Genomic DNA, 139,619 nt, shown 5'->3' on the forward strand with positions numbered 1-139,619 from the left:
GTGTCTCAAAATAGTTTGATCATGATGCATTACAATCTTGCACTGCGTTGCCATAAGCCTTCTTTTACATTGACTTTTATTGGGGGGGTTTTATATAATAGCACATCTTTGTCTCAGGCTTTGATCAGAGTTGTGTTATCAGTTTTGATGGATCATAGAACAGTTCAGATTGTAGTTTTGGTTGCAGACTTTGTAAGATTTATAATGAATCCTTATTGATTAATGTTATTTAAAATGATCTATCTATAAAACATTCAATGATGGGACTGGAGAGTGGTGTAGAGGTTTATGTATCAAATTGTCATGAATGCAGCGTCTATGTTGAATAATTGGTAGTTGTATTGAAAATAAACACAGGTTTTACATACAACAAGTTCAATAAGGACATTTGAATATATTTGTGAATAACCACAAATATTCAGCATCTTGTCCCAGATTTTAAGAGATTTTGTGAAAATTCTGAGAATCCGAGGTATATTAAGTGTCTGATCCGGGAGAGAACAAAGCCAGTTGTTCATGTTTTCAGAAGTCTGTTCATCTCAGCACACAACCAGCAGGAGGCTCAGGTGCAGCAGAGAGAGACAATCCCTTCATATTTAGAGAGGGAATAGACCTGTCAGTCCTGTAAAAACCCTTGAAGAACCAACCAGTGGAACCACATGCAGCTCTCAGCACACCCCTCACTTATCTGCTGTGAACCAGAGTGGAAAGATATGAACAAAGGGCATCATCATGCAGGAGGCAAGAATTCTCATTGGACAATGTGTGTTTGTGTTTGCATCACACAGAACATTCATCACATTTCAGTGACTCATACAGCTGCTTCTGAACAGAAAGACATGTGGGTTTGCCTTTATTTATATCATGTTTAGACAAAAAAAAATAAACATCCTGACTCAAACCTTCACTGAGGGTTGGTTCATTATCGGGAAAATGTTTTTTCATTAGGAGATTCACATTGCCACTGTTTTCCATTGGCATTATTATGGGATATAAAAAGGCTTTAAGTGAAATATTGCAAATATTGGCTCAATATCAAACTTTGAGTTATGTACTTTGCCTTAAATTTTCAAACTTAATGAAATTGGTGTTCTTGCATAAGTTTTCCTTCCATCTAAATGTTTGGATGGACTTATTATCCAAATAGTCAGCTAAGAAGATGTTCAGAGTTGTTCATCCTGCACACGCTTTGGCTGTAATAAGCTTACATAAACTGTTGTTTCTCACTTATTAACAGAGTTTTCAGTTACAGTTAATTGTCTTCTCAGTATCTGGTCAATGAAAAATCAGTTAAAATAGGCTATGAAGATCTGACTCTACATTTATATAATTTGCAAACGGCAGTAGCTACAATATAATAGCTTTCCACCTTGAGCTTAAAGTGGCAGGAAAACGGCTACCATAAATATGGGAAATTAGTAATTGTGAACAACTATGTATTTAGTTAGCCAAGAGGTGGGTGTAGGCTTAATTTTCCCCCTTAACCAGACCCTAGTTAGATGCATTCTAGGCTATATGCTAAAATGGAGCTTCATATTTATCATACATAAATTAGAGTATTGTCAATGTTGTCTCCCTACTCTCAGCAAGACAATATATGAAGATATTTGTATTGGTTTCTTTTAAAATGGAGCTCAAATTTCACTCAACATTTCAGCCTAGGACTTGTAGTGAAAGCCTGAAATATGCTTGACATAGGCTAAAGTATAGCCTGACTGAGGCATCATTAAGTCTCTCAGTATTAGTTTTCTTTATTTCAATTTAGCCCCCAGTTTGCTTTGAGGACTCAAAATGAACAAAAACATGAATTAGCTCAAATGTCATGAGATGAGGGCCAACATAAGGCTCACTTGTTGCTATCAGTCTACACTTTTTCATGTGGACTGGTGTTGACATAAACACTCAGCCTGGTGGAGTGCAGAAAATTAAGTTCATCCCATTACAGGCTGACAGTTTAAAAACGTTCAATAGACTCGTCAGAATTATGTGTGTGTCGTGTAGCCAAATGTGTGTGTGTGTGTGTGTGTGTGTGTGTGTGTGTGTGTGTGTGTGTGTGCGTGTGTGTGTGTGTGTGTGTGTGTGTGTGTGTGTGTGTGTGTGTGTGTGTTTTGGCCAAATGAGAGCGGAGCAGACGGCAGGAGAGAGAGGATCACTGCTCATACAGCGTGTCTGTATCAGAGGAGGAGGAGGGGATCACCCAGGAATCCCTTGAAGCTGCTCTTCAGGAACGAAAAGAAATGTGACAAGATTTAGTTTGTTGCCCAGTTTGCAGGATAGGATCAGCTCGTCACTGCTGCTGTTCAATCTTGTTGTACAATCGATCCGTGTGTTGTTCTGTTTTGTTTTTCTCAAAGAGGATGCTGAGACGGGGAAGAAAAGTGAGACAACGCTGGGAATAGACAGTTTGGATGAACAACACGCTTAAAATCAGCAGGAAAATTATCGATCGATTGATCTTTTCTTTATTCGAACAATTCGATACCAAATTTATTCATTTGTTTATTTATTTCAAGCCGAATTATCAAACCTTAAGCGGGATAAAAGAATGGCTGTTTACTCAAGATTTAGCCTAAATGAACAAATTAATAGGCTATCTGCTTGATCATTTAAGACATCATGAAGCGTTCCAGTTAGCCCAGAGCTTTGTCTGCCAGGCTATGAAGGAAAAGTTTGATAGCCTATGTCATTTTCATGAAATGGCTTCACCTATTTGATTCATATCTTGCTTACTTTAACCTGCTAGAAGAAAGTCGATTTCCAAGCTTCATTTTCGCTAAATCCTGCTGATTTGTTTGGATTTTTTTTCTCTAGAATATCACAACGAAGCTTCAACTTCAACGGAGTTTTTTTTTCTTTCTTTTTGACTAAGGTGTTGTGTGAAGATTTTTCAAAGGTAGTTTAGCAAAGGGTCTGTCTCGGAAAAACTCCGGAGAGCCAGGCTATATGAAGATCGCGACACAGTTGTTGGTCTTCCCTCGCAGAAATGCCAGTGCGTGCTGTGACTACCAGGTTCATGTACAAGGGACTTTGCACTATTCCAGATGTCCTCTCCTACCGGACCCCTGTTAACCTGCCCGAGGATGAGGTGGAGGGTGAGTCTCATTTCATTTTTTCGCTGATTAAATTATTTACTTTCTGATTAAGAGTTCTGAAATGTAAATACAATGTCCAACTGCAAAACTAGTCCAGGACCCTGGAGAGCTCCAGCCAACATGCCCTTCTTTTCATCCTCACCAAATCTGTGCGTGCACTTAACTAGATGTTTGCTTGTTATAGGCTGGACCAGAAGGTTGTATTGTATCTTGAAATCTGAGAAAATTGTTATGCTGCTTTATATTTAATTTTCCTCATCTAATCTAATTTGTCATTATTTCGCCTCGGATGTTTGGCAAAAAGAAACAACATAAGTAGTTTTTTTCTTCAAGCGTCTTTGCGTTAATAAAAAAGATTTACACCATACTTTTCAAATTGTGGTGAACGATAAATAAAACTGCTTGTGTTTGAACCTTATTTCATACTCGTATATACAATCTACAGTCAATTGTGAAACACCTTCATACACACTGTAACATTATCTCCTGACCCTATTCATTCTAAATCGATTTCACTCACTGTTCGTTTGCGCCTGAGTCATGGAGTCATTTGTCTGAAATTGAGAAAAGGCTTTTTATGAAAGGCAGATTTCTATCTATTAAAATGCAGATTACAATATCATTTCTAGAAAATCTATATAGGTTAAAGCCATTTAATATGATGACAGATTGAACCTTTTTACTGCTTAAATTACATTCTCCACTCTTTCTCTTTCAATCTAATTTATTTTTTAATTACTAGATCCAGGCATATATTTACAGTATGCCACTAAAAAGATTTGTAGAAGCCCATTGTCTCTTATACCGTAGCCTTTAAGTAGTGCAGTTTTGTTTGGTTCAAATGGTCTCCATAATGACAAAGCACAGCTGGCAGTGATTTGGAGCGAGGCCAGGAACACTACAATATAGAGATAACTCAGATCAGATTTGCCATCAGAAAGTCTTTTATGCGAGGGGAATTCCATTTCCCCTTTCATCTGTGCATAGGGGCCCAACACACAAGTGGCTGCCTAACCTTGCTTTGAGCCAGTCATGTGACATTGGGAATCCACTATTGATGCAATGACGACATAACTCTGATTAAAATGTTGCCTTTGGAAAAATCAAGAATGACAATACCAGTAAAAATGTGTCTTGTAGGATACAACTGTTTAGGTGGTTAAGAACTCTCAATTGCAGTTTTCTAATTTAAAGCCAATAAATATTCAGACAATAACCAGACAGAGCATCGAAGTGTGAATGTATTTACCCTGGGAGGATTCACTGAGCATATAATTCACTGCTGCTTTTACACGGCTTCACACTTCAGCAGTGTCCAGAGTAAACAGTGGCCTACCTTTTGTCACTGAGCAGCTCCAGCAGTAGATAAAGAGAGCTAAAGAGGAGAAGTGAGAGAGAGAGTTTCAGATAGAACTAAAACAGACTGGGTGTAATTTTATAAAATTCCAACACATCCTGTCCAGCTCCACTTTACACAGCCTTTGCTCTGTACAGTAGAGGGTGTTGTACTTTGAAAGACAGACAATTGGTCCTTTACTCACTGAATCTATCTATAAATATTGTTTAATCCCTAAAATCTTTAATTACTGCAGGGTTGAAGTTCCATGATTGCCCGACTCACATAATTACTCTCTCTAATCATTTTTCTAATAATAGCGTCTTTCTTTTAGTCGCAAGGTTTGTACACATTTGAATCTGACAACATCTATGAAACAAACAAAAAAGTCTTTGATCAAAAACTTGTCAAAAAAAGATAAGTCTTCATTTGTGCCAATATTTTTTAAATAGAATCCTTCACACTATTTAAATTGGCTTGGACCAACATCATTGATTCAGTGATCAACAGGAGCTTCTTTGTTGTGGACACATGCTGACAACATTGCAGAGTGCCCACTGACAAAACACAACACACAAGGACAAGAGGACCTTGCATTCTGTGCAGAGGCACAGTGCATGTTACACTGTGGCCAGTGCATGACACATACTGCCCTCCATAAAGAGACTCAAGAGTTTCGTTTCAGCTTCAGGTGAGATTATGAAGTATAATTATTGTCAAAGTAAAATAAAACAGAAAGTTACAGGGAAAATAATGCGATGCAGTAAAAACAAGTTTTTTTTTCAGTAAGCGGTGAAGCAGGATATAATTACAGTGTGTTAATTCATACACAGTTTGAGTGAGCAGTGTAGGGAGACCAATAGACTCCCATTTCAATCAGAGACCTGTAATGGAAAAGAATACTAATATTTGTTTACAAAGAAGATGGTGTGGTAATTAAGTCTATAGAAAGTCTTTGGCACTTCGACCCTACAGGGAGATTCGAAAATTGAGGAATGTCTGCCCTGAGCAGCAGCAGGAAGTGTCTCCCTGAGGAGTCCAGACTCAGGTTGTAAAGGTGTATGAAGATGATGTCATCCGAGACTGATGAGACAATAGAAGACGAAGACTGTGTCTTCAATTCTTAAAGCTAAAATACGTTCAAATAATAGTATAAGCCTTCCTGACTGAACTTTTTCTATAGCTACATTTTTGAGCCCCGACCCAAATTTTGAAACGAGAAAAGATAATGTTTTCTATCAAATACTTCTTTCTTCAGGCTGTCAAAAACAACATCAGGTACTTCAAAGTTTTAGCAAACATCTCAATTCAACACTTAAGTGAAGCACATTTAGCTACAATTGGACACTTCAAAGTGTTTCAGTGATACCTTCAATGTATCTAGTGAATAGAAACATCACGTTTTTTCATTAAAGATAACATTTGTGGATGAATTGACCAGTCAAGAACCAGCAGGCTTTGCTGTAAACAAGAAAAGCAGTCCATAAAGAGAGCAGAAGCAGGCACAATGCAATGGTTACAACCCGGCGTGACCTGAACTCAACAGGCAAGCATTATTACAAGCATAAACTTGAGATCTGGTATTTACTGGTACATAAACAAAAAAATCAGTTTCTTTTTTAGGCTCATATCGCTGAAGTAATTAATACCGGTGCGTTTGTGTACAGCATAACTTACAGTTTACAGATGAGTTGAAACTCACCTGAAACCGATGAACAGAGTTCTTGGGGGGCTGTATCAACCGAGAAATGATGGTGTTTGCTTTAAAGACATATCTGAAGGGGCACATTTTGCTTTGATCTGACCACATGGTTGCTTCTCAAGTTAGCTAGCGGACTGTAAACAATGCAATGTACAGAAAAAGAAGTCTTGCCTGGAAGTAACAAATTTATAAATTCACACAAGAATTGGCACAAGAATTTTGCCCTTTTTTCCAGAAGCATGTCATTGCAAGATGAAAGTCAGTGGGTTCCAAGTATTTTATTGTATCTTCATAGACATTGAAGCCTCAACAGTTGACTTAATGTCCTATTATGTTCATCTTTGTTTACTCGAGTTAAAGAAGACAAATACATTGTTGAATGAAATGAAAACACAAAAAAAAACATGGTTGAAAAATAAATGGAAGCTGTACAATTATTTACTGTACAATTTACTGGCAAATTTAATGAGATTTTTTCATTATAATTGTAAATTTGAATGGAACAAATTACACCGTACTCTATTTAATTGCACATATTAATCAAACAATAAAAGTGAATGATTATTAGTCTTGTTAATTAATCCAATTGTCTTCTCATAGCACATTTTTAATCGAAGATTTATTAGGATCAAACTCTTTCCTTGTATTTTCCAATAAATGAATATTGGCTACGTCAGTTGTATCAGATACATCAGTAATAATATCAGCTGTAAAGAATAAAGGCACTTGCCCTGAATAGAGGGCTGATTGTTTGTACTGGCTGTGCAGAAGGCTGATGAAGTGCTCACAGCTTTTAATGGATCTGCAGTTTCCAGGGAATGTTTTTTGAACAGATGGTTGTCGAGGTGTGCAGGGTCAGTGGCGAGGCTTCCTGCCCTTTTCTTCGCCCTTGTGTCATGCAGTTGTCATAAAACCCTGATGTGTATTTAAGCTATACCTGCTTCTGAAACAGGAATCAAAAAATACTGTATAAATACCATGCCTCTGTGTATGTTCATGTCTCATCCTAAAGCTGATAATTTAAACATATTACACAATGTTTTGCCTTGGTTATTAGGTTATTTCTCTCTATGTATCTCTTAATTTCTTAGTTTGAAAAAATATTTTCATTACAAACTCAATAAGCTTGTAGGCTGTTCATGCCAGTGAAATAGCTGTAATCATATTGCTATTCCACACACCAATTTAGCATTTTTGTGTATATTTACACTGTGTGAAAGAATTACACTCATTATGCAGACTTTTGTGAACGTCAATCATGTTGACATTATGCTGTGCCAAGTCTCTCCCAGTGTTAATGAGCACAGTAAAACCAAGGTCCGGAGCCAAGTTCAGACTATTTTGCATAATATGCGACTGGGAAAACCTTATACGCTGATGATACTTTGACTTACATGCATTAAAATATCCACATTATTCTGGGTTATTAGACTCTAAAATTTAAATATGTCCCGTAAAGTCAATGATTATGTATACTTTCAGACTGAAGCAAACAGAAGCAGAAATATTTTGAGAAGAATTATAAAAGCATAAAAAACACACAATACCTCAGAGTGAACTGTCACCCACTCTAACTGCACATGTGTTGAACTAGATAAGACATGGTTCGTTTAATGGCTCAGCAGTCAAGGGTTCCCGGCAGTTACACTCTTGGATGTCTCTTGGAGCTCGTATCACTCCTCGGTGCATCGCTGACAGAGGATGTGAGCAGTATTTATAGATCACAGCCAGCAGGAGAATCCCCCAGACGTCAGGCATTGTAGTCGAGTGAAGAGCATCTTCCACTTTGTATGCAAAGCTGCCTTCTTTGTGTTCGCAAACAGCGGGATTTTTTTCAGCAACATTGTATACAGAGAAATGTAAATAGAAGTAGAGCTGTGTTAAACTATTAAATTTAAGAGAAGTTATTGACAATGTGTTTCTGTGCTACTTTTCTTTAGGATAGTTTTTCTTTTTGACTTTTTAGAATACAAACCAACAACAAACAGGTGAACAAAAAATACAAACATGATTCTTAAGCAACATCATCTTTTGACTTGAAAGATGATAGTGCTTAAGAACCGTGTTTGTGACTCAAGTTGTGTCTTTTAAATCTTTGAAGACAAATTTCAGTTCAACCACTCATACAAATTTCTAGCTTCAAACAGCATCATTTCACTCTGTTATGAGATGGCAATTACAGGACAGTGTCCTTCTTCTCCCCTTGTCTGATTGTCTACAACAGACATATTTCATTTTCATCACACTAGGCTGCAAAACGCTCAGACACAAAGTTTATATAAACGGATGAAAACAGAATTGTTAGAGGACAAAAATAGAACATCTGTCCTATAATTATCCTTCACTCAGAGAAGACAGGAGATGCCGGTCAATGACCTAAAGATTCAATCTAAGGCAAAAGGGCACCCAGAAAATTGACAGGTTCACGGCAAAGTCTTGACCACGTCTCACACAGTGACTCCTCTGTGCCATTAAAGGACAGATGGACATATTCTAAACTATAAAAACATCAGTTACCACCTCCTTTTGCAGCCAATAACGTGCATATTATATCTGCATGTATGCTTGTTTAAAATATTTTTTTGCTTTTTTGTAATTCAGAAAAACAACACAAAACATGTCAGTTAAGTAAGCTTCTTCAGTTTTTTAATCTTAAAACAAGAGATCCAACTCATTTAAATTAATCCTGCAAAATTACAAGCAAAGTGAAGTGCATATTTTCTCATAATGTAGTTTGCTTATGTAAATGGTATATTAGGGAGCAGGTGTAGATTTGTGGTATATAGCAAAGAAAGGTAAAGAGTACATAAATATGTGGGACCACTAATGACATGCTGATTTAAATATAGCCTAATGTGTGCATGTTGTTATTTACCTCGCCACATGGACAGTAATGTATTGCGTCTTAGGCATTGTTGCAAGGCAACAATGCCTAAGACAACAATGCAACAATGCCTCATGATACAGTCTTGTTGGGATTTTCCCTTTAAAAGCTCGACAGGCAACAACATGGCACCATATAGTCATAAATTATAATTAGAAATGTCAAGTTATTAAAGGGTGTTGTATGTACTGTGTTTGTCATTTTAGTGTAAAACAAAGAGATCTTCGTGGCCTAGTAAGTTTTCAAAAATGTGGGTGCTTTTGCAGCAATTGAAGTGTAGGCTACATGAGATATTCTGCACATTGTTGAACAGCTTTTTGTAGACTGAGCATGTTGTAGAGTGAAAAGACTATAGCATCCAGACAGGTTAAGCCATGGACTTAAAGCTAGTTAGCTATGCAAAAATAGCACGCTATATGGCCCATCAGTCTGTTGCTAATGTCAGAAATTCCTTATATATTTTGGGCTTTATTGTCAGCCAGATAAGTCAGTTGTTTTATAGATTCAAGATACTAGTAAGTTACCCAGTCACTTGACCATACAGTAGCCTACAGAGTGTTTTTAGTGAAGCCTGTTTTATTATTACTTTATATTTTATTCAGTGATGTGTTGATCAATTTCTTTGATAGGGCCTAATATGAGCGCAGTATACTATGTTAATCTTCCTGTTTGCGTATTATATCAACATAATTCACAGGTATCAGCCCCCCTGTCCTTTTCAGAAAGAAAGTGCTATGAGTATTATCATAAATCATATAATTATAACTTAAACCACATGGGGGAGCATTTATTTCATGAGCAGAGACAAATTAATCTTCCAGTGAGTAGTTTCTATCCTCTTACCTATTTTCTGTTACTAACTTAATAACCAACCTTTCTTTTCATAAGAAAGTTATACTATTGATTTAAGTAACTGGCCCTCGGGCCACATCTGAACTTTGAGTCGCCGGATGCAGTAAAAACATTCCTTACTTAAGATAGGGATATCCTTATTCCTTTCATCCCATTTATTGAATGCATCATGACCTAAAACAATAGATCCTTTTTGTTTGAAGAGGGAAGACAGACATTCTAGTGCATTTATATTCATCTTCTAATGGTGACTAATCTATCTGCCAATAGGTGGACACAAGGAAATAAGGCAGCTGAAGTAAATAAAACTAACACTGACTTTGAAATTTGGGCTTTGTTAATTCAATAACTGTTTTGAGACTATTGATTAATATCATCAAGAGAAGAAATTAATGCACTTTGATTAACTTTGGAGATTGAAATCTCCCTGCTGTTCCTGTCTTTTCTCATTGTGTCACTTCCTATGGAGCAATGAGGCTACTTCATCAACCTCCTGCTGTATTTATGCTATTACAGTATCCTGCAGAATGTCAGGATCACAACTAAAGGTGAAGAAGAGTGTTTGCACTAAACTCTGCAAGGTGGCATATCTTTTTTTTTTGTTTGTTTGTTTGGTTTCCTGTCCAAAATGCTGCAACTGTTTGCCCCTGAAACTGTTATGTTGTCATTATATATTAAATGCCACAAACAAGCTCTCTTTAAGTACATTATGTCCTGTTACTGTCCAAAATATGTACCGTTACAGTTGTTTGTGGGTGGTAGCATCTCTAGGCATGGCCATTTTAAATGATACTCAACACATGGGAGACAACTGTGGCTGTAATGAAAACAACACTGATACTAGCAACCAAGTTCAGCCAGCAAATTTACTATTGTGTCTTACATCTTAACTTACCAAACCACCCTAAAAGCTATATGAAGTATTCAGTAAGGAGTACTACGGTGGGAGTTTGGCTGTTTACTGACAGGCCTAGCATTTTTTAGTATTTTAAGCTAATGCAAAGAAATATCAGGTTTGGCTGATATGAGATCAGCAAAAATACAGTATTTAAACTAATCTTGACACTCTTACAAATCTTGAGATATGAATCTTAACTTTGTCACTGAAATAGAGCAGTTGCAGAAAAACACAAGGATAGAACAAGTTACAAAGAGCAATTAAAGCAAGCAAATGCTAGCCACTGACAAAGAGATGAGGAAGGGCGAGGGGCTTTGTGGAAATGTAAGCACCAATCACTTTTGACTTTATTGAGACTTTGCACACTATGTGGCTGAACAGCTTTAGTCTACAACTTAACAATCCATCAGAAGGACTTCCAACGTGTCATAAAACGCTTTCTCTGGCAGTAATGCACAATTAATTTTATGACTCGATGAATATGAGTTTTTGGAGTGTCTTGCCACAGTCCTCCTACATGGACTATTTGACACAATGACGTTAAGTGTTGTCAGTTCCAAAGTTCTGTGAGTGAAACTTTATCCGTCTCCAGGTTAAATAATATTAAAAGTCTGACACCTCCTCGAAAATTGATTCTCTCTTACATCCACATTGCCTGGTGTTGAGCTTATTTTGGATGAATTTAGAACATTAATATGATGCACAACACTCTTTTCTTTCTCCCAGTGAAGTGTTGGTCTCTTCTGTCGGCTCCAAGCCATTTGATGGGATTTCCCCAATTATTCATTTTAGAGAGCTTCAATGGCCTTTTTACCCCAGCCAGAAACTCTGACACTCTGCCAACATGCAGCACTGAGCTTCTTGGCATCTGCCTTCATCATGGACCCTTTTCATGGATGTTTATAGCTGCACTAACCAGCATGAATCACTGTGTTGGTTGGTCAGAAAGGTCAGTGTGAGCCGTTTGTCCTCATGTTCTGGTCACATGGAAGGTCAGCAGACTTTTAAGTCCAGTTTTAGATCTTGGGTTTGGCAGAAGTGTCTCTTTGATGTCAGGGACAAAATGTACGAGCTCTTAAAACTATATCTCTAAAGTCTATGCGCATCTGTTTTAAGTATTGCGTGAAATAGATGATATTCTCATAGTATAGGTTGGGTCAAACTGGTTCAATCATACTAATCCATGTTGCAGAATAAATGAACATCAACAGGCCCGCTTGCTCTGCAGGAAACAATCAGCGTCATGATTTTGTTGGCAGCTGTTGATCTAACCTGCCATGAAATTGTCTGTCAATATTTCATTTTCTCCTTGCTCGGGGAAATATGATGAGTTGGTCATATCACTCATATTTCACTAAAACCCAAAGGGTTCTTTAATGTTACATTTTTACTTGTTTTAATTTTTTCCCCTTTTTTGCCCTCAAGCTACTTGACACAACATTTGTAATTCAGTACACAGTGTTTGGCATCAGAGATATATTTGTGCCGCAAAATAAAACACAGGGAAAACAGATTTTTCTTCAGTGGTTGCACAGTTTGATGTAGCACCTGTCACTAGGTTGTAAGGAATGTGTATTTTCAGAAATGAAAGACATTTTGTTCACTGATATAGACAAAGATGGCAACACACTTACTGCTTAATGCATATTTGTTTGGACCTTCAATAAACAGGGTTTCTTAAGATTTACATCAGTGCTGTCTGTTGATAGATCTGAATTTACTTTGCTATTGGACTTTTTTTGTTTCGTCATACTAATCCCTTGATATAGGTATTTCATGTTTTGTTTTGAATATTAATGTGTACCAGGGATGCACAAAACATTGCATTATCATCTTTATTGCTTTATAAGCGTTCGCTATAAACACATTGCAAGATTCCAAATTTATCTCAATAGATAATTAATTTATGTTATAAGGCAATTCTCCCTGCCTCAGCACGCAAAGATTTTACCTAATGGAGGAAGGCCTTGTTCTAATGGCCATGCTTTCAAATGCTGAGATACATTTGTGTTATTTAGCATTTTAAAACCTGGGCCAATAAAATGTTGTGTCTGTCTTAAAAATAACATGTCTGCAATAAACTACATACACACAGTGTGTATGTAGAAGACACAATGTTCAAAGATGTAGTAATCCCAAATGTGCTAAATAATGTGCTTTTGTTATGCGTAAGGTTGTAAGTAATAATCTAGTTGGTTTCTTCAAACTTCATATGATCTCACTTAATCAGATAAAAGCATACTCTCTTAGCTGGGAATCAGTTGGTAGAGTCTGTCCTCTCTCAACCGGAAAGTTGGAGGTTCGATCCCTGCAGCAACATGTCCAATGTATCCCTGGGCAAGACACTAAACCCTGAATTGCTCTCACTGCTTTGTCAGTAGCATGTGAATGTGTTTGAATGGGGCTACTTACTTCTGATGGTCACTTTGGATGAATGAGCTTTGATTAGTCAGAAGACTAGAAAAGCACTATTCAAGCTCAGTCAATATTCCATTTAGATGTCATATTCATTATATTGTATGTCCACAACATAATTAATTTTGTTCAGGATTGAATATCCAGGTCAATGATTGTTCTAATAGACACGCAAACACAATTAATTTCCTACAATCATGTCAAGCGGGTTTGTTACTGTAGACACAGCCATGTGACCATGTTTGTTCATTACCCTTGGCTTGACTGTGAACACTGATGACGTATTGTGTTTGACTCACTGTTACTGTCAATGCCATTACCTCAAAGACGACAAACACTCTGACGTCTTTTATGACCACACTGTCACTAAATCTCAGGACCTGACAGCATTCTTACCGTCGCCAACACAAAGATATTCAACACCAATATTAATGAGTTGCAAAATGCTCCTAAATGAGTTAATATTTGTAAATGCTCTGAAATTCCCCTGTCAGCAGAATGAACTCTTTAATTAAAAAGATGATGCGTATACAGTATAGGGAGTTTCTTTCCCAGGTTCTGACTTTAGATAACCGAGGTGTTGCACCCTCAGGGCGATGCGAGGTGACTTTGATTTTCTGATCAAGGACTCAATGTAGAATCACTGGTTATAATTGTGTAGTTTTGTGTAAACGCTTTTCTAAATGCGTCTGTTTAATGCTTGTATGTTTGCAGAAAAGTACATACAAACTACCCATGTGAGGCGTGTTTTTTCATAGTGTTTCAAGGACATATTTTCTAACGCAGTGCTTGTACTCTACTGCTCCATATGGTGTTTAGATTGTGTGCCTATACGTTCTGCAGGTAGAGACAAAGTTATTTATGGAAATTGGAATATGGAAAGTGCTGCCATTCCTTTCATGAGATGTTTTTTCCTTTCTTTGGGGGGGAGCAGTCAAATGTCTGTGCATATAATTTTTTGCATTATCTTGTATTTTATATTTACATAAAAATTAAACATTTTTGTGAGAGAGAGGGGAAAAAAGAGAGTGTTTATTTTCTGTATATGGAGTGTCAAAAAAGTGCCCCTACGTTAAGCATAAGATAAGAATAATATGAGCCTATAATGAATTCCATCTTGTTAGAAGAGGTGTATCCATCGTTGTGTCCCTCTGGGTAGCATGTTTACTTTTTTGAAATACTCACTTATGTTGGTGTGAAACGATCAGTAGTCCAGCCACTTCTCAGCTCTCTTGGTGAATTCATTACTTGTCACTGGCAACGGGGTCGTGACATTGAATCTCGTGTGGAGCTGGAGGAAGATAGCCAAACTGGAACAGCTCTGCTGGCTGTAATTTAGACAAATATCTTGTGTCTCTGATGTCAAGGTTTGGAGCAGACTGTGTCACTGGTTCAGTTCAGAAGGACCTCGATAAAAGCGCCACATAACATCCTCTTGCTGCGATTTCTTCTTGTTTTCTCACAAGGCTATAAACTGCCTCGGTGGGCTCTCACTTGTTAGCTGTCAGTCATTTGCGTGCACAAGATGGATTGTCAGTATTTGTCCACGTATGGGCAGGCATGCAAATTAAAGGTGATGTTTTCTGAACCACATAGTTTAATTTAAATTTGTTTGTGAGTCATTTGTAGAGGCCCTCTGTATAATGACACGCTCGATGAAATTATAGTCCTCACAGGCTTTTAATGTGATGGCAACAAGACATGTTATGTTGACATTTACTTGTTTTCCTCTACATGTTTTTTTTTGTAAAATCTGTAAGTATTGTTGCTGTTCTGTTCCTGTCCTTCAGCCTACATTTACTTTAATTGACCTTCTCATTTATCAAACCATACGTGACCACTGAGTCGGCATCGAGCGTTCTCGTATATATTCGAGGATCTACATCAAAAAGAAACCACCGCGCGTCTGTGCCTTTGATGTGCAACAGCTCTTTTTAGCACTTCAAACAGAATACTGTGATGCAGTGTGAGGACAGGAGCCAAATGGTGATGTTTATGGATTATATACACAAAAGTTGTTTTTAATTAAAAACATGTGAACGTGTATGTTGCCTTCTGGTCAGAGACAATTGTGTCATAGTGGTTTTAACAGGTGTTGGCCCTGAAGGTGTCAGTTCACATCTGTAATAAATTAGATAAGCCTAAGCCAGGTAGTTGTGTCACTTCACGTTAACTATTACATAACTTGAAGTTAAATGTACCTCTGAGATGTTAAAAGTCTTTATTTTCACTATGGGGTCATTCATTCTTTTTACTTCATTAACCTCATGCAGTTTATGAAATACTTCTTCACTAGTGCTGATTTGTACTTGACAAAATGAATCTTTTCCGTACATACTGCATATACATAAATGACTCTGTCTCTCTCCATGGTTCTTAAAGGCAGGGTAGGTAATTTTTGAAAACCAGCATGATTTTGAAAGTAGCGTCCTCTGTATTCACTCACCCCCTGCCCTCGGTGCTCCCTCAAAAGCCCCATCCCTCACTTACATGCATTCGCACCATTGGTCCAGAAGTGGATTTCAGCTCTTACTTTGAGTGTGGGCTCATGCATGCATGCAGTAGAGAAGCTTGATTGGTTTATAAAACGTATACAAGTGGCGACATTGGTCGAAGTTTTCTACTGATACAGATGACAGAATTTTTTTTATTGGAGAGGACAGTTGATGAGAGACTGGAAATGTGGGGAGACGAGAGTGGGGAAGACATTGTTGTGGAATTTTTCCCATTACCAAAGAGGGTAGGAAACAGGGAGGAGGACCCAAGTGCAGAATAAAAATGTATTAACAAAAGACAAAACAAAAACTTACTGAATTAATAAATCCAAAACGTTCTGAAAGGCAACTCAAGCAAAAAAACAAAAATCCAAAAACCAGGAGGCGAAAACAAAGGGAGCAGGGAGAAGCAGCAACCAAAGACACAACGACATACAAAAGACAAGACAATGAACCGACAAGAAACAGAGGCAAACACAGAGACTAAATAGACAAGGGTTAATCAGACGCAGGTGAGACTAACGAGACAGGTGAGGAACATCAGGGTAATCACAAAGGCGGGAAACACAAGGAACGAAGAACACAAGACCAGAACACTGAGGACAAGTACAAAGTAAAACCCAACACTGACACCACCACCAAAACCAGATCTACAAAATAAAACAGGAAACACTAAAGACTAGACTTAAAACACAAGACAGGAAATAAACTAACAGGTAACATAGGAGGACACAGGGAAACACACTCAAGACTAAAGTAAACACAAGACTATGAAACATTAAAGCACACAAGGGAAACAATCCACACTAGGAAACAAATAACACTAAGGACAGAACGAAAACTAAAACTAGAAGAAACACAGAGACAAAACCAAACCATGACACCCTAAGATCGATCTGGTCTCAATGAACATATATTCGAAGGCAAGATAAGCGTTCGAAGACCCCTCTCTCACACGGTGAGGAGAGAAAGAGGCCCCGAGAAAAGGCAAACGTGAAAACTTACACATTTCCATCACACTACACAGATCACTTACCCATCACGCCACATAGAGCCACTGCCCACCTGGCAGGGCACAATCTATCCCCTAGTGTGAGAAAAGAGACTACATGACTATTTACCATCTCCCAAGGCTGAGAAGGAGATGGAGTCCAGTGAGAAAGAGCCTGGGTGACTCTTCCCACATGTACAAATGGTGAGAACAGAATAAAGGGAACGAAATGATGGAAAACAAAACACCCAATAGGCTGTGCATGTAGTATTCTAAGACATTTCACATACATTTTATATGACCGATTCTATGATACCTTCATTCAACGCATATAGTGCACATGGAGTAAAATTTTCCATAACAACATGAAGCAATTGATTCGAACATGCAGCCGCATAGACACGGACTATAACCTCAGGCGGTACACAACATGACCGCTAGGCTATCCAATGGCCCATCTGGGTATTTAATGGTGTTTGTTAAACAGAAGACATTCAGTTATCAACATCCTTTAATGACTTAAAGACGAAGATTACGTGTGGTACTGAGGGGATAGTAACCACAGAAAAATTTAAACTGCCCCACTCCTCATATTTTCACATTTCAAACACTGAATTTTAAGTTATGCCTCCTCTTCTCAAAATTTAAGCGATGACACAGAGCCAAACTAATACCTCTGTTCTCTCCCCTTTAAACTTCCAATAGCTACTTGCTTCTTCTTTCTTCAAACAGAGATCCGTGAGGCTTTCAAAGTCTTTGACCGTGATGGAAACGGCTTTATCTCGAAGCAGGAGTTGGGGATGGCCATGCGCTCACTGGGCTACATGCCCAATGAGGTGGAGCTGGAGGTGATCATCCAAAGACTGGATATAGATGGTATATAGATCCCTATCTTTCTCTATATGGATGTTTCACTGATTCAATTCAATGCATAAGCAACAGTATAACAGTAAGGTTTGTAACTTCTGTATGTTTCATCAGGGGATGGTCAGGTTGGCTTTGAAGAATTTGTCACACTGCTCGGTCCTAAGCTCTCTTCTGCTGGAATGCCTGACAAGTTTCATGGAGCGGATTTCGATTCAGTGTTTTGGAAGGTATTTCTTTACATTAGTTTGATTATTTGAACTAATAAGAGCAATCTGTTTCAATCAAAATAACAATACCAAAACAACGGATAAAAAACCAAAAGCTATTTCTAGCAGCATGTCATTATTTATCGTATTCCAGTAAAAAAGTAAAGGTCTTGATTTTAAAGTGGCCCTGACACCACTCTAGTAATTATCCACACATCAGCAGTATATACATTGTATTTAGTTGCATCACTGAATAGATTTGTTCAATTAAAATGTTTGCAGTCTTGAAGCTTTGAGTGATCCCGTACTTTCACTTCACTTTTCATTGCTTACCCAAAGCTTATTAGTGTCACTGAGGACCATTAAAAAAAGAAGTCTTACCTACATTAATTACCGCTTTATTTGTGTTTGCCGGTCTTCCCAGTGTGACATGCAGAAGCTGACCGTGGATGAACTTAAGAGACTGCTTTACGATACTTTCCGAGACCACCTCACCATGAAAGACATCGAGAACATCATCATGACCGAGGAGAGCCACCTGAACAGTCCAGAGTGCCACGTGGACATTGACAGTAAGTTACATACAGATTTGATCCTTCAGCTTATTCAGACAGATTTTTAAATTTATATTAAGAGTTTCAAATGTGGGCGATTTCTTTTTTTCATTTCTCCACAGCAAGCCCAACACAACAGGAGAAACACACATGTGTGCGTAAAAGCCTGATTTGTGCCTTCGCTATTGCATTCATCATCAGCGTCATGCTCATTGCGGCCAATCAAATGCTCCGCAGAGGAATGAAGTAAAGATCTGTTTTAGTAATGACGGCCAATGAGCAGCAAACCTCTACCAAAAATCTTAAGTGTGTTTTAGTTTCGTCACTGTTTTCATGACCAACAATGATGCTATCATATGCTTCTCATATAAATTGATGAAAGGATGTCATGCAACATTATGTATGGTCACTACTCACTGAGGTTTAAAAAGGAAGGAAAGTAAGAAAGAAAGAAATCTCAAGGGCTGGTTCGTATCCTAAAACAGTAGTGTCAAAATAATTCAAATTCCCAAAGTTTTCTAAGAGAAAAAATGGCTAAACAGGCAGATTGTAGACAATGTGAGTATTTCAATATCCGGTACATTCTGTCGTTATAGCTGTGCTGTGACTTATATATCAAAACAACTAATGACGTTGTTGACGAGAGCTCTGCCTTTTGGAAATGTGCTCCAGTAATAGAAGTATTGAGGATTGTAATCAAGCAATACAAAAGTGTTGACGTGCTCCATGTTCTGTAACTAAGTCGCTAACTAAAACATGAGGATAAGTGAATGAGAACTTCTTATTTGGTTTCTTGATAAGTTTAATGCTAGTCCTCAGCATGAAATAACTCAACAACTAGAGATAATTAAAATTACATTCAGAGAAAACAAACCCTACCGGTTTTCACCATTTGTTTTACAAATCCTGTGAAATGTCTCAACATCTACAGATTAGCTCAAAAAAGAAATTCATGTAAAATGTTAGCTAGTTATAGTGTTGCTACAGCCTCTGTTTTTAACTTATGATCTAAAACTTTAAAAAACGCCAATTTTATGTTGAGTGATATTTAGCTACTGTTAGAATGCATCCCATAAAACCCACCCATCCATTTTTTTTCCTGCCGCTTAAAACCTAGATGATAATCATGATAGACCACAGCATTGTCATATAAAAGCATTAGGCCTATGCCAAGCTAGCATTAGCATTTAGCTCAGAGCACTTCCTTCCTTCAGTCCAGGCTCACAGAGTTGCTGACACAGCTGTAGACTTTTGGTCTTGTTGTAATATTTTAAAACAACATACAGCTTTAAGAAAATGTGCTTCATTAAATCATACAAATCTATCAGGTGCTTCGCTTCTTTGATGGAATTTGATGCTGAATACATTACTGTATGTTTTGAAAAGCATCTCTAGGCTCAATTTATGCAGAAGAGAATAAAAAGATGTAATTCATCCAATTTTTTTTTACCATGATAGCTACGTGTGCAAAGAACCCAACAACTGAAATCAAATAATACAGGGACACATGAGACAGGGCTCCTGAAAAGAAGGATTCAGTTACATGGGGAGGCAGGCTGTGACCCTAAACCACATGCTGCAGCTGAGAGGGAAAAAAATAAGATCAATTAGTTTACCTTTGAATTCAGAATGAACCTTCTTGATTGAGCAGCTTTGCACCGATTTGTGCTCCAACAGCTGTTTTTCCTTTAATTGAAATTACATAATTATAGATTCAGGAATATAATCGAAGCAGTGACCTCTAAATAAAAGAACTATCAGTCAATTTACTTGCTGTCTGTCAGGAAGCATGCACAATGTTGCGTATTTGTGACCTTATAACTTGGCATCCAAACGAGTCAAAAGGAGTGTCAACTATGACACTTCAACCAATACAAATTTAGAGTTTCAACAAAACTAGAAACGTAATATATGAAATATTTCTGTTCTATGAAAATGAGGGATAAACGTTTTACTGTACATGCCTGCATGCACATTCAACTAGAACTAAATGTGTGTTGTCTGTGTGTGAGGTTAAATTTGAATTCTGATGTGTGTATATAAATAATTATGCAATTTGTAAAGTGATCATTGCAAAAAAAAAAAAACAACAACTCAGTATTTGACATTTATTCTGTAAATGTCGATTTTCTGGATGGTGTGGAGACAATAACGAAATACCTTGAATAAGTATGCTGTGATCAATAATTTAACATATCATGAAGAATGTTGTTTTCTGACTTTGACATGGACCCACTAAAATAACATATTATTTAAAGTATAACATGGTTATATTTTCTTACTTGAAAGTTGAATCGATGTGAATTTATTATGAATGTAGGCATAATGATTTGTAGAAAACAAAAACAATACAAAAAAAATCAGGTATCTGATGTATGATTTCCAGTTTGACTGGACATTCAAGTTCTTGAGTGTATTTATGCCATGCACTTAACATTAACTTTCCTTGATTTGTTCAAGTTGATCTTTTTGAGGTTTTTTTCTTTCCCAAATATTTGTCAGATGTGACATATTTTACCAAATACTATATATTTTTTTCGTGCTCTTTTTATCTTAAAGTTTATCAAAGCTCTATCAGATACGGTTGGAAACTGTGCAGATCATTCTGGCAATAAAACTATAAAGAGTAGCTGTTTATGTATGATCTTCTTCAGTGACATCACATTACCTCTTCATGTGAACATATCATTTCAGGTATGAATGTTAAGTATATTTATGGTGTGATATCTTGTCCTAAGACATATTAGCAAATATTGTGCAATATTCTGAATTTTAATGTTTAAAGAGAACATTTGTGTACATTTTGTTGTCTTGTTTGGAATTTGATTTTGAATGTAGGTTTCTTCTGTTGTGTGCCTTCTTTGTCATTTGGAGTAAAAATATCACTCCTGTGCCCTAACTTTTAGTATATCTTCAGAGAGACGAGACTTCCATTCAACTGAATCATCCCTTTGAACTCAAAATTAATTGGATGCTACACGTGTAATTGAACTTAAATTAATGCAAAAAGGTGAAATCATGTTTTGTCTTTCCCAAGTTTATCTGACTAGTTCATATTGATTGTACTTGTACCATCTTGCTGTGTGATTTGATTAGCACATCTAATGTCTTAACTGAGAATACCCAGCACTGTTTTATTAATGTAAATGATGCTGCACATGTAGAGGTCACTGCATCATTTATAGACTAATGTAAGTGTTGTCTACATGCATGTAGTCCAATAAAAACAAAGGCATTCAAAATGAGCCGGCTGCTTGAGTTTTGTTTCTTTGCAGATGTGACATTAGTCGAGCATAAAAAACACAACTTCCATGCTGTCTACAGAAGAGGCATAGAGTGGATGCAGGGGAAAAAAAGTACCCTTACCACACACATAACAAGTAGTTGTGGAGTATGCAAGGGTGCAGGTGGGAGGTCACAGTAACAGTAAGCCTCAGGTAAGTGAGCGTGCTCCAGTTTAACAGAGATCAGCATGCACAGAAAGAAAGATGTTTTCTTCATTGCTACAAATAGGGGCTCTTCATTTGGTAACGTGGACACAAATACAAAGGCATTTAAAATCAAGAACTTTAGCAATAACTTACATGCATTCTTTCTAACAGATGCATGGGAACCAGGAAGAGCTAGTAAGCACAGCAGCTCGTGGCCTGAAGTAGTTTGAACAAGAGAGGTTTCATTTTTTTCTTTGGCATTTGTTTTGGTGTATTGGTGAAAAAAAACTATTAGCAAGGGAACATTGGAAATAACACATTGATGACAGAATTATTGAAGTGCCATTTGAAGGAAGTGAATAAGGTCCATTGTGTACACAGAAATCAAACATTGATTTAAGGTGGACTGTTAATTGCCTACAAGCAGACTAATATTTACTAGATACAAATTACTTTTACAGAAGGGTTTAGTGTTTGTGTGAAGCAGTGCAGGGGGATGACAAAGTCATACAGAAAGAATCCATCTGTATACAAAGCCTCAAGCTCAGAAACTATATGCTGAATTTGCTATTTTAATGCTTTAGCTTTCGAAAAGGTCCCTGATGTAATTCGCTTGCAAAAAAAATGTTATGCAAAGTCAAATTGAGGTCCGAGAAATGGTTTGCTGCCATTTTCTTCCTCATTAAAACAGAATCATGCATCGTTTGCCTCCATGTTTGCCTTTCATCAGTCTTCTTCTCTGCTGTCTCTGTTGGTGCTTTGCAAAGTTTGTTTGCCAAGAAAAAGAAAAGCCAGGAACAAGGGCAAGTGATGCACATGTTCTTACATACATCTGTACGTTAAATGTATCCACATTGCTTTGTTGTAATCAGTGGTCACAGACATCATGTTATATGTGAAAAGGCAAATCCTCTATAAACAAAAGGCTGCACAGGAAGAAGTTAAAAAAAAAAAAAGGGACAATTTAATGAGCAATTACTGAAAATACAAAACAAGTGTGAGAACAGTTTAAAGTATGTACATCTCAGCAAAACCTCAGTCAAGAGAAGTTATGGTGTCTAGGATTATAAAGGTCACAATTCATGGGATCTGCAGGAAACTAGTAGATAAATTAGTATTTCCAAAGTTTCACTACTAAATTTGATATAAAATCACATTTGACAACTTTACAATGTAGTTGGAACAGTGTTTTTCCAATGGCTTGGAAAGAAATTAAATTGAGTCAGATCAGAGATTCCCTCTGCGACACCGCACAGGATTAAAATAAAACAAAACATTATTTCCATCTGCTCGCCAATCCTCCATTTCTTCAACATGTCATCAAATGACACTCATTTCAGGAGTCTCACTGTGAAGTCTACCGTCAACAACACAACGCCAAGATGTCAATTAGACGCCTTACTTTGAGTTCGTTGTAATGAATTGCTCATCTTGGATTAACTGTACCTCGCTGTCTGAGGAGTGGGTGTTTAAATTTGACTTATTTTGTTCATCTGAAGTCTTACACAGGACACTTGAATCTTCAGTCCTGTTTTTAAAAAGCAGAAACAACCTCAAACTGCTTCATTGTACCAGCTGATACAAATTTTAAAACAGACATTTCAAGTTACCATATATATGAAAGTGAGACTATCTCCTGATTATTTATGTATTCTGTACCATTCCTCCTACTCTGAATGTCAAACATCCACTTAACAGAGACTTGAGCCACAAAGTGAATATCTCTCAGCCCCACTCTGTGTTCACTTTGACTTTCCATCCACCCGGAGGAGGGGGACGGAGGGAGGGCGGGAGGTCAGGGATGGAGAGGAGCTGTGGAGGTACGTCACTCTCTTCGAGACCTTCGTCACTGTCTTCTTTATGTTTTCGATCTCTGCAGAGATAAATGATTTAAAAGTTGAATTCTAAATCATCAGGAATAACCATTAGCAATGCAAACCATGAAAGGAATGGGTGGGTGGAGGGGGTGTACCCTTTGACGCCAAGGGTAGTTTGCTTCTTTTCCCTTCTGGAGAGCCATTCTTCTATACTGCGCCCAGGCTTAAAACTGTCCTCGGCGTCCTCTCTGAGCTGCCGTTCCTCTGAAAGAAATCCAACTTCTTAGTCATTTCAACATTCATACCATTATCACTTTCATTCAGATATGATGAACATATACATGTGACAATATTAAAGAGAAATCTGGACTATGTTGATTATTTCCTATCTGTGACTGCAATGTTGGATGATGACCTCTTATTAAAAAACTGCTTATAAGGTAATGTTAATATTTAAATGTGCTCTGTGTGTTAAATGTAGATTTTGGGATTTGTGATTTTCATGTCAATAAATGTAATCAAATATGACACTGCTTTTTAGTCACAGCTTACCGTCCACTTGTCTTTGTAAGTTAGCCATATCTTCCTCAGACATGTGAGAAAATCTGCAGTTGGGGCCAAAATCACAAATACCTGGAAAAAAAGAAAAAGGAAAAAAAAAAAAAAGATGATTACGGTAAAGTTTACGGGCTACTGGGGAAACAAACGAGGATAAATGGATTTTATGTTTTTACCTTTCTGGAGAAACTTTCTGCAGGCTTTCTTCGCTTGCTCATCACACAGAATGGCTGATGAGTCTGTAAGAAAAAAAGTGACAGTATTTTAATGGTTGTTCATATAATCTTCCATCATAAAGTAAAGCGATTTGCAGCTTAGGCAGCACAATGAAAGTCAAGCCTGATTAATTCTCCGATAAAAAAAGAAAATCTCATACATAGTTTTAAGACATTTTAAGAAGAAAATTCTCATGCAGAGGATGACTCACTGGTTTAAAAACACACACACAATTACAATTAACATTGTATGTCATAAAAAATAAAGTGTGTAATTGATTTTTTACTGCGACCACATCTCAGAGGTCGCTGAGCAAAAGTGCAAGTCTCACCTCTGAAGTAGTCAAACCAGGCCTTTTTAGCTCTGTGATGCTGGACACCATTTAGATGTTTCTTCCTGTTGTGCATGTTGTCCTGAAAGGAGCGGTCACAGTAGTCGCAGTAGTATCTCTTCCCCATGATGACAGTCTATGAACCAGCAGGAGCTCACCTTTTAAAACTCTATGTCCGGGGAAAATTAAAACCAAATCAAATCAAGTGTGAACAACCAGTCAGTAATTTGTGTAATCAAAGACATTTCCATGAAAAGCTTTTAACACTTGAGTGAAATTAAACAGAATGGCACCAGAATGTATGAATCAATTTAGATTTATAAGTTGTTGTTTCTCAACACAAAGAGTGTTACAAAGCTGGAGAACATCGAAGCGGCTTCTTCTGCTCAGAGTATATATTTTAGAACCGACTGTATAAATAAACATGATTATAAATCAAGTGTTACCTTACCTTATACAGTATGTGTTATCTTTGAGTAACCCTCTATAATTACTGAATCAGCCCACAATTATCAATGATTATATCACAATCACATCCAAATCTACTTTTAAGAGCGTCACAAACACTACTGCTGCCACCTTCTGGTTTCACAATGAAGGTGCTTTCTTAGTAACAAGTATGATGTTGAGTATACTTCTTTAAAACATTGGCTGTACCTAAATAAAGGTTTACATAAAGCAATATAGCAACAATGTAAGCAGTCAGATAGATGATGCTGGTGTAAAAGTTAATAGTTAAACAGTAATGTCAAAATAGGTGTACGTAGCAGCTATTAAATTCAGACAGTTTACAAAACAACAATACAACATGCATCAAAAAAAGTGCAACATATTTATCTGTGTAGTAATTTCACACATAGCTTTTGTTTTTATATCTATTTATATCTGCACTTTCGAAAATACTATTTACCTTATGTAAATACTTGGTGTTGCTTTTTTTTTATCCTGCACTACAATGAACCAATGCAACGAAATGTCGTTTTTATCTGCTTGTCTGTAAAGTTTACTAATTAAAGTTATTATCTGTAAAGTAAAAATTTGAATGACAATACAGAAAAGTCTAAATTACATGATCACTATTAAGCTTAACTGTCCCTCAGAGTACGTTAAACTAAAACAACAGAGAGCACTAACCATCGACGAAACTGTGTTGTCCTCCTCTGCGATACCCGTTTTGAAAAACTGCCCACAGAATGTACCAAAACTGGTGAGAAAAACACGAAATTATTCTTGTATTTTGGTCGACTGCGGTGGCCTAGCTTAAATACGGAATCTGTGCAGGGTCATTTTTCGGCGAGCGCATGTCGCATGGAGCGGAAGTAACTTACGTAATCATCCGCTCATGCGCAGTAGCATTATTCCATCAACATGGCGCTGGCGAAGTCTGTCTACAATCTGCTCTTCAGGAGGACGTCAACCTTCGCCATAACCATCATGGTTGGAGCAGTTTTCTTTGAGAGACTGTTCGACCAAGGCGGAGACACAATTTTTGAGCAGATGAATCGAGGGGTAAGGCTGTTAATTCTTTTTTTAATATGTGTTTTTTTCTTGACCTTGTAGGCAGAGGGCGAAGCGGAGCTGACGATGGCTAAGCTAAGAGTTAGCCTTTGACATAAACACAAAATGCACAATTTAAATCGACTGGCATTACTTATTTATCAGTGTAAATGTCTTATATGAGCTCATTTGTGATTTCTTGTAGAAACTGTGGAAACACATCCAACACAAATACGAGATCAAAGAGGATGAATAGGACTCCGGGTCATCTGAGGCTGAAGTGCATCTGCTGCTGTAACACTTCCTCTATCCATTCTCCTGGACTTCACACCTGAATCAAGCATCAGTCAACATGGACAGTGTGCTCAGATCCTGCCCACCTGGCAGCAGCTCCAAGGAGAGAGGACCTGTGGGAGCTGACTGACTGTCCAGACCTCCATCCACACGAAGCAGTGTCCTTCTCTACCTGTTATTTGTAATGCATCACAGATTGTAAATTGTTAAATTAAACGTGTTAATGTCTAACACATGTTGCAATGTTTTTTTATTAATCATATTGAATGTGCCAAATAAATTCCACAGTGTCAGGTGTAAGTGTGATAGTTAAATCTATGTAAAATTATATTTCTGAGTTCATTAAAAAAAGATGTGTATGGCTGTCATACTGTCAATAAAACAAACAAACGTTTATGACAGGGTCAGGCAAGGCTACTACCTTTTAAAATGAATTCTAGATGACTGCACATCAGTGTCACACCTCTAGAGTGCACACTAACACTGCCCCATGAGAAATATAAAAACTGTACTCCCAACAACTTCACAGCTTCTCTGAGTACTTATGTTTAATCTCTTCAGGCTCAATTTAAAAAAAAAAAACTTTTCCCCCCCATAACAGAAATACAACTTTGTTCACACATCTGTGCTTACAGTGGATTATATTGTTGGGACAATGAAAAGTGATCGTCAAGTTAAGGTAGGATGACGACTGATCCTTGTAAAGCTCATTTCACCTAAGTTTCTTTTTTCCCGTCTTTGTTATACAAGATTCAAGAACAAACTTTAAGGCAACGTTTTAATCAAACCATGAACAAAGTGTCTGGAAAAAAACGTATAAAAATACATAAAATTCAATAAAATAATACATTTAAAAAAAAACCTTCAAAATTGAAATAGATTTATTTGACAAATTTTAAATGCGTAACAGGCTGATCAGGTCAGACTCCATATACAAAGAGTCTGATCTGATGTTATCTGTAAAATTTTATAATGTAAAAATCTCAGTTAAATAATGAAAACAGCATCTTTAAACCAACCCCACAGTCTTGTTAGCCACAAGCTAACACCCAGGTCTGATAAGTATTGTATTTCGGGGGTGAGCATTTTTTCACACACTGTCCTGAAGTTTGGATCAATATTTTTCTTCATGTTGTACCCCAGGATGGAAGCCTCTCCAACCGGCTGCCAGGGAAGGAAACGCCTGTCCTGAATCTTTTGTGCTTCAACTGCACCACCTTCCTCGATACAGGTGGCCTTCATCTCAGCATTTCTCCTCCTGAGCTCCTTTACTTCCTGTCTCATTCTTTCTTTCCCATACACCTCCACTCTGGCCCAGAATGTAGCATTGAAGTGAAGGTAGAGTTTCCAATCAGCTCCATTCCACCTTAAAGCTTTGGCTCTCAACTCTGGGGTGAGTCGGGACACAGAGGAGCTCTTACGGGTGTTAAGTTTAAAATACAGAATGTCCTCCATGGTCCAACATAGTTTGTCCTTCAGCAAGATAAGAGACTCTTCGAAATATTCTGCCAAGAGAACTAGCTCAAAATGACTTGACAAGTTACGAATGTTCCTCATTACACAAGGATCATCAGCCTCCACGTTGTTATCGAAGCCAAAGTCAAAAAATTGCAGATTTCTAAGATAGAAAGAGTTAAAAGCATCTGGGCTGTAGTAGGTCTGAGGACTGTTCAGAAACTCAGTCAGTTTGTTTTGTCCACCGATCCTCCACGTGAGAGGAACCGCTCTGTGGTAATAATGGAAGGAAGACTCAAAGAGATCCACGGGGTCACGTAGGATGGTGATGTACACGGCGTCCGGGGGCAGGAGTTTGGCTACTTCCTGGTGGTCAAAGCGCATATGGTTACAAACGATGTTGAAACAGTCACCAGGTGTGTAGTCCTTCACCTGTGAGCACAGGAAAGGTGATGGGTAGAAGAAGTCATTGCGTCCGTCGGGGAAGGCGAATTTAAGCTTGTGCTTTTCTCCAAATCTAAAGAGGATGTTGAGCATGGTGCTGCTAGCTGTTTTGTGGGTCTTCATGAACATGATGTTCACTTTGGGGGAACACTTCTTTGTCTTGGATCTGGCAACATGAGAAGTCACATTTCCCTTTAATAATTTTGCCATTCTTCGAGGGCATGTGTCTTCTTTGGAGACTCTATACAGAAAACACACGGATAAGCAAACTGACACACTGAGCTCAATGAATCGCTTTTCTTTATAATGCTTACCTTATATTCACTTTTGTTTGGTTTGCCCAGCAGTACAGCACCAGCAGGATGTTGGTCAGTATACCCCAAAGAATCAGCCGTCGAGTCACAAGCCTGCACTTTTTTCCTTTCATATCAGACATCGTTTCATTCATAAGCTGAAAACCAAATTAGAAAGCTCCTGTATTGACCATTTTTCTCTGACATCTCATTCATCGAAGCAATCTAAAAAAATATGTCATTTTGTTATTTATGTCATATGTTGTTGTAAGTGTTGTGTTGTGTTTTTATTGACTGACAGCCAAATGTCTTTCATGACAATATTCACTTTATTTTTTGTTCCCTATTTATTGTGAACAGTTGAAATAATAACTAAAGTCAGATTACCTACATTTAGCATCCTGGAACACATAGGGTCTTGGAAGATATTAAAACAACTTTTAAGCTTTCCAACCTGAACGTGACGCCAGAGGGAAATAGAGGAAAACATTTTCGGACAAAGATTGAATGGCTAAGACGTTTCCTACACACATGATGGCGCACTGTGTCTACACACAAACCACATGTTACTACTTGACATGGTCTAATTTTAAATCTATAAGAGTCATTTCTGGCATTTAACTCCTAAACCTGACCTTTATAAACCAGTTGTATTTACTGCTGATATGATAAACTGTCGAAAAGGGAAAACTACACAAAGAGAGGGGATCAAACAGAAAACATGCAGCATCATTCCTTCTGTCAAATTAAGGGCCCCCATGTTTACACTATCATCATGTTTATTGTGCTTTAACCCACACCCACCCACACCTACACACACACACACACACACACACACACACACACACACACACACACAAACACTTTCTTTAACACGCAGCAAATGTAAAAGAGAAAATGAGCCACCGGCATTAAATGAATGTAGGTATAATCATTTAGTGTTTTAGAAATTGACAAAATATCAAATGTTTCTACTGCTGGCACTGTGCAGATGCTTCCTCTCTAAAAACACTAACTAACTTGTTTTTGTTATTGATAATTTCATGAATATTTACAGAATGTCTCATATGTTAGCTGGTATACATGATGAATTAAATTTAAAATGATAAGTGCCTTAGCCAACAATATCAATTCCGTGTATCCATTACCCTAAATAAATAATAATAATTATTAGCTCTTTTTTTAATCCAAACATCCAAACTGTGAAGAAAGAGCTATTTTTGGATTAAAGGTAAGAGTATGGACGTATATGTGGAAACAATCAAAGAAATAGATTTATTTACCTGCAGTTGATAGTATTAGCGGTATCAGGCTGATGATCCACAAGGTGTAAGAAAAGTCCTGTTGTTCTGCATGCTGTCCACAATTCCTGAAACCACTTCTTATTGGCTGAGGACGAAGACAGGTCAGACGTAAACCCTCCTCCCGCAGAGACTGAATAGTGTCTGTGCATGTGGGCCACTGTTGGACGACACACCTCAGCATAACTGTTCCCACGGTTTAGAATTACATGTAATATGTGAATATATTCATAACATGTACTTTAGATGTGTTCAATTTATCACACTATATCAACAATCAAATATAGGCTATGTATCTGGGTGTAACTGATCTCCATTTAACCACAACATTTATTTTCCCCAATATACTAAACTATTTCTCCATAACAGCACCAATGATTGTTTGCTATGACTGTATTATCCAACACTTCCAGGGGCTGGTTCTGTTTTGAAACATGACCATCTAAATCCCAGGAGCAGACATGAAAATAGTAATAACACTGTGTTTATAAGACATTGTTGGTATACCCCAGTATAGGCTTATTTCCATGTTACTTTGTTTTTTAACAGCAAGATGAAAGGATGACTGCATGCATGAAGGCAACACCCTCAAACGCCCAGTGTGAAGGCATGTACATACACGCAAAAATGGTAGAGTCAAATGTTAGAATCAAAGACTCCAACAAGGACAAGTAACGTTTTTCCACACAGAGTTAGAAAGGAGCTGTTGCTCTGACAGCGGACTTGGAATGTATTTGAAAATATAAATTTGCTGGGGGGAATAAAAGGTTAAAAAATGGTTGACTTTAACAGGAGAGGACGCGCCATATCATTTACAGACATGAGAGAAGATCAACTCTCTTTCTCTCTCTCTCTCTCTGTGTTTGTCTCCTGAGCATGTGATTGTCACTAAACCCCTCTGGAGACAACGGAATAAACAGGTGCTTAAAAGAATGGGCAAGTGCATAGTTCTCTTGCTTGTTGATGGTGTCGTTCTCTCACACATATAAAAATAACAATAAACCACGGGTCATAAAATATCCTGCCATGCCTTGCTGAGATCGTATTCACAAAACTGGTGAAACTCTGTAATCATTTGGAAAGTATTCCCCAGGTCGCAGTGGATATTGGTGGGAAATTTGGAAATATTAACTTGAGGCGGCCATGAGATACTCTGTGAACAAAAACTGGACAGAATAACAGAAAGTTGTTATTTAGAGTAGAAACCACAAAGGTTTGATTGCAATAGTAGTAGTACAAATAGCAGGGTCTCCATCCAGCTGTTGTTTGTGAGGTCAGATAGTTCTATTTGGTCATAGCCGACGTGGATGCAGACGCTGGCTCAGCTGCTGTTGACTTTGGCAGGGAATTCAGTAGGTCATATCGATTTGGCACAGGTGATCCACTAGCTTTCATGAAGCGTAGTAGCTGATCAGTGACATCAAACAACATCTGGGTCACTTTGTGATAAGATTAAGGATCAACATCAACAGCTGCAATAAGAGTCAACACAATTCTGATTTATTTGGATGTTTATTGCAATTCATTGTCTGAATAATTACATAGTTCCTTACAGCTGTACAAAATATGGCATATACTGTTACACCAATAACAACCCAATCACAGAAGAATTGTACATATAACTGGAAGAGCACTCAAAATAAACGTAGCCAAAAAATCTACTTAAATATCCTAAATGTGCCAGTTAAAGACTTCACAGTACACTAAGTTGTTACGGTTTAAATAAGATCAATTGTAAGCCTTTTTTTAAACTCTCAAATCAATAAAGTCAGGTTGTGTATCAGACTGTTAAAAAAATAAACATAAAAAACATTGTGTTTTTGTGACATTACCAAACTCTCGTGGCTTTCATAAAGGCCTTTAAAACCAGCATCATGAGCAGCATCAAAACCAGGGCTTCAGACACCGACTTAGCGTGTATTGAAATCCCCTCTATAAAAACACATTGAACAGGCTCTCTCTCTCCTCTGCAGCAGATTATGCAACAGAGCAGATGTTCTCAAAGTACTGCAGTGGTATCTTCCTCAAAAGTCACAGTGGTGACCCTCAATGCTGGAACACTGGGCTGAACTATCATTTGTTTTTCTTTTTTATATATATGCTTTGAGCATCTTTTTCTTGTCTTGTCTTTATTTAATTTAAACAGAAATAAATCTGGAATATGAGACAACTATGAATCAGATCTTTGGTTATTTTAACTTCTCGTTGCCTTCCTAATATAATCAGCCAAGCTCCATGAGAGATAAAAAGCAAGGCTCCGTTTGTGCTTTTGATAAACCCCAGATTATGAATAAAATCCAAGAGAATACAAATACAGTAGATCTTCACCATATTGAATGTAGTTCAAATCCTTGAGCTGAATTAATACTAGTGAGTTATGTATTCCAGTAGACTAATAGAAAAATATATAGTATCAACAATAAACGTGACAATAACTTACAATCCTCTAGGAGGAGTGTGTAGAAGTTGTACAGCAGCTAATGAAGCGCAAAAATCATAAGGCACTTTTTAAGTGACAGCTACCCAAGACAAACTTGACTCTTTAAAAAAGTACAGGACATCTTTTATATACAAGTTAGGCACCTTCGGTAACCAAAGATATCCCACTGAATGTTACCATGTTTTATTATGATAAAAATCTCTGAGATATATGAACTAATTCTGATTTAGAGACAAGAATCAACCATCACTTCTTAACCAAGCAGCACTTCTATCTCCACAGTGTGTTATTATGGTGACGTTTGAAAGACGTCTCGTTAAATGTAATGCAAATGAAATAAATCTCTGTCACGACACATACCGTTCTAAAAGTCGTTAAAATTCAGAGACTAACAAGCCCAGGAAGGGTGTTCATCTTCCTCGACAGGGAGCAGTCAGCAGGTAGTGGTGCAGTCAACACGGTGGAATGCTTACACTGTGGTTTGCATGAGGAGGTGTTTTGACTCAGTAGACAGGCGTGTAGAAAATCTGACCTCCCAGCACTCTGCGTGTCAGCTCCTTCCACAGCAGGCTGCGCTCTCTCTGCGAACCCTTCATGAAGCCACGGTTCTCCTGAGCGCGACGAGACAGATACGGAATAACCTCGTTGACCGGGCCGTATGGAACGTACTTGTAGACGGGGAAACCTGCTTGACCTGTTTGCAACATAGGGCAAGGAGATCAATGTCGACACACACTCACACATGGTATTGAATGTTGTTGATTTGAGTGTTCAATGGTACAAGTCAAAAATGCATGCAGCAGACAAATTGTCATTTAAGGTGCCAGTAGAGGTCAGCAAGGTCGATAACTATGCTTCAAGTGAACCAAAGGGGAAAATCTGTCACAACTTACTAAGTGTTAACTCTGTCAACTACATTTTTCAAAGATTTATGGTAGTAAACATGTATGTAGACAACACTGACTCATGATAATGGGCTGACAATTATAAATGTCCATGACATGATACTGTGTACTGACATAACACCTGACAAAATTGTTGTTTTTTATTTTATTTTATTGTTATTTTATTTTTTTGATAAAAATAAATAGACCAGAATAAAAAACAACATTTCTTAGTTCGGCTTGATCTTTTCTACAACTGTCAACCTGTCTGTCAGTTCAGGACAACAAGAAGCAGGAGTTTTTGCTCTTCATTTATCTATAGATTGAACAGGTCCAGTCAGTGGTTGTGCAAGTGTTTAAAAGGCTGACATGTTATGGGACTATGTTTCTGTGGAAGGTCTTTGGTCACATGGCTCTGTGATGTAAGTCCCCCATGATTCCATAACTCGACGTTTACTTTTAGTACTCAAGCTGAGTCCAACATACCGAGCGGGAAGCTGATCTGGTCACACATTCCGAGCAGCTGTCCAAAGTAAACCTTATTCTCAGTGGGGGAGAGGTCCATCTCATTCATCCTGAAAAAAGAAAGAAAACAACATGCAAGTTTGAGGGCTGTTACATAATGAAATACATACAGCTGTGGCAATACCATTCAGAACAAATCCTTCAAGGACACTTTATTAAAGAAATATTAGTACATGTTAAATGTTCTTTACAATACATACTTTTCCAGGGTGTATTTCACTGTGTCTTCATTGTGAGTTGCAACCATGATATTTGCCTTCCTGTTGTGTCCAATCTCCTCCAGCACATACTCCAAGCACCTAGGCAAATTACAAAAATGCAGATGGTCAGGATTGGACATCTTCTCGCACTACAAAAAGCCTTTTCACTTTGCTATACTTACTTGTGATACATTCTGTTAGTAGCCTCATAGTCTGGGTTTATTGGGTCTTCATAGCCAATCTCCTTGGCCCTGTCTCTCTCTTGGTACATGTAGGCTCCACGGACCAGCTTGGCACCAAAGTACCAGCCCTCCCGACGTGACAGCTCAACGTCCACAGTCACATTACCGTAGGCTTCCTAGACATGATGAAAAGACAAGGATTAGACCACATTCAATATACATTTTTTCATAATACCATAACGTCTTGCCATTATACCGGGGTATAAAGTTTATGACGGTATTTATTAAAAAAAAATTAAAGAAATATTTTTGTAAAAATAAAAAGATAATCCTCCATTGTTGTAGCGATAACATTCAGTTTATAATCTGGTTGCAGACGTACGTTTTCCTTTAGCTAACTTTACTGTTCTCATAAATTAATTTTGCTTATGTGACACTTACAACTTCTGTTTCAAATAACATAACGAAATTATCTAATCATCGAGATTTATAGTCAAGAAGTTAAGCTTATCTACGTTATCCGGTTTGAGTTAGGATTGTTGTGGTGTGACTGTGTTTCCAGCTGTGCTGAAGATTCGCTCGGATGCTGCGTTTGAAGCACAGATGCAGACGTTTTGACAGGCCGCATATCACAACAACGGCAGGCGAGTTGCATTTACCGTACAATTCGGAATATAAGACGCACCTTGTTTTTGAAAGTCTCTCAGAAAGAAAAAAAAAGGTTTAAACTGTCTTCCTGTGTGACGTTTTTTTATAGTGCTCAATAACGTCAACAATGTGCAGTTTCTGTGCAGCTCTGTCGCTCTTTTTGTTCTGTATGTTTTCACTTTTGGGAGTTTGCGCTCCCTACTAGCTACAGTACGGTAGCTGAGCTCTTAGCTTGCAGTTGCGAGCTCCCAATCTATCATTCTTCAACTTTAATAGAAGTCTCTTTCAATCAAAAGAGCACTCGACGAGGTTTATTTACGGTACAATATACCCCCGTTTTCTGTAAATGTATGATTATGACCTTGTGAGGAAGAAAAGGTGTGAAAAAGTCTCCCTCTTCCTCTCTCTCACTTACCTTCTCAGAGCTATCAGCTTTGGAATTTCACTGGTATAAATAGGCTGGTTCTAAATACCCTGGTAAACTGTAATACGGTCCAAGCCTACTACACTCACATCATTGTCATGGGGGAAAAGACACCATCTGCTGCCTCACCTTGAGGTAACACTGATAAGTGTTGAAAATGATCGGCTTCTCTCTGTTGAACTTCCTCTGCATCTCCAGTGCCAATCGACTGATAGCTGGCTGAAAGTACGTCTGCTCTGCATCCACCATGAGCCTCACCCCATTCTCCATGGCATGCTGACAAGCACAGACACACAAAATGTAAAGTTTAATTCAGCTCAATAAGCATTTCTCTTCCCTCATTATGAACTGAGCGCAGGTTGACTTGTTGTGGTACTGTCGCCTCACCTTGGCCAGAATATCCATTCTCTGAAGCATCCTCTTCATCTGCCTCTCCTCCTCAGCTGTGAATTTGTTCAACAGGGGTTCCAGCTGGCCTGTCTAGACAACCAACACACACAATTCCAGCTAGTCAGACTTTCCCTCTAAATCAACTGTACAGATCAGGATAAACCCTGACAGAAGGGCAAGGGTTGGGTGGGAGTTGAGTGACTTTGAGTGTCCTGTGTGTCTTTACTGTATACACTGATAATAGTATCTCAATTACCCTACATAGCACCAGCTGCATAATCAAGTCCACCATAAACTGTCTTGCACCAACACTGATGAAATCTAGAGCGACATCACCGGCACATCATGTCCAAAAAACATTGTTTACGTGTGGAATGACGACAAGATAGTCCGGCAGCAGGGGGGCAGAAAATCAATATGTCTTTCAAGATGTTGACTGCATCAATGTTCCCACACCATGATAAGGTTGTGCAACTTCTGAAGGGAAAGAAACTCGTCTAACCTGCATTCAATGTATTGATTTTTCATTGATTTTATGATCAGTTTTATGAGGCTATTAACTGTTTGATGACATTTATCTGAAAAATCAGAGGCCTGAAAGATAATGTGTTGTGAAAAGAGAGCATTGATATATAAGTTTAAGTCTCATGCAAGTGTTAAATGCACAGGTTCAATCTGTAAGTATGTTCACTGTTAGTCACATAGGAGGGCTGCTAAATCTTGTTTGGGGGATTATTGTATACAGAAGGGAGGGGGACAGCGGGTGTATATTGTAACTAATGTCTTGTGTCCTGCCTGTCTGTATACTGCTTCTGAATGCCTTGAATTTCGCTCGGGATCAATAAAGTGTCTGTCTGTCTGTCTAGATTTCTTTCTTTTTTTTTTTTTGCTCACTAACTCCTCTCCCACCAGGAAATACTTTCATGACAGTCCCTCACCTCCAGGTTTGGTACCATTAGTAGGTTGGACATATTCGTAGTATCGTTTATCAGACTGTTCCAGTCCAGCAGATCTATTGTCCTAGAAATGGGAAAAGTTGCATTTAAAACATCTGATGTCCATAAAAAAACAAACTTTGAATTCGGTTCAAATTCATTTAAAATATCTTAGTCGCAGATAAGCATTGTTTTGCTAACAACACTTTGCATTTTACACTATTCAGCACAGCTTAACACATTTTTCCCAGGGTCTCTATTGCATTAATTTGTACAAAAGCATATATTTTTTTGATTGTATTGATCTGATTAGAGTCTATCTTACCCGGACAAGCCCAGCTTCTCTCCAGTAAACCAATTCTCAATATCGTCCTTGGGTCCAACGCCCATCTTTGTCAGACTTTCCTGCAAAGATGTTTTTTTCCATTATCAAACTGCATACCCTAAAGGATTTATGTTGTAATAAAGGACATGGCATTTAAAGTCTAAAAGGCTTGAACACAACCTGATCTTCTCTTACAGGTGAAGCAACTGACGCTGACTAAAAGGCATACCTTAAGTTGTTCCAGTTCCAGTTTCTGTTCCAGAACCATCCTATCAGAGATCCCCTGTTGTGCAGCAAGGAAGTTAAAGAAATGTCTCCATTTAACCAGGACTTCAGAAAACTCGAGCTGTTGAGACAGGAAAAAAAAGACAACACATCATTTCAGTCGCATTGCAAAGGATTGAGCTCAACACGTCCTGAATACTGTCAATATTAGCTTCTTTTTTTTTTGCATCATTCTTGGCTGGGAAGTAAAGTGAGTATGACACTGAGGTGTGAATGAGACATCTGACAGGAAATGTTGGTTTCTGAACAACTGACAGTTTCCATTTCATTGTCATGCCACTTTGCAGAATTCTGATGGATGTTTGACATTCGAAGAATTGAAGTGGTGGCTGTGCAGGAAACATCAAAGTGTACATCGTAATATGCATTGATTTATACTTCAGTTATCATTGAAGACATGAACTTACAAGAAACTGAGGTCGTCCGAGAGCAGTCATTTTGATGGCAGAAAATCCTTCTTTAGAGGCTCCCCCTAAAATTCAAAGCACAACTATACTTATGTATATATATATATATATATATATATATATATATATATATATATATATATATATATATATATATACTGTATACAGTACTAAGTACCTTGTATCTATTTGACAGTACGATGTAACTCGTGAAACCTCTTACCTGAGGCTTTGATGCAGTTAATGAACGTCTCCATTTGGTTGTCACATTTGGCCTCGTCTGCGTAGAAGTAGGTACGAGCGCTAATAACTCCTCCTCTCCTGTCCCCAAACTGACGATGGGCCTTGTACTTTTTCTCCCGATGATCAGCACCTTGAATGAACAGAAGGTAAAACGTTAACGGTTTATAAATGATTCTCCTCGTAGGCAAAACAACTGACGTAACATCACTTGATTATACAGTCGCACTTTAACTACCACTTAGATTGTATTCACATTATAATAGGGGATTTTGAAATAACACTAGATAAAGCACTGTTAAGCCAATGATATACTTGAGAGAGAATCATCAACCCTGTGCTGCACATGCTGTCTGTAACTCGAACCGATTCACATTTCAGTGTCTCTATTGGACGGCAATGACCCTCCTGAATCCAGATATAACCAGCGCCATGACCACCTGACTGTACATACCAGACCTGGCATCTGTGTTGCATTACACCAAGCTTAAGCAACTGAGCAAAATTCTTTCAAAGCAAAAAACGCTGACTGACTAGCATGTCCCCAGGCTCGCCTGCAGCAGCTCTACAGTCAATGAGGCCTGTAGAAGCCTATCATTTGAGGAAAATAATTTAGAAAGAATTACAAACCTGGACTTTCTTTTTCGGCTTCAGAAACACACGAGCTGAAAAACAAGGAGGGATGAGCATCAGTTTAGAGAAGCATGGAAAACAAATACAAATGTGTTTTTGTTCGATTACTTCTTGGACCACTTACATTTACATTGAACCTGACATGAACATAGGACAGGAGCTCTATCTTTAAGTCCTGATTGGAAAGTTTCCATCCCTCAGGCACAAGATGACTAAAGAGAACTTCTCAGGTGGCGTTAATGATGAGCCCCTTTACTCAACATGTTTTGACATGACTAACAGAATAGAAAACTACTGTGTTCTGTGCTTTAGAAAGGGTAATCGACTGTGGAATTCTATCCAGTCCTGTATGTGTATGTTTGTGCTCAATGAGATAATCTTTTGCAAAAAACAAGCTTATTTACTGCACAGATAATTACATAACACTTCCATGTGTGCCCAGTAAAGGGTGCCAGGAGAACGTGACTCTAAGCTGGCAGCCTTCTCAGAAAGCACAGCCCCTTGTGAAAAACCAGCTCAGCCAATCAGAGGAGAGGGGTTTGTCCTAGCTGACCAATAGTAGACGCTAGTTTGTAATAAAACCAAAAAACTAGGTTTGGTTTTGGTATCAGTCTGTTTATGAGGAGGAAAAATACTGTGCTTGCTTGTGACACAGTGGGTTTTTTTTTTTTTGATAACAAGCCTGACGGAAGTCAGATGATAAGAATAAACTGATAAGAAGTTCGAGCTCATTCATGTTTTTTTTTCTTGTTTTTGATGGACATAAAGGATTCATGAGATGCTGTGAAGATGGACACATCGTGCAAGAGAAAAAAGAACAGAAAGAAGTTCAAGTTTACAGACATGGTATTAAAGTGGTTGAACCAGTTTGAAATGAACCTGTTTGTCAAGCATCGGTGACTCAAACAGTGAAAGATTGTTTACACATGTCTGTTGGTTACTTCAATTCTCCAAAGTTTCACAAAGAGTGTCTCGTTGTCTTTAAGAGAACAAGGATAAATAATAGAGCACGTGATACTGAGCTATACAAATACACTCAAGGCCACAAGGCTTTTCAGTTTAGTTCCTTATGCAACTCATAAACCCCTGGTCATGTGACTCACATAATGACAAATATTATTTAGCAACACTAAATAGTTTGTTGTAGTAAGTCACCTGCATTGTAATATTTTGAATGGTCCTGCTCAGTCAGTTGTCGATACTTACTCCATTTCTTTTGTCTCTGCCTCCTCTTGTGTCAAGTCCTCTTCAACACTGTAGTCCAAAACTGCCCCCACTCCAAACGCCTGGTTCTTCTGGATTAAAGGTTTGATGGAGTTGTGGTCTTCTCCTGCCACAAACTGACCGTAGAAGGTCATCTTCATCATCTTCTCAAACATCCACTGACCAAACAACTTCTTGCTCAGCTCCATCAACTGAAACACAACACAAGGAGGAGAGCTTTATTCGAGCTCAGCTGTTTAATATTTAGCAACATAATAATAGCTCTTTTTTCCGTGATCAATTATTCAGTTATTACGCAGTTATCCAATTTCATGCGAGCCATTTAAAGGTAAAAAATACTTTAACCGTTGGGTTACCTCAACCCACTCACCTCTTTGTTCTTCTCAACCAGGACGTCAATAGTACAAAGTTTGAACACCAGCAGACTTCTGAGCAGTTCAATGTTGTCCTTGCTTTTGTAAGCTTCCTGGGTGTTGTCGAAGTCTATGTGGATTTTATTTGAAGGCATATTTGTAAAGTTTTTAGTCTGACTGATGAGTTCAACCGGCACAGCATCTACCACGGTGCACCCATCCATCTGCTGCTCCTTCTCCTCCTGGCTCTTGGTGGAAGCGACGGTGGAGCGACATCTTCCCGGTGAGATGCGGAGAGTCTTCACATTGCCTGAGTTTACCCTCGCAAGAGCTGAGACAAATTTCGTGTACGACATGCTCTCCTTGTTTCTGGTTCCTTCTTACTCTCTGAACTCGGCTGCTTGCAAACCACAGCTGCTGCTGCTTTCACCTTCCCTTGATGTTGCCTAGTGAGCGCACGCGCTTGGGAGTTAATTTAAAGGCATCTCGCGCAGGGGGCGTTTCCTTGCCTTCTTACATCACGCTTCGCTACTGGGCATCACGCGTTTCGCCCTCGTGTAGACTACCTCAAGTAAAATAGCCTGCTGTGTTATAAACAAAAAAAGGGGTCCTCATTAAAGGTACCCTACGGAGTTTTTGTGAAACAATTCTGCTTATTCAAAGGGAAAAAATGCGTACCTGAACAGCTAGGTGAGTTATGGTGTAACTGTTGCGCCCCCCACCATAACTTCCGGTGTAGCATTGTATATTCAGTGTTGCAGGGACAACAACATGTTCTTCTAAGGGACAGTATGTGTAAAGACCTATGAACATAGGCCACACAACAACTTCTCCAACTTTCACATTTCTCTACCAAAATAATAGTGCACCTTTAATGAATCTCTTCGAAGACTTTATCTGGTGAAACAATGCTGTCAAACTATCAACCAGCCTATTAAATGGGCTAAAATCAAAATCAAAATTTTTATTGGTTGTTGTATTTCACACAATATTTTTCTATGGTTGCCATTATGTTTAAATGTTTTTTTGGTTTCATTGTTTTCTTTTTTTAGAATATTGAATGATTTGACACACAAATAATTGAATGTTTTATTATGGCTAAAAGTGTTAATTTTATTTTAAGATCTTATAAACATATTTTCCTACAAATGGTTTGTTATAGTTTGTTGCTAGAATCATCTTATTTTAGGGCTTTAGCTATAGTAAGCAGGCAAGGAAGGATGTAAACTTAAATAGCACCTAAATACCATCCTGGAGCAGTACCCCCCTCCCCTCCTCTCTGTCTGGTACTCTCTCTGTCTTCTCTCTCTCTTTTTTTTTTTTTTTAGTTCCTGGCATCTTTTTTTAGTTCCTTGAAGGAGGAACCTTCTTTTGGTTCTTGGACCTTTTTTACATTTCTTAAATGCATTTTTAGTTCCAGGAACCTTTTTTTCGTTCCTTAGAGAGAGTCCCTGAAGGAACCTTTTTTTTTTGTTCCAGAAACCTTTTTTAGTTTCTTGAAGATAAGAACCTGAACCTTTTTTAGTTCCAGAAACCCTTTTTAGTTCCTTCAAGAGAAGAACCTGAACCTTGTTGAATTCCAGAAAGTGATTAGTTTTTTTCAACAGAAGAACCCAAACCTTTTTTAGTTCCAGAAACCTTTTTTAGTTCCATCAAGAGAAGAACCGTAACCTTGTTTAGTTCCAAGATCCTTTTTTAGTTCCTGGAACCTTTTGGAGTCCTTGAAGGAACCTTTTTTTAGTTAATTTAAGAATGTTCCTGAAGGAACCTTTTTTAGTCCCTGGAAACTTTTTTATTTTCAGGAACCTTTTTTAGTTCCTTGAAGGAGGAACCTTTCTTAATTCCAGGAACCTTTCTTTAGTCCCAGAAACCTTTTTTTAGTTCTAGGAACATTTGTCTTAGTTCCTGAACCTTCTTTTTAGTTCCAGAGAAGTACCTGAACCTTTTTTAGTTATTTTTTTCCGTTTCCATTTTTCATTTTTAGGTCCTTGAAGAGAAGACCCTGACACTTTTTTTATGTTGTAATTCCTTTTTTAATTACAGGAACCTCTTTTTAGTTCCATTAATCTTTTTTTGTTCCTGGAGCCTTTACTTAGTTCCGTTTTTGGTTCCAGGAACCTTTTTTTAGTTCCTGGCATCTTTTCTTAGTTTCTTAGTTCAATTTTCTGGGCTTATTCTACAACTCTTTCGTAAATGGCTTGCCGAGATGTCAGAAGTTTTTGAGCATTTAGAAGACAAAAGTGTGACTCCTTCCCGGCAGGTGGCAACAATGCAGCAACCTTCACTACTATCTACCGAGAATTTAGAGTAGAAGAAGACACTAAGCTACTTGCTAAAGTAGCTAACCTATGCGGAAGCATTACAGTCTGCGTGCTACTATCAATAAATCGTCGAAGAAGGCGCTTTCAGCCGCGTAGAAAGGTAACCCGCAATATATGTAATTATTCCGGCGATATTCAGTGATTGTGTTTGATGTGCACTTCATATTTCTTGTCATGTTTTAGTGTGATAACTGTTGGTGCAGTTTAGCGGAAAAACTCGTTAGCTCTACGAGTTGACAAAGAAACGCTGTCGTCCACTTTCAAGTAAAGCCTTTTGAAACGAGTTCTGTTTCGTGTTTAAAGCAAAGTAACTGAGCTTACTTCTCATTAACTGCTGTTTTATCCTTTATCATCTGTAACGTAAACCTACGTTAGCTTGGTCTCTGTTTATCTAGTTTAACCTGTTCTGTGCTATAAACAACATCTGTTCACATGAGCTGTCATCATAATTATCAGTGAAATCAACAAACCAACCTCTGTTAATTCATAATGTGCTTTGGTTTTTTAGACATGAACGAGGCGGTGTAGATTCACAACCTCTCCAAGTTTTTTATTTTATAAGGTAAATGACGAAAGCTACTAAACGGTGGGGTTGATGATAAACGAGGTTAATAATTAGTCAGACCTGTCCCCGTAGTATTTTCAACCACAGCCTGCAACATGTGTAAAGACATATAAAGCAGCCCTTTTTGTATTTACTCCTGTTGCCGTCAAAGATCTGTCGGGTTTTTTACACATCTGTGATTATGCACTTTATATAGTCTAAGGTTGCGTCTTCATTTGCATTGTGTATTAGCGGATGACTTGTGTAAGAAAATACACGTCAAATATAAAGGAAACCTGTGAATAAATGGTTGGATTACTTCAACAAATGATGCTTTGGAAATAATATCTATCAAATTTAAATAATTTTAAGATGCAAGATCCTGTTTGTCCACACATTTGACACAACACATTTACATATGAATGTTTACATGATGAGAAAGGAGCTATTTGTTTTTGAATCGTGCTTATTATGAGTTCGCTTTTCTCTACAAGATGCTCATGATTTCAGACTGTAAAGCTTTTGTTGGACCTCTATTACTCTGTGTTTTAAGCTTCCAGATGTGGATCCCGGGTCCTGAGCCATTTTTTTTTGTCTTGACCGTCCTTTGCTACAGTCGTATCTATTTGGTCTGAATTCAGAAAATTAGGTTGGACCAAGTTTTGGACTGGGACTAGAAAAAGGATAAGGACAACATCCAGAGTTTTTTTTTTGTATATATAAGCAAGCAGTCACCTTAAAGGCAGCGGTTTCCCCCATTCTGTGTCAGCAGAGCCACTCACTCTACCACCATGTCCGATGGAAGGATCTATGTGGGGAATCTTCCCATGGATATCCAGGAGCGAGACATTGAGGATCTCTTCTACAAATATGGAAAAATCCGTGATATCGAATTGAAGAACAATAGAGGCACTATACCTTTTGCCTTTGTCCGGTTTGAAGACCCACGGTGAGTTTTAGGGATGGCAAGATGAAACACATTCGCCATTTACGACACCTAAAGCTGACAGCAGGGAATGGATGGACGTGGCCTGTCCAGATCTATTTCTGCCACTCAAAGAGGCGTACATTGGTAAGGGGTTCTTTGCTCTCTTCTCTTAGGGATGCAGATGACGCTGTCTATGGAAGGAATGGTTATGGATATGGAGACTCCAAGCTGCGAGTAGAGTATCCTCGATCTTCTGGTGCTAAATTTGGTCCGATGGGAGGTGGTGGTGGTGGAGCAGGACGCGGAGGTGGAGGAGGAGGAGGAGGAGAAGGAGGACCCAGAGGAAGGTTTGGACCCCCAACCCGGAGATCTGAATTCCGGGTCACAGTGACTGGTAGGTGGATGTCGTGACTCATAGCCAATTATAGCTTTACTCTCTCTAATGGAGTCCTGGAGGTCAAGAGGATTTGTAGGATGGTGGATTTGAGGGTCGTAGGCAAATGTGTTTCTTTCTCTCTCGTGGCGGACTGAAGATCAATGGCTCTATTAGATGGACTTCAAAAGTAGTAGGCAGATTAATTCTCCCCCTCTCTCATGGCTGACCTCAGGAAAATTGGACGATGAAAGTGCCTGCTCAGTAATAGGTAGATATTTTTCTTTCTCATGGCGGACTGGAGGACAAGTTAAGAAAACAACAGGAGTGGGAAACAGAGATGTATCTCATACTGGACTGGAGGACAAGAGGACTAGTAAGGTTGTGTTGGCAGAAATCTTTCTTTCTCTCATGGAGGACTGGAGGAAAAAAGCATGTATGTTTCACATGACTAACTGGAGGTCAAGGAGAGTCACAGGTCATAGGCAGCTATATTTATCAATCAAGCCAGACTGGAGGAGAAAAACACTGATAGAGCATATCAGGAGGCCTAGGCAGTTCCGTTTCTCTCTTTCTTGGCGGACAAGAGGACTAGGATAATGTCAGAAGTCGTAGGAAAATGAATTCCAATCTCTCACGGCCAATTGGAGATCAAGAGGACTAATTAAAGATGTCATGGGTCATAGGCAGGTACATTCCTCTATCATGTCTGACTGGAGGACAAGGAGACGAATAAAAGCCCACATGTCAAAGGCTTCTATATTGGACTGGAGGACAAGGGGACTAGTGGAAGATGTTAAAAACCAAAATGTGTAATAATTTTTTTTCTGGAGGTCTCAACCTGATTTACTCACCTCTTCCGTCGAAATGGAGCACGAGCAGAATAGTTGAGAAAGTGAAACGTTGGAGGCAGATTTGGTTTTCTCTCACGGCTAGTTGGAGAAAGTGAAGGCTAGTGGAAAACATCAGGAGAGTGATGTGACAGGTAGATATGCTGCTCGCACTCCCGGCAGAGAAGAGGACAAGAGGATCTCTAAATGAAGACAAGTTTCTCTTTCTCATGGCGGACTGGCCCTTTATCGCTCGTAGGCAGTGGTGTTTCTCTTTCAAGCGAACATGGAGAACAGAAGGCCTAGGAAAAGACCAAAGTCAAATTATAGTTGTGTATTTTTGTTCTCTCATGGCGGACTGGAGGACAGGGGACTTGTAGAGTTCATCATGAAACATAGGCAGATGTGTTTCTTTTCTCTCGTGGCACAGTGGAGGACAAGAGGACTAGTAAAGGACGCTTTAGCAGAAATGTTTCTATCTATCATGACTGACTGGAGGACAGTGGGACAAAGTTGGATGAGGTCCAGTCAGCTCCTTAACTCAGGACAATAAACTAAACACTAAAACCAATCGTATTGCCTCTAAAATCAACTCTCGTGACAGGTAGGTGTGATTTTCTTCTTGCTTATCATTCCTTATCATCTCCTCACTAACATGTTTGTACTCTACTCCATGACCCACACCTTAAAGTGTAAGCTTTCTAGAGTCGCCTGACTTGACCCGTTTCTCGAGTTTAGCAATGACTCACTTTAATAATCGGAAAGTAAACTACAAATCCTAATGAGCATTGGCAAAAGAAGAAAAAAAAAAGGGCGAGTCAGATCGCATGTTGTACAATAACAATAATAGTCATTAAAGAACTTGTACAATTTAAGTAGACCTCAGCTGTACAGCAGCTCATAGATGTAGTAATGTATTCCATTTCTTTATCTGTTGACATCTTACATTTCAATCAATGCCAATCTCAGACTTCATAACAATGCTATTCATTAATGAATAAATAAATGTGTTTTCTAAAATAAACTCTACATAAAATACTGCCCCTGCACTTCTAAAGGTTTTAAAGCGAGAAAGAAGATTTTGAGCCCATCACATGTTTGTTTTCAGGGTTACCACCGACTGGAAGCTGGCAGGATCTGAAGGATCATATGCGTGAGGCAGGAGACGTTTGTTTTGCAGATGTCCAGCGTGACGGAGAGGGGGTAGTGGAATTTCTCCGCAGGGAGGACATGGACTACGCGTTGCGCAGATTGGACCGGACTGAGTTCCATTCCCATCAAGTGAGTTCCACTTCTGATGAGAGCCGTTTAAAATCGTCGCGTCTTCTCGAAACTCCCGGAGGACTAAATGTCTTAACTTTTCCTCCCGTAGGGTGAGACTTCCTACATCCGTGTCTTTGAGGAGAGGGGTAACGCCAGCTGGGAACGGTCACGCTCTCGTTCAAGGTCACGAGGTCGCTATTCACCTCCTTACCATAACAGAGGATCTCCCCCTCCCCGCTACCAGTCACCTCCACGCCATGCTATGTCGCGCCATAGCCCACCTCCCAGGAGGCACCCTCCGCAGCACAGCCCACCGCCTCGTCATTACCGGTAGGGCGGCCAATCATTGACAAAGGAATTGAAGAAAAGTTTTTGTAATTCAACTTTTTATTTTATGCATTTTTTAAAATCCCAGGCCTCTTCATTAGCATACAGGATTGTTAGTTCTTGCTCCAAACATTCCATGGTCAGGATCACCTGAGCATCTCGTTCCTCCCCACAGCCTTAAAGTCGTCTTTGTCTTTTGGAACACCCAAATGTAATTGAATTAAAAGTGACGTGTTGTTTTCTTCCCAAGCATAGTGTGTTTCGTTGTGTAACATATTGGAGGTTTCTTTTATAAAGAAATCCTGGGTTATGTCAACTCTTGTCAGGAAGCAGCAAACAGGCGGCGTGATACTGTCTAAAACTAACGACACCTTCCTGCAACGATCACGCTGAATGACTCCATCTTGTTTACCTTTTTTTGCGTGCCGCATTTCTGTAGCTTAAATTGTGAAGTTTTTGCCAATCTAAGAACCTGTGAAGCATATCAATACCCTCCACTGATTCACAATGTGTAGAAATTAGCCAGCCTTTTAGAGTAGTGACACCTAATGACTGTGAGCTGCACATGCCAGATCCTTTTCTTTCACTATGTAACATTGATCGTGATGGCTTGTTGGTGGATTATAATTTGTATGCTTTTTATGTTTTTTGTTTTTTCATTATCAATAAAGTGCAAAATTTTACGGTGACTCTTTCATTCTTTTGCTCTTAAAAAATTGTGATTAACTTTTTCAAAAGGAAAACAAAGGTGTGAAACTCAAAGCAGAATGTGTCACTCAGTATATCCTGGTTTAATGCCTGACATATCAAATCCAGATACAGTAAATACAAAAACTTCTTTTAACAGCCAAAATTTGGACTTTGAAAAAAAAAAAAAAAGCCTAAAGTAAATGTGCCTTGAGGCAGTGATTGTCGTTTTTAAAACCTGTCATGAAAGTAGCATTCCCTCAGTGCTCCATCGACAATCAATAAAGTTTGTCTTTATTTTTACATCCACCCTCTCCCCTCTGTGCTCCATCAAAGGCCCTAGTAGAAACTGTGTCTCGTACAAATTTCCAGCCCTTACTTACTCATTTGTGTGAACTTGTGTGGAAGTATTTGTTTGGAAGCACACATGAGGCACATGGGATGCAAAATATAATATTTTTATTACACCATAAATTAATTCTACCAGGTGACAATTTCAGAAGACACAAAAAAATAAAATATTTATTTCCAATGGCGTTTTTTTTTTTAAACTCTTCATTATAATCAGATTAAGCCCATATACAGACATCGTATTGCATTAATAAATATTTACTAACTTAGTTATACATTAAGTCAATTTCTTATAACACATTTTACAGAATATCTTCTGACCACAGACAGCAATACACAAACAGCAATACTCAGGTATGTTTCTGAAGATGGAGACATTAGAAGTGATAGCAAAACTCTGGAATTTAAGCCATGGTGAGTCAAACATGGGTGATTTTAAGCTTCTATGAACCTGATCGTCTCTACTGTAATAGATACTTTCTGTCATAATCTTCGGGTTTATAGCTGGGATCAAATTTTATTTTATTTTCCACCAAATTTTTGCTGAACAGATGACATCTAATCCATTTCCACTATGACAGGCTACCAGCAGAAGATCCAGTTTTATGTTCCTTAAAACTCATGGACTTAAAAACTAAATGTCTGCATGGATGCACACCATTGAGCTGCTACCACAGGACTTAATTCTTGAAATGGAATAGTTTACCATGTGGTACTGAGTCGACAAAAATCCTGATGAGCGCTTCAAAGATCAGCTTGGATAAAATGTACAATTCTCAAGTGACTCCATGAACGTGATACTGACTTTAGCCTCACATGAAGGGTTCAGTTGGTAGTGAGCAGAGCTCCTTTTTATAACAGGTATAAGAACTTTAGTCTATGGAATGAACACAGAAATCTTGAGGTAATAATGAATACAAATGCACTGTTATACTATCAACATTTCTCTAATAGTTAGGGAATATAAAAAAAACATCACTAGAGCGTGGTAATGACAAGGCAACCAAGATTGGCTTCGCAGACTGAACTGGTGGACAGAGAAGGGATTTAATGCAGACTAGAGGAAGTGTGCTACCTTTACTTCAAACCACTTCAGTTCAAATGAACCATCACAACCGTTTTCACAATGTTACAACGGAGCAGCATGTGACCGCACTGTACAGAAGCTGCATTCTCCAGCATGGGCAGCATTGTGTTATTTTAAATAAGAATTTTGTTGTCTACATAATAAGCTGTTCATAGATTCCAGAGAAGCATTGGTCTGAACAGGTAAAAAGCCAGAATAGGGGTCAATGGATGATTTAACACAGGCTGAGTCACATCTTAAACAATGCATAGTAGAAGCCGGAGACAGAAGGCGCACACAGAATGAGTACCACAGGAAACAGTGACACTTTCTACCCACGTTATGTGCAATCATGAACACATTTTGTCCACAGAGGATGCAGGATCAGTTTTAGATGCCCTGTAAGCTTGTGTGCAAAACTTGGGCTGGACCAAAAGGCCTCAAGAAGCCAGTCAGTGGTCTACAAAATGGCTATGACAGAGAAAACCATACATGCTACTTTTGACCGAGCAGGGCTTAGTCAGTTACGTACGTACCTCTCATGTTCACATGACCAAATTGTCTCACAATGCCAGATATCATCATTGAAAACATACTCAAGTGCATCACAAGATGTTCAATCATCATAGCTACAATTTCAGCAAAATAACAACACTGAAAATATATTGAAGTGCAGCACAAGATGTACGGTAGGTCGAACTGAACAAAATGTACCATGAGGAATATAATACAGAGATTAATTTGGTTGCTGTGTCCCTGAAAAATAGCAAATTTAAGGCAAATCAAACCACATCCCGAAGCAGTTTCAACAAGGGTACATTCACTGGGTGAACAACGCTTTTCAAAATAAAAGAACTGACAATAGTTGCATTTTCTGCACACAGACAGGCACAACTGGAAAAGTTTGTTAAACAACTATTTGTGAATAATAAGCAGCTTTAATTACCAGTTGGCTTTTCAGTACTTTACCACTCACTGCATTTTATTTTCATCAGTTTTCTCTTTGACTATTGACAATAAGTGTTAGTGTCACTATTCTTAAACAATATAGCACAAAGGAAAGTGGGAGCAGCAGCAGATGAGCAGCAACCTGCATCACTTGTTTTCTATGAGTGTTTGCACTTTGTTGACCAACTCTCGAGCCATCAAAAGAACCTGTGGGACGTTGTGTCGCTCTGCCATTTCTGAGAAGGAAAGTTAAAAATGATTAAAACTTTCAGAAAATAAATTGCAGTTTTTAATTTCCCTTAAATAATTACATTACTGCTATATACCGTTAAGAAAGACTGCAGATTTAAACCAGCTCTCAGCTAACTGCATCAAATGGTGACATTTATGTTTAATATTGTACATGGTCCATTTACAAATAAAAAGTTAAATAATAAAGACATTCTATAAGCCTGAAAATACTAGTATACTGAATTCATTTTACACAATCCTTGCCTCACTTTTGTGGAATATTCTTGCATCTGTATTTCTCTTCTCTCTCTTCTTACCATTAAAGAACTTGATGATGTCTGTGAAGTCCATGTTGTTTTCCAGGATTATGTCTCGATACATCTCCACAAGTGCCAGAGCGATGAAGAGTCCAAAGTGCTCAGAGGACGTATACTTGGCTGCCCAGATTGTTTCCCAAACAGAGTACACGTCATCATACACCATTTCTGTTTAAAAAAGAAGAATGCAACAAGAAAGGAGATTCCATCCAGTGTCAGTTCTTTGTTCTCTTTAAAAGGCAATCAAAGAAGCACTGTGGTACAGCGCATTCAATTCCTAACTTGCTTACTTCCAAAATTCTGCCATCTATATGCACTTCATATGTCCTCAATAAATAAACCTAAATAAAGAAAATATCATGATTCTTGTGTTTCCCATCACCTCTTTTGAAGTCAAGTAGAAACCAGCGGTAGCAGAAGTAGAAGTGAGTATAGTCTCCATTCTGTTGCATCAATTCAAACAGCTCAGAGTCCAGGATCTTATAAAATATAAAAACAAATGTCATCATTTCACCAAAGATTTTTCTTACACGTATAACCATTTCTATGTTCATGTTCTGTATGAACAAACCTGGATAAGAGAGCGCATATTTGCAAAGTGAGAGTCCATAGCACCTCCATGAGGAAAGTTCTGGTTCATCCTCTTCATCAGCTCAGTGAAGCAGCTGAATGCCATGACCTCTGGGAAGCAAAAAACACAGGCGGTTCAAGAGTTGCTTATTCGGTCATTATTGAGCATTCAGAGAATATAGTTCCATCAAGCATACCATCATCCAGGATAACCAGCAGAGGAGCCAGCAGATCACACATGCCCTGGACATATCCTGTATCCAGATGCTTCCAGACATAGCTGGAAAAACAACCAGAATAGTTTTTATTGATGTCAGTAAGTAAATAAGTAGATCTAGGCCTTGGGTCTGGAGAGTAAAAGTGAAGTGTGAAGACTTTTTAACCTGCATTAATTCTATTGGCCAGCAGGGGGTGACTACATTGATTGAGAAGTCATCCAGGTATAGAGAAGTCAGTGAGATTTCCCAATACTTTGTGGGTTGGGCTGCATGTGTCCACACCAACATCCCTTTTTTTCACCCGATGTGTGAATGCAGCATGTAATATTTTTCGGAAAGTTCACCGTGAGCGAGTGGTTGGAGAAAATGATGCGACTGTCGTGCGACTGGCTCATTCTATGTGCTTGTAGTAAGGGCTCTGAAAGCTTGTAAGAATCATTTCAAATATGATCCATGTCTGGTGCTAGTGATGTCCGCTAACATTAGCTGTTCTCCCTTGGCTGCTAGCCGTCTCACCTATACTGGCCAACCACCTCTGGACTCCATCAATGACTCTTTCTAGGACCAGGGTGTGAAGTATTCTATAAATGTCTGCAACAGGGCCTTTAATACATAGTTCTGAGTTATGTGCACAACTTGCAGAAACATCAGCGCTAAATGCTACAGATCCATGCGGAAAATAAATAGAAGGCCCATTTAATGTCTCTCTGACTGCAAAAGGAACAGTCTCATAGAAACACTACTTGTACACTAATGTATTGCTGGGTAACTTAATCAATCAAATAGAATTATTCATTGTGACAGATTGTAGCATCTTGACTCTTTACCTGTACATAATGTTACGCAGCTTGTCCAGGTTCTCAGGAGTGAAGTACCAATATGCTCTGTCACAGCGTCTGACGTCTTTGTCAATGCGATGTAAATTGATCAGGTACATGTCCAGTGTTTCTTGCTAAAAAAAAAAAAGGAATCACAGTGTTTTTAGTCATTAGCCTATTAGCTGTAGGATAAAATAGCAGGGTCAATTGTATATCAAACGTAATGCTTACAGAATAGGTCTGTTCTTCTGAGGATTCGTCATGCTTGGTGTCTCCTCCCGCCTCTGCAGACTCTGCTTCAGTGAGCACATTTTCCATCTCCGGCTCCTCTTCAGACAGGCCGAGGTCGGTACCCTCAGGACTCGTGTCCAGTTGGTGATCCAGAACACAATCCACTGCCATTTTCTCTCTCTGTGCCAGGGAGGCAGGGGGTGCAGCCAGTCCTGCAAAAGGCCTGGCTCTAATATCCTCCGAGTTCACACATGTTATCCCTGCAATGTCCTCCATTTCCAGGGCAGAAGGTGAGTCATCTGAATCGGCTGTGTCCGGGGACTGCCGGGATGACAATGAAAGGCTCCCCCTCGACGCTGACTGAAGTGCGTTCAGAACCTGTCTGACGGGTGAATTTGAACCAGGTTTTTCAAACGGGATTTCTGCCGCTTTTTTAATTTCAGCCAAGTCACACACTGTTGCCTCTGCGTCCCTTCTCTCTGATTCTGTACAGGACTTTGACAATGGGGATTTCTCAAGAGACGTTTCTGGGTTTTTTTTAGGAATCTCTGGCTCTATTTCAATTCTTGGTTCTGTGTCTTTTGCTGCTATACTCGGACAAAAAGGCTCCACTTGCTGATCCTTTTGTGCTTGTAAAGTCAAGGTCTGCCCGAGGGGAGGTGCTTGAAAGTATTCATTATGAATCTCTGTTTCTAACTTCAGGACATTAGTGTTCTCTGGAGCACATCTTAAATTCACATTTATGTCTACTGCTTTTGAATCATCTGATTGCTCATTTGTCGCTTTATCTTCTTCATCGTCTGCAGGTTTCTCCTTAGATTCAGATGTCTCTCCTGAGTCCTTAACCACATCGCTTTCTGAGACTGTCTCCAAGTTAGTCTCCAAAACATTGTCCTTTGTTGCTAGATTCATCACATCCTCTGTTGGCAGCTCTGATGCAGCTTTCGCTGTCTCATTTAAGACTTCTGATGCTTCTTCTGGCTGCAGAGAGGTTGCAGATCCAACAGCTGACTCGAGCTGGTTTTCTGAACCCGGATGCTGATTTGACAGATCTAAAGAGGAGGGGTTGCAGAAGGGAAGTTGTGGGGTGTCTGCAGGTGTACTTGTGCCTTCTTTTACTGGACTACTGTGCTGATCTTCTCCAACCTCAGACTTGGGTTCAGTATCAATCTGATCCACTGCCTCGACTGATCCAAAAACCTGGGCGCAAAAAGGAAAGTGCTGAACATGCAGAGCATATTTGGTCAAGAACTGCTAAGAAAGTAAAGGCATACTATAATGTCAAGGCTTTTAAACAAATTTTCTGTTCATTAAAGGGATACTTCACCCATTTGCATGAAGCTGTGTATCATTAGAAACATGGTAGTGGTGTTGAATGGTCGTGAATCCAGCCCTCATTTTGCCCTGAGACGAGACAAATATGTTTTTCTTTGCCTGGAAGTTTTCTTCATGTGATGCAATATGATGCTTTTTGCATCACATGAAGAAAACTTTCAAGCAAAGAAAAACATTTTTTTCTCATGTAAATGGGTGAAGTATCCCTTTAACTATGAAAATGATCCATGGTGACAAAGTTTTCTTGCCTCTTGTTCTTGAATACACACGTGAATGTAAGATACACTCTTTTTTAAATACATATTAATAGTAAGCTACAAGACAGAAGGAAATCCATTCTAAAGCCTTTGGTATACATATATAAGTTAGAGAAAATATGATAAATATTATAATATGAAAAAGGTGAAATCTACTACCTGCACGCTGCTGCTGGAATCACTTTGTGAGTTTGCGTTCTGTGGATCTGAGCTGCTACTTAGAGACGACTGCAGTGGGGTGGGGGGGTGGGGGGGGGGACAAGAGAATTAAACCAGAGCTTTGAGACAGATTGCTCCCCATCAAACCTGCAACAGTTGCTTTTCATGTTTGGTCAGTTGTGATGGTTACATCATGCGCCCATTGCAGACTAAGTCAAATAAAATTACATCTGTGCTGATGGTGGAGTCGCGCTGCACTGGTGCTCTCTCCACACTGGCTCCAGACGAACATCTGGCGAGAGCCTCAGCGTGTTTCTCCCTCTCCCTCTGACGGACGATGGCCTCGCAGCCCTGCCACTCCTTCATTGTCTGCTCATACATGGTCCGCATCTGCTCATCTATCTGAAACGCAAACCTTGTGTAAACAAAGACGGCATTGTGTTTATACATACCTTACTATCTTAGACTCACACACTGGGACAGGGACCTACCTCCAGCCTGCATTTCTCAGTCATGGTGAACTGGTAGTGTCCCAACAGGAAGGGCCAAACCTCTTTGCGTAGTGAAGGAGCCACACCGCCGAAATACACAAGCCGGTGTAACTCCTTCTCCTCATAGGCCTGGACAAGAGCAAGTCTAGTTATTCATCAAGGCACACTGGAATCAAACATGGACAATTTAATCTGTAAGGAAATAAAAATGAAAAATGTATCCGAAGGCATTTTGTGGATCTTACCGAAGTGTCTTTGAGGAACCTGGACCACACCTCTACAGAGAGGCCGTCTTTGGAAGCAGAGGGCACAACAGGGTCGACTATAGTGGTGTTGACTAGCGCGGAAAGGTGAGTACGAACTGTGGACAGATGACGGCAGTACGCAAGCCCTGTAGAGACAAGATAAAGCTTTCATATTGGCCAAGAAAAATGAATTGAAAGAAAATAGAAAATCTAGTTTAACTAAAGTTAATTCAATGTTCTTCGTACTCACATCCATAGAAAGCACGGGAGATAATCTGGTACTTCATAGTGTCACACAGGAGCTTCAAAGGAGCTCTTAAAGGACATAAGTAATTCAAATTTAGTGAGTTTGATGATTTGAGATTGTTTTTAATACATAACCGTGCAATACTCACCTTTCCTGGTTACAGCCGTTAGGCAGAGAGCCATCAGAGGAGCCGTTCTGTGAGCAGGATGAGCACGAGGACTTTCTGGGAGTTGGTTGCCATATGTTCACGCCCTGGTCCATCAGCTCCAAAGCCACTGTACAGAATAAATGCTGTCATCAACACCCTTGTTAAAATCGTCATCATGAGCAAGTCAAACTAACTGACAGCTGACTGATGAGTACAAAAGGGAAGCATGTCGGAAAAAAAGAAAACCTTTTATTTTCTTCACAAGACGAAGATGTGAAAGACAGATTCATGTTGGACCAATGAAGATAGGACTATAATGTAAAAATGGACGCACAGGCTATATCCAGGCAACACAATTTAAACCATGTAGCAGTTTAAAATATAGATGGAAATTCATTAAAATAAATTACAATAAAGGTATGCCGAAGGGAAACAGATTCATGTACGCTGAAACTGTAGATCTGTATTAAGAGAATAATGTAATCATAGATGTAATCTCTAATGATGCTTAATTAGATTAGCTCAGGGAGGAATTACAGCAAGGCTAAAGGCACTTACTGAACTCCATCTGATTGCCGGGAAAGAGGATCCGAAAAACGTAATCTGTCGCTTCGTCATCCTCCTTATCTGATACGGAATCGCAGGAGCCGTGTGGACTTCTTTTCCGCAGTTTGGGGAAAACCTTTCCCTGTGAACGAACATGAAATGTACTCGTCGTGTGTTGCATCGCTGAAAAAAAAGATACTATAGAAGTTATCGTTTGGACTTGCTTACCTTTCCTCTCTGGTTCCATAGCGGAGGGTCCAGCTGTCCGTGAGGCAGCAGGCCGGTCTCCAGGCAGGTGAGGAACTGCAGGAGGTGACCACCTTTAGGGAAATGTAAAGGAGGTCTCTGGATCCCATCCTGGCTCACCAAAACGACTGTCCCCCCACTGTTCACTGAAACAACAGTAAAACAGGTTAATCACTTGTAAAATGCATACTTTGGATAAATCCTAAAAGGATACTTGTACCTTGCTGATGACAGTGGAGATATACAATCTCATCCAAACGAATAGTCATAGCATAATCCCAATAAACACTGAAGGAAACATGAGAGAAGAGCTCTTTAATTTACAGTTTGCAAACAGAATCTGGGCATTATTTGTACCACATTGTGCTCTAACCTTTTTTCCGACTCAAGCTCTCCCACGCTGCCGTTCATCAGCTGATTGGGCGTCCATTTCAGCGTCATGAGGTCAGCAGTTTGGTGTAGAGACAGGTAGCCTGGGATGGCCTCCATGTCATCTCTCTGCACACACAAGTAAGAGCTTTTGAGTCAAACATTTCCAACCATAATTTGACGATAGCGCAAAAAACAAAACAAAAACAGCACATCAAGTTCCAGAACAATTAAACAATCCTCTCTTCATATTTCCTCCTTTAAAGCTCATGTGAAGAACTTTCACTATGTGGCGATTTTGGCGCCCCCTGAAGACAAAGCTGAACCTTTGTATATCTTGTTTTTGTTTTTTTCCTGTAAAGGTTCAAATTAGAAATCTCCTGCTTTCTTTTTAGAGTCTAATAGTTAACCCAATGTGAATTTTGGCAGTGGGAAAAAAAAGGCTGATACCTCCCAGCAGAGGTGCAGCAGAGTTTTCTGGAATGTTTAATAACAGTAAAGAAATAATCAATCCCTCTCTGACTGTCTTGTTCACTTCTGTCAGAGACATCTGTATGACTTTAAGTTGGTTTTATAACCAGCTAAAACTCCTCACAAGAGCTTTTAAAGAGGGTATTACAATAGTATTATCATTCTCTAAAAAAAGGAAGGATACAGTGAAAAAAAACTGTGTACCGGCTGCACCAGGACGTTGTTCTTTCCAAACAGGAGTGTGGCTCTGGAGTTTTGGTGAAGGGATTCAACGTAGTCCCTCACCCACATAAGAGGACGGTCATCCATGCTGCCACTGGATTGTCTCTTCTGGATCTGATAAAGATCAGTGACACGTTTTACATACAATAATTTATAGCTGATAACTAGATTAAATACATCGAATCAGACAATCAGAAGTCCTAACCAGTGCAGGCCGCCTGGAAGGAGAATCCTGCCGACAGTGGCCACTGTGAATGCGATGTCGCTGTACAAGCTCGTCAGCTGACGGGTCGGTCCAGAAATGGTCTGCAGTCTTAACTTTGGTGTACTCCAAAGCACAAGGTCCAACTGTAACAACAAGGTTAACCCTTTTTAAGTGATTCAGACATATTCAAGCTCTTAAAATGATCTTAAAAACTCGGAAAGGCACAACAGTCTGACTGGAAAGTTGTTCAATACCCAATAGAGATGCAAGAATTGGTCCAACTTCAGGATCCATCAGCATGGCTTCCTTCTCATAGAAGGCACTGCAGATGTCAATATTTTAAAAAAAAATTAGAAGCTCCTTTTGCATGCTTTAGAAGTGAGGAGAACTGTGACATAAACGCGTAATTGTGAACTGTGTTCAAGCTGCACCGTGCAACGTAAGAAACAGGAAGACATCTGCATGAAGAAAACAATTTAACTGAATGCAGAAGAAACTATTTGGCCGCTCAAAGCTTTTGAGCATTAAATTACTGTTTATACAATACCTGCTGTTCTCCACCAAATACAAGACAATCTTGTCCAGGAGCTTCTCCATCAGTGCGGTTCGGATCCACAAGTGTTTGAGGGCCTGAGGAGGGAGGTTGGCCGACTTGGATTGCCGACTGCGATCATTACTTAGGGAAGAGTTATGCTTGCTGAAACAACAGCAATGGGCACAACAGATGAGAAGTCTGCATAGGTTGTTTACAAGCATTAATGACACAACATGGCACCAGGATGGGTTAGAGCACTTGAAAGGAAAGATTGAATGTAATGATTTTCTGTCCCGGGCCTCTTACAGGGAGTAGTTAACATTTCACCTGTTTTCTATGAGCTGCTCCACCTCCTGGACTTTGTGGCAGAGCTCCTCAGCAGGAGAAAAGCTCTTTGCCACCTTCATAAAGAGCGCCGCAACCTTGTTACTGCACAGCAGGCCTGCTATACGACGCTTCAGTCCATGAAGCATGCAGGCTTCCACTACGGCTGCACACACACACACACACACACAAACAAAGTGTAAGTCAATATTTATTTTTTTCAATGTATTCCTGCTTTCCTTTCAATGAGCTGGGTCCTGAACTGCCCTTAAGTTTTGTTTTCATTTCATATGGCACAACACAATCTTCCCTTTTGTGAAAGCATACAGCCTGAATACTTGTAACAGGTGAAAGAGAACACATGTGGCACGAGTAGAAATAGACTCCAATCTGCTGAACACTGTCTACGGTTGCTAGGATATAAGGGAAGTGAACCGCACACTCCCCACCCCTGGTTTAGTATCAACACCTTCGAGGGGTGTTAGTTGACTTCAAATCACATCCCTTCATGTACCATAGTCCACATAAAAAGGCATTACATAATGAATATAACCTCTCAGCATTTTGCTTAAACAGACTGTAAACAACCATTTCGCTCTGAGAAGATGAACTCAGAGGAGGTTGTAACTGATGTAAATGTTGATGTAACCAGTACTGTGACTTATGCTATTATAATAAAACATAACTTCAGCTATTTAAGGCAAAATGTCATCTTTGTCTAAGATCTACAGAAAGAAAGCACGCTCGTGTAAAATATTAAATCTGAAGGAAAGTCTTTGAATAAAATGGTTTAGTATGAAAAACATTTACCACAGAAAGAAATGATGTGGCTGCTGTCTGCATGTACAAATTTCCTTGTTACAGCCTCCTCCATAATTTGTTTCACCTAAGAGACAAGAGCACATGTTATTGGTCACATTTGTATCGCGCTTTTGAAAACCAAGGTTTTATAAAGACAATGCAGAAGAAAACGCAACAACAAATCTCAACGAAAAAAATCATGAAACTCAACCCACTGAAGAGACAGTCAACTAATAACAATAAAACCCAGACAGTAAAATACTCCGGACAAAAACCTGACCAACATCAGGAACAAGATTGTCTTGTTAAGAGGAGATTGAATGCATCTGACAAAAAGTAAGAAAATGGGAGAATACAAGTGGTGATGAGGATAGGCAGCCAACAAGCAGCAGTGTCCCTACACATTATTCAACTCTGAACTACACATTCATATATGCCTTTTTGTTCTTTTTCCAGTTCATGAATGTTTAGATATCTTGTGGTGTTCTTCACATTTCAATTGTTGTATTTACTAGACTTTTTCTAAATGTTTTGGAAGAAATTAGTTTTTTTAACAACTCTGACTGATCCATGGAAAATGTCAAACACAGATGCTCACTAGTATTATTTCTTAAATCCCTGCAGCACTCTTTATGGGAAGTGTATCCTACACTTCCCATAATGCAACGCAACAGAGTGAACTCCTCCTTTTCAGGTACCATGTTTATACCACCACATCTCTCCTCTTATCATCCTAATCATTGAAATAATTGTACAGCTTTGCATTTTGCTTAAGGGAATGTCTTACTCAACTCAATTTTTTTTTACAGCACATGTAGTCAGTAACCCACACGTTCTGTTAATGTTAGGTTCCAACTCATTTGGTTTGGCAATCAGCAGAGCAAGATCTGGTGTAAAATTGACGGAATGTAATGAGATGTATCGAGCCTGCAGAATGACAGAAAAGCGAACCAAAAGCTCCTGTCATATCAAGATGAAAATGTTTGGCCCTTTTCAGAAGTTAATTGGAATTATATTAAAACATGTTCTGAATCCTTCAGTTACAGGTGACGTGAATGAAGACTACAGATGTGTTAGTGTCTCTTTTATTATTAAAAATATCAGTCAGCAATCTGAAAATTGTCCATTTTGCAGGAAACAGATGTCTGTATCATCCTCAACTGAAAATGCAGATGATACAAATGTGTTAAGCATTGTTATAAATCTATATAAGATATATAAGCCCCTCCTTGCTGCAGGATCTGGATACACAGTCATGGATGTTTGAGAGGCAATGAGTCACAGGTGAGGGGGAGCACAGACGATACAAGCCTGGAAGTACCCAGCTTTCTCAGCAATGAATAAAACATGCTATGTCTTCTCTCTTTGGGGAATCACTGAGCAGTTTGGAGGATTCAGGGTGCCTGTTTCAATCTCTAGTCAGAATTAAATCACAATCCAAAAAAAAAAAAAAAAATCAAGAATAAATCAATTTGTTTGTTTTTTTATTTTGTTTTCCAAATAGTTGATTGGTGGAGCAGAAAACTAAACAGATGCAAGGTCACAGCTTTAGGTTTTGGATAATTAAGATGTGCTAAAGGGGGGGTCAGTCAGTTTAAACAAGATTTTTTTCAGAGAAACAAGTGTAATCAAAGAAGGTGGCAACATGGCCTTTTGCACACACTGCTTGTCATGTGTTTTTTTTCTTGAATAAAAACCATCACCATCCCTTACATTATCGTCAACATCACTATCGTCATCATCATATAACGCCAGTGTGACAACTGCATGAAACACACCAGTGTAACATTTCACAGCCAGCCGAATTGCATCGACTCTTGTTTTCTGAAATAAATGATCCTTTTCATGATAGATCAGGCCTGTGGCATAGTCGTGGCTCTCCGCGAAGAAACCACGTCCACACACAGATTCACACACACACACACACACACACACACACACACACACACACACACACACACACAAACACAGATTGTCAAAGCTCGAAGCGACAGTAAACACAAACAGTGATGTGCAGGAGAGAACATAAAGAAACGCCACAAACCTCTTTCTTTACATTGCGCAGTAATTTTTGGCGCGTCTCGGCCTCTGTCGCGGAAGAAAACATTGCCGATGATGCTGATCAGATGCTGTATCTAAAATAAATGATGCTGAAGAAGCTCACGACAGGAAAACAATAAGGGCGGTTGTACCTCCCATCGCTCCGGGTGCGGGGTGTTGCTGATGCTGCGCACAGCCTTGGAGGAGAAACTGTTAAAGGCAATGTGGACAAGAGAGGGTGAAAAAGACGAAGCAGAGGCTCCGAAATACGCGATGTGTTCTTAGCGACTAAATTATACCTATCTGTTTGGCTTCTTCTCAGCCAACCAACACCCCTTTAAAGCCACAGTATCCTTTACATTGAGCAGCAGGCTACAACCACAACACCCCCACACACACTTGTTCTAAAACACATTTATAAAGACACAAATATGAAACATGATTCTCACTCTTGGTGGAGCCTATTTATTTGCTTACAAATGTTGACCTTTTTTTATTATTATTTTTTTTGTCCCAGAGCAGGGGTGTCACCAGAAATTCTGGGGGCCCCATGAAAACATATCACAATGGGCTCCACCACCAGCCCAAGACATAACCGCACAATTCATTTAATCACACCTCCAGTATGATTATAAACAAATTAAAAACCAAGCCTGAAGAGCCACTTTTGTGTTTCACCCTGAACATTTTGGGATCGAAACCACAAGAGAGAACGCATTAACATTTCTCTGCAACATTTGAAGTCACAGGCTGTTTATTTTTTATTTTAAAAAATTAAAACAAAAATTTCATACAACATTTGTACAGGAAAGTCGCAATAAAATAAATAGACTGTTTTACACTATCTACTAAATTTGTCTCTAACTCAATTACAAAAGTATTACAAATAAGCTCTATTGATGGAAGTCTTTCAATAGGCTCATAATCCAAGACTAGCTTCATGACCAGCTTTAAGAGCCACCATGACACACTTAATGTATAAGAAACATACTGTGTCTCTGCAGAGACAGAACGTTCAAAAAGCTGTTCCTCTTGTCCAAAGTGATATGGCTTCGAGGGGTACAGCGTCCCCAAAAGGTGAGCACTGAAGTCTTATGTCCGCACACAAAGCCATGGATAGTTCTCAATACTAAAAACAAGAAAAGTTTAGCAGGATGAAACAGTGACTAAAATACAAACACTGGAAATGGAGCAGAAACACGTAAGATAAAGAAACAAGATCTGTTATCATTTAAAGGCTCACACTGGGTCACCAAAAAAATACTGGATAACATGATGCATGTTACTGAATGGGGCCATAGTCCGCTGAATGAGAAGCTGATTTCCTCATTCCACTCATATAAACACCAGCATCAATGGGGCCAGGGAGGCACTATCTAAATTTGCCATCAGCAGAGAAATGATAAGCCTTGTGTGAATGAAAGGTTTTCAGCTTGGTCTTTGGCTGGATACACTCTGGCTGTGGTCCAATGACATAGTGAAGAAGGAACAATCTCTGATTCATCTTTCTCTGTAACTGCAGGACAGATAGACAGTTGATTTGGAGAAACCAATGCAACATGATACACTAACTGCTATAAAATATGTTATAAAACCATATATGCTGGAGGAGGGAATGTGGATTGTGCAATAATTGTATATGCATATATTGCAACCCAAGGGAAGGACGATAGATCCTTCCCTTAGATAAAATCTAACTAACTAAAATTAAACATGAGTGAAAAAAGTGGATTGTGATGAAATACAATGCAAAGTAACTCAATTTGCATGAATGGATTCCCCCCACCAAATGATTTTCATATATTGAAGTATATTATGAAGCATGATCCTTTATTGGGGGTTAAATTCGTATTGTTATGGTCACAGCATTTTCTTATTGTGGGCTAAAATAAGTCATTTGGGGATCAACTTTTAACCTTGATTGAATTATATGTATTGTTTATCAGTTTCATAAAAAAGGGCTTACAGTATCCTAACACATTTAAATTTGAAGAGAAACTTGTATTCACTAAAATAAAGGTAGGACTAATGCTACCTGAAATGTAACTCACATTTTCATTTCGCATACGCTACATAATGCTTCAAGACACAACTATTAGAGAAATAGCCCAATCAAAACATTATATGGCTAGGTGTTATGTAGGTAAATCTGTGTTATCAGATTTTGAATTCAAATTTTTAGCACTGAGATCTGAATCTGAGCACAGATTTTTTTATTTAATGTTCAAAAATCTCGAATTAAAAAATCTGATGGCACAGATGTACTTCCATGACGATTTTTTTATTTATTTATTTATTTTACACTTTTTATGTTTTGCCTCAGACAGGCTGCAGAAAATATAATATCTCACTTAGTTTACCCCTTTACCTGTTGTTTGTTCCAGGGCTTTGCAGTTGCATCAGAGAGACACTAAAGGGAGTAAGGAAGGAAGCATGCAAGGAAGCGCCGAGGGGGCTGTGCAAGTGTTGGAATAGGACCCGCTTTGTTCAACAGTAGGGGAGGGCAGACGAGCCCGAATCGTTCACTTCAATCTTCAAGAGCGGACTCTCCCGTCTTATCTTCATCTTTATCTGTTACGTGTCTTTTAAACATTAGTCTTTGGTGGATTCTATCGAGGGATGTCAAAGCGAGTCCGAAGCAGAGAGGTCTGCGCTGACTGCAGTGCTCCGGGTACGATGTCAAACAAGCTAGCTGTTAGCTGCCGAGCTAACAGCTAGCCCTCACTCACAACTAACGTCCAGTTTATCTAGCTAACCTAGTTTATGTTGACAAAAGCTGATAACACCTGTGACAAATAACCATTTAGGTGGCTAAATGATGTGGTTTTAGACGTGCTTGTTGAAAAAAAGTTGTCTAGAAATGAAGGATTTGCGTCTTATCTGTGTTGTTGACATTGATTTGTCTAATTCTGAAACTCTGAGATGAATCTGTGATGAATTGTCTAACGTAAACAGTTTAATATATTTAACTATACACAGTGATTAAACGAGATAAGACTAACCAAGCTAACGATACTGATAATGATATCTAATGTTGTGGCACATCAGACCCACGCCTTGTTACAGATGAGGTTTGGGATTTCGGATGTGTAGAAGAAATTGGCAAACAATTGAGCTGTGTTGTGTCTGCATAATGGCGAACGTCCTGCTAGAATCGATTGACAACTATCGATGTGTAAGTGTGTAAGAGTTTGATCATCTGAAGACTGCTCGGCTAAGCAGGATTTGTGTTTTGGTTTCAGAGCCACGCTGGGCCTCAGTTAACAGGGGTGTTTTGATCTGTGATGAGTGCTGCAGCATCCATAGAGGTCTCGGACGACACAGCTCTCAAGTCCGACATCTGACTCATTCATCATGGCCATCCTCTCAGCTACAGGTGAGGAGAGATCTACACAACAAACACCTTAAACAGCCAAGTGCAAGCTGTTTCACACACTGGCTTACATTTCACTGGCAATTGCATTTAAAGAGACACACACACCAAAACGGAGCGTTCTGAGAGAACTGGTTTCTACAGTGTCACAAACCTACTCTGCTGTTTGATTCATGTTATATTTTACCAAAGCACAGCACAGATGTTTCATTTAGAGCACAGGGGACTGTTTGAAAATGTGGAAAAAGGGGGGATAATATGCCCTCTTTAAGATGACATGTTTTGTGTTTTCATGTTCAAGATGGTCCAGACACTGTATGGCAATGGAGCCAATTCCATATGGGAGCACAGTCTTCTGGATCCTTCTTCCTCAACTACTGGGAAACGCAAAGCCAACCCTCAGGACAGAGTACAGTAAGTGTTCTTTAGGATTTCCACCTGTCTGTGCTGATTTTGGTATGCTTGTTTGCACTTTGATATAAAGCTCTATTGGTGAAAGAGATTTTCATAGTGAAGGTCAGCGAACATGCATAATTGGCTTTCTGAACCATGAACATGACTCATGGCTTGTTGGTCTCAAGTAACCTTTAGAAACTAATTGGATTGATGGTGTAGATACTTAAAAAGACAAGAAAATGAGTTCAATATGGACTGAAAAATCTCAAATGTTTGCCGTGTGGGATCTTTTTGTGGAAAAAAGGTCGACTAACTGAACTATTTTGTATGTGGTATATTTTCCTTCCTAAGGTTTTTTTTTTATTTATTTTTTTACAATCAGTATTTACTTAAAACTTAAAAAAACTAAAACAAGATCTGTGATGGAGTCCTCCACATCCACTGCCTGGTATCAACACTGTGTCAGTCTTGTGTGTAACTGGCGGAGTAAGGATAAACATTAAGCCACATATAAACACAAGTAGTGCTCAAACGTTAAGCCCATGCACTTACTCACCAGACAACCTACAGAGAAAGTGGGCATCGAACCAAACAGGAGTCAGATCTCTGATTCCAAGATATAACAGAATTGCTACCTTATTAGGCGTTTCTAACTGTTTTTGTTCACTATTTATTTCAAGTCTTCCAGGTGTAGTAAAAGCTCTTTCGGGGGGTGAGTGTGGGGAGTAGTGGTAAAGCGTGTTCACGCTGTACTGCTGTGTTGACTGCAGCTGTGTCAACTTCCTCTTTTCACAAAACCAGGAAGTTTACTTGTATTGACAAAAGGACATGATGACAAAATGAGGCTTTGTTGCAGCTTAACCCCTCTAATGTTGGCTGAAGAGCTGTAACCTACCTGTGTTGATACCATCACAGATCCAGTGAGCCCCCCCCTCACATGAGGAACAAGGAGTTTAATGTCCAAGCTGTCTGCCGTATTTCACTGAACATTATTAGTGCATCCGTCGTTGAGATATAATTGTATATTTCATAGTCTTAAAAAACAGAGTTGATCATCGTATGTGGTAATTACCATCATGTGTTCCTGGTTTTAGATGTTTTTTTGTTTTGTTTTGTTTTTTAAGTCCCAACAAGACGGAGTTTATCAAGGCCAAATACCAGATGTTGGCTTATGTCCATCGGATGCCTTGTCGGGAGGATGACAGTGTTACCGCAAAAGACCTCAGCAAGGTGAGAAATGAGTTATTAGGGTTTTTTGTGTGTTATAGTTTGGTTGTCTTTAACTGATATGGCAGCCTGAGAGAGACGGGGGGGATGACGGGCACCAAACAGCGACAGCAGCAGGAGTCAGACCTGTGATCAATATCAAAGAGGACTGGAAGCAGCGCTCGACCAACTGTTCGCTTTTTTTGGTTGAGCCATTCAGCTTCTGTGATTGAAACCAAGCCTTCTGTTTTTTTTAACTTTGTTATCTGACCACTTCCTTTAAACTTCTGAAATGCCATCTTGACCTACTTATGGACAAAGATTTTGTATTCAGTCCCACTGCCGCATACTGCCACTCACATTTCCTGAACTCGACACGCTACGACTATGAATAGAAATCAGTGTACGCTGTCTGACACCCCCCCCCCCCATAGATTAATAAAGTACAAGCAGAATTATTATCAAACAAAGACATTTCAATAGCAAAGTCGTTATGATTTAGAAAGGGAAGAGTATATAAAGCGTAAAGTACAAAAAGCATGAAAATCCAAAAATGTTCTCTCCCTTGCGAGAATCCAAATCTCAATCAGGATATCTATCAGGTCGATCAGTTCTTGGCAGGTGTATTCAGTGAAGCACATACTATCTGTTGACATTCGAAAAACAAAAATGTTGATTTATCTTTTCAGCAACTCCATTCCAGCGTTCGGACCGGAAACCTGGAGACCTGCCTCAGACTCTTATCTTTGGGAGCACAGGCCAACTTCTTCCATCCAGTACGTATCTGTCGCTGTAAGAAGCCAACAAATGTTACTGTGAGTTGACTTAACACTGACGCTCCATTATTATGTTGTTTGCTGTTTTTTTTTTCTGGGGGGGGGCACAATAGGAGAAAGGAAACACCCCACTGCACATAGCAGCAAAAGCAGGACAGATGTTACAGGCTGAACTGTTGGCGGTGTATGGAGCTGATCCCGGAGCTCTGGACTCCAGCGGGAAGACCCCCATTGATTACGCAAGGTAATGCAGGGTCCATGACGGTGACCTCTTATTCCATCTCTGTCAACCACCTGTCAAGTACCGGTTCGTTTTATGATTTGTCAAACTGTTGGTTAAACAGATGATCAAACTCAACATCCAGCCGATTTTTTATTTCTACTATTGCAGTTTGAATGATCAATGTATGACGGGGCTGAGAGCGCCACATAGGCCAACTTTGCTACAGGAAATGATTCCCATCCTTGTGTGATTTATGTCAAGAGTTTTGCGTGAGGAAATGTGAACTTACAAGGAAAATGACACGACGTAAACGGATCATCCCAAGGAAAGAGAAACGGTTGCTAACTTTGAAACGAATCGTCTCGTGCTGAAATGGATCAAATGTGAAGCAATACAATGAAGTTCAGAAACCGAGCCTCGGGGCATTATGTGAGCCTGACTAATTCAAGAAGTGTTTCACTAACTGAGCCAAGAAGGGAAGGACCAACTTGGAGTGAAGATGTAGAGATTGAAAAGATTATTCATCATGATCCGTCATGTTATTTAGAGGCGTGATTGTTTTTTTTGTAGTTGGTGAAAGTATTTTAAATAGGAACAGGAATGCTAAAGACGTGCTAACAGTAAAAGACAGATACAGAGTCATTGGCTTGTTTGAAAATCTGAAGAGAAAAAGAAATAAAAAATCTAATTTCTTTAGAAGATGATGAACCAAACCATACTTCTATACTGAATGAGAAATGAATGAATGTTTTTTTTGTTTAAACGAGATGTGTGCTTTGTGTAAATAACATAAAGATAACCTACCTTAGTCATTCTTTAATCTTAGTGATTCTCCATAGTTGACCCCAGTGTGACCTTTTGATTCTGTTTTCTCCGTGCAGACAAGCTGGGCACCAGGAGCTGGCAGAGAGGCTGGTGGAGATCCAGTATGAACTCACTGACCGGTTAACATTTTACCTTTGTGGGAGAAGACCAGGTATGCAAGGAGGCTCATAGACATCACTTCTATCCATGCGTCAGAGCTCACGGGTTTCCACTTTTCTGTGAGAAGCTTCTCTCTCATCAAGTCCTTTTTTTTTTTTTTTTTTTGTAGATCACAGAAACGGGCAACACTTCATCATTCCACAGATGGCAGACAGGTAAGAGCTCTATTTTCAGTCATTGTAGAAGTTTTATTTTGCAAACAATACCTGTCTTTTTTTATTATTATTTTATTTTGTAAACATCCGCTAGAATGTGCTGCATGTTTTACTTCTGCTATGGTATTTTCCCTGTGCTGCTTTATTCTGATGGATAAGAAATAAGTAAGTATTACGTTCGTTCTGCCGTCGTGGTTTCATGGACTTTTGTGAGCAAAAAAATAAATAAAAATGACCAATTTGTTGTTTTTTTCCCCGTTCAAAGCAGCCTGGATTTGTCAGAGTTTGCAAAAGCTGCAAAGAAGAAGCTCCAGTCGGTGAGACTTTTTTAATTATTAAGGTTTTAGGTTTACAATGTTTTCTCCTCTTCATTGTTTTGTTGATTTTGTTTTTGAAATGAACCTTCTGTTGTTTCAGCTCAGTAACCATCAGTTTGAAGAACTTGCGATGGATGTTTATGACGAAGTGGACAGAAGAGAGACGGATGCAGGTAAAAAGAAATAGAAGTACACAATGTGAAGCTTTTTTATTATTATTATTTTTTTTTTTAGAAATGTAACGTCCTGTGCTGTGATTATTACAGTGTGGTTGGCCACCCAGAACCACAGCACACTTGTAACAGACACCACAGTTGTGCCTTTCCTGCCCGTCAATCCCGAGTACTCGTCCACCAGAAACCAGGTAAGTGGTTGTTTTTTTCCCCACTTTCCCGTCTTCCATTTGATTGAGGATTTAACAGCGCAGCCATCTTTTCAACGTCTTTATCTGATTTGTCAGGGTCGTCAGAAACTGGCACGGTTTAGTGCTCATGAATTTGCCACTCTGGTTATCGATATTCTAACTGATGCTAAACGGCGGCAGTGGGGTAATTCCTGTGACAGTCCCAAAGGTAGGAGAATTCTTTTTCATTTTTCCCTTTGCTATGTCTTTTTTTGGTTGTTGTTTTTTTGTTTGTGTGTTTATAGTGCTGGAAAAGTCTAGGGCACATTCACAACAAGAAGCCCTTTGTCGACCTTATGTGCAGAAACTTTGTCCAACACAGATCGTTCATTTTGGCGTCAATAATGAAAACCATTGATTTCTGTAAATAAAAGCAAAACACACTAAAGCCTGTTTTCTCCCTCGAACAAACCTAAGAACATTCTGATAGGCTGACATAGAAGAGTAAGCCCTGACTTTTGAGCCCCGTTTCCACACAGCGGTCCGGTATGGATCAGTACAGTTTGGTTCTGTATCCATTATGTTTGCCCCCACTCTTGATATTAATGCTCGGCACATTTAGTGCAAACACTGGCCTAAACTTTGACAGAAAAGTGTTCATCACAATCGGTGCCTTTCCTACACAGGGTTTGGTGAAGCCTGATCCTGTTTGCGTTTCCACAAATTGCCCTATTTTGTAGGCGGCGTGTAAGCCGGATGTCACATCGTAGCAGCTAATCGCTAACAGCTACCCCGCTAATAAATTCAACAAAGGAGAATAACGGGACATGAACAAAACCAACGCTGCAAGACATCCAGAAGTTCATCTCCTCTGTCTCTGACATGTGACTCCTTATTACTAAACACAGTCCGGCTTTGTTTCAGAGAAGGCTGTGTGCGGCGAGGAGAAGACGAATAAACAATCAGCTGGGTGTTTAAACATGGCGGGGACACGGGAAGTGAGGATTCTTTTGACCAATCAACAGACTTCAGTTTTTAGCTCCTCCTTTTTGCGTCGGATCGATATTCTTAGCACCCCAACAGAAGGGTACCAAAAAGTAGGACGGTACAGGTCGGTAATTTGGAGATCTTTCGCGGCTTTAGTCGATGGAAACGCCACAAAATGCGTGCTGAACTGAACCGTTCGGTGGAAACGGGACTTTGGATTCAGTATATAAAAATGTAACAGGGTCTTAAGTATTTGATTCATACAGCTGCCTGTTTGCGGCCAAGCTTGTTTTGATATCTGATGCTTCGATTTGGTGGTCTCCCTTCAGATAATGTGGAGCTGATCCTTCAAGGAGTAAACAGTCGCCATAACAGCGAGAGCCAGGACAACGACCAGCCGGATTACGACAGCGTGGCGTCAGATGAGGATCCGGTGCAAGAGGCCACCTGTGGGGACAGCAGTAATGACAGAAGGACCAAGGTGGATGTTGTGAAGTTCACGTCCCGTTTTTTTTTTTTTTTTTTGGAACTGAACAAACTGAAGCTTAACTATGCGGCATGTTCTTCTGCAGAGCTCAGAGTCATCTGACCTCTCTGACGGACCAATCACAGTGCAGGAATTCATGGAGGTAAAGAGCGCGCTCACTGCGTCCGAAGCCAAAATACAACAGCTTCTAAAAGTCAACTGTCACCTGAGTGAAGAGCTGCGGATGATGCAGAGCAAGGTCAGTGAATCCACGTGGTTGATGAGCAGAGGAGGATTTTGACTTCTGTGCGTGTTAAAATGTGAGTTTGGCGTGCAAGACTTGGTCATTCGCCGTGTTACCAGAGACATTGAGCAATACGATTTTACCATCGGACATCACACATTTTAAGGTCAGGTCTCAGTCTAAAATCTGTGAATTGTACATGGGTTACAAAGTTGAAGATGGAGATAAGAGCAGCCTTTGCTGTTTAAATAAATCATTGACAACATACAAACAGTACACACTTACATGCTTCTGGATGTGTTCGAATTCCTGTGGTGATCATTAACCTCCTCTGCTATGCTGTTCAGTGGAAAACGGCTCATATGTTGTACTTCTTCTTTTTTCTTTTTTTCTTATTTTTTTTTAAGATTTCTTTATTTAAAAGGGAGAACACACATTAATTTAACAAGATTTAGCCATGCAGGCGAATTTTCATCTGCAGTCCCAGGCAGGTTGATTTATTTATATTTATATAAGAAAACATTGGAAAGCAAACCCTCGTATACAGACACAAGAGCACACAAGTTTAAAGAATAAAAGAACACAAGTGTGAGTTAAAACATAACCCATACAACTGATAAAACAGTGTAGTGTAACATGTAGCACATTTAAATACACGATACACAGACAAGGAGCATACAGTAAGCACAGGCAAGAAATATGTAGTGTGTCAGCACAGACAAAGAACATGAGCACACAGAGACTACAAATACTCTGATGGAGACCACTGAGTGCGTACATCAACAAATCGTGTCCATGGAGGAGTCTATGAGGCGTCGTTGGAGGTTTACTCAGTCACAGTCAAACTGCAGCGATAAGAGCTGAAGGGTTAAAGGTCCTTTCTGTTTTGAAGCATTGAGAAATAAAGATCAGTAACACCTTCAGAAGACGAGGAGCAAGCATGAGAAAACACGCGGTCGGACTATGAGTATTTGAATTTCAGGCAAATCACAGCGCTCACTTCCTTATTTCTGAGAAGTCCAAAAGTAGATCGTACCACTTTGCCCCAGTGTTACTGTTTTTTTAACTGAACAAATCTTCCTCTGTTACTATTTCTGCCACTTCACCAGCACTTTCCAGAACATCCTGGTTATACGAGCAAATCAACAGAACCTGTCGCGGACTGTATTTGCTGTTATCACTTTTTTTTTTTCTTTCTTTCTTTCTTTTTTTTTTTTTTATATATATTTCTACCAAAAGACACATTTGGATTTTAACTGTTTTTTTTGTTTTGTTTTTTTTGTTTTTTTTACACATTTGCACTCAGCTTCAGTCCTATCCATCCAAACTAGTTCCTCCTCAGAGACAAAAGCAAATCAGCAGCAAACTGTCTGATCAGATTTTCTAGCCTCAGCTCCACGCTACCTTTGCCACTGCCATGGGTGTCACTCAGAGACCCATGTTAGGACGTGGAAGCGTTTTGATTTTTGCCTCAAAACTTTCTACAGCCGACTTTCTTTTCTTTAGTTTGGCTTTGACACAGTTTGGACTCCGTGTTCAGCCTCCTGCAGCTGGAAACATCCAGGTGAAGAGGATGTCTTTTAGATAGTTGTAAATAAAGAAGAAGAATGCTTTCTGTTGCATTTTATAATTTCGTCCTGTATTTCATGTAAATAAGGGCAGCCACACTGGCAGCAGTTTCTCAAGGGCTTCAGTAGTTTCTGTCAACACTCTTCTGTCAGCATGTTTTTTTTGTTTAAGAAACAAACCTTTTGTTGTGAGGAACACCCATTGAAGAGAAACCAAATACAACAGCGAGTCGGAGCCCAGCATACAGGTTTTGCTTTTCGCCCTGCAGCCTGAGCTGTATTCCACTCTATTATTAATACCTGGCAGAGCCTTTTGTAAGGAGAGATCCTACCTCCAGCTCCGGTTGAACTGAAAGATGTTCTGTTCTCTCTCTCTCTTTCTCTCAGCTGAGCTCCCTGCAGACTGAAAACAGCTCGCTGCGATGGCAGACCCCCGGCGGGCAGCAGCAGCAGCCCCAGGGGCCCTGCGGTCGACACCCACCCCGCGGAGGTCGCGCCATGTCCATGTACGAGACGGGCTCCACTCCGAGGCACTTCCCCCACCGCGCAGACGCGGCTCGGCACGAGGACGGAGTCGTTTTACAACCTTTCCCGACTAATGTAAGCGCACACAAGCACCAATGTTCCCGCTGGTTTTGTCGTCAAAGACAAATTAATGATGCCTGGCTTGGGGCTGGTGTTGTTGTTTTTTTTTTCTTGTTTTTTTTTTCATTTATTCATTCATTCAATCATCATTCATCGCATCTCAATAGAGTATGCTCAACTTGGTTTGACCCCTTTCTAGATTGGGAGGGGTCCTTTGGGGACGGCTGCTTCCTCCCTCCCTACATTCCCCTCTTCCCTGTCGTGGTCGTGGGATGAGAGATCTCGAAGGGTTAAGTACTGATGTACTGAAGACGGTGAAAACCCGTCCCGCTGCTTGACCCCACAGTCTTCTCTATCCTGACCTGTGTCTTTAAACTGCTTCTTTTTTTATTTATTTTTTTATGTTTTGTTTTTTTGTATGGGTTATCGCCTGCCTGCCTGCCTGCATGCACCACAGTGCCTCTGCTTCAGTTCAGTCACCTGAAACAAATGCAGCTCGCTCTCCTCGCAGGAGCTTCTCAGGTTGACGTCAGAAGGGAAGGACGAGACGAAGCAGCAGAGAGAACTGTTTGAACTGTCAGACGGCTGGCTTCAGCGTCGAGGAAAGAGAAATAACACGGCTAATAACGAAAGCCATTTAGAAGACCTACGGAGTGCTCCAAAGTTCACGTCAGGATTTCTCTGCATTTACTAATAGCATCCACTGCAGTACACGCCGTGTTCCACCACATGACACAGTTGTGTATTTCCTGTCTTTTTCTTCATCTACTCTAAAACCTAATCTAGTCTTCTACTGTGAGCTCGGGTTTTGAATTCAGAAATGCATGGTTCTGATTGATTTGCGCCTACTGTCTCTCGATGACTTCATCACACTGTTGGTGATGTTGTTGCTTGTTTGGTGACTGAAAGATGTCTCCACAGGGCTGTAGTCTGGAGGGACAGAATATCATGCTGGAGAATGATTACGACATGACGCCTAACCACTCTGAGCTGGACGAGACCGGGTAAGAACATCCGTTTCGACTTGGTGCACGTAGCTTTTTCCACTCGCCCTCGGCACGGTAAGGTTCATGCACAAGCACAAGCAAAGGTACACAACGTGGACAGCCTTCCTTGTGGGGAAATCCTGGAATGTTCTGGCTTTGTTAGACTAAAATGACTCCGAAGAAGACAAAGTCAGAAAAGTAGCTGTCATGTTCTCAGATGTGCAAAATCAACAGTGCCCCCCCCCCCCCTTTTTTTTTGAGTCCGCCTGTCTTTTAAACTAAGCACTCTTCATATAACATTAAGCCATTAATGTGTTGTTGAACTACGTTATGTACAAGGTGTAACCTCTCTCAGGCCCTGGAGCAGTGTGAGTGCAGGCCAGCGAGGGAACGGGGAGGGGAGGGGAGGGGAGACAATTACGCTTAAACCCAATACGAGACAAGCTTGCCTCGTGTGTGCGCTCCGAAGAGACATTTTAGATGATTATTTTTTCCCCTGTGTACTTCGAAGCCAGAGACTATGACTTCACTGTGGCAGAAACAGAGTTGAAATGTAAAGAGGGGGGGTGGACTAGGTGGATGTAGCAGTCTGATGAAAGCTACCGACAAATATCAGCACATTAATTAAATCCATATTTTTAAATAAAATAACATCCACCTCTTGAGACCCTGTCTAACTACATTTATTGAAATGAGTCTTTATGAGATTCAAATGGATGGAGAATGATTTTTATTTTTATTTTTTTTAAAATTCCTAGCAGCCCTCTGCCCGGGTCTGACACAGGCGAAGACGATGGCGAGCGAGACGCCACCCTGCCGTGCACAGAGGACGTCATCTGTAAGACTGAGCAGATCACTAAGAACATACAGGAGCTTCTGAGAGCCGCCCAGGAGACCAAACATGAAAGGTAGTGTAAGATGAGGAGAGATATAAAATCAGTCTTTATTATAGTGAGTGTTTTTAATGTCATTTGAGCTGTAACATTGTTGGGTTATACAGGAACCCTGACTGTATTTCTGACATTCTAAATGGTGTTTCAGCCTTCATCACAGCTGGTTGTATGTCAGTGTTGTTTTTTTCCCCCGTCGTTTTCCTCAGGGACCCACTCGTTTTAATCCTTCATAGTCAGCTAACAATGGCTGATTTTAACCAGGAGTTGCAGTGATTCAGCACCCTTCTCCCAAAGAGCAGCATTCAGAAACCGCCCATGATGTTAGGCCTGGCAGACCGGGCCCATGTCCCTGTGTCTTAGAAACTGCAGCTGACAGGAAACAAACACCACATGACCGCATATTCCCCAGTGACCTTTAAATCCACAGCGAGGTATTTTAGATAATGAGGTGTCCTGCAGTCAGCCATGCACTCGTTCTCTGTTTGTTTTTTCTTTTATAATCATTTTACAGAATCCTCCAGCATTTCAGTGATTGAAGATGTGACCCGTTTCCTGCTCGTGACAGCTTTAAAATACTTTAAAACCAACAATGTTCACTTATTGAGCAGTGTAATTCTTCAGAGTTCTGCAGCTGACTTGGCTGGAAAATGTATAAATATAGTTTGGCCTTTAATATCTACGACTGCATAATCGTAGTCTGAGTGAAAAGAAAGCCGCACTAAAGAAGCATCTGATAGACCTGCTGCTGTACAAATAGGAAGGAAGGAAGGAAGGAAGGAAGGAAGGAAGGAAGGAAGGAAGGAAGAGCCTTTAATTCATATTTGACATCATTTTGGCAGACTTTCACAGAGAGAGGGCTCTTAAAACTTTGACATTGCATCATGCAGGTAACATCTGGTGTCTGTGCAGTGACGACTATCAGTGGCCTCGCTCCAAAAAACCCCCCCCCCAAGATAGAGCAACAACTACGAGGGTCTTTGTCAGGGATTGTAAGAATGTTCATATTGGAATGAAATACAAAGTGTCCTCTTATTATAGATGAGGAGTGATTGTCTGTAGAGGACCATGACATCATGACATCGTGGTCGATCGCCCAGTCAGCCATTTGTCTCTCTCTCCCACAGCTTCCTGCCTTGTTCAGAAAAAATCTGCGTGGCTGTGACTGAGATGGCCGCCCTTTTTCCCAAGGTAAGATGACTCTGACCAACATCCCCCCCCCCCCCCCCCCGAGCAATTATAGGATTTGTTCTCTGTTAGGAAAACGCCAACGGGGAATCTAACCAGACTTGTTCTAAGTTAGCTTTATATTGGGTTACTCGTTTTCTGTTGACTCTTACACACAGCCTTCTGAGCACATGGAGGGTTTTATTTATGGAAGCTGTCAGTCCAGTTCCTTATCAAGTCTCCATCTTCCCTCCATCCCCTCACAGAGGCCGTCGTCAGATACTGTGCGCGGGTCTCTGTGTCTGCTCACGTCGAGCGCCAGCCGGCTCCATGGAGAGTGCCAGAAGGCCGCCGATCACAGCCCCTGCCCGGCGGACATCCAGCTGGTCACTCAGCAGGTCATCCAGTGCGCCTATGACATTGCCAAAGCTGCCAAGCAACTTGTCACTGTGACAACCAAAGAAAACAACAACTAGTAAACCGAAACCCCAAAGACATTCCTGATACGCCCCAAATACAGTTGTTACGGTGTTGCTCATTTTCCACTTAATCAGTGTTAACGCCATTGTTTTTTTCCCCCCTCCTGAAGTCTCTGTGTGGGCACTCGCATACATTCCTTCAGTTGATAAAACATTTACAAAAAAAGATGAGCCATTCAGAGTTAGCGATGAATAAAAACATTAGTTTCATTTAGTCGTCTTTGTATCAAGGTTATAGGTAGTGAACGTCATCTTTAAAAGTAGGACCGAATCTGATTCTACTCTTTACCTCACAAAGTGAAAATAGTTGAACCCACAAAATGTCCTCAAGTGCAATCCTGTGTGTGTACATACAAAACAAGCAGAATGAGTTATTGAGCCTTCTACATTGTACTTCTCCCCATAGAGGTGATCAGTGTAGCTCCACGAGGTCAGACCAATCCACAGTAGATGAACTACACTTAACACCCGTCACGTTAGTCGTTTTCCCTATAGCCAATTTCAATGTTTTTAAGATGCAATGACAGTATTTTAATCTTGAACCATCGTGGCACCGCCTGCTTGGAGTTTGTTTCGTAAGCAAACTGTGATTTTAGGGAGAAAAAAAAAAAGAAAGAAAGAAAGAAAAGCTTCACGATAAATGAGCGGCGCGTTAAGGCCAGCAGAACCAGGAATGTGCCAACTTTCAATCCATCCAGAAGCTCATCCCAGTCCCTCCTCACGGGTTTTTTTTAGGTGAAGTATCGATAGTTTTGGAGTTATGATGTTACAGCCATACTTCTGATGTTGTGTGTATATGAGTGTGTGCTTTCAAGCGTGTGTGTGTGTGTGTGTGTGTGCATGGGCAATACTGTCGCAGAGATGGGCCCGAGGGCTCATGTGAACCACATTTTTGAATCAATTTAAATAGCATTATGCAAATATATAAGATGTATGTATCCATGTAATTCTTTATCAGAATAACCCAAATGCTATTTATAAATGTGTATGTCATACCTCTAAGAAAATATCAATGTTTATTTTTTCATAAGCTTTTGTCTAACATGATGCTCCTCACAGACTAACTTCGTGTTCTGAGGTTTGGGACGTCTCAGCCGGCAGTAGGTTAAAGGCACCAGGTGGTCTCTGTTGAATTGATGCGGCATGGTAACCCCAAGTGTTTTAGATGCTACGTGGTCAAATATGTACAGCGAGGTTTTACAATCACTGATCACAGTAAATATCCCATAGGAGTCAGATTAAACCCGTTGTAAAACCTGGGTTCATTGTGCTGCTCATTGATAAACAGGAACGTTTAAACCAGGGGTGGACACAGCACAGAAACCCTGCACACGTAGAGTACAATTAAATCAATATTCCCCCAGAAGAACATAGGCGATCAGTTTTTCAAGTGTAAGTAATAAACACGATACATCTGGTCTATCTCATCTTTCCTATCTAAGATAGCTTGCTGCCAAGGCCTCTTGGGAGGGAAAAGAATTTCAAAGCACATTTCAAAAAAGGTTTTTAAAGCATAAGTGAATGTCCTCAAATGATGTATTCAGCTTAAAACAAAAGTCTGAAAAGTGTGTTGTTTTTTTTTGTTTGTTTTTTTGTAACTTCTCACTTACTTGATGACCCTGAAACTACATTTCATGGCCTAAGAGCCTGCTTTTGTTGATTTCCTGTGTTTTTAAATTATACATTTGTTAAAATATTTGTATGATATTTTATTTAGTCCATTTCATTAAAAAACAGTATGACTTTTTTTATATGAGCTAGTGTGGCCACTAGCTTATGAAAGTTTTTGGTCACATTAGCTCATGCTCATTTTACTGTGTTTTACCCTCGAGTGTGAATGAAACAATGATGCCACTGAAGATGTCAACTTTAACATTTAAGGGGGGATAAAAGGTTACTTTGCTTTTGGAAGTTAAGTGGCTTTAAATCTTTTCTTCAAACCAAGAATTCTCCCAGAGCCAAGGGGAAGCATTGTCTGATACTGTGCTTTTTGAACAACCTTAAAATGACCTCAAATCCCCTATAAAATAAAGTTAAAGTACAGATTCCAAAGTATTGGCTTGCTTTCATGGGTAACTCCACTCCTGGTTTAACCCTGACATTTAATCCCTTGTAACTTTAAGCCTGCCTCTGTTGGAACCATCCCTACCTTAGGTATAATAAAGTATTATCCAAACCTCAGCTCAGTCTTTGTGGTGCTTTTCTTTGTGTGTGGGTGATACGGCGGTTTACAACACGCCTGTGTATATGTTCCCACCTGTTGGAGGAGGACTCTGGTGATAGGGGGCTGGAGGCTCTTCCCCACCCTTCTGACAAGAAAGAGTTCCGGGTTGAGTACAGCAGAGAGCAGCTCGCCACAGCTGCCTGTTGAGACGGCGGGAACATGTCTCTTTTACTGGATAATCAATTCAAAGAGCTCCCTCCAGACAAGTCCATAGACACGAAGTTGTTCCTGGAGACTGTCGCTCATTTGCCGAGCTTTTTCGGTGAGTGTACCTGCGTGTGTTTTTTTAAAACTCGATGAACGATAGTGTCCGAGGCGCTTGTGTCGTTTCGGGTTTCAGGATACGCTTCATATTTGTTTGACTTCTTCCTCATGACATGTAGCTCTGAATGACTTGTCACTTGTCTGATTATGAGATCGTGGTTATTTCACGCATACACAGCAGAAGAGCATGCAGCATTGGTCGAGATAGACCAGCTGCATCCAGTACAGAGACAGTCTTTGTTTACTCATTGAACTGTGGCATACATTGAGCTCATTGTGCCTTTATCTTTCTATGCATTCACGGCATTTTTTTTTTACCCCTTTCTGTTGACATCGATATGCTGATTTGGCTCCCTCTCGGAATGAGTAACTTGTGTGATCAAGTCATTCATATTGAATTGCTTCACTCTCAAATGTCTTTCTTTCAGACTGCCTGGGTTCAAAAGTGTTTTTACCAATCAAGTCAGACATCAACGGCAATATAACGGTGAGAACAATACTTTGTCTATGATTCCTACATTTACAAGTGCTTATTCATGCAACTTATTAGGTCTTCTATGGAGTTGGTGTTGAATAGAAAAACCTCCTTCATGCAAAATTAATGCACATCTCCCCCCCCCCCCCCAGAAAATAAAAGGAATATATCTTAAGGATCCTGCAAAGTATGTGACCCTGCAGAGTATTCTGGAGGCAGAGCGAGAGGCCTATGCAGGAGAATGGCCTAAAGTTGGAGCAACATTAGCTCTGATGTGGCTAAAAAGGTGAGCACTCCCTGGACTTCAACTTATGTCATGCCATAAGTTGAACTTTAAGCTACTGAACTGAAGTATACATTTATTTTCCCTTACTATGCTGGGTTCTCTCCTGCAGGGGTCTCCGTTTCATACAGATCCTGCTGCAGAGTTTGGCAGATGGAGATAAGGATGAGAACAACCCCAACCTCATTAAAGTCAACGTGACCAAAGCCTACGAACAGGCGCTGAAGAAATACCACGGGTGGATGGTTCAAAAGATTTTCAGTGTAAAGAAATTTTTTTTCAATTTCCACTTTGTAATTTTTTAGTATACCTTCTTGTTTTAATTGGCTGTATCGAACAACATGTTTCAGAAACACAAAATATATTTGATATTGTATTTGGGGTGTCAGTTGCTCAGACTGTAAGGATATGGGTTGGGAACTGGAGGGTCCCCTATTCAAATCTCCATGTGTACCAAGTCTGGAAATGGTCTGGTAGCTGGGGAGGTGCCATTCCGCTTCCTGAACATTACCGAGATGCTGAAGGGCACCGAACCCAGCCCATCCCAGATCTCAGGACCTGACCTCTTTCCATTAATGCATGTCCATAGGGTGTAAAATTGAATTTCCACTCGCGGGATAAATAAATACCTTCTTCTTAATTGTTCATGTCAAACTTGTGTTAATAAACCTGTTCAGGTAATGGTTTCGATCAATCCCTTTTTTTTTTCTTTCTTTCTCCTTGCAGGCAGCGTTAAACGCAGCTCCCTACAGATCAAACTTCCTCAAAGCTCTGTCCAAAGGAGAAGAAGTAAAAGAAGACGTCTGTTTGGAAAATGTGCGCCAGTTCCTGGTAAACTACACCGTCACTGTTGATGCGATCTACGAGATGTACACAGATATGAACGCAGAGTTGGATTACACAGTTTGATGCCACTGGACATCCACTTGACTGGATAAGCAGTCGTGTTCGGCTGCGTTGAGATGAAAGACGGGTCCAAATTTCACTGATGATTTTAAAAGGATAATTTTTGTTTTTCCTTTGTGTGGTATTTATTGCTTCAATCATGCCTTATGTGATACAATGTGGTCTTACAATTATACTTTAATTTGCTTAATGTTTAAACGCACATTAGAAAAAAGCACTTGTATGATTTTTTTTTTTAGAAATTGTTGATTTGTTGCAAGAATAGTGTGGCTCTCATTTTTATGCATCACTGTTATTTTGTGGAGGTCGGCTATATTTATGAAATACACAGGTGGCCTTAACCTGTTTCATCAAGAGAAGACTGGAAACATCATTATTACAATAAACCATTTCTATTAATGCCTCACTATCAGAGGCCGTGTCTGCCTCCTGAGCCCGAGAGTCAGTTGTGCCTATTTAGGTCATGTAGTAACTACACACCAATGTGTGCCTTGATGTAAAACACACAATGTTTTCGTTTTAAAACGGAGCTCAGACTGTTATTATTGTAAATTCTGTTGGCTCTAAAAAGCAAAAGTCACTCCCCCCCCCCCCCCCCCCCCCCCCAGGGCTTAAGGTGTGTCGAGTTGATGGTGTGTGTGTTGAGTGAGTAGGTGTGGTGTGGTTTAGCTTGTGTCGTTTGTTATCTGTGTTTATCCTATTTATATCTCAACAGACCCAACAACTTCAGCACAATGTGAGCAATGTCACATCCTGTACACATTTGTTAATATGTGTTTATATGGTCTTAATCTAAATGCAGTGTATTTGTTTTTCTTTTTTTTAATTACTATTATTTTTTACTTTAAGCTTAACTTTTTTTTCTTTTAAGCATCAGCAATAAATTAGAGCAAATTCCCCCCCTTCCTCGCTATTTCTTCTAACCCCCCCTAGATCCAACCATCCTCTTCCTATGCCCAGTCTCACTTATCTGAAGTGTGTCCCAGAGGTTGGAGTCGCTCTGGTTCCTCTCCCGGAGGAGACGAGTCTGAGCTAATCGTCTCTGAGTGAGAGCAAGGCGAGCATGTCTGTAATCCTGTAGGTTTATCAGCACAGTTGCCTGGCCTGGCCTGACTGATAGATAGGATGGAGAAGCTTCAAGCAAAGCTGGGACACAAAGGGTGAAAGGCTGGAAATCATTTACAACAATGCCTCAATGACAAAGCCACTGACCTTTAACTCTGGAATATTTGTTATCTGCAATGAGGTAATCAATTGAGAATTGCAGTTCTACTCCCAAGAGTGCGTATAATGCCATTATTCATGCTTCTAGGTTATTTGTTTTGTAGAAGACTTCTCAAAATGTGTGTGCATTTGATGTCTATGGCAACCTAAACCACATTACTGCTACAGCATCCAATTTAGGAGGATAAATGAAGCAAAAATGAGAGGTGCAGGCAGGCATGCATGCATGCTGCAAGGCGTCTAGGATTAGCAATTCAATAGCTGGATAATGGCAAGCCCATTTCTACATGTGTGAACAGTAATATTCTTGTTGATTTATCTTCAAGACAATGTATTTTTCATGGACGAATGTAATATTAGCAACCGCCTTTACATTTTTATTTACATATATGTATTCTATGTCATCTGCCTAAAGCACTGGCCATCCGTCTAGTCTAATATAATACTCTGATAAAATAAATTAGCACTTTTAAGTTGCATCATTTATCGATAAGCCAATCCAATATATTTCAACACAGGGCTGATTTGCATCATATTATAAAGCTTGCCACTCTCCAGTGAAAAGATAGATCTGAATATAATGGTTAAGCCTGAAATCCTTTTGCAATAAACCTGAAGGCATTTCTCACATTTCCTTAAATAGTTTATCACTCATTCATGGAATAAATCCCTCTTCTCTGCGGCACACTTCATGTAATAACAAATGATGCATAACGACAACATATTTGCAGGGTTTAGAAAATTTCATTTACTCGACAATCCTTATTAAGAAGAGGCAAAGAGGGTGAAGGATTAGGGTCAGACATTGCAAAATGTAGTTATCTCAACAACATACTCCATGTTCATATATAATAATTGCACTTTATAATTATAGAGACAGTTTTTCATATAACTGAACAGGCCAACAGAAATAAATAATATTACAGAACCAGTGCAGACACAAAGAACATGTCAATCATACATTTCCTTCCATCAGAGAGTATAGCCATACTAAAAGAAAACAACGTATTTTAAAAGACTCAGGTGGCCTGCTTACCAGTGTCACACTCCATTACACTCGCATGTTGTTAAAATGTCACAACCTTCAAGAGAAAAAGCATTTCATTCAAGAAAACATGTCCACACAACCTCTTGAAATTTAAAAATGCTAAAAAAGAAAGAAAGAAAAGAAAAGAATACAACCACAGGGCACATCTATGTCGGCCTGAATTGCCACAGTGTTGATTTGGATAGGCAGCAGTCCTAATACAATATGCTCAGCATGGCTAAGTAAAAAAAACTAAACAGTGTTCAATAACATGACTTTTTCTCTGGAGAACATAATACATATTTATAGATAGTTTCAAAATGATCAAATATTTCCAGTTGATGAAGGGATTTGCATCACATTGCACAAGCTCTGGGCGCTGCCTAATGTGTGTCACTGCAAGTAGGGAGAACGAAACAGAATCCAGAACAAAGCAGCAGAAGTTCAGTTCATATTAAAGAAATGTTCCCTCTTAAATAAAAGGCTGTTTAAAGTTAAAATGTACAACATATTCACAGAATCAGTTACTCGCAATCCTTCCAAGCTTGATGCTATTTCTTTTTTTTTAGAAGAGTACTAAGATTATTTCAGTTCAGTAACTTTCCATGTTTCAAACATAACCAAAGGAATCATCTGCAAGCTGTACAACTCATGTTAAAATGAAACAGTCAGACACTCAGCATCAGTGTGAAACCAGGAACAGCAGGCTTGTTTGATGGCCAGTTGAGATATAAAAATAAAACACAGAGTCCTTAAGATAAACCTGTATCTTAAGTCATGATTATCATTTACCAATTTAGGCTTTCAACACAAAGCTTTCTACAAATACAGTACATGCACAAACTAAAAAAAAACCGGCATGTCTTTTTCTCACAGACGCCTGGAGCTGACACACTTCCATTATCTCTAAGAGGCTTTGCTGCTGCGTCTCTGCGTCCTTATCTGTAGACGGGGAGCTGGATGTGGGTTTGCTGGTGGTGCTCCAGGAGCTGAGGCATCCCCACGGCTTCGTACCCGCGGCCCAGCATGCGCTCTTTGATGCAGGGAGGCTGGATCTCACTGATGAGGCACTCCAGAGACTGCAGGCTGCTGCTGAGCACCGCAGCATGGCACAGGCTATTACTCGGCAGCCCACAACAGAGGTTTTGGTCTGTGCTGTAGGCCTGGGAGTGAAGATGGAGAGGAGGGTGAAGTTGTGGCTGGTGGTAGTGTTGATGGCGGTTTAGGTGGAGTTGTTGTTGGTGGGAGAGCCCCGGGTTTCTAGGCCTGGCTACACATGTACCCGTTGCCAGCACCTGAGAATTGTAACAGTCGCTATGAGGAGTAGCCAGACCACCATCCCAAAGAGGAACGAAGAACTGACCGACAGGGGGCTCCACCTGCATGGTGGAGCAGTTCAGAGAGGAGTTGATTGATCGCTCATGTCTCGTGCCCAGACTGCCAGGATGCAGCCTATACGACGCCAAAGGGAGGCAGCTTTCAGGAGACTGGCTGGTGTCTGCAGCTCTGTGCCCCTGAGCGCAATTCCTTATGCTGTACATCCTCCCTGCTCCCTGCTGATACTGCTGCTGATGCTGGATTTGATGTTTCTGCTGCCATAACGTGTACTCTCCCTTCTCCACGTACCCTGCTTTGCCCCCATCTACCCTCCGCGAAGGTATCACTGCCCCCGTGAATGCCAGACTGCTCTGGGGTGGCACTCCAAGAACAAAGTCGGAGTCCGAGTTGGCCACAGCAGCCACGGCCTGCAGTGAGGGGCTGGCTCGGGCCTCCCCCCCCAGCTGCAGGGCCTGGCTGTGAGGGACTCTGCTCATCTGCCTCATCATCAGGCTTTGAACATCTGCCAGCTCAGACTGGGGGGCCAGGCTCTGATCTCCTGAGGCCATCCCTGTGCTCGAACAAACCGCCTCGACAGGAACGTCAGGGGGCTTACATGAGCTTATATGATAGGCCTTGTGCCCATGTCTAACGGTGTAGCTGTTATTCAGAGGATTATTGTACGGTGCCATGGGAGTTTGGCTGTTTGCATGTTTAGTCCTCCTGCCCTCAGAGTTTTTCAGCACACCTTTGACCACCACAGAGGCTTTGATGACGGCTAACAAACCCTGGTTTCCTCCTGAGTATGGATGCGAGTAGGGGCTGTAGCGTGGTCCTGTGGTGTCCAAGCCGTTCACGGTTTTGTTCAGCTGCTTGTGCTGTGGCACCCGCACGTCAGTGGGAAAAATTTTGATGGACAGAGGGCTGTTGGCAGTCTTCTGGGCAAAAGCATCCAACTCTGCAGGAGAAGGGTACCGAGAGATCATGGAGGCCGGCTCGCCTGAGAAAGAAGCAGACAGAAGCGAGAGATGAACTGACAAGCGGCAGAACACGAGGAACTTGTGATCACCGGTTTTCATTTCAATCTCGACCCTTTTTTCAGTGATCCTGACAGACATGAATATGTACACACTCATTTTAAGGAGGGAAGCGCCTTAAGGGTTGGTGTGACGGCGCTAAGTGAAATTAATTCAGAGTTAGTTTAAGACAATGTTAGTTCACTGTGGGAAATCAGAGTGTAAACAGAGGAAGGTAGGTACCCAATTAAATTCACTTTGATGACTTAACAGTTAAAAATCAGAGACTAAGAAAGATGTGGTTGTTATGAATGGAGAAAAATAGACTGAAAACCACCATAACATTTGCTAAGCTAGTCATTTCTTACATAGCTGATAATTAGCCCAACAGTTAGCTTAAATTCTACTATTCCTCTGATGCATCCTTCATTTTTTGCCGTTTCCAAACAACCCTGCATCACCAGTTCCTGCCTATGAAATGCTGTTCTACTTTATGCCTTTATAAACCTGACTTGGGTCTACTGTAAAAGCTTGGAGCTTAAACTGAAGGAAAAGTCAAGCCAGATTGGAGAGAGAGAGAGGGAGAGAAAAAAAAGAGAGAGCAATCACCAAACGCACTGAGGATTGAATTGTGTGCAGGAAAGCTGTCAGGACGGACATTGGATTTAAACACTATTATTCAGGCAATTTCATGGCTGCTTAACTCGCAGCGACAAAGGAAAGGTGGAAAAAAGGCGCCCCATTTAAAAAACAATAAATCACCTTGTAGAAATTACAGCCTGCATTTAGAGTGACACTTTTACAGAACTCCTGACATCAAAAGAAAAAAAAGGCACGGAAATGAACACAGATCTGGCTTTAGGTTGGTGGGAATCTTGGCCGGCGAAATAACAAGGCAGTAATTTGCACTAAAAGAAGCGAAAAATAAAAACAAAACACTTCATTTCATTTTCAATAACAAAACCAATTCTATGCAGAGAGAGAGAGACAGAGCTCACTTGTTGTTCCCATTTGAAATTGATTTGGGAGTTCATTTCATTTCGGGGCCTACAGTGAGCCTCCCGACTGTGAAAATGATTCAATCTACAAGATCCATCTCATGAAAGAAATAAATTGGGTGTTTAAAATGGAAGGGGGGGGGAAAATAGAAGGGAAAAGTGGAGTGTTCAATCCATCCAGCAATCTCCCTGCGGAGCAGGAGGAACGTCACCGCGGCGCCAGGAGCATGCATGAATTCTACAGAGAAATACAACAAAGCAAAACACTGCTTATTATGTATCACAGGGTAGTGCTGCTATAGGAGAGAACAACATCTGTGACATCAGAGAGCTGTTTAAACTGTAAATAGCATCAAGATGGAAGCTCAGGTTTCCATAATTTCCCTTACAAAGAAATATCCCCTGCAAATTGATTTTTAAGTTAAAAAACAAAACAACACAGAGATCTATGACAAGAAGAACAGATTCAATACACCTGAAAGAAGTGTGAACAAAACACATATTTTAATTGCCACAGAAAAGTTACTCAATCACCACAGATGGATGAGGAAAACAAAAAAAAAAGTCTTTCTTATCCATTTCTCGCCCAATAAAATGTCAGTGTCAGGCTCCGGCATGCTGTGATTGGCTCACTGCACCACAAACACTTCAAACGCTTTGGATGCTAACACATCTTCACAGGGTGTCTGATATTGTTAGTCCAGAGATTACAGCCCTGTCAGAGCCGTGGAGACACAACACAGCTGCACTTCTTACTGCGGCTGCCTTAATGTGGCACTATGGAAACCTCATTAGCAAATAGGCCATCTCCACTCTGAATTCACAGATTTATCTTCTGAGGGCCACTACTGTGTGACATGTGCATTAATAAGGGCTTATTTTAGCTGATTCTGACAGAAGACCAACTGCTGGATAATTTGAAGTTAAAAACTGAGATCGGAAACATCACAAAGAGCTTTAAACACAACGCTGGAAATGACATCCAGAAGCCCGTATCTCAATCTTGAGGATTTTAAAACCAATCAATGGTGTTGAATGGTACAGTATTCAAACATGTGGTGGTAGCAGTCATAAAAGTGCAACTTAAAGTCACTTATGACAGTATTTGCAAAAACATATCCAGGTCAAATAGTATAGAAAAACGGTAGTTTATCAAATATAATCTTGCAACACTGAAGCTGATGTTTATCTCTCTCAAGAAGGCAAGAGCCTTCTGTGTGTAAGTTCAAGATAAGGGCAAATATACTCTCATGAAACTGACAACATTTATAAATTCTGAGGTGATTTGCGTACAGAAAAAATCTGGATGAGTTTGAATTTAAAACCTTTAGCTGTATATTTAACCTTTCGTTTTTCATCTGGCGTGCCTCCAAAGTTGCTTTCAGCTCAAGCAAACCAACGAGTACAAATGAAGCTTTTATCTCAAACCGTACTTATATATGGGTTACATTTGTGTCAGTCGGTCAAATCTGAGGCATTTTACCTGCAGCAAAAAAATAAAATGCCTTTTTTTTTAGAATATATTTTTAGAAGGCAGATGAAACTATCTGTAAAACTGTGTGCAAAAGCTACCTCAGATGTAGGATTTGTTTAATTAATAAGCCCATGATGCCTTCAGGAGATGAGGTTTGCATTAACGTAGGCGTGATGTTTAGAACATAAGAAGCACACAGGCAGAGGAAAATGCACTTCATACACATGAGACCAACAAGTCATATTACCCCCCCTCCCACCCCTTAAAGGTCACAAGATAATTAACAAAATTACAAAGAAGAAAAAGAGATGAAAAGTGTTTATTTTTCTATATGGTGTCTTTACTGCTCAGTTCCATGCCTGTCTTTATTAGGTGCCACTGCAGCCACACAACAAAAAAATATTCAGCAGTGGAAATAAAGATGAGGAGAGAAAACAAATACAAGGCTGTTCACATGACAACGGGGGGAAATGGCAGCCGTGTGCTGTCAGGTAAGGAATTGCAGAGAGATAATTAGCAGTCTAACCTTAAGCACTTAATCACCCTGAACCTGCAAACGGCACGCTGTTTCACTCTGCAGCCCTGACAGAAAGCATAGGAGTGGAGACGGACGGAAAACCTTGACAGAATAAGGAGATCAAAAAACAACCTTCACTGAGGGCGTCATGCACTCCTTACAAATTTTAATTCTATGACCCTTCACATCCTCAATCCCCCCCGCACCACCACAACAGTGCTGATTGAAGCAGCTTATGTAAGATTTGAAAAGCTTCTTTTTTTTTTTGTCTTTTTCTCAAAAAATCAGCATAATGACACCAACGTGTGATGCATCTACAGGGTTGGATTGATAGATTTAATGGGCCCACTCGTCAGTTTTCACATGTTTTCCCGGTTGGATAGGGCTCTGCGTATTAAACATGCTGCTCAACTGTTGTGGCCCCATGCTGAGTGAAACTGGCACACTTTCACAGGAAACACCTAATCCTGATTTCCTCTTTTCTGCATGGAGAGAAACAGTAGGGGGTGGGAGGCCAATTATAGACTCTCGATCAGTGCTAGGCTTAAATTGTTATGTTTGTGAATGTTGTTTGTGACTGAAAGAAAGAGATTTTATAAATAAAAGCATGAGGGTATAAAACATTGGGTATTTACCATTGTGGTGTGTGTGTGTGTGTGTGTGTGTGTGTGTGTGTGTGTGTGTGTGTGTGTGTGTGTGTGTATATATATATGGTCTTGCACAACCCAGTTTCCACCCCCATACAATCCCACTCAACGCTTCCTGCTACTTTAAACTGGCTAATCTTTTCCCCGTGGTCACGCTTGCAGCCATTAACCCACAGATTAGAGCGGAGACCTCATTGTTTTAGAGCAGTTTGAGTTAATCATTAATTTATGGGCAAAACAAGCCCCAGAGGCAGGGCTGAAAACGGCATGACTGTGTTTCCAAAACCACGGCTTCCAACCACTTCAGACCCCGAGGGCCAACATAAGGCAACAATTAGAGTGACCACTGTGGATTATTCCCAAAACGTATAACGAAAAAATTCATAAATAATTCCTTCCTGAAGTGAGAGCCAAATATCCTGCAGGTCTTTGATGTAATGCAGCGGACTAATCATGAACACATAAAAAAGCATGTTTATGAGCATCACATGTACCACGCTGAGAAGCCAACAGTTACCAACATAACGAGGCTTCTCAGCAGGCGTGAAAAGGCACCTATAATCCTGATGTTTAAAATACTCTGGACTTTATTAATGAGCATGGGCTAAGCACACTCACAACACATTTAAGAAACCTATGTCTACGTTGCCATGACAACCCCTTCAATGTACCCAGTTGGCCCAATAAGCTCAGTCATTAGAACCATGTAATTAATTGGCCCTGACCTCATTCATCTCTGTGAGACAAGCTGCTGCATTGGACTTTGTGCTGGTTAGAAAAGGCAGAAACACCAAAACAAACAGCAGCTAGGTTCTGGCCACAAATTGAAGACATTTTTATTGGGTTTTAATTTTGTAATATTTATATTATTTTATGTTTTTATGATGGCTGTGATGGATAACTGGAGTACATTTTAAGCCGTCGATATCATTTTAAACAGTCTGTCAATATAATATAAAGCCAATGTATCAGTTTTACAGATTTCTTATTGGGTCTGTGCTGGAGAGACAGGACAGTGGATTTCGAGTCCGAAACAGGGAGATAGAGAGTTGGCTATGACATGTGGAAAAGTAGCCAACCCTGGTCTGGCCTCTTCGAGAACTAAAACCTCTATAAATCGGGCGTGCAAACTGAGAACATAATCCATACTTATGCAAATGTAACTTTTGATTCTAATATATTTTAAATATACTGCTCAACTGCTCAATTTGCTTATGCTCTGATTCTAATCTCTTCCTTTGTCTCCACAGCCGAGCAGCTGTGGCTCATGGATTTTGTGTTTGGTTTATCAGACACAAATCTAATAAAATTATTAAAACTGGTTCCCCCAACAAAAATTACTTGTAACATTATCCATGTTCAAACATTAAATATAGATACAAAAAAACCATAAACACTTTTGAAAAGGGAAAAAACAAGAACAAGGACTATTGTAAAACTCCAAACAAACATTTCAGGAAAAAGAGCTTTCATATTTAAACATCCAGTCATGATCATGAAAGTTTTTTTTGACACCTGAAGAGTCTACAGTATTATATCCTGTCCATCTTGAGCTCCGTTTAAATGCAAACATATAGGCCTACTCCTAAAATAAACATCTAGCTCTTTGTTAGCATGTTAGCATGACATTTATTTTTTGTTTGTTAGCTTGGTAAAGTTCAGACATTAAAAGCTATAGAGCCCAAAGTTGATTAATTGCGTGTCTGTTGTATTATCAGTATTATTTTCTTGAAAAACAAAACAGAGATACTCTGGTTGGTTACATGAAAAGTATTGTAAATGTGTCTAAATGTGCTGAAGATGCTAACACAAAGGTAGTTAAAGGCTATTCACTGGTTATGTTGCTTACAGACCCTTTTCACTATTTAGTCACTGACTCATTGACTTAATGTAGATTCAAGTTATTGATTAATACAGTTCAATAACTATTATTATAATGCTGTAGTATCATCGGCTTTTCTTTGTAAGCAGAAGGATGGCTAGCGGCAATAATGTGAACCTTTAAAGCAGCTTGTCAGCTATTTTCTTTAACCACACAACAAAGAGGAAAAGTAGATACAGAATGACACTAGAACATACGTTTGGAAATTTTGCTCTCTTTAACCTCTTCATTCATGACCTTCTTTCGCAAACACACACACTAAATAAAAATACAGACACTCCATTTTCACATTCCTGCCTTCCTCACTCAGTGTCAGTGATCTCTACATGAAGGGTGCTCACAGAGAAGAGTAACCTCAGGGCTGAACACTTAGTTATGTGTGCTCGAGGAGGCTCTGCCGAACACTTCTTTGCACCAGTGTCACTCCTCATTTGTTTCTGTGCCGCTTGGCCCAGCTTGGGCAAAGTTTCCCCTCTCAAAGCCAGCTCGACCCGAGCGCAGGCCAGCAGCGTGGGAAAAACCATTTCCAGCCCGGGCTTTGAAGCTTAGATAGCTGAGGAAGAGAACAGCTCTCATTCACTCTCATCACATAAATCCTAACTCTGGTTTCTCAGAAATCTTTCACATGGGTATGTGCCGCTGAGTGCTTTCGTGTCTCACGCCTTCCATTTATTGATAGCTCAAAATGGAAATGGCTTTCAAAAGCGCGGAAGCGACTAAAGACTGTCCCTATTTAACTCTGTCCAACAACGTCTCATTTAACGAAGAAGCCGGGGCCACACAGACTGATCAGCAGCCTATTCCCTGCGGTTGTGCTGGAAATGTCAGAGTAGAACTGAAAGGTGCTGCATTATGCACAGTCGCAGTACATAAAACTCAAGAGGGGAAAGAAAAAGGCCCTGCAGGTAAACAGGATGAGAAACGCAGCTCTGGTTCTGCCTGAGGCAAAGTAGGCCCTTCTGTTCCAGCATTTAGCAGACAAGTGCTGCATTGATTCCCAATTAATATTTAATAACAAAAAAAGACAAGGAGGGAATTTAGATGGGGGGAAAATGAAAGATGGGAGGGAAGAGGAAATGTGGGAATTATAATTATTCTTAGAGAAAAACAATAATCTTCTGAAGATTGTGTGGGGAATTCTACATTGCACTTGGCTAACATCTCTGTAACTTTTCTGTTCGTATTTTTGTACCTGCTATATCAGGAAAACCTTCATCTTTCTTTTTTTTATGGTTTATTGATCTTTAAAACTGTAAGCAACCGGAGAATAGGTCTCATTGGGGCGGATAAGTGAAAACACCTGTATGTATATACAGGTGTCACTGAAATCTGATAATGACAGGCTAATAAAAACCTGGAACTCTATACTGACCATACTACCCACAAGTACACTTACAATGTTATACACACTCAATGAGAGGTTACAGTCTGCAGTGTCATATTTCATGATGGATGAACAAAGAAGCTTTATGAGCTCGCATGAGCTTATACAAATGAACATGCAACATGATAGACAGACAAAATACTGCAGACCATTGCCCTCTGCACATACTGTTCATCACATAGGCTTCGCTAACCTTGAGTCCAATGTGCCTCTGTCTAAGTCATATAATAAGCTACACAATGTCTCTGTTCAGTGTTTGTATGCTCTATTTTCCAAGCGGCCACAGTCTGAGAAACATGTGCTAGCTTCAGGCGGGTGTTAGATTTCCTTCCATGAGTCCAAATACAACTTATTTAACAAAACAGGCACAGTGTAATAACAATACAACAATCTGCAACAGCTCTGTCAATTAGAACACAAGATCTTTATGAACGAATAATGTAATACTTCATAGCCAAGTCCATTCATAATACTGCAATAAATATCTAGCTGAACCATTAAACTTTGAGTAGTTATAGATCTGCAATATAGCTTTCAACCCAGCAAAGAAATGTAAGGCATCAGCAATTTTTTTAAAGCCTTCATGAAAACCAAACAACAGCCGAATAACTTCGTTTGTGTCTCTCTGATCTCATTATGTGCATCTAGACTGCACAGGATGAAAAAGACTATGTAATTTGGGAAGCACTGCACAAATTATATGGATGCAGAGGAACCAATAAGGGAAATGCAGTATTAGACCAAGAAGTAAATCTGCAAACATGTCGCATTCAATCAATTAATTGAATGAAATCTAATCACAAATGTCAGTGCAGGTTAGTCCCGAAGGCTTCCACTCAACCTTTCAATGACTGCAGTGTAATCAGTCTAGATGAAGGTCAAACAACACTGACAAGGAGCACTTTCTCCACAAAATGGGAACATCATTAGTAACCCCGTACGAGAGAGCTGATTAACTGTGTAATTTCAGAGTCCACTTTGACCTGCGCACTTTTGCACCGCAGGAGCACACTGATTAGTTGCCCAATTAAAAGGCATCATCATCATCAGGCGGCCCATTATTTTAATTTGAGAGGCTTTAGAGTTGCTCAGCACACTGCTAAATAACATTCATGATCTTTGTGTGCACCTGGAGGCAACGAGGTCAAACAGAAGATGATGGATTGAAAATAACTCAGGGACATGACCAAGGCTAGTTACCTTTGTTTTCTATTTCAAAACTATCAGTGTAGAACTTTTAGACATATTAACATGTGTGATATAAACTCACCTTTACGGGTGCAGGCCTGCAGCGGTGGTACTGATAGCAGTAATGGCTGTGCTTGGACATCGAGGTTTTTGGGTTTACAGACGAGATGCTGCGACGAGAGATTCTGCCGTCTCTGAATGCAGGCCAGCATGATAGTTCACAAGGGCTGAAACCAGCCTGGGTTAACCTGCTGGAAAAGAGTAGAAACTGTTTATTTTTACATGGTATAAAATACCTTTAAACAAAAACCCACAAGAGTCTATACAAATGTTAACCACTGTGTTTTTGATGTTACAAAAAAACAACAACTGTACAATCTCCTGCTCAGAAGTGACGTCTTGTTTAGAATTGTCATAACACTGCAAACTTTCTGATGGCACCACCACTGGTAGACAAATAATCTCCAGTGTGTAAAGATGAGACGAGATGAGATAATACCTTTACTTCTCAGTTAGTTTAACACCTACTTGATAAACACGATCCTATTTAAGAGTCAAATTGTTCACAGCAATCTCTCAACCACCATACAAATGTAGAAATACATCCAAACGCTGTCATCGAACTGACAACAAGCCACGTGCCAAACTCGAGGCTTTAAACTTTACTCCAGAAACCAATTGGTGAGTTTCTGGGGATTCGACCACTTTGAAAAAACACCCGGCAGGCTAAATGTTTCATGATGTGGGCATGGTAAGAAAAATTCAACCTTATTTGCATCGAAGCCAGAGTACATCTGACAGGAATGCGATATGTATTTCAGATATGCTGTCATAAAAAATATATATAACATTTTGATGTCAATGTCAGTACCATCATTTCAAGGCAAGCTATCTGGTAATTACTGAGACATAGCAAAAAGAAAACAATAAAGACCATCTTTGCGCTGTTGATGGAGAAACATGGGAGGGATCAGCAACGACTGCATCATTCTTTGGACACCATGAAATGAAACCATCGGTCCAAAAGTTGTTTAAATAAAAAGTTGGACAGAATGATGGCTGAAGTGGCTTTAAAACCTCCACCCTTCCAAAAGGTGAACCCCACCAACACTTTAGTCACTTCTATTGAAAGGTTCACCTTTAATTTGTGGGATTGTAAAGACCACATGGTTTTGAGGATTACTGGAATTAATGCCAACATCAAGTAAAAACCTCAAATTAAAAGATATAATATCATGCATCAAAGACCAGCATGGGGTTGAAGGAAAAACTGCAATCTGGCTCACTGAAAACCCCACAGGGGACTCCTCTTACAAAACAGAATTTCCATGTTACTTCAGCAGTTTTATATCTCATGCTCAAAGATAACCCTGCAACCACTATGTTCACTCGACATATTCATATTCAGGAGCTTCTCTTTAAAGTGCTGAGACTGTGCATTAAAAAAAAGTAATATCATAAAAGGAATTTTCATCTCTGCTTTTCTTTTAAGTTGTTTTGATGGCTCTTCGCTGTTATCAAACTTGTTAGTAGCAATCGCACGGATCATTAAGAAAGGCCTCTGTTAGCCCATGAGGCTGTAAATTTCAATTAGTACCAACCCCTGTAACACAGCTTTATTGTTCAATAAATTTATGGCTGTATTTGGTCAGCAGAGAAGGCCAAAAGCAGCTTGGTATTTTCAATCAGCTGTGCTTTTTGAAGATTATTGTAAGAGGAAATTATCACTGTGTCTTTAAAAACCTTCCTCCGCAGCTTATAGTTGACGCAATCATTCTTCAGACAAGCTGTACAAGGAGGGAATAAAGTAATAATCCCCTTTGAAATTCTCTTTGATTATCTCAGGAGTCGTTGGTTTTGAATGTTTTCACAGCAAGAACTGCAGGGTTATTGTGAAAGATTTCTCACCTTATATGAGTCAGGTACATACTCGCGACTGTATTCATATGTGAGCCTCTGTCCTCGGACATTAGCCTAACGCGCAGGGCAGAATGATTGTATCCTGCTGTGTTTGTATGACTACAGGAAGTATGACAAATATTATAATTTCATTGAACTGTTGCTGTATTTGAACTGTTGCCCTATGTATAAATGAGCTGATTGAATGATATTGTATTTGGAACATATATTTAAAGACTACAGCTAATGTTAGCAATTAGCCACTTCTGAGCTAATTGAACCTTTAGCCAAAAGGTGATTTCATGGCATTGCTTTTCAAAGTGCAATACTATAAAAGGAGAGGAATGCAAACATGTAGCTTAATTTCCAAAATATTTGTTATTCCATTTCCCCCAATAGTGTTAACATAAATAAAGGTTAATTTAAAGACATAAACCACAGGCTTTCCTAGCATATCAAGGCAATGTTAGCATTCAGCCATCTTCTAAGCTATTATTAAAGGCAGTAGCTGAATACTAACATTGGCTATTTTCTGATGTTAGCGCATGTGCCACCTTGTGAATCCAGAAACAAAGTCATTATATCATAATAAGTTAAATTGAAAAAAAACTGTTATTTTACTACAGCACAGTCTTCTTCAACGAAACTAGCATAAGTCTTCAGCATATAACCATCAGATTGGCAATTTTCTTGTCTGGTTTTGAGGTTCTTTTGAATTTTTGCTTTCATTTCTCCCTCAGGGTCCGAATAGGAGCTAAAGTGGTTCAACCACAGAATACAGCGTTCAGCGACGAGCTGCAGAAATGTGATTACCTTATCCTCAAAAAGGAGGAGAGTGGCTTTCATTTTACTCAGGTGCCAGGAAAAAAAAAAGATTCCCTAGCTTTTCCTTTTCCTCACACGCCTGCCCCCCTCCTCTGCTCAACATCTGTCCCTTGGTGACAAGCCCACTTCAAAATGCTCAGTGCAACCTGTCTCATCCAAGCACACACACATTTGAGGAACTAAAAGCCTCGGTATGTTCAGATTCCATTTTGAAAATAATGGCAATTTCACAACAACCCTTCCATTACCACGTTTTTAGTGTTGAGATGGATATGATGAAAACACAGGAGTATAAGGGAGGAGAGGACTCTCCAGGGAAATCCCTTCACCAGCAGAAAATGAGGCAGAAATTGGAATACCTTCCATTACTCCCATAATTTTCTGCTGTAGTAAAATACATCAAGAAAGACATTATAATTCAAAGAAGGGCCAGTAGAAAAAAAAGTTTCTCTGAAAGCAAGAAAGATGAGCAAGAAATGATGCAGAAAAGTGTGCGTAATGATGGTTTCTTTCATCCTGCCATCTGAATTTCAAATTTAAAGAGATCTTCTTGCTCAAGAGTGGGGATATAAATAAAACGAAGGGAGAGATATGGGATGAAAGAGATCCCAGAATGCATGATTTTATCTGGCCGACTCAAGCGGTGTATCAGTATCATTATCTCCAACCCCTACAAAAAAAAAAAAAGTTTCATATTTTTTTTACTATTTCCTACAAAAAAATCACAACATACCACTCCCCACTGAGATAGGCTAAAATAGTAGGCTACAGATATAAGGTACAGACTTTTTGCCAAGTACCGGAGTGCAGTCCAGTTCAACTCGACCTTCAAAATAATAGTCTAGATTGTGTTAACATAACGGTCAATTAAGTCAGTTTAATTATGATACAGGGTCATAAATGTGCTTCTTGTGTATGGTCGGAAGCCTGAATTCTTCTGCACTTTTCATGTGTTACTAGTTCATGTCTTCAAGAACTTCACCAACAAGCAAATTAAAGAAACAGAGCGCAAAGTATAAGCTGCAAGGACGTCTAATCCTTGCCACTCTCAGGCGACATCCATGCAGCTGATAAGCAGCGTGATGTGGTCCACCGAGGGGCCTGTCAGCGAGATAAAGACCTTGTGCTTCGCAGTCTATCTAACTGTCCCCCAAATGGTTTCCTGATAAGGATGTCTTGACAAATAAATCTATTTTTCAAGCCTCGATCTCTTATCATTGACAGGATGCAAAATGGCAATTTCTTTTTAAGGTGTCGCCTGTCCTCGAATCAGGAGAAAAAAAGATTGTGTGGAGGAGATAATGTCAATTTAAGAGGCAGGAATGGAGTAACTTTATGACTGGCTTCTAACTCATTTGTGGCATAGTAGATCACATTTCTGAAGATAATAATGCACAACAACCCTGAAAAAGACATTGCTTTGTTAAAAAGTCTGTTCTTAAAAATCAAGTCTTGTTTTTTTTTTTAATGGCCATAGCTGCAAAAGAACATCCATCGAAGCATGGAAAGGCCCTAAATTATACAGAGAGTCAGAAACGAGCATCTGCCTGACCTTCTGGAGTCTTTCGTGACTTCATGCAGCATCAAGGGTCAGAGCGGAGATAGAAGCTAACTGCAAAAAAGAGAGCCTCCCCCTCAACAAACATGAAAGGCATGGAGAAAAAAAACAGATGCACACTCCTACTTCTGCGCACAAACACACATCCTCAATATGCCACAGTCACACACACACACACACACACACACACACACACACACACACACACACACACACACACACACACACACACACACACACACACACACACACACACACACACACACACACACACACACACACACACACACACACACACACACACACACACACACACACACACACACACACACACACACACACACACACACACACACACCTCCTTACCCGAGCCATCTCAGCTCCTGTTAGCGGTTCTCTGAATTCTCAGTTAATAATTAGATGATAATGAAAAAGGTTTAAGACGAGCACCCTATTCACTCTTGGGATGGATTAGCATGTGAGTGCTATGCTAATGTTTTTCCTTCCTTCCTCTCAGAACCTTCCGATGAGGACAAGGTAAAGGAGCACAAAAGCAAAAAGGTTAATTTAGGAAGAAATAAATGATTAACTTGGAGCAATTGGCCATTATAGAGGAGAAAAGTCAGCGTCTCTTTTTAAATGACATGCTCCATGAATAGCAATCCACTTACTGTGTAATTAATTGTATATTATGTATGGCTTTTATATTATCTATAAGGCAGGAACGACAGGATCCAGTCTAAGTAATGGAGACCAGACAACTAGGCTGACATACAGGCTGAATTAGACAGCAGTGCTTCTGCAGCTGCTATATTCATCTCTATAAACCATCCACACACACACACACACACACACACACACACACACTGATCCCCCCCAACCCCCTCATACATTTTTAATAGAATCTATTACTTCTGGATTAGCCGATAAGAGCTGGCCTGGTTAAATTCTATAATAGTTTGCATAATTGGTATCAGAGCGGTATATAAGAGAGACCCAGATTTCCTCCTCCTCCTTCACCATAGAGAAAGAAAAAGAGGCCACAAAGGTTCACATACAGGATAACCAAACAACCCGGAGCCACTCTGCTCCACGCTGCAAGAACACTTAAGGCCCCAGGCTGATAACAATGAGCCTCATTTCCATTGAGATTAGCTCCTGTAAAAAAAAAAAAGTATTACAACAGCGTTATGGAGCTTTTCCTTTACAATTCATGCACAAGCATGAATAGATTTTATGTAAATACCATCACCGGGCAATGGTCAGGCAGATGTCCAGAGAATTTAGATGGATGGAAATCACACAGTGTTAATGACTGGGTGTCTGGGAGAAAACACAGAGACATTACAGTGTCTACCATAGTCTTCATAAGACGGTTGGGTTACAATAAATCTTGGAGCAAAGACGTCTAAGAATGCTACTAATGCTGCTAATCACAATAAATCAAATCAAGGTTCAAACAGAGAGCTATAGAAGTCTCTAGTCCTGACTAGCTCATATTTCCTCACTACTGCACAATTAGGCAAAGTCGTCTCATTAAACTTTTTTTTTTATCTATGCTATGTCCAAAGTGGCTTTCCCTTTGAATTCACCATTGATTAAACAACTCCTTATGAAACTTACCAATCTATTGATCTTGAGTTCATTGGAAAGATTCTTTTTCAGTGAGGACTAATAGCTTCCATTCATGGTGCGCCTACCAACTGAGCTATAAACAACATCACCCCTCAGACAACACTTTAACGGGTAAGTCAACATGCCAAACTGGAGCAACATTTTTTTACATCTATGAATCACAGTATAACTTCTAGGAATCAGAACTTGAACCACTTCACTTCAGCAGCCACAGCTCGATGCAATGGTAAATGAATCCATGACTGTGTACTTTCAATTGTCCATTCCTGTGATCCCGCCTGGAGACAATAATAGCAAGAACAATTTGTTTAAAGTTGCTGAGAACAATTGTAGCCATGAATCCAAGGCTGCACAATTACATCTTATCTTTTTGCACAGCCTTTGGTGGACTGACCTAAATCTGCCCTTGCCCACTGACAGTGCCAAGGTAAAAGAAACACACTGTATGGGGTAAAGTCCGGCCAATACCAAGGTAGCATCAGAAGGTAAACAGAGCGTTATCTCTTTCTTAACCCAGTGTATGCACACTGACACACTGTCAGTGAACTGTGGGGTGCGCTCCAGCCTTTAGAAAACCTTGACTTCAAAAGATAACAGATGGTGAAAGATGGAGCTAAAGGTTCTGTGCAAAGATAAGTAATCTTTTAAGGGAATCAAACTCAAGGTAATCAGCGCAGGCACACCTCCCAATCCCGCCACTGTTTCTTTTAACTTTGGAAGACAAAAAAAAAAAAAAAAGAAACTTGATACTCCCAACCCCCTTAAAGTCATGTCCTCTGGAGGTTTAGGATCGCTGCTTCCTTCCAGTCATTTAAATCCTCATGCAAACATAAAACTAATTAGAAACCGTAGAGAAAATTCTGCCTCTAATGTGGGAGATAACCTAATGATGCGCTCTGTAGAAGAAAAAAAAACCCAAAATGCTCTTGGGAAAAGAGGCCCTTTGATCTCTGGACCGACTAAAAAATGTCATCATCTCACTGCGTTTTCTATTTGGGGCAAATAATGATGCATCAATTGCAATTTGGCGGCCGAAATCATTAATTTGAAGTAATGAGTGACTGAGAGCCATCATGTAGACAAAATAAAGCTTACTGGAGCTCCTGACAGTCCAGTCCCTGCCCCCCTCCCCTCCCTGTTGACCTCAGAGGCGCAGTCCTTAACCTTCCACCCTTAACCCCCTTTCTCCTTTTCCCTTCATCCTATTACAATAAAAAGACCAATTAGACAGATTTCAAAAGATAGCCTGCTGCCTGTAATTACACATGACGTCTCTTAGCAGATAAAAAGTTGATTAAAGAGAGGGTGCATAAGAGAAATGGCTAAGCAACCAAGACATTTATTTTATATTTATATTTTCAGAATCTCTCTTACAGTCTTTTTACAAGGAGTCCAACTCTACATTTAAAAAGCCTCAAATGTGAAGCTCAGGATGACACGGCAGGAAAAGACATGACCTTAATCAGCCCTCGCTCTGGCCTCAGTAAAAAAGACATCCAAGAAAAGGTCACTCTTGTGGTCGAGCTGTTTCCTGCATTCAGTAACTCGGTAGGCAAGGAGATTGAGTGAGCCGGGGGAAATTTCACAATAAATCAGAGCTCAGCTTCACTCCTGAGAAAGCAAAGGGAAGCAGGCAGCCAAAATGACAAATCCCCTCTCTTCACAGAGCTGGAATTACTGCTTGGGTGTGATGGGAGATCAGAGGGAAACCCCCATGGGATACCTGAACATTGACTGCTTCATAGTGGGACGCAATTTACAAGCTGTGCAGACAAGTTCAGGCCATTCGAAACAATCAACCACATCTGAAAATGTCGTTAAGATAAGTCAACTTTAATAGTCTAAATTTAGATAAGTGTGGGCAGAATGCAACTGACATTAAACATTTACTCATTAAGTAAAAGCTTAGACTGAGAAACTAAAGTATAGATTTTACCCTGAATCAAGCAAGACAACATATTTTATGAGGAGAGGGGCATGAGGAAATACAAGTTTTATAATGATGTAAATCAAAGGTCATGATTTTTATTGATTTGGAGGAAATCGAAAGCAAGACATTTTCTAGATTGGGCCTTTCATCAAAAAAATAAAATAATAAAATAATAGAACATTCATTGCTTAATAGCTTGGTAATCAATCTTTTCGGGGTAAAAATGTAAGTTACTTAAATGCACTGATTTGCTGAGGTTTATAATTTGGGTTTTTTTGTTTGTTTTTCAAACGAAATAATTTCAAGATATTAATTTGGACTCTGGGAAGTCTAAATGAGCAGTTTTCAGAACTTTCTGACGTCTGATAGACAAACTGATTACATGATTAATCATTTAAATGGTTGATATTAAGCAATATTTAAAACATTGTGTTGTTAACTATAGTTCACAAGCTTTATGATTTCACCAAAGCAAGTGTATAAGGTAGTGTTTTTCTCTTTTGGTCAGAAAACAGCCTGAGGGAAAAAAGGAGGACAATAAAACACCAAATTGCAGACTTTCCTCCTCTGCCTCTGGTGGGAAGCTGTGACATCCCATCTCTCTGGGTAATAAAGGATCTGGCACAAGCAGGAAAAAGCACGCAGGGTAGAATTTCACACCTGGGCAATAATCTATAGTTCCCTCTGCTGCGGCTCTAACCTTCAACCTCTGCTGCCACCGGTGCAGTGAGGTGCGATGATCCCACCTCCGGCTTCCAGACAATGGAAATGGAAACCTTCAGGCAGCCCTCAATGACCGATAATATACTTCAAAGAGCTTCCTGAGTATCCACTGACATATAAAGCGACTTACAAAGCAATCAACCATCACAATGATATCACTTTGGGATGAAAAAGAGTACAGCAGTTCTGGGAGAAAACACGCTTGAAATGCAAATGTCAACTCATATTTTAAATACAAATTCCGGTTTCCAAAATCCAGAAAGTCTATTTAACACTTAATTATATTTTGGGAAAGATGACTATGTGATGAGTTACTAGAAAGTTCATAGTTGAATTTGGCCCTATACAAATGAGCAATAACAGGGCATTTCATAGAGTAGGGGCGAGACGCTCCTCGATTGGTGCGCACAAGGCATCTTTCATTGAGGTTAAAATATGTTATCTGTGCAGGGAAATCCAAACTCGATGAACCGACGCATCTTTATATCATCATTGTAAAGTAGGCTATATCTACTGTTATTGTCAAGTAAGAACACGACTGCCATAACAAAAATCGATTCGGCAAGTGGGCGATCAAAACAATTTCAATCGCCAAAACATTTCAAGAGGCGACACTGACCAGTTTAAACATGGAGTTTGTAAACAAGAATAATTATCTATTAGGTACTCACAGAGTTTTGTGTTATCATAAGGCTTGTTTATCTTTGGTTCGCCACGGCTGATTGGTTGTTCTCCTGCTCGGAAGGCGTATTTCCTCTGCAAAAGCAATCTCGCCTCTGATTTTAGACTGCACACTGGAAACCTCCGGAGATAAATCCATGGATTGAGCTGACTCCATTAACAGAACTCCCTCGACACAGTCACCATTCGTGAATTGAGATTATTTCACCGATTATGTTTTCCGTGCATTCCCTTTGCATGTCATCCCGGCAGCCCACCAAGCTGAGTGAGTGTGCTTCAGAGAGAGTGATGTCGGAATGGAAATGTGTCTTCTGCGTCGTTGAGACCGGCTCTGGGCCAATCAATCAAAGCCAGATTTGAATATTCCCACGGCTCGACCAATCGGGAGAAAGGGAAGGCGGTCACTGCCGGGATGCCAAACCCGTCAAAGTAAGCACGTTGCTGTTTCGCGGAAAAATTTAAAGGAGAAGAATATCTTTAAAAGTCTTTTTTCTTAAAACCTGTCTCATAAGCGTGTGTAAACATCTAGATTTGTTTCTACAACTCAGTTAAAAATGATGTACAAAGTGGAGCTACTCTTAATCTGATATAGTCTTTTGTAAAAAGAGCTGGAAGTAAATCCCAATTTTCTCATAATTTCCAAAAAGTAGAAGGATAGTGTGCAGACTATTTTTTGGCCTTTACCCATTACTTAAATCCACAGTCACCACCCCAAGCAAAATAAATGAATAATAAACCTGTCAGACAGCCAACAAATAATATATGGAAGAGGATTAGGGTAACTGTCAATCTGTGAATTCTGTATTTAATCGCCTAATTCACAAGAGAAAACATTATTCCAAATTATTTATAGGATTTATCCATAACTTTTGCCTTTTTTTTTAAAATGACAACCGAAAGCCCCTGACACATTTAACATCCAATAACTCACATCCTGAATCGACCGGCTCAATCAAGACATCCAGTGGTCTAGTAGTGGCTAAAGAAGTGGGTAGACAAGTGGGTCTACTCTGTATACCTGCCTATACCATGCACAACAACACTGAAGACACCTAACAATACCTTTCTTCTTATTTTCTAGAATTTGTCTTAAAAATGTGCTCTACAAAATGTTCCCAACAATCACAGAACAGACCAACTCAAGAAGAGTGGTAGTTCTTCCTGGAAAGACATCAGACAAGAGTAACATTCAAGAGATGTACTCTGACCTTCTCTCTGTGTGAAAGATTGAATTGTTTTTTACAGCTTTGTTCGTGTAATTTTTCAGTATGAATGAGCACTGTCGATGGCAAATGAGGTTGCCATGCCAACTAATGTCTCCTTATTTAAAATGATAGCTGTGGATGATTTATTATTCTTGAGTTTATAGCAGAAGTCTTCTATGGTTGTACAGTTGGGCTGAGTAAAAGAATTACTCTCATGTGAGAATCATTGTGACCCCACACCTACAGAAATTGGGTGGTCAAACAGGTCAAAACCCTCAAATGTGTGAGTTTACCCTCCACTCCAGGTTCTAAAAATCCCTTACTCAGCAAATGCGTTTTTGTCTGGGTTTTTTTTAGAGACAATATATCAATAAATAAGTACTTAATACTTAATTGCTGGCATTACTCAATTACATTAGCTGACACAATTAGGCTACCGTGGCTCGAGATTAATACATTTTATTTTTTAAAACACCTGATTTTTTTTTTCTCATAGGAAGATGCTAATTTATTCCCAAAATAGCTTTTGATTTAGAAGACTTCAGAGGACAGGAGGATTTGCAAGCTTGATAAGTAATATATTTTTTCAAATCAACCTTTTTTTTTTTCTTTTTCATTATTTGTCCTCATCTAGAGTTTAATTTTCTGCCCTTTTACAATGGTTGCTGTAAAAAGTCAAGACTAAATATATTCATAGCCTTAACAAACATGCATGCAGGTGGACAAATACAACAGATAGCCTAAAGATAAAAAACAAAAACTTGGACGTAAATGAGTACACGTTTAAAAATGTGCACACACAGACCACAAACAAACAAAAAAAAAAAAACAATGCTAGAAGTATTTCAAACATGTTATTAAAAATGATAAAAGGGATGCAACTGAATCCCTGGACCCAGGACATTTTACCCTGAACAATATGTTCATAAACAAGGACATTGAATTCAGTTTTTTTAAGACTAACAATCTGTTTCAAAAAGAATGGGTTCCAGTTTGTTAATAATAGATACGAATACATGATCTTTCTAAACCTGTTAGAACTACTCTTCCCTTCTGCTGCAATATGTTTTGGCTCTGTCATCATGTCCTTCTGTGATGTCAAGTGCTGCCTCTTAAGACAGTCCTCATCAGAGCAGAATGAAGCTGGCAGTGACAGTAATAAAGAGCTCCATCTGTGCCTGGCAGGCAGAGGCAAATGAACCAATTAAGGTCTAGTGAAGTCCCCGGCTTTAACCTATTGGCAATGGCTGCTGTCATCTCTATCATTTTGAAAAGGAGAGAATGCAAGGGTAATTAAACACTAGCAGGGGCTGCAGGGCAAATCTAATAACTCTCAGTAACAAGCCAATAAGATATCTTAATGCTTAACAGTTAACACAACCCAAGCATGCTCTTTTTCAGGGAAGACCATGTACTGCTCACAGTTATTCTAATATTTATAGGTCTTAAAGAAATTGACATTTGGAATACAATTTGCAATATCTCAACACAAAAATCCTCCTATGCCCTTGTTTATCAGACACCTGGCTCAAACCCACTGTTCTGTGCTGGACCTAATGACTTCCTGTTGTAGCGTTGCCATCTGCTGGCAAAAGTGTGCGAGTGCTACTTGTGCTCGCAGCGCATGGGTCTATCTGCAGAAATACTGTGCTCTAGTCTCTACACGTGGAAAATTATCAGGCCATCAGTTTTACACGAGTAGTTTGCTATGGCGTGGAATATTGGATAGAGAGACCTTCTGTTTAGGTATGGGACAAAACACACAATGACAAGTGCAAAACCCTATAGGTTCATTTGGTCTTTGAATACACAAGACAGCTTTGTAATGTTGAACAAAATGGTAATGCAAAGAGAAACTAGTACTAGTTCTGAATAGTAGGTAACGGTGTAGTACGGCACGGATAGTAGTTACTGTCTACTGCCTCCTGACTGACTTTAGTAATATCTAGCTACGTCTAGCTACGTCGTTCCTACGGCAACGCTCTGAAGCTTCCTCCAAGAGGATCATGGGAAATAATTCTGATAACTGTAGCGGAGGGACTTTCGAAATATTTCACGTTTAGCTGTGGTAAAACATGTATTACAATGCTTTTAATATCCTTGTAGCAGGTAAATGATGTGGACACTGGATGATTCTGGGGAATTTAGTTGAAGCCCTTCGGTTTGTTCTTTGTTTCTGCACCGCGAACAGAGAAATGGCTAAAAATAGCTAATATAGCTAACAACGGTATGTTCACTCTTGGCGTTTTGTTGTTGTTTTGTATTTTTGTTACGAGCTTTAACACTTTAAACATATGCATCTTGTCGCTGTATCTATAACACGTTCATCGCACATTTGACGATATTTACAGAATGTTTGCTTTGCCTCGGTGATTGTTTATCCATCTTAAGATTCATGTCGTCTCCTTTTTTAGAGTTCTTCAAACCCTTCCTCCGTGTACACCGAGACAAAGAGCTGATGTTTTCTGTTCAACATGGAGCTCAAGTTGGAGGTTGTGGTGTCATCCAGTATCAAACGGAAGAAACCATGGCCCCGATTCTGTTGGCTTGGCAGGGTGAGGAGGACAGTAAAAAGTGTGGACAAACAAATCATTTCAATTACGACGTCAAAAGAGCATGATTGGGAAAACTCCCGTGTTATTCCCGCAGGAGAAGGAGTCTGTTTTCCTGTTAGATGACAAACGCATCAGTGAGATCAACATGGTGTCTGGACGAACCAAGAAGAAGACTCCTAAACTCCATCCTTTGCTGAATAGTGTGCTGAGAATGTCTTCATCCCACAATGGTGAGCTTGATGTGTAAATACAGCACAATCCGTATCAGCTGTCATTTCTGAGCATGCATTTCACATGTCCTGTCTTTTTTTTTCTCCAGGTATGTGGCTCTGTGGACTTTTGGTGTCAGGGGAGTTGTTTCTGTGGAACCGGGATAAAGACTTGTTAAAGACCGCTGCAGCCGTATCAGAAGTAGTTGAAATGATTACAGGTGGATATAACAATGAAGGCATGTTATGACTGGATGTTTGTTTAAGGGGATGTCGTTGTTTTACTTCAGCTGAACAAAGTGTATTCATTTTCTTACCTTGAAATACATCCAAAACAATCTTAATGACATGGATTTATGTCCTTTTTTTTTCTTCCCCCCCCCCCCTTTTTAAAGGGAATACCACACGACTGTCACTGCAGGTTTCAGGGGACGGGATGCGTGTTCTTCTGGTAGCCATAACAGGGCAGGTGTTCCTGTGGGAGTGCGTGGATGTCAGGGATTTGATGGGAGTACGGGATGGCACAGTCAAGGGACAGTGGACACACATCCAGCCCCTTGAAGACTCCGTTCTGCCTTCTGAACAAGACAAAGACGCATCCCAACACACTGTCTTCATGAAGACGGAGGTCAACAATTACATTCCACAGATTACATGAATGTACAGACCTGCAAAACATGTCTTATTTACTATTAGCTGTGTATCTCTTCATTTCATCCATCTCCAAACTCCCTTAGGTTATGGGTGATGCCTGCTTAACAGCGTTTGTTTTCACATCTGCAAAGAAGCTGATCATCACCTGCCTGAGAGTCCAGTGGGAAGAGGTCCATGTGAGAGTGGGGTGAGTGACCAGTTCAGTGTAACAGAGTAAGAGTGTCGTTTGCTTTTACACTCGTTACACACACGCGTTTCTTTGTATAGTTCGATAGGATACAGCATACAGTGGGTCACCAAGACCTACCCCATGACAAGTCTCACCCCACCCTGCCAGACAGTGAAGTCCAGAGGGGCCTTGGTGCCGGCCTTCTCTCCAGATGGCAGTCTGTTAGCTATAGTCCTGAACCAAAGACAGCCTCAGGTAAGCTTCTGTCCTGTCAGTTCGTTTCTGTTCATAATCTGTTCGTACAAGTCGGAGTCCTTTTTGATGAAACGCAGATCAAGATTTCAATTCCGTGTCTTTTTTTTTTTTTTTTTTTTTAAACGCAGGCCACTCAGGTACTCTTTGTGAGCACACAGAACTTTGTCTCAATATCAGGAGGTCTGGGAGGATGTGGGAGCAAAAAAATGGAGATCCCCTCAAAATACATAAGGTACAGTTCCACTATGCCAACGTTTAAAAAGGGAGGCTGTCAGTTTAGTAAGAACATTCAAATATTGTGACTGAGAGTTAAGCCAGTTTCATGCTGTCTTAATATGACATTTACCAGGAGGAATAAAGATGTTCAAACATGTCCAGCGAACACAAGGGTATAACAATGTGTGAAGACTGCACACTTGCTTCTGCTGTTAGAACTCCTTCCGGATGTTTTTTGAGGTGCATCCTTTGAGCTGGGCTTTTCCTTTTTTAGGTCATACTGGGTGGGCAGTGTGAGCTGGTCACCGAGCGGTCTTTTCCTCGCCTGTGTCCTGAAGAGGGGCTCCCTTCTCATGTTGTCCCGCCTTGGAGGTCTTCTAACGCTCTCAAGCTCTGGTTGCAATGTAGATTTTGGGCCAGCGCACTTCCTGCCCCTGCACCCGCTCGTCACTTACAGGTAGTCAATTTGTTTTGTTTTTTTCCCCCCATTTCATCCCGTGCTCACCTTTATCTGTCGATTACTTTACATGTTTAGCTTATGAGCCACATCATTGTCACTATCGATTCAACTGCCCTGATCCTTGAAGTTTATATTCAGTATTAAAATGAAACGTCTTCCTTGTGTCATCATTGCTCATCAAAAAAAGGTTTACACTTTTTTTTTCTTTTTCTTTTTCTCCCACTCACCGTCATCCACTGCAGGCCTCCAGTGTCTGCAGGGAACAAGGACGCCTCTCTGTCCAGCTCCAGCTTGTCTGTGCGGGACGTCCTGAGGCAGCGCTATTCGGTCACCTGGCATCCGCGCCTGTTCTACCTTATTGTGTCAGACGGCTACATGGCGACAGTCATGAGGGTTCTAGATAAACCATCTCCTGCTCTGCTGCTGGAAAAACTCCTGAAAGACACGAGCAAAGACCTCGAGAAGGCCAGCCGGGTCCTGGATAAATCACAGGTGCTGAACCAGGGACTTACTCGGATTTAGTCTGTCATTTCTGCAGGAACATTCTTGACGGGACGCTTTTCTTGAATTTCTGATTTTTCAGATTCATGTGAGGGCATGGCTGGAGTCCGTATCTTGTCTGAATCTCGACAGGACCTCTGAGGTTTTAAACCCCACTTTTACACCTGGGCTCAACACTGCCGAGTCTGTCATCTCAGCAGCCACAGATGGATCCACTTTGCCCCCTTTTCTGCAGGACCAGGGGACTTTGGGTGGTACCAAGGAGCTTTTTGAGAAAATGCAGGTTGGTCAAATAGCATCAACTAAACGATAAGATAAAATATGTCATGGCTGCTGCATCAATTACTTGATTTATATGTTAGCTGTCTGTAAACGTTTACCCTTTTTGTTTGATTTCTTAGGCTTTCTTTGAGGAGGACTCAGATTTAGAAGGACCTCCTGCCGGTTCTTATTTAGAGGATCGCGGCCATCTCGAATTTGCCTCAATGTTTGACACACTCCACGCTCAGGAGACAAATACCGACATCAGACTCATCACCAGCCCAGATTCTGAAAAAGACTTTGCGAAAACGAAAAGAAGGACTTCTAAAGTTCACCTCGAGCTCGGAAACATCCAGAGGAAGCTTTTAACGGCCTGGGCTCTGGGTTTGTCTCTGGGAAATGCTGTGGAGAACAGGCCTCGCCTGCTGAAGCATACCCTCCTCTGTGTGGTGCGATTAGCTGCTTTGCTCCGTTTGTTCTGCGAAGGGAAAACGCACACCTCGTTTTCCTCTTGCCTCCTGAACCTTCTTCAAAACGTGCTCTCCTTCCTGCCCTGGGATGGCGCTCACTCAGATGGACCACGCGGCCTGGGGCTGACGGTGGAGCTGAGTAAACGGTTGATACACCTCTACCTGACCCCTCACCCTGAATCCCAGCAGGCTGCGCTCCGTCAGCTGTCATCCCGCAGTCTGTCTTCAGTCCTGCTCATCTTGCAGCTGGTCTCGGATTCTCTGGACCGCACTTACAGCCTGCAGCGGAGAACTTTCTGGACATCCGGAGAGCTTCCACGGCTCTGGCCTTCAGATGTGCACCATGTAGCGATGTTGCACGATGGAAAAGAAGAGGAAACCAGCCTCACACGTCACTCACAACCTGTTCCTCAGAGACCATCCAGCAGGTACAGACCAACTGTTGATGCCACTTTTAGGCATAACGTCAGTTTTGACTGGTACTTAAGAGTATATAAGATTTCTGATTTCTCTTCTCTTATTCAGATTGCTGGGAGTGTGGCAGTGGGTCTACAAGATCGGCAAGCAATACGCGGAGGAACTGAGAAGCTTTCAAGGCTCCGACGGCTTTGATGAGGAGCAGAACGAGTTGTCCGTCATCATGTCCCATGTTCAGACCGCTCTGCAGGCTACAGGAGAACGGCTTGAGGAGGCTCCCACGCTGCTGAGTTACCCCGGTTTGTAGCAGAAGAAGGATTTACCTAACTGATTTTACTGAGGCAGCGAAGTAAATAAAAAACAAAAAGGGTTCTTACCAAAGCTTTTGCACGCCTCTATTCCCAGGCGAACACCTCTTCCTGTTGGGCTCGTACGCAAAAAGTGCAGACACGTGGCGGTCACAAATCTGTGAGGAAAGCTCAAAAAGTAGGAACCTTTACCCCCCTTTTTTTTTTTTTTTTGTGGAATTTAACGGCATGGTCACATTCAGCTTGAAAACAATTTTTGTCATTCTGCTAGGGTCTCATCGTAGCGTCTTTAAGGAGACGCGCCTCTGTCTGGCGCTGCTATACAGTCTGTTATCCGAGTATCGTCTGAGAGAAGCCCAGGAGTTGGGGGACCACGTGGCCCGTCTGATCCTGCTCCGTGTCGGACACCAGGAGGAAAACCTCACCTGCGTTGGAGGTCAGAAGTTTTGAACAATCACTTACTCGTTGAGGGCTTTTAAATGTCGGTCAGTTGATGGATTGAAGTCGTAAAATCACATCACTTCCTATTCATTTGTTACACCTTCATTGAGTCGGGCTTTACCGCCACTTGTGAACCAAAATGTAAGGCCCAGTCTGGTTTTATTTATTCCAGTGTTTATCTTCATAGTGGGGATGATGCATGTCATTAAGTCATGTGTGAGCTCTTACCTCTATCTTTTGCGCCCTGCAGCAGACTCTCCTCCCTGCCCTTGGCTTCCTGTGGACCTTCACAGTGACACAGCGTGCGCCGTGCTTCAGACCCTGGGCCGATTCATGGCATCTTACTTCACCAACCAGCCCCTCCACATCCTGCCCCCTCACCATGTGGCTGTCCTGCCTCCACTACACCTACCTCATGGTGCGTTTCCGTTGACTTTTTAACTAGAGGAGAAAAAAAAAAAAAAAGCACGCCTTTCTTTGTATTGCGGTTTGATAACAGTTTTTTTTTCTCAGCTCCTACTGTAGGGCGCTTGGTGCCTTTGTGCCAGGAGGAGGTAGCAAAAGCAGTCCGACTGCTGCAGCTGTCAGAGGTATGGACGGTAGACTACGCCCTGGACCTACTCCTGCTTGGGGGTCTCCTTCCTGAGGCCACGTGGTTAGCCTACCATGTAGGGGACTGGAAGACAGCAGCCTCTTTGAGCTTGGCTTATACCAGCTTCTGCAGCGACCACTTTGACTTCACACGGTCAGTTTGAAAAGCGTCATGAACGGGTTCATGTTTAAAGCTTTCTGTTCCTGTTGCCGTTGCCGGTCGACATGAATTTAAATGACGTACCTTTGTCTGGTTTGTTTTTTTCCCCTCACTGGCATCTTTTTCAGGCTCAGGAGGGGAGAGCTTCACCTCCCAACAGATCTCGAACCAGAGAGTATATTCCAGGTGGAGTTAGAGTGTATCCTAGGCAACAAGTCTGACTCCCAAGAGCTCCGGGATAAGAACGGGAACAAGAGCTTTGCAGGTCAGTGAGACATGACAACTCTTACAGGAATACCACTCACATAAAACATTTGTTAATATCTTCTTCTTTTTTTCTAAAATCCTCCTGTTAGACACGTTGGAGGCAGAAGACTGGGACTTGTTACAGGCAGCCATGCAGGAGATCCTGAAGGCTTCAGTCATGGCTGGAGTGAATGTGACGTCGTCACCCTTGTCTTCCTTGCTCAACGCAGCAAAAGAAGCGTGTTCTCTCCTGCCTGCCGTGGTGCCAAACGGACTGTATCTGCCTTCCCCGCCACTTTACTGCCCTCAGCCTTCCCCCAACACACAGGTACAAGACAACGTTTACACACGGTTAAGTTTAAGAAGAAGTTCTTTGATCCTTTGTTTCCGTTTGGGTCACGTTTAGGACCCAGTAGGGACAACGGGGCAGTTTGAAGAAGTTGCATCCCGTCACAAAGTGTCTAGAATCCTGCAAAGACTCCTGCTGCTTCTGAAATCTGCACGCTGTTGCCGCCCTGCTGCCCAATGGTACATCGGCCAGCTGCGTCGAGCCAGACACATACTGCACAAGGTACTATGAGGTTTCAGTGAGAGGGCTGAGTGTTAAGGGGTTTTTTTTTGTGTTAAATGTAAAATGTCATAACTTCCTCATTTTGATGGTAATCAGGTAAAACTCTAAATAGTGTCGCCATTATTATTATTATTATTATTATTATTATCAACTTCATTTGTAAAGGGACCATGTACAATATTAAACATAAATGTGTCCATTTGATGTATTGCTCCAGAGTTAGCTTAGAGCTAGGTTACATCTGCAGTCCCTCGGTTACAATTAAAACATCACATTGTAATACAAATATAAATATATATTTTATATAAATATAAAACATGTGGCATTCGAGGACAATATTCTTTCCTGCTTATATCAACTTGTTCAAACGTTCATTTCCAACTAAATATAAATGTAAATGTCATGTATTTTCAGATCAAGAAGAAGTACTCTTATCCACCTGCTGCAGAAGAAGAGACGGCGTTCCCAGAAGGCCTGATGAAGTTTGTCACCCGCAGTGGATTCTTCAGGAGGGGTGCTAACCAAGAAGCTCACCTGGACCCTGACACTATCCAAACTGTTGGTAAGTTCTCAACGATGGTGAATTTCAGACGTCATAATCAGACATCGACTTTGAAGTGTACTGATTTGATTTTTTTTTTTCCTCCTAGCCTGTTTCAGGGAGCTGTGTGCTTTATGCTGGATGCTTCACATCAGGGACCAGCTCTCCATTTCCTGCAGGAAGTATCAGGCTGCCAGACAACGTGTTAGAGAAGAACAGGTACTCTTTTTTTTTTGTGTGTGTGTGTTTCTTTTGTTGTGACGTCGTAATGTACGTATAAATCTCCCCAGCCTGTGATCTAAATATCTGTATTTGTCCCTCAGATCACAAATGATTCAGAAATCAGATCCACCTGTGTCAGCGCTCTTCTCTGGGCTCGCCGTTTGCTGCCTTTCTCCCATTTCCTCGACGTCGAGGAGATCCTCCAGGACATACTGCTCAGCCTTTTGTCTGAACTCCCTCCTCTCTCTCTGGTATGAGGACTTGTCCTACGCAGGCAGAATTAATCAAAGTGAAACAGAATGCCCGTGTTTACGCAATTTCCGTTTTCTCGTCCTTGAAATGTTCGTAGGTGGCCGACACACTGGTACAAATCTTCCCGGAGGAGGAAGAATCAGTCAGAGTGGCTCTGAGAGAAAAATATAACTCACTGCTGCAGAGACTCAGGCAATGCAACGTCCTCGGTACGAACATCTACAACTTCATCATTCATCATAGCACCACTCTTTGCTCTTTAATGTTTGCTGAATTAGATTTTTGTAAAACCTTCAGGCACTTTAAACAAATACTCTTGTCTGTCCTGCAGAGGGGGAAGAGGGGGAGGTCATGATGGTCGTGATTCAAGACAAGCGCAGGCAGAGGAGGAAACACCTCGGGCGTCTGAAGAGGCACATGGCCCCGCCTGAGCTTCACCTGTGGGAGGAAGAGGAGGAGGAGGAGGAGGCGAGGGGGAGCAGACGCGGAATGGAAATGTTGCGGCGGCTCTCTCTGGGTACAACTCTGAGCACCAGCACCTTGACTGACTGCGCCTACCCCCCGCTGTGCAGCGACGGAGACACAGCCGATAATACGTCTGAGGCTCAGTCCCCGGAACCTCGAACCTCGACCAGGTATGCAGATGCGATCAGCAGCTCTTCTGTTACACCGCGGCGTCACTCGGCTAACTTCTGTTCTCCCGTGTTTGTTTACACACAGAAGCGAAAAAGCAAAAAAAAAGAGAGACGGAGCAAAGAAGGCGGCCGTTAAGATTGACAGCGTCATCCGGGAGGAGAGTCACCCAGATGACGCCAGAGAGAAGGAGCAGCCTCAGCCTCCGATCGTAGGCGCCTGGGAGTTCGAGCTGGAGGACGAAGAGTATCTCAACTTCCTGGAGCTCTTCCTCAGCTACGTGCTGGAGAAGGAGCGCTCAGACGGAGCGGAGTCAGGCGGCGAGCTGCCTCTGTTGAAGAGCTTCTCCCCGCAGCTGAGGGAGAGAGAGCTGCACTCCCTCGCCTTCGACGTGCTCACGACCATCCACCGGCGCCAAAGAGATTTGCACCATTCGCCGAGGAAACACCCGGTCAGCGATCTGCCAGTGTTCAGAGCCGGCTGCTGCTACAAGTCTTTAAAACCCGAGCTGCAAACTCCATCTCTCTGGAGTGAAGCCCCAGTGTCCAGAACAAATCTTTCCGTCAGCTCTCTTCCTGGGCTGAGAGGTGGAAGGCAGAAAGGGCTGTTTGGCCTCCGAAAGCAGAGCAGTGTGCTTTTTGACCGGAGCACAACAGAAGGCCTCTTAGGTTTCGGGACCAGTCCTAATCGAAGTCCCTTTCTCACGAGGAAGCAATCAGAGAGTTTCACGTACGCCTCGTCATCCATGGAAACTGTGATCGACCTGCAGCAGGGGCTGGACCCTAAACTCGAGGCTCAGTTTCCAGAGCTGGGAAGGCTGCTCGAGTGGATGGTGCGCTGGGCTGATAAGAGGGTGCTCGTCGGACATCGCGGCAAAAAGAGGCGAGCGGGGGGAGAAGGGGCTGGAGGAACAGCGGGCGAAGGTGTCATGATCCGCGTCAAAGCCTCTGCCCCCGCCATCCTCACGTCTCTCGGCGTGCTGCAGAGCAGGTTCACGGCTCGACTAGGGAGCGAGTGCGACAGTGCCCGAATCCAGATTCCAGAAACAGAATGGACGGTTGCCCCCGTGCTGCAGCCTGAGGCGGAGAGGGGGAGCAGTGCTGATACAGGCTACCCTGGATCTGCAACTACCCCCATCACTGGCCTTGATTTACATCCATTAGAACTGCCTGTGTGAGTGCAAAATTTGTATCCAATAGTTTTATTTCGAGAGTAAATGCGTAGATCCATCAAATCAGTGTGAAGAAGAACCTTCACGAAAGTCGGCAGTTAATCTCAGAAAATGACCGCTCTCCTAAATCTGCATCGTGTGACATTTTAATCTGCTACTTGTTTCTGTGCAGTGCTTCCGGTACTGATGAACTGGAGGAACCTCACAGCACGACTCTCCCTATCGAGCAGGAGGAAGTGAGCGTTGATGCTCGGCAGAGACTGTCCACTTCACATCATCTGCGTCTCGACGATTTAGACGTGACGCCAGAAAAAGAAGGTATAATGGACGCTGAAACGCTGCAACGAATGCATCACCCTTCGTACTGAAGAGTTGACTTTGTTTGATGTTTACAGGCCAAAGTAGCAACAGTGAGGGCTTGGAAGTGTCATCCCCTGTTTCCAATGGGAACATGCCTGATACGGTAAATGTGTGTGTGTGTGTGTGTGTGTATATATATATATATATATATATAACATTTCTGAATCATTGATGTTGTGAAACACACACCTCCACTGTTGTTTCTCTTCGCAGAGTTTAAAGCTTGCAGACTTGGACGTCAATGAAGACACTGATGACATGTCCAGTTCTACGTCACTGTGAGGTTTTTTTTTTGTGCAAAATCACACATGAATGAGTAAAGTTATTCTCTAAACAAATCAGTAACTGCAGTAAATAAGAGAATTTATTGAATTTAGTTAAGTTTACCTTCATTCTTGAACACCAAGATAATATAATATATAACTGTTAATATAACATGACACATGCTATTTATTATGGCATTACCATTTTTTTTTTTTAAAACGTCATTACAAAACAAAAAAAATGACATTTTGAATTAACAATGCCCTTTTTTGTTGTTAAAAGCCCCAGTCAGATTGTAAGCCTCCACGCCCCTCCACACCCAGAGCCTCAAGCTCTTCCTCCTGTCCAGCCTGAGCCGGAGGTCCATGCAGAGCGCTCTGGTCTCCCTGAGGTGCTGTTTCCAAGCGCACCCACCCATCCTTCCCACCCTGCGCCTACTGAGGCTTCAGTTACCCCCAGTCAGCCGTTGTCCACTGAGAATCCACAAATGAGACAGCGCCTGGGTGAAGACTTGTACCGACTAGTTCAGGTAAGAACAGACTGACCCCAAAAAAGTTCACACCAAACTGACTCCTTCTGATGGATTCTTCACTGAAGAAGTGTTTTTTTTGGGGGGTTTTTTCTTCTCCAGAATATCAACTACATGAGCCTGATGGAGGTCTTGGGAGCTTCATTTTCTAACTTACAACTTGCCCAGCAGAGTTCTTCTTTGGCCCAGTCCAACATGAACTCTTCGCACCTTGCCCCCAGTTTCATCCCTCAACCCAATGCCTTCCCACCTCAAACCAACATTCCTACTACGCCTCAGACTCAAGGATGTCTGCAAACTCCTGCATCCAGAATCACTCATCAGACCCCTGCATGTGCGTCTGCAGACCCGCCTGACTCGCAGAACTCAGGGAAAACTTCTCCAGCAAGTAGCCGGTGTCAAATCTCCATGGATGTTGCTTCCTCTACCTCTAACATTGCAGGTGTAGATTATCAGGTATTGTTCGTTTTCATTCTACTGTATGTAAAAAAAAAAAAAGATTCTTGAATCGCATTGAAGCCAAACTGAATACTTTGTTTTTTTTCTTCATGTAATGCAGGCACTCTCTGTGCAGGCAGAGTCTCCAGAAATCCAGTTTAGGGAGAGCAGCTCATTAATCCCACCCTCACAGGGACTCCTGACTACGAGTCAGTGTGCCCGCAGCACCCACGTGTTACCACCTTCTACTGAAAGTCTACAAAATGAGACCACAGCCCAGGTCACAGGCCTGAAGTTACTTCAGCTCCATCGTCCTCCATCATCATCCCAGCAGATTAGCCAACACCATCCTCAGACGCTGCACACCTCACACCCATCGAGGAGGACGGAAAAGGAAAAAAGAAGTGTTTCAACATATCAAAAAACACATCTCGGTTTCAATCATACACCCGATCCAACTCCTGCGATCTCTCAACACAACATCCGGACATCAGCGAGAAGCAGAGAGCACGACTTCTCACTGCTTCCCCCGGCTTTTCCAGCTCACACGCCTGCACCAATGCAGGGCCTTCGACTGCTGCACTGCGAGCCTGTTTCACACAACAGCGTCGCGTTCCCAAAAATACCCGTACGACCTTTCTCCAGGTCAGTCTCTGCGGTCTCAACTCCGAGGGGGGAACCTCAGATTAAGCTTCTTCATTTAGAACCAGGGCCTAAAATGGTAAGCCCTCCATCTATCACTTCAAAATGTTTCAATTAGGTACCTTTCAATCCTGCTTTTTTTTTTTTTTTTTTCTAGTTAATGTTGAACATCTCTCTGTGCCTCAGATGTTTCCGACAACGGCCCCTTCAGCCCAAATAATCCGCCTCATGTCCATGGAGGAGCTGACGAGGTCGGTGGTGGCGAGGCAGAACTCTGAAGAGGCTCGTCTCCGCTTGCTCCGGGTGGATCTCCCTCCCGAAAGCAGCAGACGAGATATGACTGCTCTCAGCTCTGACTCCAGCAAGCGGTGATGACACATTAGTTTCCTTTTTTTTTTAATTTGTCATTCTTAAGATGACTTTTCTCCTCAGTTTAATGCTCACTTTATGCTGGTTATAGGCAGAAGAGGAGAATGCAAAAGGCAGAGAGGGAAGAAAAAGCAGAAGTCACATTCAGACCGAATGATTCTATCATTCCAACACAAGAGGTCAAATCAGAAGAATCCTAATCAGAGGTATTTTAAGCTAATGCAAATTCATAAGTATAATTTGACTATTATTTGTCTGTTCTAATATATCTACAGCAAACAAATGAGCCGGACAAGCTGGCAGCTGCAGAGGAGGTCAGCACAGGACAGGATGTGTCGGCTCAATCCGGTGAGTGTCACAGACGAACCGAAACTTCACTGAAAGATTTTTAACAACTACCGAGCGTCTCGCTGGGCAACGTCAGGGCAGGGTTCGAAAATAACACGCCGGTTTGCAGAACTTTTAAAAGGCTTTCCCCTCAAAGGAACGATCAAATTGAATTTCATTCGAACTTCACATCACTACCTCTCAAAGAAGCGGAGCATTCTGCGTCATATTGGATTTCATTGAATATTTTCAGCAACAACACAGACAGTCTGGGAAACCTTGGCATTTTTCAAATTCCTATGAGTTGTAGTCAAAACAAGTTTCCCTTTTCTATTTTCTTTCAAAACAGGAAACATTTCCGCTGAATAAAGACTCTCAACCCATGTCTCACAGAATTTAATGTTTGTATCTTTGGCGCCAATCTGTGATTTTTACTACTGTAAATGTTCTTCCTGTTTCGACCGTGTCAAACTTCAATGATGCTGTCCTTTTTAATTCTAATGAATTTTTTTTTTACTCCAACTCCCAGGGTTCTTTGACTCTAACCTGACGGGTCAGAGGTTACTGGACAGAGCCATGTCCACTTCAGCCGAGCTCCATGCATTTGCTTCCACGTGTAAAAACCCCCCCGAGTGCCACGATGCGTGCACAAACACCGACCCAGGTGAGTGAGAGATGCGAATCAAACGCAGACATAACACTGTGATCGTTTGCTGAGGTTCATTGTCGTGTCACAGGTGGCGTGTTGAATGAATGTCCCTTGCGTTTGTTTTAGTTTTGAACGTAACGATTGTAAATGATCGACATTCCCCGAGCTTGTCCTCCAGCTCTCGTGGACAAAGCGGTGTCTGCATGTTCAACAACACTCTGCTTTATATCTGTGTTTAGGCTTTTATGAAGCCGTCAGTATCATGTGTTTGTGTTTGTTTTCCTCTCTCAGCCAAAAGTCCAGGGCAACTGCACTTCAGCAAGCAGCATCATGTTGAAGGCACGGAGGAGACCACACAGGGTCTGGAGGAGAACCTGGTAAGAATGCAAACAAAGGCATCACATGATATAAATATCAGATTTGATTGAAGAGGCTTCCCTAACACATCGGTCCTATAATCCATCAGTGTCTCTACAAGGCTCATAATGAAAACCCGTGTTTCTTTTTCTCCCGAGGATCTGAATGGCCAGCAGTTCATAAGTGTCTTGGATCTAGAAGAATCCCTGCATCAGGATTTACCTCCCTGCCTCAGCCCAGCAGCACTAAACGTTCCCTCCAGCCGCCTCCCTTCGCCTACTTCTGCTCAGCTTCATGTTCTGGCAACATCTGTTTTGAGTAGAGCTGCTGCTGACCCACAACCCTCCGTGACCATTCAGGAGGTTCACATGCAGGCGACCCCTCACACAGGTCTCTGTGCTGACAGTCTCACGCCGTCATGGCTTCATTCTGAATTCAGTGTCACGGCTGTCGGTGGACTCTGTTCATAATATCTGTTGTACTGTGTGCTCCAGGTATCCCTGAGGAGCTGCCTTCATGCAGCCACTATGAGCCCGTCAGAGTACCGGAGAGAATCACTACACATGACCCAGAAGATCCATCTGTCTCTGAAATCTGTCAGGCCATACAGAACCAGAGCATCAAACCTCCCAGTGCATCATCGACGCCTCCAACAGTCTGGTTCTCCTCGCACCTGTCGGAGCTGGATTGTCAGCTAGCTGCTCTGCAGAGCATCGCAGACAACCTGGAGAGAGACTTCTCCAACTCCAGGATGGTACATAAGTACTATGGAGTAGTTTAATGCTTGTACTATTGATGACAACATACTTTAAAAAATGGGTTTTAATTGAAACGTATCCCTTCTTTGTCTGTAGCTGGTGAATACAAATGCAAAGCTTACACCGGCTTTAGCTTCGGATGTGAAGTCTCCAACAGCAGTGAAAAAAACGGTCAGACTGTCCGTCCCACAGGAAGGTATGAACAAACTATTCACCGGTAGTAAAAATAAAATCTGAGCCTGATTTAAAATGATGGTCAGAGTCTTTGTAACCCACAGAAGAAAAATAAACTAAGGCCCCGGGTCCACCGAGCTTTTTTTTTTTTCTCAACACCAGCTTCTTTATTTCAGTTGTTTCCAATGGGTAGAGGGCGTTTTCGATCCGACATTTGTTGTTTGGAGGAAAAAAAAAAAAAAACAGAATATTTGTTCAGACACCTTGAAGACTTTGAGTTCTTTTTCTGTCTCTTCCAGCATGGATGCCTAAAGTGGATCCACTAAATGCAGTCGAAGAGGAAGAAGAAGAGGAAAATCTGGAAGAAGAAATTGTGATCCAGAGTTCCTCTCGCACTCCTGAGAGTAAGCCATCATTTTGTCGTTCCACTCCTCACGTTCACGATGCCGCTCCTTTCTCAAGCGGTTTCTACTTTATCCCGCTTGCGTTGTTACTAACGCCTGCATTTATAGCGGATGGATGAAGTCATTCTAAAGGTCATGACATCATGGGTTCTGATCTTTCTTTTGCTCACACAGGGATAAGAACTCAGCTGACCGATGCTTCTGGAACATCTGCTGCGTAAGTTTCATTGCTGTTTGTCTCCACACTCAGCGCACATCGATGTGCACCATGAGTCTGCTTCTGCTTGAGCTCTCTGCCTGTTTAAAGGAGATTTTTTTCCTGCCACTGTTGACAAATATTTCCATGTGCTTACTTATGTTGGGATTCTCTGTAAATGATATAACAAAGAGTAAAATGTACACCTGCTCGTTTTTTTAGTTTTTTTTTTAACCTTGTGATATCATTTGTGATGATTCGACACTATATACATTGATAGAAATGAAATGATGAGCACAACTGAATGGAGATATTATATACAGTATCATTGCTGTGTTGAGGATGTCATTGTTACACTTGCATTTATTCTGCTGTGGCACATGCTCTGCTCTCACCCTGTCCTTAGATGTGCAGATGAGGACTCGGGTCTGACTGGGCTATCTGATACAGCGGAAATTTTAGACGAGTTGGTGAGGGAAGGATATCTATCCCTGAATGACCTGGAGTTATCTCAACCACAGACTGCGCACCCTAACAGGTATTGTAATATGTCACATTCAGCATTGCTCAAATACGTGCCGAAACAGCTAAGATTTCCACTGGCCTGATAAGTATTGTGAACTCCTGCAGCATGCAGCAGAGGCAGCAGCAAAGTGGCTGGACGTCACAGAAACGAGTCCGTCCAGAAGACGAGAGGAGGGAGCTGAGGATCTGGATGAGGAGGAAACAGAGAGAGCAACTAGCTGTTTATCAAAAACACAGACAGAGCCTGAGGGAGAGGGAGCACAGACCTTTCTCTTCCTCTGGAACAGCAGTGAGGAATCATTTTCTTTTAACTTGAACTGATGTTATTCATCGTCTTATCAAATCCGCATCATGTGTACCTGTTTCACCTGCAGAAATCAACACAGAAGAATGAAACGACTGTTTGGAGAACGCGGGAGGAAAGAGAGAAGTATGTTTGTCTGTGCACTGTCTGTCTATCCATTATGGACACTGAGCTTATAACCTTTATTTCCAATCCATTTAATAGATTCACTCTTCTGGAGCAATACAACCAGAGGACCCGTGAAGCTTTTTCATTGGCCTGGGACTTTTCTGATCCACCAACCACACGCCTTTTTTCCAGGACTGAAGTTTCTCCAGTGCCCTCAGCGTCACGCTCCAACTCTGCTCCACCACCTGGCAGCACCTACAGGTATCTGTCCGAGCTGTGACTGGGCCAGAGTCTCACCTCATCCAAGAAGAGTTGAACTCTGATCCCACTTTTAATCAAACTATTTATCATTTCCATATTATTCTGCCATTATCAGATTCTGTGCAGGCGCAAAATTGATCATTTGATTTCCCCCCCGGGGACGAAGAACGTTTTTTTTTTTTTTTTTAATTGAACTGAATTAAATTCTAAACATGGATTACCTGGATTTAGTAGTGCTATCTTTTATTTAGGGTTTTCAATGTCTCTGCCAATGATGAAAGAAGTCTAGAGTCAGGACGGGCTCAACCACACTCCCGACCATGGACAGCTGACATGCCTTCAACAGATGACCGCAGGAGACTAGGACTACATAGACCAGGTATGGTAAAGATATCCATCTACAACCCTGTTTCCAAAAGAAGTTCAGACACTGTGTAAAATCTAAATGTTGTCTAAATGTATTTGCTAAATCATGAATCCCCATATTTGATTGAAAATATCACACAGACAAGACATCAAAAGTTGAAAATTGTACATGAAATTGTTTTAGGATAATTATATGCTGATTTTGGATTGTCTGCCAGCATTTTCAAAGCAGAATGTTTATGCGATCCTGACATACTGTAAAATAGCATACATCGAGTCAGGGTCCAGTTTGTCTTATATTACGCCTCATAATGACCCAAACATTTTGTGTCCCAACATTTTGAAAACATGCCCGTTGTACATTGTTGTCAAAGCGATCAACAAACTGGTTCACACTGGGGTCTATTTTGTCGTGTTAGTTACCTCTCTGCCCAGCGACCGTCTGTCTCAGGTGACCAGACGTGGCATGATCACAGATCCAAAGAGCAAATCAAAAGCTCTCACATCCAGCCAAAGTCAGGAGCGGCAATTTGGACAGCAGGAAAAGACGGGGCCAAACAACAGTCTTCAAACGGGGAAGGCTGTAGGGAGAGGGATCCTGAGGGAGACGAGGATGGAAGACACAGCGGGGTTGAACACTTCAGACTTAGATACATTGCTGGGACAAGAGGAGGCGAACAGAGTAAGATACAATCAAGAAACAAGAAATGATCTTCTTTGTTTTTCACTTTCAGTTTGATGAATGAATGTTTTTCATCTTTTAGGTCGGGGCTGCGCTGTTGGATGAAGAGGATGATGGATGCAGAGCTGGTGTGTCGGACATGGACTGGCTGGACAACCTTTCTGAGAACGGCAGCAGTCTCAGCAAAATAGACTGGGCTGCTATCGAGAGGATGGTGGCTGCAGAGGATGCTTGACTTGAATGCCTTGGTGAAGACAACATCAGTTTGACCCTTTAGTCAGGGGTATCTTACTGCAGGGAGATTTTATGTGCCTTTGAAATACGACCAAATCAGATAGTTTCAAATGTATCTTTATTATTACACATGTTGTATTTAAATTGATTGAAGTCAGCATTAGGGATATTGATGTTATATATCAAAGTATTTTTATATACAGTTTTGGTTTCCTGCTGTTTGTGTGTAAAGTTTTCATTCTTTATTTTTGTACAGGTTCAATTGTTGCTGGGATTAAATGTGTGGTTTAAATGTCTATAATGCTACTATCGTGTTATCATTTTCACATGTGCTATTCTTCTCTTCCTAAGCCTGATAGGTAGCTCTATAACACGTTGCATAACACGTGTTTAATATTAGAGGTACTTTCTTAGTTTAGCATCGATCATACAAATGCAAAATTAATAACAACCGTCTGATTGGTTCTGGATTTAATTTGCTAGCTGAATATATTTTGGATTGCACAGCAAATCTTCACAGTTTAATGCATAAAATAAAACATAAAAGTGGTTCCATGTTAAGATAAGATAAGTTACTTTATTGATCACCACTGGGGAAATTTGGGTGTTGCAGCAGCCATACAGAAATCAAAAAGTCAAAAACCGAATAAAATAGTGACATAAATACAATAAACTCATAGAGGTACAGTGTTGTTTCGTTTGAAATTCCTATGAAGCTGCATTTGTCTGTCAATTTACGTTCAAATAGCTTCATACATAACCGTTCCAATGTCATACTTTTGTCCACACTTCAGTACTAGGAAGGGAACATGCCAAAAGTTTACTCTACTAGTTAACCGCTAAAACGCATTGTTGTTGAAATGTGAGTTATAAATAAATAAATAAGCCTCTCCTTAAAGCAAGTAGTACTCCTTTAAAACGATCAATAAATATATCATACACAACACGAGTCATTCACTCTCTTAACACTAGAAGCACCCTGCTACAGCTGTGCCGCAACAAACACCACAGAAGAAGAACTAAGCACTTCCGGAGTCGTATTTTAAAAACATGGATCCAAACAAAGTGGGAGAAGGTAGCAACTTTTTTGCTTTTACACTACTTTATGTCTTCTGTGTATGTTTAAAAGACTTACATTTGTGTGCAAAAAAATGTGGCTGTATTTCCGGTCTCTTTAACATTCACCGGCTGGCTGATTGAGCCTGCATGTGTGAACAGACACTTTGTACTGTTGTTAGCTTACCTGTTAGCTCACTTTTTGTGTAATGTTGTTTAACCAAAAGACTTTAAAGTGTTCGCAGCATCCACAGCTTCACATGTCCAGACAAAGTTGACCGTACCACACTTCCAATTTAAAATATATTTAAACTCGACAGATCCAGTTGTAGCTCGCTGATCTCTCATATAGTTTGATGTTTTCATGGAGACATTTTTTCAAACGTCATTGTAACGTAAAGTTGGTAAAGTATTGAAATAACATCTTTTATGAGCAAACATCACAAAGTGCTTATGCAATGAAAGATGATCAGAGACAGTAAATACAGATAGTTGCTTAAAAGCAGACAGATGAGTCTAGATAGATGGGTCTCTGCTTTTTAATGAGTGTGTGAGTGATTAGGTTAACTTGGACTAATTTTATCCAATCTGTACTATTTCACATTTGACTGTGAATCACATAAATGTATTACTGTCTTTTATCTCCTGTTGCTAAAGCTGTGTATATTCTAAGTTTGGTTTTTACTTCACAATTTGATGCTCAGTTTTTTTTTCTAAAGATTGCTGGTAGTTGAAGCTGCTTGAAAAAAAAAAACCCCCACACAATCTCACTGAGAGGGCTTTATCCTTTCACTTAAAAAAGTGTATGTAGACACAATGGCCTTACATTTCACTGCACATCTTTATGAGCACGTGACAAACAAAAATCTTGTTTTCCTCTTTTTGCAGCATCTGACAGGATGAGTGACGATGGAGAAATGGCATCAGTAATGGGATTCTCTGGGTTTGGTATGTACTGTCCAGAAATAATAAATGATATCCGATGCATACTTAATTCCCATGTAATAACTCTGACAATATAAGCTGAGTCAGTTGCCCTTCATCTAAGCTGCCTTTGGTCCCTCTAGGTAAGAAGGCTCGAACATTCGACCTGGATGCTATTTTTGAACAGACCCGTAGAACCGCCATCGAGAGGAGTCAGCGTGCATTAGGTAGGTTTCAAACACATTGTGCTCTTTACTAGCTGTCTCAACAGGGTGCAGGCCGCTAACTTATTATTGCTTCTTCAGAGGAGCGCCAGATGGAGAAGGAAGGGGAGAGCTCCAAACAAGCCGAGTCATCGCTCGCCACTCAGAGAGACAAATCTGCAGCTGCTTCTTCCAGGTAACAGTGTGTTGTTGTTTTGTTTGATGACTGATGAAATACTACGTTGAGGTTTGGTCAGGCTGCTGCATGAATATATTTGTGCTGAGGCTAACGGTGACGTTCTTTATTTTAGAAAACAGGAAAGCAGTGGTGACAGTAGTTCAGGTTCGGACTCTGATTCAGACTCGGAGCTCATCGGACCTCCACTGCCTCCTCAGTACACAGGCCAGGGGGACGAGCTGGTGAGACAGTCTCATCAACCTGGCAGCACAGCTGACAGTGATGATGAAGATGATGGACAAGATGATGAAGATGATGATGTAAGTCTTTTAGTGTGTGTGCCTCTTTAAAGATGGAGTCATGGGGGGGTGAGCAATGAATAAAGCTACGGACTCTACCTTTAAAGTAGACACAAAAGAAGCATTGCTAAATATTTGCACCCCGTCTTTATGCGTTTGTTCGTCCATGCTGAAATGTCAAATCTGCCTCAAAGAGCCTTGTTTTATCGATGTGTTACAAGAAGCCTTAAACTTCTAGGTTTCGCCACTAGATAGCAGCAAAACGCAACATAAACATCGGGTATGAAGCCACACTGGATGAGAAAACTTTAAACTGTTACTAAAACACTATAGTAATATTTGTCAGGTGTATCGTTTCCATTTTTCCTTCTCGTATAAAAAAAACATCAGAGTCATAGAAATCCTAAGAGGCCACAAAGTGTGGGGATTTCAATCTTGGTAATGCTGTGTTTTAACACAAACAAACTTTTTTTTTTTTTTTTTTTACTCAGTCTTTTAATGAAGTAATTGTCTGAGGTTAGAAGTCATCCAGCTCAGATTCTTACCTTTAACTTCCAGCAGTGTAACTTCCAGTCCAGTCATGAATTTGCAGCTGAGGACTGGTTTGAAGCTTTTCATCCATGCTGCCCTGTTAGAGTCTAAATGACACGTGTAGTTGTATTTTGGATTGACCTGCTGCTCACCTACTCCAGCCTTCCTGAGTCTTTTACTGTTTCCTTATGTTCATCTCAACACTGTGCCCTAGAACCCAGTGAAGAAGATCCCTGACACTCATGAAATCACTCTGCAGCACGGCACCAAGACGGTGAGGATTGTTTTTTTTTGTTTTTTTTAAAGCATCTTGTGACTCCATTGAAACAAATTCAGATAAAGACTTTAACCTCTTTTTGTTCGAGGGAAAAGTCTTCATTCAGCCCAAGTGATTTTTAATCAACATAAGTCTATATGTACATTGTGCACACAAAAATGTTTGTCTCGAGTTTCAGCAATAAGAGGAACAGGATTTTATTTATTTATTTATTTATTTTTGGATATCTTTAGCAGCGAGAAAAGTGATCTATTTTACCTCCCCTCTGTCTTCAGTGTAGAGACGATATGAAATACAGATTCATAATTAGTTTGTGACTAAAAAGCAGTATTTAAATATTAAGAAGGAGGAGGTAGAATGATGACACTGTGACATATTTACAAGCACCCTTAGATTTGTGTATTATTTATAAGTAAGGTATTTAACCCCTCAGGTTTCGGCCCTTTGCTTGGACCCCTCTGGAGCCCGCCTGGTGAGCGGCGGTTACGACTACGATGTTCGCTTTTGGGATTTTGCCGGCATGGACCAGGCCCTGCAGGCCTTCAGATCCCTGCAGCCCTGCGAGTGGTGAGTTCACTTCTGAGAAAAACGACGTTGGAGCGTCAACACATTTGCGTAACATGTGCGTAATTAGACTCAAGCGAGCATGCAGTGGACTCGCCGCCGCTCCTTGAGCCAAAGTGTACACAGGAACAGAAACACTCACACATTTGCTGAGCATCATTGAACCTCATGTTAACTTTGCAACATCCTCCCGTTTCATTCGAGAGATCAGCCTTCCAGAAGCAGATGGTTCCCGAGACGTGTGCCTGCACATGTTTATTCTGTGTTTTACTGACTCTGTCATCAAAGAGCAAATTCTTTTTTTTGCGTTTGGAAACAAGTGGGCTGCGCTGGAGCGGGCTTCCCCTTATTAAGAACATTTTACGCTCCATTTAATTTGATGAAAAATGAGATCTAGTGGCCTGTTTGGCTCACTAACAAGCCGGGATTTGTAGAGAGAGAGAGAGAGAGAGCGATGCCATTTAGGTCCACTTTTGGCCCAAAATAGCAACTTATGAGCTCAAACTAAAACAATGAGAGAAATGAGCGATTGGTGGTACGTAATGAGTCTCAGAAGATGCCAAATTCTCCAAAGTAAACATGACATTTCTTCAAGCATCACTTTCATTTCAGAAATACGGCTTTCTCCTGCGCACACAGGAGCTAGTCCAGTCTTACCTTTACTGTGCAAAACACTGTTTGATATGGACTTGAATTAATAAAACAAGTCGGGTAAAGTGGTCTGGACAGTCGTCAGCCTCTTCAGTGGCGGCGCTGCTGGCGGTCTTTGTTGATACTTTGACACTGCAAGTCCTCAATGTTTGATTTTACACACACACACACACACACACACACACACACACAGACACAGACGCGTCTGTTCCATCTTTCTGGAGCCGCTGTAGTGATCCCATCTCACGCCTGTATGGCCTCCGTTACCACCTCAGCACAGCCGTGGGATGACTTGTTCCCGCCATGACACTTTTTTCTGACTTGAGAAGGGGAGATGTTACAGTGGCGTAAATATCCCGCCTTGAACCGGACGTGTAAAAAGATAACATTAATATACATAACATGGAATCCTTCACCATGCACGTCAGTTCACGTGTGTCGTTCTTTTTCTTCTCTTAGCTGTATAATCCCTGTTATATTTACAGTGCGCCGGCTGCACGTTGTAGATCAAAGGAGCAACCGTCACATGTACGTCAGATGTTGTCCTGTTTTCTTCCTAAAGCGACTTCTATCCTTTGTTTGTTTCTCTGTCCCTGAAACCCCTTTGAAGGATGCTTGTGTAACGATGTTTGGGTGCAGATGTCTTTCACGATCACAGCTCGCAGATGGCCCGCAAAAACAGAATCGAAAAAAAAACCCAAAACACTTTATCTGAACGTGTCAGTGCCAAAGAGAGGCCATGTAGAAGTGACTTATTTTGTCTGATTTTTTTTTTCTCTCTCTGTTCGTGTTTCTGTGTCGTCTGTCTGTGTTTCCTCAGCCATCAGATTAAGTCCCTGCAGTACAGCATCACCGGTGACGTCATCCTCGTGGTTTCTGGGAACGCTCAGGCAAAGGTGTTGGACCGAGATGGCTTCAATGTCATGGAGTGTGTGAAGGGAGACCAGTACATTGTAGATATGGCCAACACTAAGGTAAAGTATCATTTCACACTCCAGCTATATTTCAGTATGTTGTATTAAAGTTCAGTAAAGTAAGCAATAACTGGGGTCTGGCCTCAGGGAGAGAGAGTCTGACAGGGAAATAAACATCAGCAGTCAGGTGATCCAAAATGCTGTCAACAAAGTACAAATTAAACCCGGTTTTTAAACTGCTTTATTTGGACAAAAAGGAGAAGTTGGAGCTCTGGAAATGTCAGTAATAATCCAACAACGCAGTAGAAAACTACGGGTAAGTTTCGGGGGTGAACCACAATGTAAGCCTGTTTTTCTTCAAAGTACATTTAGGGAAGGTGAAGGTTTGTTGAAAACCTTTCTCTTCTCTCTGTTTTTCTTTTTTTCTTTTTTTTTTTAAGTTCCAGCTTCGGCCTTGAGGAGCGTAATGTTTTTTTATTTATTATTTATTTATTTTATTTTTATTTTTTTAGAAAGGAACAAAATATTTAAAATTAAGACTGGCCATCACAAACTTTGACCTGCAATAATTTGACTTATGGAGGGAAGGGAGCAGTGAACACACCTTTTTTAAGTTTTTATTTTTTTTAATGACAAACTGTTGCCGTACTTTCGGCTTCTATGCCACATTCTTCTCATCATTTTGAGCTTTATTTACTCATCATGAATCAAAAGTCCAAATGTCACTTTCTTTCAGTTCACTGTTTGGTCTTTACCAACTCCTGAGGGACGTATCTGACTCTGAAGCAGCTAAATGCTCTACAAGCCTGAGGAGGCTGAGTTTAGTGTTTTTACTTAAAAAAAACAAAAAAAACTGTACATGATCTGAATTCGATGCTACAAGGACGGAGAGATGAGCATGAAGATGAAAGCTGGTGTAAAGCTTGGTGAAGCTGTGGAGAGCGGCTTGAGTCAGGTGATACATTCAGCGTCAAATGAACCTCTTTGGGCGACAGCAGCAGCACGTCTAAACCCGCCTGCTGAGTTATCCTCCCAGGCTTGGGCGCTCTTGCTCCTCTGTGGGTAAATCCTGCCAACACATTCATGGCACAGCGAGCTTCAGCCATGAGCTGCTCTGTGTCTGTATGTGAGGAAACTGTCGGCCAGCGGAGATGAACACCACATGCTCTCAAGACTGTCATGCTTCATCTCTTGCTTGTACCTGTATCTACAAAGGAGGCCTAATTAAGCGCCCCTGTTTGGGTTTTACTGTGTTTAACAAAGCTGTATTGGTGGTCACTAAGCATGTGTGCCAGCTGCGCTGCATTTAGACATGGTTTATACCACCCATATGAATGGCTCGCTACAAGTGAAGGCCCATTGATCGTGAGTAGTGTTTTCCTGGATGTCCCGCATGCTTGTCCTGCTCGCTCCCATCTGGAGGCGATGGGAGAGTTTGGTTGAGTGAAGAAAATGCTCTTTGGCCCGCTGACGATGTCCCAGTCGATTAGCTGTGTCTCATGTGATAATGAAGTCCTTGCCTGTGCTCTCCCTCTGATGACAGACGGTAACGTGCCTCCTACTGTGCACGGAGACATTTTCCACACAGGAGGTTTAAATGTGCGTTCAATTAGACGGCAGGATATCTGTTTTTTTTTTGTTTTTGTTTTTTTTGGGGGGGGGGATAATAGTTGTTCTGTTGAATCGATGAAGATTTAAAAAAAAAAAAAAAGAAAAAGAAAAAACAACCCTGCTCTGTTTTCAATATCCCAGAATGTGTAAATACATTGTTTTGTCCATTCATAGCTAAAAGCCAAGAGAGAGAGAGAGGGGGGAAAAGGAGCTCAGCCTCGGAAAACTGAAACCAGAAAATGATTGAGTTTAAAAGAAAAAGAAGAAAAGAAAAAAAAAAGAATCAAAATGACTGAAAGCATAAATTCAGCTTTTCTTTAAACAATCAGAAATGTTGTCAGATACATCTCTGTTTTATTTTGTCGATCTAACCACATCTACTTTCTGCTTGATTCCTTTTAACCTACTGATGTCTTCATCATTCCCGTCATGAAACCTTCCAAACACAGAAATGAACGTATGTTAAATATAACTCTGTACGCCAGTGTGTTTGTTTGTGCTCTTTATCGATTTGAGTTTTTGTGTGTGTGTTGGTCTGGTACTTTTTAGATGTTGGCTATTTGTTGTCCTGAGCTGTCGAGGAATGTTTCTGTTTATTTGGATGTTGTAACACTAAGCAGGGAGGAAGTCACTCACAGAAACCTCCCCATAGTGTGTGTGTGTGTGTGTGTGTGTGTGTGTGTGTGTGTGTGTGTGTGTGTGTGTGTGTGTGTGTGTGTGTGTGTGTGTGTGTGTGTGTGTGTGTGTGTGTGTGTGTGTGTGTGTGTGTGTGTGTGTGTGTGTGTGTGTGTGTGTGTGTGTGTGTGTGTGTGTGTGTGTGTGTGTGTGTGTGTGTGTGTGTGTGTGTGTGTGTGTGTGTGTGTGTGTGTGTGTGTGTGTGTGTGTGTGTGTGTGTGTGTGTGTGTGTGTGTGTGTGTGCTGGGTTTGATTTATACTAATAATAGACGGGGGGTCTTTTTCTATAACGCACACATACCGATGTCATGGGGTCAACTTCTGCTGCTCATGTCAGGCTCTACTTTTTGGAGTATCCTGTCAAATGTCAGTACATCATGTCTGAAGCCTCTGTGCAGATCACTGAGCGCACAGTTGTGGAGGCCTCTCTCTCTGGGATGTATTCCACTTTGAAGTCATTTGTTATGAGTAACTCTCCACAGGAATACCCCAGCAGAGGAAATGTCTAACAGTTACCCTCGCTGTTAGAAGCTCCATGTTTGCCTTTTTTTTGCGCTGCTGCAGAGTTTGCTGGTCGAGTTTAAATCGCTCTTGGGGTGGGGGGGGGGCTAAAAGTCAAGGTCGCAAAACAGGCAGCAAATTAGAGGTCATTAAAGGTCCTTTCCTAAAGGAAGAATCCTTTGAAAGTGCAACATAACTGGAGCCTCCAGGGATCTTCTCTGTGCTTCAGACCAGTCTGAGTCCATGTTCACACAGAAATGATAACTGCTCTTTCAACCGCACAATTCAGAACATGCACCAAAAAAACAACAACATACTGGCACCCCTAAAAATAATTAACTAGTGACCTTCTTGGTGCTGCACTCTGGCTGCAGGTTTAACCATGAAGGACAACAGCCTGTCTTCACACATGTTAAAACGGTTCCTCCTGTAGAATTTCTCATTTTATGTTTCCATCCAGCCCCTTCTTCAAATGTCAAAGTCCACCTTACTGACTCGTTCAACAGTTCTCCCCATGATCCACACTTCAGATCTGCTGCAGCGAGCCTCAGGGTCTGCTTTACCAACCACTTGATGTGTTTTTTTTTGTTTTTTTTTAAAGAGCAGTTTTCTTATCTCTCTCTCTCTCTCTCTCTCTCTCTCTCTCTCTCTCTCTCTCTCTCTCTCTCTCTCGCTCGCTCGCTCTCTCTCTTTTTTTTTTTCAGGGCCACACAGCCATGCTGAATTGTGGCTGCTGGCACCCAAAGATAAAAGAAGAGTTCATGACCTGCTCCAATGACGGGTGAGTCTGAAATAAGTGTCGTGAGCTCTGACATGAAGGAGCAGGTTTTTAATTTTTGTAAATGTAATATTGTAAATAACGTCATCAAAAGCAGCCTCATCCATTAAAACTCGTCAGAAGAAAAGTCACCAAAAAACCCCAAAAGCACAGGACAGTCAAACGTGTTTACATACCAGGATTAGAATAAGTCTTTATAAATATTTACCAAGTCCATAAGGAAAAGATGTCTTATTATAATAATAATAATAATTTCATCCTTTAACTTATTATTGTGTAGATAGTCCATTCTCTGTCTGTTCTATGATCTCATTTGATTTACAAGGATGTGCAAAAACATTTAGTCTGTGTCATCTGGAATTACAAACATTAAAAAGAACATTATGTCATGATGGAGATTGTTAAAGAAAACCGTCATCCTCCAACCCTCTTCATATTGTCCAGTATTTATTGGAAATTTTCCTAACTTTTTGTCATGTCCGAGACTTTTTTTTTTTTTTTTTTTTTTTCGCTCTCCTAGTCGCTGCCACCAGCAGGGAGTCCTCTAGCCCAGATTTTGCTGCTGGAAATAGAAGCTTGTCCACCCAGCTGTGCATTGACACATGGCACATTTTTTTAAAATATTGGATTCAATCCAAAATGCTGGCCTTTATTTACATGCAGTGATTTCGACCAAAAGCACCAGAGCTGGAGATAAAAACACGTCACACCCAAACACACATTTAAGATCTTCTTGCTACAGAAAGGGGGGGAAAAAAGTTTCCTCTTAAAAGTGACACCCTTACCGTAATACGGCAACGTAACTGTCACCCATAGCTCTTTGTAGAGTCAATATTGGTGAGTGACCACGGTGATGAGTCTAAGTGAGTGTGACAGGCAGCAGCGCAGCAACCCTGTGCTATCATCATCAAGTGGAAACAAGGGCCTCGCTCTGTGGGCAGGCCGCAGCCCACTGTTTACCACTATTCCTTCTCTCCCAGATGTGGGGGGGTGGGGGGGGGGGCTGGTTTATTTAGCTCTGGAAATCCTCCGCTGGCACGTTAGCGCTGGGTGTTGCCCCTGGTCGGCTCACAGGAGAACAAGCGGAGGAGAGGAACCATTCACAGACGGAACAGCTGCATGTGAAGGAGGCTCTCGCGGCAGCAGAGCCGGTGAACAGAGCAACGAGAGATGAAAGAGAGAGAGTGGGCTTGTCTGAAGTGATACACAGGGGGACGATATTTCAATCCAACCTTTCTTCAAATCTCTCATATTGCACCCTAACTTTGCATCACGTTATATACTATGTAGGCTACGACTCTGAAGAGATCTTCCTTAGTCTTCAAATGTGAGGCACATGGATTTCAACAGGTGCCAAACATCCAGATTCACCACTTTAGTCCTTATCTTTGTGCTCTGGTAGGTTAGCTGTTGTGGATTTAAGTATTTAGATTAGCAGTCTCTCTTTCTGGTAAAATGTTACACATTGACTTTATTGGCTTCCCCTAAAAAACCAAAAAGCAAACGATCAAGTCAGATATAAGGAGATTCTGGAGTTGACTCTTGAACTGTATTTTTTTCAGGACTTGAGAGTCTTGGTAGGGATTTTTTTAATTTTATTTTTATGTGTGGTCGATGCCTCCAGCAACGCTCGAGTTTATTGTGGAAGGACTATCAAACAATGCGTCTTCCCTCCATCCTTTTTGAAACAACTTTGGGGGGGGACTCTGCAGGGGCCAGATTGTAGTCAGTGGGCCTCATGGAGCAGCAGTTGGCCGATAGTAACAGCGGGCGTCTGCTACTTCGCTGTATCCTCTTTCATTAACACCTTGGTTGTTTCTCTCTCTCCCAGTGTCGCCCCAATTTAGAGACTCTTTGTTGCGTTTATTTGAAAAGCGTATTAAGTATGATCACTGGACCGCCCCAGCTCCTTCATTTAAGGTCCTCCTTTTAGAGTCTCATTCACAAGGACGGGCCGTTGAATGATTTCCTTTTCCCCTGGAGGAAGTGGACGAGAGGGAAGTACGGATGAAGAGCAAGAATGCAGCAGCAGGGTGGTAGTGATTGTCCTTGGACACTGAGGGTTCAATGAGGCTTAAGCAGAACCGTGTGACTCAATACCGTCTGCGAGAAGCCTTCCGCCTCAGACTGGTGTGAAAGTTTCTTCTTCTGTCATTCTGTTTGACAGTCGTCTGACTGTGAAAGTGTCTTCCGAACATTGTTCGATATATGTATATATATATATGTGTGTGTGTGTGTGTGTGTATATATATAGACACACAGACACACACATATACGTGTGTGTGTGTGTGTGTGTGTGTGTATATATATATATATATATATATATATATATATGCGATTCCAAACAGGCCAAATCCATATTAAGCATTCAGCCACTTTGACTAAATCTCTGCTGAAAGGCTAAACACCTTGAAATCGGCTGATTTTGATTTCTTGGAAAGCGAAGGCCGTTCATGAAGGCTTACTCCGGATGAAAGAATTTTCATTGGCAGGATTGAAGTCGAATTAATCCACAAATATGGACGAGAGCTTCCTTGAGCTGCGGCGTAATTCTTGATGGGCAAAATCAAAACAGTAGTCACTTAAACGTTGAATAGATTATGTTCAAGGTTCACAAACTTGGCCGCGTTCTGTCCATTTGTTCAACTATGACTATTATTGTGGAAACTGGAAAGCTTCGCACCAAAGGCTCTTCATGGATATGACACTGCGGCTTTTCGGTTTGACTTTGTGTCGTTTAGTGTTCCCCCCCGGAGGCCGATTAAAAATGCATGTTATGCTGTTTCTTTTTTGTGACTGAAATTTCAGCTAGCGGAGCAGAGGATAGGACAAACGGCGACTTTCTAATCGGGACCACATGTTAGTTCGAGTCGAGAGACGCACACAAGCGCGAGTGAACACACAAATACACACAATTGGAGGAATGTTTCCAGGAGGTTTGAATGCCAGGGATTCCCTTTGTGCTGGCCTGATGTCAGAGCTGCAGCTGGATTTGGCTGTAAAGGAAGGAGACCCTGAGGACGACATGGTCACACTAAGTAGATTCATGATCTGCAGCTTTGATACATTTTAAGTAGGAGTAGCTCTGTTTTTCTTGATAACTGCTTGCATTATCATTTTTTCCAACAAAATATTTGTCAACGCTTTGAGCGATGCTGCTTGTTGATGGCTTACATTGCCATTTTTTTTTTCTCTTTCTGAGGGGAAGAGGCCCCTTGCTTGCTTGCTTAGTGTGACAGAACAGGGACAAAGACTAAGAACACACCTCAAACATTGTGTGTGAACATGTTGGGGCCATTCACACAGTCAAACACATCAGGTTCATGCACAGTCCAGCTTGTCTCAAGCTGTTGCTCACCTTACACTGCAAGTGTTCCATATCTCGCCCAAGAACGCACATACCTATGCCTTTTTAAAAGAGTGCAGTCATCCTTCATGTTCAATTTACAACCAGGGTGGATTTTTTCACTGTCAGGACCCTCTTTAGTGATGGAGCTTATCAATCAGATTTTATGATTACATGTAAAAAGCTGTCTTCTCTTCTTTTAGCTTGAGCTAATCGAGCCCCTTCTCCTTCAGATAATATAGACCTGTGAGGAGTTTTTACATGGTTATAAAACAGACTTGAAGGAATCTCTGTGTGTGTGAAAAGACCGATCGCGACACACTGAGGACGGGATGACTCCAACCCTGAATCAACAACCTTTTTTTTTTTTTTTTCAAGTTATTTTTTGGGCCATTTTTGCCTTTTATTGGGCAGGAGATCTGAAGAGAGACAAGAAAAGTTGAGAGTAGAAAGTTGGGGGTGACATGCCAGCAAAGAAGCAGGATCGGATTCAAACCCCGGACTGCTGCGATGAGATCTAAAACTTTTGTGAGCGCTACTTAATAAAATCACCAACACTTACGAGGTACTACTTTGCCAACGGGGGGCGCCAGAGTCAACACAAAACAGAAGGGCGCAGAGTTTTCCGTAATGATGACAGTTAGTGGGATTATTACAACAAGTCCAAGAAGGTTCGTAGAAATCACGACGACCGACGTGAGCAGTACAGAGCAGCCAGGTTTACCACGTCTACTAGCATGAGTTCCCCTGCAATTTCCACCCTTAGCTTACATGATGTCATCAACCCACCCACTGGCTCACAGTGAAAAACCGCTACGGTTAACTCCACGTGCACCCCTACCAGACAGGAAGACCTTTGCTTTAACCATCTGACTCTTTCTTCTTTTTGCTTTCTTTGCTTGAGTGCGCCTGCGTCTGTACCTCCTCCCCAAATCGTTCTCTTTATTACCCGTTCTCTATCGTCGCTATTAGCCGGCATGCAGAGTGGAGCGTCTCCTCGCTCCTAATCCGTCGTTCTCATCACGAATGCCCCAGTTATCCAGTCAACCAGCCGTCCGACAACAAAACCTGTCCACATCACCAGAATGTGACCGACGCGTACAGTAAATCCTCAAAGCAGATTGTACGCCATTCTTCTCCATTCTTTCTTCTTATCTCATCACCTTTGGGAAGCGATCCGAGCAGCCGCAGCTCCCACCAGGACGACAACCTTGACGCACAGATACAATCTGGAGCCTAGGGAGCTGTCACTGTGCAGTCGAAGTGTGAATGACAGTGGAACCTCATACAGGGCTGCATGCATGACCAAGGATGTATGGGTCTCATTTTATAGTATTCACCTCTCGGTCTTTGAAGCGTTCGTGCAGGAAAAGGAGGCTGCTGATTGAAGGGGGAAACGGGGAAGGGAAGAGAGGAACAGGTGGTTCTGTTTTCAGTACTTAGTTCTTGTCGCATGTTAATATTTTGACACCTCATACCCTTCCATTGCTATTAGTTTCCTAAGACAACTACCTCCTCTGACAGAATAATACCTGGAAGCTGCTTCAGATGTTTCCAGCGAGAATAGAAAAGTAATTAGTTTCTAAGCTCTTTCTTCAGATACAGAAGGGTTTTTTTTTTGTTTTTTTTACACTTCAATTAAAAGTGCTCGAGTACCTCCTGTTATACGCAAGAGTTAGCATTTCCCTCTCCTGCTCTGCGTCTCAGCCCTCACAGATGAAGGGTGTGCAGTGATTGCCAGCGCTGCCACATTCTGGAAAAGGTCCCTCAGCCCTTTTTACGATAAATAGCATTCCGGGTTTTGTGTGCCACGCGAAAGGTCATGTTGTCTTTAGTGGCCTGACAGACGCCGCCTCGAGTCTTCAGTAAACAAAATGGAGACGTCTTGTGTGGGAGCAGCAGGTGGACCAATTTGTCATCAAGTCCGCCACCATCGCTCTTCCTCATTCACTCTCACACAAACACGCGTGTATCTGCTCACGTAAACACTTGCTGCACAATGCAGTAGCTCTTCACGTTGCACTTAGGCGACCCTCGTGCTTTTTTTTCCCACCAGAGGTTTTTTTTTTTTTTTTTTGATTTATTGACAGCTTTGGTTTATGTGGATTTAAACGCAGCCATGCATCAAACAGAGTTTTATTTGACCCTTGCAAGTCCTCACTCGAACCATATGTCTTGAGCTGGTATTTGTATCATATTGTTCGAGTTATCCAAACACAGTTGAGTGTGTCTGTCTGTGACTTTTGTAGCCGGCCTCAGAGGAATCCTTCCCTGGCTTTGAGCAGCACCACTGACTCCATGTTTATACTCCTTCTGCTGACCTCGTGACCCAGAGGTCGAGATGCTCACTAAAGCAAGCAGGGTGTCACAGACGCATTTGGACCCACTCTGTCTGGCATCAGAGACTGTGTGGGTGTGTGAGCGGTTTGTTAGATATGTTTATGTGTAGACGTTTAGGCAGATCAGTGGAGGTGTCAGGTTCTTGTAGTAATTAGTAGATTTTCCTCTTTGTCATCAACTGTCTTCTTCTTCATCACCGTCTGTATTTGTTTTTGTCATGTATTCTTTAGGACTTTATCCTTGCTCATACATTTCTTCTTTGAGCCCTGACGAGGTGTGAACAGAGTTAGATGAAAAGAGAATGACTAAGTTAAGGTGGGTTAAGTTGAGAGCAACACCACTTGCTTGGATGTCCTCTAAAGAAAGCCACACAGAGTCAGAGGTGAATTGGTTCATCTTGTTTCAATACAAATGTAAAGTTTTGGGTATTTTTTTTATTTTATTTACCAGATAATTGAATTAACAAAAAAGTTACTTTGTCGTCTTCATTTTTGTATTTAATATTTTTTATATATTTTTTAATATTAATATAGCTTTTTTTTTTTTTTGGTACGAATGGACAACTAGCCCTAAAATATGAACAGGAATTGTTTTGTGGTTGATGATTAATTCCAAGGCTATAGGGACATCCTTGCTGTATCTTGAATTCTCTGATGAATTAAAGCAGCACTTTTAATGTTTGAAACCTTGATTTCAGGACCTTTTTGGAATAAATTCACCTTTTGCTCCTCTTGCTGGACTTCATGAAATCCTCAGACATGACTGTCACATTGGCCTGCTGCTGTGCTGTTTGCTAACCGCTCATCCCTTGTGTCCACGTCTAAAGGCACACTGCATCATAAGTCATTATGTTGTTGGCTGCTGTTGATGTCTAACTAAGTTTAGAGGCTCGGATACTTTGTGACTGTCTTATGATGGGGGATTATTTATTTGTTTCTCTGTCTCTCCATAGCACTGTGCGCACGTGGGATGTGCAGTCTGACAAGAAACACAAGTCCGTGTTCAAGCCGCGCTCCTTCCAGGGGAAGAAGGTCATCCCCACGTGCTGCGCCTACAGCCGTGATGGGAAGCTCGTCGCGGCGGGCTGCCAGGACGGCACGATCCAGATCTGGGACAGGAACCTAAGCGTGAGTTCTAAAACCAACCACAACAGTATGTAGAAGGCTGTAAACTCAGGAAGTCTGTTTGTTATGGCCCGCAGTGCAGACTCATGAACCTTAGGTCATCCGGTCAGAGGGCAGAGAGGTCAAAGTTCAAAAAGTCATTAACACTGACCAGAATTCAAAATTCCTGCTTTTCAAATTCATCTGTTCATACTGGGAGTAAGTGAGAATGTTCTCCAGTCTCTCCAGTGTTTACTCTGTGATCCCATTTATCAGGAACATCGCAGTCAGCTTCAACTTATGTTCCATTGAGTCCTGCAGAAAGAGTCTGAACCCATGCGTTTCTTCGACTCAGCATTGCTAGCAGTTAGCCAGCTACCATGTAAACCCTTGTTTGTGTGCTGTCACCCATTTGGTTTGTAGTGGACCATTTTGTAGCCTTGTGATGGCATTTTCTTGTTTTTTTTTTTTTTTTATTCATATGTGACCATATTTGGACAACAGATGAATCCAAGTGTTACATCTCAAGTTTTAGAAAGAATGTGGACAGGCAGGTGGTCTGAAGACAATATCTCCCCCCCCCCAAATGGCTCAAAATAGCTGATTATGTCACTGAATTAACTGACGTGTGATGATTAAAAAGAGGTTCATAAAAAGTTACTGGGAGGCCAAATCCCAATTACTCTCTTTACATTTTCCACTGTTTGTTAATTATGTAATTAGTGGATCAAAGTGTGCGTTCCATTCTTCAAGACTCACACTGTTGAGGTAATAGTTGATCTTGGCTGCTCTGTGGCATTGCATTACTTGTATCTGACTGTTTTCACTGGAGTTATTTGACAAATAGTCGCAGACGATCAAAATGACTTCCATTCAGTGTTCGAGAACGCGTCTCCTCCGTCTTTTGTCAAGGAGGTTCAACATGCCGTTCTTTCAATCCCGCAGTCTCCCCTTCCTTCATGCTGTCACAATAAAGCAGGACTCGCTGTTGCTTCCCTTCAGTCGGTGACGGTCCAGGTGTGGCGGCTGGCTGTGCTCTCGCTTGATCGCGAACATTACAAAACAGACGGGGAGAAGAGAGAGAGAGAGAGAGAGAAAAGAAAGAAAGTTGAGAGGTTCAGTTAGAGAGGGAGGGGGGGTCGAGGCTTCGGGGACCAGAAGCAATCGTAATTCAGTACTTGGATAGAAGACGGTTTTCAGGCTTCAGTCCAGTTTGGTGTTGTCTTACATCAATGGGAAGCTTTTATGCAAACACACTTTAAAAAGTTACTTTTCCAAGGTGTTAGAAACATCACGGTCACTC

General features: G+C 40.9%; 12 protein-coding genes across 21 annotated transcripts in view; 7 read left to right on the top strand and 5 right to left on the bottom strand.

The window, feature by feature from the left end:
- The first annotated feature begins 2,119 nt into the window (after positions 1–2,119).
- cabp7b (calcium binding protein 7b) lies at positions 2,120–18,931 on the top strand. 2 transcript variants are annotated; one of them, XM_079364777.1, is made up of 6 exons: positions 2,120–2,378; positions 2,812–3,092; positions 17,398–17,541; positions 17,647–17,759; positions 18,163–18,310; positions 18,415–18,931. In XM_079364777.1, exons 2-6 carry the CDS (start codon positions 2,984–2,986, stop codon positions 18,540–18,542), a joined length of 642 nt encoding a protein of 213 aa, XP_079220903.1. In that variant the 5' UTR covers positions 2,120–2,378; positions 2,812–2,983; the 3' UTR covers positions 18,543–18,931. The 2 variants fall into 2 exon arrangements, with proteins under 2 accessions (XP_079220903.1, XP_079220904.1); XM_079364778.1 differs by having other exon boundaries at positions 2,870–3,092.
- A 3,735-nt stretch (positions 18,932–22,666) lies between these two features.
- zmat5 (zinc finger, matrin-type 5) lies at positions 22,667–25,928 on the bottom strand. The gene is made up of 6 exons (XM_079363973.1): positions 25,780–25,928; positions 24,646–24,814; positions 24,275–24,337; positions 24,093–24,173; positions 23,696–23,804; positions 22,667–23,596 (listed from the first exon to the last, which is right to left on the bottom strand). Exons 2-6 carry the CDS (start codon positions 24,770–24,772, stop codon positions 23,449–23,451), a joined length of 528 nt encoding a protein of 175 aa, XP_079220099.1. The 5' UTR covers positions 24,773–24,814; positions 25,780–25,928; the 3' UTR covers positions 22,667–23,448.
- A 56-nt stretch (positions 25,929–25,984) lies between these two features.
- On the top strand, positions 25,985–26,667 carry uqcr10 (ubiquinol-cytochrome c reductase, complex III subunit X). Its single transcript, XM_079363974.1, has 2 exons — positions 25,985–26,154; positions 26,348–26,667. The coding sequence occupies exons 1-2, from the start codon at positions 26,014–26,016 to the stop codon at positions 26,396–26,398; spliced, it is 192 nt and encodes a 63-aa protein (XP_079220100.1). The 5' UTR covers positions 25,985–26,013; the 3' UTR covers positions 26,399–26,667.
- Positions 26,668–26,789: 122 nt separating this feature from the next.
- On the bottom strand, positions 26,790–28,771 carry gal3st1b (galactose-3-O-sulfotransferase 1b; the record flags this gene model as incomplete). Its single annotated transcript, XM_079363972.1, has 2 exons — positions 26,790–28,576; positions 28,650–28,771. The coding sequence occupies 2 exons, from the start codon at positions 28,769–28,771 to the stop codon at positions 27,424–27,426; spliced, it is 1,275 nt and encodes a 424-aa protein (XP_079220098.1). The 3' UTR covers positions 26,790–27,423.
- A 2,651-nt stretch (positions 28,772–31,422) lies between these two features.
- On the bottom strand, positions 31,423–40,484 carry prodha (proline dehydrogenase (oxidase) 1a). The gene is made up of 14 exons (XM_079364361.1): positions 40,042–40,484; positions 39,654–39,862; positions 38,445–38,479; positions 37,798–37,947; positions 37,575–37,639; positions 37,112–37,228; positions 36,883–36,962; positions 36,561–36,642; positions 35,620–35,712; positions 35,362–35,508; positions 34,161–34,336; positions 33,979–34,077; positions 33,740–33,828; positions 31,423–33,063 (listed from the first exon to the last, which is right to left on the bottom strand). Exons 1-14 carry the CDS (start codon positions 40,378–40,380, stop codon positions 32,873–32,875), a joined length of 1,872 nt encoding a protein of 623 aa, XP_079220487.1. The 5' UTR covers positions 40,381–40,484; the 3' UTR covers positions 31,423–32,872.
- Positions 40,485–42,293: 1,809 nt separating this feature from the next.
- Positions 42,294–47,293, top strand: srsf9 (serine and arginine rich splicing factor 9). Its single transcript, XM_079363987.1, has 5 exons — positions 42,294–42,445; positions 43,662–43,838; positions 43,991–44,211; positions 46,129–46,301; positions 46,393–47,293. Exons 2-5 carry the CDS (start codon positions 43,681–43,683, stop codon positions 46,615–46,617), a joined length of 777 nt encoding a protein of 258 aa, XP_079220113.1. The 5' UTR covers positions 42,294–42,445; positions 43,662–43,680; the 3' UTR covers positions 46,618–47,293.
- Positions 47,294–48,081: 788 nt separating this feature from the next.
- sgsm1b (small G protein signaling modulator 1b) lies at positions 48,082–61,016 on the bottom strand. 2 transcript variants are annotated; one of them, XM_079363976.1, is made up of 25 exons: positions 60,841–61,016; positions 60,693–60,736; positions 58,658–58,733; positions 57,851–58,013; positions 57,536–57,685; positions 57,243–57,310; positions 56,989–57,131; positions 56,766–56,897; positions 56,095–56,219; positions 55,942–56,009; positions 55,704–55,867; positions 55,488–55,617; positions 54,930–55,056; positions 54,785–54,849; positions 54,535–54,680; positions 54,290–54,418; positions 54,027–54,200; positions 53,799–53,867; positions 52,048–53,247; positions 51,826–51,950; positions 50,978–51,060; positions 50,782–50,891; positions 50,593–50,689; positions 50,211–50,378; positions 48,082–49,898 (listed from the first exon to the last, which is right to left on the bottom strand). In XM_079363976.1, exons 1-25 carry the CDS (start codon positions 60,845–60,847, stop codon positions 49,810–49,812), a joined length of 3,852 nt encoding a protein of 1,283 aa, XP_079220102.1. In that variant the 5' UTR covers positions 60,848–61,016; the 3' UTR covers positions 48,082–49,809. The 2 variants fall into 2 exon arrangements, with proteins under 2 accessions (XP_079220102.1, XP_079220101.1); XM_079363975.1 differs by having other exon boundaries at positions 60,693–61,016.
- A 2,098-nt stretch (positions 61,017–63,114) lies between these two features.
- Positions 63,115–78,014, top strand: git2b (G protein-coupled receptor kinase interacting ArfGAP 2b). Of its 6 annotated transcripts, none has more exons than XM_079363981.1 (20): positions 63,115–63,359; positions 63,931–64,064; positions 64,363–64,475; positions 65,582–65,687; positions 66,353–66,439; positions 66,553–66,683; positions 67,544–67,638; positions 67,756–67,801; positions 68,067–68,118; positions 68,219–68,291; positions 68,385–68,482; positions 68,579–68,690; positions 69,778–69,929; positions 70,021–70,173; positions 72,114–72,326; positions 72,511–72,600; positions 73,233–73,315; positions 74,056–74,205; positions 75,315–75,378; positions 75,621–78,014. In XM_079363981.1, the coding sequence occupies exons 1-20, from the start codon at positions 63,308–63,310 to the stop codon at positions 75,828–75,830; spliced, it is 2,214 nt and encodes a 737-aa protein (XP_079220107.1). In that variant the 5' UTR covers positions 63,115–63,307; the 3' UTR covers positions 75,831–78,014. The 6 variants fall into 6 exon arrangements, with proteins under 6 accessions (XP_079220107.1, XP_079220108.1, XP_079220103.1 ...); XM_079363982.1 differs by having other exon boundaries at positions 74,059–74,205; XM_079363977.1 differs by lacking the exon at positions 72,511–72,600 and having other exon boundaries at positions 63,116–63,359.
- A 56-nt stretch (positions 78,015–78,070) lies between these two features.
- Positions 78,071–80,820, top strand: LOC306836738 (glycolipid transfer protein-like). The gene is made up of 5 exons (XM_079363988.1): positions 78,071–78,319; positions 78,750–78,808; positions 78,949–79,082; positions 79,192–79,342; positions 79,806–80,820. The coding sequence occupies exons 1-5, from the start codon at positions 78,217–78,219 to the stop codon at positions 79,986–79,988; spliced, it is 630 nt and encodes a 209-aa protein (XP_079220114.1). The 5' UTR covers positions 78,071–78,216; the 3' UTR covers positions 79,989–80,820.
- A 1,230-nt stretch (positions 80,821–82,050) lies between these two features.
- On the bottom strand, positions 82,051–102,226 carry LOC306836736 (protein FAM222A-like). Of its 2 annotated transcripts, none has more exons than XM_079363986.1 (3): positions 101,901–102,226; positions 92,742–92,907; positions 82,051–84,553 (listed from the first exon to the last, which is right to left on the bottom strand). In XM_079363986.1, the coding sequence occupies exons 2-3, from the start codon at positions 92,869–92,871 to the stop codon at positions 83,175–83,177; spliced, it is 1,509 nt and encodes a 502-aa protein (XP_079220112.1). In that variant the 5' UTR covers positions 92,872–92,907; positions 101,901–102,226; the 3' UTR covers positions 82,051–83,174. The 2 variants fall into 2 exon arrangements, with proteins under 2 accessions (XP_079220112.1, XP_079220111.1); XM_079363985.1 differs by having other exon boundaries at positions 92,742–92,910.
- A 2,848-nt stretch (positions 102,227–105,074) lies between these two features.
- cplane1 (ciliogenesis and planar polarity effector 1) lies at positions 105,075–122,685 on the top strand. Its single transcript, XM_079363991.1, has 49 exons — positions 105,075–105,342; positions 105,530–105,670; positions 105,765–105,900; positions 105,990–106,100; positions 106,275–106,507; positions 106,617–106,720; positions 106,801–106,957; positions 107,086–107,189; positions 107,448–107,630; positions 107,876–108,125; positions 108,217–108,417; positions 108,536–109,293; positions 109,391–109,581; positions 109,688–109,768; positions 109,862–110,026; positions 110,282–110,449; positions 110,545–110,776; positions 110,911–111,047; positions 111,139–111,356; positions 111,435–111,599; positions 112,014–112,161; positions 112,250–112,359; positions 112,464–112,613; positions 112,712–112,823; positions 112,946–113,249; positions 113,335–114,420; positions 114,591–114,736; positions 114,814–114,881; positions 114,992–115,056; positions 115,325–115,571; positions 115,674–116,027; positions 116,131–116,730; positions 116,838–117,019; positions 117,112–117,199; positions 117,296–117,374; positions 117,877–118,011; positions 118,288–118,373; positions 118,512–118,743; positions 118,848–119,107; positions 119,208–119,307; positions 119,585–119,689; positions 119,864–119,906; positions 120,292–120,423; positions 120,516–120,699; positions 120,785–120,840; positions 120,919–121,083; positions 121,335–121,462; positions 121,869–122,131; positions 122,214–122,685. The coding sequence occupies exons 2-49, from the start codon at positions 105,590–105,592 to the stop codon at positions 122,364–122,366; spliced, it is 9,456 nt and encodes a 3,151-aa protein (XP_079220117.1). The 5' UTR covers positions 105,075–105,342; positions 105,530–105,589; the 3' UTR covers positions 122,367–122,685.
- A 646-nt stretch (positions 122,686–123,331) lies between these two features.
- The window catches only part of wdr70 (WD repeat domain 70), a 36,711-nt gene continuing 20,423 nt past the window's right edge, over positions 123,332–139,619 (top strand). The window contains exons 1-10 of one of the 2 annotated variants that reach the window (XM_079363983.1): positions 123,332–123,440; positions 124,310–124,369; positions 124,489–124,572; positions 124,651–124,744; positions 124,860–125,046; positions 125,771–125,830; positions 126,267–126,400; positions 127,869–128,022; positions 131,454–131,530; positions 138,166–138,340. In XM_079363983.1, the coding sequence (XP_079220109.1) occupies positions 123,416–123,440; positions 124,310–124,369; positions 124,489–124,572; positions 124,651–124,744; positions 124,860–125,046; positions 125,771–125,830; positions 126,267–126,400; positions 127,869–128,022; positions 131,454–131,530; positions 138,166–138,340 (1,050 nt within the window). In that variant the 5' untranslated portion in view covers positions 123,332–123,415. Of the gene's footprint in view, positions 123,441–124,200; positions 124,225–124,309; positions 124,370–124,488; positions 124,573–124,650; positions 124,745–124,859; positions 125,047–125,770; positions 125,831–126,266; positions 126,401–127,868; positions 128,023–131,453; positions 131,531–138,165; positions 138,341–139,619 lie in introns of those variants that run through there. The other variant, XM_079363984.1, reaches the window with a different exon arrangement.

Source organism: Symphodus melops (assembly GCF_947650265.1).
Source record: "Symphodus melops genome assembly, chromosome: 16".
Lineage (NCBI taxonomy): Eukaryota > Metazoa > Chordata > Actinopteri > Labriformes > Labridae > Symphodus > Symphodus melops.

Excerpts from the sequence above, each read along its gene's own strand:
- cabp7b (XM_079364777.1), top strand. The coding sequence starts at position 2,984 with ATGCCAGTGCGTGCTGTGACTACCAGGTTCATGTACAAGGGACTTTGC. Across the intron at positions 3,093-17,397 it reads GCCCGAGGATGAGGTGGAGG|AGATCCGTGAGGCTTTCAAA; the intron begins GTGAGTCTCATT and ends TTCTTCAAACAG. Across the intron at positions 17,760-18,162 it reads TCGATTCAGTGTTTTGGAAG|TGTGACATGCAGAAGCTGAC; the intron begins GTATTTCTTTAC and ends CGGTCTTCCCAG.
- zmat5 (XM_079363973.1), bottom strand. The coding sequence starts at position 24,772 with ATGGGGAAGAGATACTACTGCGACTACTGTGACCGCTCCTTTCAGGAC. Across the intron at positions 24,174-24,274 it reads CAGAAAGTTTCTCCAGAAAG|GTATTTGTGATTTTGGCCCC; the intron begins GTAAAAACATAA and ends CTTTTTTTCCAG. Across the intron at positions 23,597-23,695 it reads ACTACCCTTGGCGTCAAAGG|AGATCGAAAACATAAAGAAG; the intron begins GTACACCCCCTC and ends TTATCTCTGCAG.
- uqcr10 (XM_079363974.1), top strand. The coding sequence starts at position 26,014 with ATGGCGCTGGCGAAGTCTGTCTACAATCTGCTCTTCAGGAGGACGTCA. Across the intron at positions 26,155-26,347 it reads TTGAGCAGATGAATCGAGGG|AAACTGTGGAAACACATCCA; the intron begins GTAAGGCTGTTA and ends GATTTCTTGTAG.
- prodha (XM_079364361.1), bottom strand. The coding sequence starts at position 40,380 with ATGTCGTACACGAAATTTGTCTCAGCTCTTGCGAGGGTAAACTCAGGC. Across the intron at positions 36,963-37,111 it reads TGGAACTGGAACAACTTAAG|GAAAGTCTGACAAAGATGGG; the intron begins GTATGCCTTTTA and ends ACATCTTTGCAG. Across the intron at positions 34,078-34,160 it reads ACTAACAGAATGTATCACAA|GTGCTTGGAGTATGTGCTGG; the intron begins GTAAGTATAGCA and ends TAATTTGCCTAG.
- srsf9 (XM_079363987.1), top strand. The coding sequence starts at position 43,681 with ATGTCCGATGGAAGGATCTATGTGGGGAATCTTCCCATGGATATCCAG. Across the intron at positions 43,839-43,990 it reads GTCCGGTTTGAAGACCCACG|GGATGCAGATGACGCTGTCT; the intron begins GTGAGTTTTAGG and ends CTCTTCTCTTAG. Across the intron at positions 44,212-46,128 it reads ATTCCGGGTCACAGTGACTG|GGTTACCACCGACTGGAAGC; the intron begins GTAGGTGGATGT and ends GTTTGTTTTCAG.
- sgsm1b (XM_079363975.1), bottom strand. The coding sequence starts at position 60,755 with ATGTTTTCTTCCGCGACAGAGGCCGAGACGCGCCAAAAATTACTGCGC. Across the intron at positions 54,419-54,534 it reads GGTTCCTCAAAGACACTTCG|GCCTATGAGGAGAAGGAGTT; the intron begins GTAAGATCCACA and ends GCTCTTGTCCAG. Across the intron at positions 53,248-53,798 it reads ATTCCAGCAGCAGCGTGCAG|GTTTTTGGATCAGTCGAGGC; the intron begins GTAGTAGATTTC and ends TTTTGCGCCCAG.
- git2b (XM_079363981.1), top strand. The coding sequence starts at position 63,308 with ATGTCAAAGCGAGTCCGAAGCAGAGAGGTCTGCGCTGACTGCAGTGCT. Across the intron at positions 64,476-65,581 it reads AACCCTCAGGACAGAGTACA|TCCCAACAAGACGGAGTTTA; the intron begins GTAAGTGTTCTT and ends TTGTTTTTTAAG. Across the intron at positions 68,119-68,218 it reads CAAAGAAGAAGCTCCAGTCG|CTCAGTAACCATCAGTTTGA; the intron begins GTGAGACTTTTT and ends CTGTTGTTTCAG.
- LOC306836738 (XM_079363988.1), top strand. The coding sequence starts at position 78,217 with ATGTCTCTTTTACTGGATAATCAATTCAAAGAGCTCCCTCCAGACAAG. Across the intron at positions 78,320-78,749 it reads TCATTTGCCGAGCTTTTTCG|ACTGCCTGGGTTCAAAAGTG; the intron begins GTGAGTGTACCT and ends TCTTTCTTTCAG. Across the intron at positions 78,809-78,948 it reads ACATCAACGGCAATATAACG|AAAATAAAAGGAATATATCT; the intron begins GTGAGAACAATA and ends CCCCCCCCCCAG.
- LOC306836736 (XM_079363986.1), bottom strand. The coding sequence starts at position 92,871 with ATGCTGGCCTGCATTCAGAGACGGCAGAATCTCTCGTCGCAGCATCTC. Across the intron at positions 84,554-92,741 it reads GCAGGCCTGCACCCGTAAAG|GCGAGCCGGCCTCCATGATC; the intron begins GTGAGTTTATAT and ends CTTCTTTCTCAG.
- cplane1 (XM_079363991.1), top strand. The coding sequence starts at position 105,590 with ATGGAGCTCAAGTTGGAGGTTGTGGTGTCATCCAGTATCAAACGGAAG. Across the intron at positions 110,027-110,281 it reads AAACCTCACCTGCGTTGGAG|CAGACTCTCCTCCCTGCCCT; the intron begins GTCAGAAGTTTT and ends TGCGCCCTGCAG. Across the intron at positions 115,057-115,324 it reads ATGTCCAGTTCTACGTCACT|CCCCAGTCAGATTGTAAGCC; the intron begins GTGAGGTTTTTT and ends TGTTGTTAAAAG.